The sequence below is a fragment of the Heloderma suspectum genome, chromosome 15 (genome assembly GCF_057233095.1).
Source record: "Heloderma suspectum isolate Gila_16-S chromosome 15, 16-S_ref, whole genome shotgun sequence".
Lineage (NCBI taxonomy): Eukaryota > Metazoa > Chordata > Lepidosauria > Squamata > Helodermatidae > Heloderma > Heloderma suspectum.
In genome coordinates this window covers 15,104,926-15,249,104 of record NC_139472.1, presented here as the reverse complement: position 1 = coordinate 15,249,104, position 144,179 = coordinate 15,104,926, and the positions used below count along the sequence as shown (strand labels likewise).

Genomic DNA, 144,179 nt, shown 5'->3' with positions numbered 1-144,179 from the left:
ACACACACAAACTTTTACTGAAAGAAACACAAAGGCAAGATGTACAAAGTCAAATGGTTCTGTACATGCAAAGCCCAGATTTCAACTCAATTACAATTATGTTGACTTGTGCTGATTCAATGTTTTGTGTCCTGCTGCCTGCTCTTTGTGGGTTGTGCTGAAGGGGATAACCAAATAGGTAGAGGTTATTTGTCTGTCATTATCTGCCTGCCTGCCTGCCTGCCTGCCTGCCTGCCCGCCCGCCTGCCCGCCCATCCATCTATCTATCTGTCATCCATCCATCCATCTATCATTTATCTATCATCTAGCATCATCTGTCTATCATCTATCTATCTATCTATCTATCTATCATCATCATCATCATCATCATCATCATCATCATTATCATCTATCCATCCATCCATCCATCCATCCATCCATCCATCTACCTATCATCTATCTAGCATCATCTATCTATCTATCTATCTATCTATCCATCCATCCATCTACCTATCATCTATCTAGCATCTAGCATCATCTATCTATCTGTCTGTCTGTCTGTCTGTCTGTCTGTCTGTCTGTCTGTCTGTCCGTCCATCCATCCATCCATCCATCCATCCATCTACCTATCATCTATCTAGCATCTAGCATCATCTATCTATCTATCTGTCTGTCTGTCTGTCTGTCTGTCTGTCTGTCTGTCTGTCTATCCATCCATCCACCTATCATCTATCTAGCATCTAGCATCATCTATCTATCTATCTATCTATCTATCTATCTATCTATCTATCTATCTATCCATCCATCCATCTACCTATCATCTATCTAGCATCTAGCATCATCTATCTATCTATCTATCTATCTATCTATCTATCTATCTATCTATCTATCTATCCATCCATCCATCTACCTATCATCTATCTAGCATCTAGCATCATCTATCTATCTATCTATCTATCTATCTATCTATCTATCTATCTATCTATCTATCCATCCATCCATCCATCCATCCATCTATCATCTATCTAGCATCTAGCATCATCTGTCTGTCTGCCTGCCTGCCTGCCTGCCTGCCTGCCTGCCTGCCTGCCTGCCTGCCTATCTATCTATCTATCTATCTATCTATCTATCTATCTATCTACCTACCTATCATCATCATCATCTAACATCATCTATGCATCATCTATCTGTCTATCTATCTTCTATACACATACACACATCATGATACATGCGACTTTACAGAGGATCATAAGCACGAAACACACACACACACAACCAGCTACTGCCCTAACAACAAGGTTAGAATGTACACCTGCAGCGGAGGCCCCAGCCGCAAGGGGGGGGAAGAGTCCAAGGCAGGGAGAGACTAAAGACAAAAAAACAAAAACGCTCACAGTGGTCCTGAAATACGTCTCCACCACGTGACAGGGACAGAACCTGCAGCCAGCAAAAAGTGACCTGTCTGCCCGCAGAGCGGGAAGCCAATAGCTTGGTGGCAGAGCACGTGCTGTGCATGCAGGAGGTCCCAGTTCAGTCCCTTGTAACTCCAGTTAGAAGGATCAGGTAGCAGGAAATGGGAAATACTCCTGTCTGAAACCCCCGAGAGCCACAGCTCGTCAGTGTCGATGATACTGATCAAGACGGACGGGCTGACCCAGAATGAGGCAGCCTCCTTTGTTCCTATCACAACCAGCAGCCTTATTTTTATATCAAAGACCACTGTGTCAATGTTCCTGTCCTGGTTCCCATTGCTAACGGCTCTTTCTCTTAATGAGGCAATATTGGATGCCTGGCCACCTCCCCCACGGCTCGATCCTGTGACAAGCAGCCCATCCCACAAGGGGTAGGAATACAAATGCAATCCATTAATAAAGCAGCTCAATCGTAGAGATCATTTTCTAGGGCAAGAAGAAAGCTTTAGCTGATTCCCCTGGAGAGATTATAGAGAAGGCAGAGGTAGGCACCTCCATTTACACTGGAAAACTCCATTTTCGAGTTTACACAGGATGTGGTGTGGTAGTTAAAGTGTTGGACTGGGGAGACCTGGGTTCAAGTCTCCACTAGGACATGAAGCTCACTGAGTGACTTTTGGACCATCGTCGGTGGCTCTCCTCTATCTATCATCTATCCACCCACCCACCCACCCATCCACCCATCTACCCATCTATCATCTATCTTTCTATCTATCTCTCTGTCTCTCTATCATCATCATCTCATCTATCATCTATCTACGTAATCTATCATTTTTCCATCTATCCATCTATCCATCCATCTAATCTATGTATTTATATACTGCTTAAAATTAAAATCTCCAAGTGGTTCACATACAATATTAAAAATCACATTTAAATACAATATGTGCCAGTGTGGAGTAGTGGCAAGAGTGCTGGACTAGGGGTCGGGAGATCCGGGTTCTAGTCTCCACTGAGCCATGGAAGCTCACTGGGTGACTTTGGGCCAGCCACTGACTCTCAGGCAGCCCAACTACCTCACAGGGTTGTTGTTGTGAGGATAACATGGGAGAGGAGGAGGATTATGTACGCCGCCTTGGGTTCCTTAAGGAGGAAAAAGGCAGGTTACAAATGTAACAAAGAAATCAATCAATCAATAAAAATATTAACATACTATTAAAAGCAATTTCAACTAAAACAACAGAACACGTATCTTTTAAAATAACGCAATTAAAAACAATTTTAAAATTACAACAGCTATACAGAACAAAACAAAAAGCAGCAAGATGGAACAGCATACGATCCATTGCACTTATTTATAAGCCGGAGAAGGCCTCAGTGAACACGTGCATTTTCAGGAGGTGTTGGAAGTGTACCCCATTCTCTGCCTCCTGAACTGCACAGGGGAGAGGGCTGGGCTGCCTCTGGTCACTCTGGGGACTCTGACCTTCCACCCAGAGCTGCTTACCACTACTTGGAGGATTCTTCTCGCGTTCACAGGTTTTGTGAGGGAATCGTGCCCATTTCTACAGCTCTGCTGTGGAGTGGAGGATGTGACAGGCGGCGCCTGCCTCGTGGCCAATTGGCATTCCTTGTGTGTGTCTCATTTCTGCTACCTCAGCATCCTTGCTCAGAGAGCACTGGCATTTTCTCCTCCTTTTCAAATGCAGCTTCCAAGAGTCTATGATCTGTTCCCACAAGAAAATGCTTATTTCTCCTTTTATAAAAAAATGTCACAGGAGCCCACCTCTCATGGGGGTTAAGAGTTCCTCTCCACAGGTTCAATTCACAGGTACAGGCAGAGCTCAAATAAACACCAAACTGTCACACGACGGAAGCAGCCCCATCTCTCGTTACACAAAGGTCTGCCCCACTCATGTGTAAATCAAAGAGCGGGGGCTCAATTTCAAATGCAATGAAGGATTAGTAGTGCAGCCAGATAATTCTAGACCCTGGACTTAATGTCCTTGGGGGTGGTGTTGGATTTGATCTCGGAACGATGGCGGGCAGTAAATTCAGGTATGAAGTTACAGTAGTTACAGAAATATGCAGTATTTAATGCAGGATTTAACAGGATAAGCACACTCATTTGTTAGAGCAGTTGGCATTTTTTATGATTTTAGAGTGGGTTCTCATAGCTCTATTCACATACAGTGAAGGCCACACTTTTGGCTACTAGCAGAAACCAACAGACAAGGCACAATAGTTTCTGTGCACAGCTCTGCATGGCCTGTACTTTCCGAACCGATAAGGCGCTCCTTTCTTCTCTGTTCCAAGAGGGAAAGGCCTTGGTAAAGGCAGGGAGGGGATGGCATGGTGTGTGTGTGTTTTCTGACAATTTTCTAACTCAGGGAGACTTGCTCTATAAAATCAACAGCGGCCATAAAGGGCCATTTCTACAACAATAGCAGCCTCTAATGTTGCGGGAATGGCCCTTTGCGGCCAGTGTTGTGTGCGCAACAGTAAATATATGAAAATATAGAGCCCCATCTTGCATAAAAGATGGCAGCTTGCATGGAAGAGTGGGCAGCTGTGGCCTGCTCCCAGACAGCTCTCCGAGCTCTCCAAGGGCTCACGCAGCATCCACTGAGCACAGACTCCAGGGAGTCCATCCATCCCTACACACTTTTTCCCTCCTCACTCACCATTCCATGCTTTACAGCTGCTTCTCAATTCCTGATACGCTAGAATAGCAACAGCAAGATCGTTTGCCAACCTTAATTATTTTGTTTAAAAAGCCATTCCACTGAGCATATGTCGTTTTGCATTTTAAACTCCCTTTAATCATAGTGCCATCATGACTACAGGAATAAAATGGAGTTAACTTCTGCAGCAGTGATCACCTGCCACTCTCTGGGTGGTCATTTGGGGGCTATTCTCCTGGCTCGGCTTGCTTCTGCTCTGGGGATGCAGTTGAGGGTAGGGATGTCAGAGAATTCCACCACGGATCTTGGTGAGGCCGAATGCCAGTGCATTCGGCACCCTGAACTCCATGGCGGAACGGCCTGCCGCCCTCCCGCCCCCCGCAGATCCCCCCCAGGACAAGACTTACCTGGGGCGGATGTTCCGGACAGCGGCGACTCCAGCGGCAGCTTCGGCAGAGGCAGCGGCAGCGGCTGGTCTTCTGACCAGCTGCCGCCGCCGCCATTTGCAGTCTTCCCCCCCCCATTTGTGATAGGCTACATAAAGACTTACGTAGCCTATCACGTCTGAGTTAAAAAACACACACACACATGTACTCAAATGGTGGCGGCTACGGCCGCCGCCATTTGCGTTCTCTATTTTTGGTTGTCTTAGTCTACATAAATATTTACGTAGACTAAGACGGAGAAACTAAGGGGAAATGCAAATAGCGTAGCGGACGCTATTTGCATTCCCCCTTAGTTTCACCGTCTTAATCTACATAAATATTTACATAGACTAAGACGGCCAAAAATAAGGAACGCAAATGGCGGCGGCCATAGCCGCCACTATTTGCATATGCGTTTTTGTTTTTGTTTTTAACCCAGACGTGATAGGCTATGTAAGTCTTTATGTAGCCTATCACGGCTGAATACAGGGACATAAACGGCGGTGGCTACGGCCGCCGCCATTTGCGTCCCTGCTAGCCAGCGGCCAGATGTCCGGCTGCTGGCGGAGCCGGCCAGCGGCTCCGTGGAATCCCCACGGAGCGCAGCCAGCCGGCCAGGATTCCGGGGGGAGGGACGGAGTGCCTCCCCCCCCCCAGAGGAACCCAGTGGAGCCAAGTAAGGGGGGTTTCGTACCCTCAATTCCCTAGTTGAGGGAATGGTGGCATCAGTAGGGGTGGACGAAAGTCCCTTACCTGTCGTCTAAGGACGTTCGCAGTGGGGGGGAGGCGCTTCGCTGTTCCCCCCGCAAAGTTCAGGCCGGGGGGGGGAGGCTTCCCGCCTCGCCCCGGCCAAAATTCAGGCCGGGGGGGAGGCTTCCCGCCTCGCCCCGGCCGAAATTCAGGCCGGGGAGGAGGCTTCCCGCCTCGCCCGGCCGCGAACGCGAAAGTTTAAAAAAACAAAAAAATGCCCCCTGATAGGCTACGTGACGATTCAAATAGCGTTGCCCTTATTTTCGCCATAGTCTACGTAAACATTTACGTAGACTACAGCGACCAAATAAGGAACGGGAATGGCGGCTCCCTATGGGGGCCGCCATTAGCGTACGCACTTTTTTTTTTTTAAAGTCACCCGTGATAGGCTACGTGACGATTGACGTAGCCTATCACGGCTGACTTTGCAAATCTAGCCGTGATAGGCTACGTGAATCGTCACGTAGCCTATCAGGGTTTTTTTTTTCTTTTTTCTTTGATTGCTATGGCGGTGGCGGCAGACGGTCGAAAGACAGGCTGCCGCTCCCGCCCTGCTCGAACACCCGCCGAACCGCCGGCCGGACCCGCCACCGGGAGGGACATTCGGTGAAGGTAAGTCCCATCCCGGGGGGGGGGGGTGCGGGGTGCGGGGGGGGTTCGGAGGATTTCTCCCCGAAACTTGTTCGGGGGGCTGAACACGTTGGCGCTCGGCCCCCCGAAGTTTCGGGGAGAAATTCTCCGCCAACCCTACATCAGAGGCAAACTGTGGCGGGACACATCTGTGAAGGTTTGTGTCAAGGGCTCCTTGGAGGGCTCTCTCAGTCTAATCCAGTAGCCAAGTCCAGACGCAGACAAAGGGATTCTTTTCAAAGCTTTATTCTTCTTTTACAACTTACAACTCTACAGGTAGCAACTAGATCTGAGCAGCAGTATCCCTATGCCCTAAGTTGGAACAGTTGGTCCCCGTTTGAAAGGCAATTACTGGCAGACCCCTGAATATAAGGACTAGGGAGAATCCCTTCCCTTTTCCCTTGGATCCTCTGGGCGCAACCATTCTTTGAGCGCCAACCGGGCGCTACGCCTCCTTTCTGCGCTCTCCATTTGGCGCCACTCTCTGCATCTGCGGCGCGCATCCAACCAGTCTGCTATTGGTGCTTGGTCACTCCCTGGACTGCTTTCTAATCTAGGAATGTTGGTGGGAGGAATCTCTGTCAGCTGCGGGCCCTGGGAAAAAGGGGCGCGCTCCTCTCCCAGGAGCGACTGCTCTTCCTCCGAATCAGAACTACTCTGGGATTCTATGGGCTCAGTGTCCACCCTGACAGTTTGGGGCCTAGAGAGGCAAAGGGGGAAAAAAGTTCAGGCTTAGAGGCCTGGGGTTTTTTGTTGGGAGGGGGTATTTCTGAGAGGAGTAGTTTCATTTCCCCAGTTAAGTTTCATTTTTCATTTCCCCAATTAAGTTTCATTTCTTCTGGTTTGAAACAGTACTTTCCGTTTTGAGGGAGAAAAGTATATAAAGAGAGTGAGGGAGCCAGGAGAGGCAGAGTTGGGGAGACCAGAGCTTGAAGAGGAAACAGGAAGAAGCAACCTGGAAAAGTCTAAGTAAAGCAGGCGGCTAATGGGAAGGGGACGGGTTATTCTCCTTGCTTTTCCCCTGCCCCCAAATTTTCTCAAAGAAGGCTTGGATCAAACTGGAGTTTAAACTTTTGGGGCTGAGCTGCAGGAAGCTCACCCTTTACTAGCAAAAGGCCTTCCTGTGCTCTGTGTTGGAGTGCGTTAAGGTTTAAGGATGGTCTGAAAGTTAAGTTTCCCCCAATTCACCCTTCTTGCTCAAGTTTTTTTGGGGGAGGGGGGTACTGCTGCTGTTGCATGCTGCTTCTGTTTTGTTTTGGGGGTGGGGGGATTGTGCAACATTGCTCCAAGATGCTGACAACAGCTGTTCTTTTTACCCAGAGGTCCCGCTCGACAATGTTCACCATGCAGCCTTGTGGCAAGGGGATTTATGGGGTAAAAATAATGGCAGCTCCCAGCTGACACACAGAGAGCCACTGTGACTAAATTTAGCCCAGTATTCACACACACACACCCCGAGACTGCTAATCACACACACACACACACACACAACATTGGTTGCCTGCAAAGCAGCAGAAAATGTGGGGCTGGAGACTTTTAACGTCAGCTTTAGTTAACGTACAAAAACTTTGCTTGACTGTTCCCTTTGTAAATTCGCATTTGTCTGTTTTTTGTTTTGTTTTTTTCTTTTGTTGTGCTTTTATTGTATTATTTGAAGTTGTATATAAATTTGTGGGCAGAAAGGCAATTTATGAATTCATTTAATAAAAAATAAAAGTAAAATTATCTTCTTTGCTGATTTGTAGCAGAGTCCTTGATCTTACTCCTCAGCTTTAGAGAAGGCCATCACTCATTATAAACCAGGACACTTCCTTAGTTTCTGTTCTTTCTGTCTTCTTCCCTGCTTTCCCGCCTTCCTTCCTGCCTCCCCGCCAGCCTGCCTCAGTCTCCTCGCGTTTTCTTGTGTCTGCTTTCTTTCCCCCCATCCTGCTTCCATCCAGCTCAGGTTTAACGTCTGAAGGCAGCATTCCCAAGTTGAAAGGAGTAAGAGACCATGGTGTTAATGCTCATCTCAATATTGTCTCTGTTCACCAGTTTGGCAGCTTCTTCTTTTCTGTAATGCTTCAGAAATGTGCACCACCTGTTTGACCAGGGATGACAGCTGGACAAAAGAGAAGAGTGCTTACACCGTGGGGAAACAATGCTTCTTTCATACCATATTCAGCTGTCATCTCTCCCCAGCCTGAGTGACATAAAAGCCCTCTCTCCCACCTCCTTCTCTGGCACATGAAAGGGATGCAATACATAGGTGGTGTGTGTGTGTGCGCGCGCGCGTGCGCACACATATGTGTGTAAAAGTTAGCGCACATGGGAGAGGATGAACCCTGGGCCTTTTTCCTGAAGCTGAGCTCTTACAAAGCTTAGGTCTCCCATGTGACTTAACTTGTGAAAAACCAGAGTTACTCATGATAAGGTGATCTGAATTATTTTCTCAATCTGGAAGCATCAAAGAGGTCTCAGGAAGGGACGCTCTAGGATTTTGTTCGCTTTGCGTTTGGAAGCGCGCTACCCTACAAACGGATGTGTGGATTAAAATACCATTAATCCTTCTGATTCTGCCCTTCTCTCAATGTTGCAAATCAGTTTGGGGCTTAACAAAAATGAACCCAAATGCATATCAAAGCACGGATTTTACCCTACGATGCATACATAATTGCATACTGCATACTCTAAAAAGCATATTAAATATGTGCACATTTTCATACAAAAAAAACAGATGAATGTGGAAATGGGATGGAATGGATTTATGAATGAATGAATGAACACATGCGAAATCGACATGGACCAGATACCATCTGATCCATCCATACCATGTGTGCCTCCAACTGTCAGCCCTGTTTGTTTGTTTGTTTGTTTATTGTATTCGAAGAGAGCTTCGGCTATTGGGCAGTATAGAAATAAATAAATAAATAAATAAATAAATAAATAAATAAATATTTCTATACCGTCCAGTGTCTGAAGCTCTATTCTTCCTTCATCCTCCACCCTTTTCCTCTCCATTTCCTCTTCTTCCCCCACAATAATCTTTCTAATGTTAGCACTCAGCAGTGTGTCTGCGTGTGGGGGGGTGTTTGTGTGTGCACGTGTGTGACCCAATGAAAGTAGTTCACATCTGATTCCAGACAGGCAAACAGAAGGACACCCTCACACAACCAGTAATTAATGAATGAGATCCACTGTTGCAAGATGGGCTGGTGGCTTTAAAAGGGGATTAGACCATGACTGGAGGTGTGTGACTGACTGTCAACAGCACTTAGTTCAATGGAACCTCCATGTTCAGAGCCAGGATACCTCTGAATATCAATGGTGTGTATGGGTTTCCCAATAGCATCTGGCTGTCCACTGTCGGACCCATTGAGGGGTTGGAGACCTGTGGCCCTCCAGACGATGTTGGACTCCAGTGCCCATGAGCCACAGGTCTCCCACCCCTAGGGATGTATGGACGGTGTAAAATCCACTCCATCTGTGTTTCACGGATCGTCAGGTGACTTTTGTTCCACCATCTGCCCACAGACGGATGCGAATAATTTTTTTCGTCGAGCGGAAAAATATGCAAATAATTGCGTATGTATTTACATAAGTGTTTACATAATTTACCTTAGTAGGCAACATTTAGAGTATTGTCCCCCATTCCATTCAATGTTTCTTCAGCAGAAACTTATGTATTTTCCTTCGAATGTATGTGTGTAAATTTCAGGAAAGTAAAAAAAAAAAAAACCATACGAAAGTCCACAGACTACGTGCGGCCTGAGGGGGTCGCTCCGCAGCAGATTCCACAGGTCGGATTCTTGGAAATCGGAGCTCATTTTAGTCTGTCTCAAATTTCTCCAGCATCCCTACCGACCCCTGGGTTAGGTGGACCATGGCCTGTTCTCTGGCAAGTCTTTCCTTCGGTTCTTATGATTGGCCACATCCCCTCGTATTTGCCGGGGAGGCGAGGAGCATTTCCTCAGCAACACGAGCTTTCGTTTGGTCTCAAATAGCCGTCTCTTGCAAAGGGAATGAGGGGAAACTTGAAAAGCAAATGAACGTATGCTTTATGCTTTCTAAGATGTCGAATGGAGTACAAAAGTTCATCTTTAATAGGAGGGCAACGCTGCCTGCTTAGAGCTGCAGTTTGACACAGATAGGGAGCTCAAATGCCTTTGAAGTTCCTTCTGATTTCTCATGCTGCCTGAAGTCACTTTTTTATTTATGCGGCATCTGGGAGATGGTCCCTGGTGGCCACGCTCTCCTTTCCAGCACTGGCTGTGAAGCCGGATGCCCAGCTTCAGCCCCAGACTTTAAAAGCTATTAGACAGGGCCTCGGTCTTCTGGGGTTTCTAGCCTTGCAATCCATATTTTCTCTGTTTCTCCCCCCCCCCCCGCCCTCCACCCCTTTCCTAAAATTATTCTTGGTAAGTCTGACGTGGTGTAATGATCTTGGGAGGAGAAGGGACAGGGAGTTTGCTCACTGAGCGAAAGGTGCATCATTTTAATTCATTTGAAACCCATTTTCAACCTTCTTTGTAGGAAGGACTTCAAGAGGGAAGTCCAGAAAATGCCCCTTTGTGAAAACCCACACCACCCTGCCTTCTGAAAGACACCGCTGAGGTAGCTTCATAGGGGCCCAAAACAAAAACTTGTACAGCGATGCGTGTCGTCTTGTTACTACTATTAGTTACTTGTATTAGAGCTGTGCCCAAATGGCCTCCCCAGATTCTCCAGCCTATTTGTGGGCAGAGAAATTGAGGGGACAATTTTTCACAGAATTTCTCCTAGGGGGAAGGGAAATTCTCCAACAATTTCTCCCAGGTAGGACTAACCACTGGCAAGGGCTGTAGCACAGCACAACTCTGCTGAGGCTTCCACATTTCTGAGGCAGAGTTTTGAATTTCTTTTGGTGGTATTTTTGAGCTTGCCTAATCATTGTGAGGCGGCTAAGGGTGCTGCATGTGTTTTCTCTCTCTATTACACACCTTTCCACAGCTCTGCAGCCTCCCAGGACACCTGCACTCCCTGAACTGCAAAAGCCCCTCATGAATTGCCTCATGACGTCTTCCCCATGATGGCTTTAACTGAAGAGACGGAAGCCGAGGAGGCTACAGGCTGCCACAGAGATTACTGTACAATGACAGGACACTCATGACACTTACCTCATAAGCAAGGGACTTAACTCATAAGTGAGGTACCACAGTGCTTGCACAATCCATATAGAGCAGGGAAGGGAGGGTTGAGTGGAGCTAAGGATGCCAGAGAAATCCAAAATAGACCAAATAAATTCAGATTTTCATAAACCCGACCCACGGATTCCACAGCAGACTGGCTTTTCCCCATCAGGCAAATTCTGCCGACTTGCCGACCAGCTTTTCTAACTTCCCCAAATTGTGTGCAAATTTCATTGTTGAAGAATATGTATGATAAAAAGGCCCAGCCAAAAATTTATTATTTTATTTATTTATTATTGCATTTATAACCCGCCTTTTTTCCTCTTGCAAGGAACCCAAGGCAGCTTACATTCTCCTCCTCCTCTTCATTTTATCCTCACAGCAACAACCCTGTGAGGTAGGTTGGGCTGAGAGTCTGTGACTGGCCCAAAGTCACCCAGTGAGCTTCCGTGGCCGAGTGGGGATTAGAACCCGGATTTCCCGGCTCCCAGTCCGGCAATCTCTCCACTACACCACGCTGGATCTGGAAAATGTGCATTTCTCCCATAGGCTAAAGCCTGAAAATGTGGACTTTGGGGGAATTTGCGCATTTTCGCTCATGCGTATTTGTGCAAATCTGGGCACCAACAAAAAATCCGATTCTGTCGATGGGCGGACGACGGAATGAAAGGCACCTGACAATCTGTGAAGCACAGATGGAATGGATTTTACACAATCCATACATCCCTCGGTGGGGTTGATGGGGATACACTTCAGAGAGAGTGGAAGAGCACACTGCTTCGCAGCTGGACTTCGCCCCTGCCCCAGCATCGTGGTCCACTGTGCAGATACCCTGCTGCCCCAGCATCATGGTCTACTGTGCAGATAGCACAGTTCCCCCTGGAAGTGTCGCCTGTCTGATGGCAATAGTCACCTCAAATATGGTGTCAGGAAATGAGCAACAGTGGGGCAGGCCAGTGAGAGGAGCCTTTTGTCTCCTCCTTTGCAATGATCCGTTCATCCTTCCTCCCCGTGGAATGGTAGCTGCAGGCAGTGCTGGATATTAGCTCTGAAGTTCTCCCTACTGGCCAGACACCCATCGTGCAAGAGTTCAACCCTCCACCCTCTGGGCATTCTTCTTCCCCAGATATACCACGGCATCTTCCTCAAAGACTGCATTAGGATTTGCCTGGCGGATGCAGGCGGGTGAGGGATATTATTTGTGAGAAAGAAAAGAGATAAGCAGACAATGCCAATGGGAAGATACAGGAGCGAGGTGGCAGTGACATGAATCTCAAGGGGCTTGAGCTTTCGTAAGTGGCACAGAAATGGAGGCAGCGGTCTTCCTTTTTATTCTGAAGTGAAACTTTTGGCTGCCCTCTCCTTCCAGCAGAGTTCAACCTGGCCTACAAAGCTTGCCGGTCTAAAAGGAGGCCCTGTACTTCATGCTTATTCAGGCATTCGCAACACAGAGAAGAAGGACAGGGTCACGCCTCAAGTTCCCAACCTCCCGGTGTTGAATGGAGGTCTTCAGGGGGCTTCTTGCATTTGCTTCAATTAGGGATGTACCGATTGTGTTAAATCCGTTCTGTGTTTCACGCGTTGTCAGGCGCCTTTTGTTCCGTCGTCCAGCCATCCGAAAAGTCAGGTTTTTTTCTGTTTCTGAATTTGCACAAATGCACATGTGTGCAAATGCATGTGGCAGAAATGCGGAATTCCCCCCAAATGTGTATTTTCATGTTTTAGCCTCTGGGGGAAATGCTCATTTTTGGCTGTTTTTTTTTTTTTTTTAACTGCATATTTCTCTATAACAAAATATGTGCAAAATTCAGAAAAGTTAAAAAAGAGGTCCACAAATCTGCAGAATCTACCCGGTGTGGGATGGGGGGAGCTGGTCTGCTGCAGAAACTGAGAGCTGGATTTCTTCGACATCCCTAGCATCAACGCAAGGCATGTTTAGCCTTGAGAAGAGAAGACTGAGGGGAGATAGGATAGCGTTCTTCATGTTGTGTGAGAAATTTTAGCTCAGCTCTAGTTGTCATTCTTTAAGGTTCAGCACTTTACCCAGGACTTTCCAAATGTTAAATTTCTGAGGGGGTCATTGTGGATACATGTCATCCGCCGAGCCCCTACCCCTGCTTTCCCCCTGCCTGTGCTTGACGAACAGCCTGCACTCACCCTGGTGGCCTTGTCGAGCTTCGCAGTGGCCATTTTGTGAGAAATAAAATGGCGATCGAAAAAATGTGCATATTTGAATTCGCACAAAAATGCACATTTTTGCAAAAGTGCATTTCACAGATATGCAAATATGCACATTTGCAAAATGTGCATTTTCGTGCCTATGCAAATATGAGAATTTTGCGATCGCCATATCATTTTTTAAAAAAAAATGGCAACCGTGGAGCTTGAGGAGGCTGCCAGGGTGAGTGCGGGCTGCTTGCCAAGCTCGGGAGAGACTCAAGTGTGGTCCGGGGACCAGCAAGCAGGGCCAGGGGCTGGGCGGGCACCCAGAGAGCCTGGACGGGGGTGGGTTCACACATCCCTATACACACTCCTCAGCCACCTCTTAAGTAAGGGGAAGCACAAGAACCCTGAATGCAACCCATGAGAATTTCTCCGAAATTTCTTCCAGTTTAATTTTCTTTTCAGAAGCAATTTCTTTTCTGTCAAATTGAATGAGAATGGTCGAAAATAATGTGGGAGACATTTTTGGCATGGCACGAGTGTCAGCACAGGGCCATAGGCACATGCAGAGTGTCAGCAGGACCTGGGAGCCAGGAATTATGAACCAGGAGTCAAGGAGCCAGGCACATCATATCGCTGCCCAGCAAAGCCCCCAGCCTGACCAGGAACCCTCTATGTTTCTTCCAGGTAAGGGGGAATCAGTGGGCAGCCTGGTTGGGCTGAGTTACTACACAGCCTAATATCCCCCATGGTTGCTTCAACCCTGTAGCCCCCATAGCTCACCACATGAGGCAGGAGCACATTGATCTACAGGCTTTGTGGCTGTGCAGACAATTGGTCGGCATTTCAGTACAGAGATGATGCCTCCCTTCCTCTCTGCCCCTGCCGCTATTCATGCAAGCAACAATCTCCACACCGGAGGACAACTGAACAATTTGCTTCTGCTGCAGGCCGTGAGAAACAGCAGGGATTCTCCTGGCAGGTCACAGCAGAGGCAGCTCAACTGGGGTGGGGGTGGGAGAGAAAGCGGCTCCCTCCCCCTCCGCCCCAGCTGCCAAAAGCCAACCTCTGAAGGGAAGATCAAAGTGACATCCTCCCCAGAGAGAACACCCCCCCCCCGAATGGAGGAAAGAGGAGGGAAGAAAGGAGCATAGGAATAAGCCATGTGGTGCAGAACTTGCATGCTTGAGGACAGGCCCCTGGGCTTCGGAAGAGTGAGGCTGGAGAGATGTCACCGCTGAATGCGAGGACACACGCTTTGCAAGCAGAAGGTCTGGAGTTCAACCTCCAGCACCTCCTTTAAAAGAACGACACACAGCAGTACTGGAGGAAGAGTGATTTGCAACCTTGGGGAACTGCTGAGAGCCAGAGTAGACAATACTAGGCTAAATAGACCCATGGTCCACCCGTACGAACATCAAAAGAGCCCTGCTGGATCAGTCCAAAGGTCCATCTAGCCCAGCAATCTGTTCATACAGTGGCCAACCAGCTGTCGACCGGGAACTCACAAGCAGGACACGAGTGCAACAGCACCCTCCCACCCATGTTCCCCAGCAACTGGTGTACATAGGCTCACTGCCTCTGGTCCTGGAGGTATCAGGACTAGTACCCATTGATAGCCTTCTCCAGGAATTTGTCTAACCCCTTTTTAAAACCATCCAAATTGGTAGTAATCACCATGTCTTGTAGTAGCAAATTCCATAATTTGACTATGCACTGTGTGAATACTTCCTTTTATCTGTCCCACCCATGGAATGAATGTACTTATAGGATGACGCCATGGCTCAGTGGAAGAATGCCTGCTTTGCATGCAGAAGGTTCCAGGCTCAGTCCTCAGATGAAAGGGTCTCCGGCAGCAAGAGATGGGAAAGACCTCTCTCTCCTCCTGAGACCCCGGTGAGCTAATGTCAGTCAGTAGACCGAGGAAGGCAAAAGATAGGTTAAGATCTACTGGTAAATCTCTCTGGGTGATTTGTAGTTGAATCTGTGCTCAGAGGCACCCTTGTTCTTTCACTGCCTGACAATTTTCTAACAACTAAGAGGAACAACTAGAACATTAAGAACCTAAGAACCTAAGAAGAGCCCTGCTGGATCAGACCAAGGGTCCATCTAGTCCAGCATTCTGTTCACACGGTGGCCAACCAGCTGCAGACTGGGAACCCACAAGCAGGGCATGAGTGCAACAGCACCCTCCTGTCCATGTTCCCCAGCTCACTGCCTCTGGTACTGGAGGTAGTATAGAGCCATCAGGACCAGTAGCCATTGATCGCCTTCTCCTCCAGGAATTTGTCCAGCCCCCTTTTAAAGCCATCCAAATTGGTGGCCATCACTACATCTTGTGGTAGTTTAACTTTGTGCTGTGTGAAGAAGCCCTTCCTTTGATCTGTCCTGAATCTTCCCCCAATCAACTTCATAGGGTGACCCCATTGGCTTCTAGTATTTTGAGACAGGGAGAAAAATGTCTCCCTCTCCACATTCTCCACACCATGCATAATTTTCTACACTTCTGTCATGTCTCCTGTTACCCTTCTTTTGTTCTAAGCTAAACAATCCCACCTGTTGTACCTTTCTGTCATAGGGGATCTACTGGTAAATCTCTCTGGGTGATTTGCAGTTGAGTCTATGCTCAGAGTAGGGATGGCGGAGAATTCTGCTATGGACTCCAATGAGGCCGGATTCTAAAGAATCTGCCCCCCCCCCCGGAGTCCGTGGCAGAACAGACCACTCACCTCCGCCAACCTGCGAAGTTTGTGCCGGCCAGATCCTACCTGCCACCTGCCAGGTCTGTCTGCTCACTATGCTGCCATCCGCTGCTGGTCTGAGGACACAAACGGCATCCGGAGTACCGGACGCCATTTGTGTCCCTGCTCTTTGCTGTGATAGGTATGTAAATCTTTACGTAGTCTATCACAGCAAAGAGCATCTGCTATGCCATTTGCATCCCTGCTCTTTGCCGTGTCAGGCTACGTAAATCTTTACATAGCCTATCAAGGCAAAGGGCAGGGACGCAAATGGCGTCTGCTATGCCGGATGCCATTTGCGTCTGCAGACCAGCAGTGGACGGAAGTCTGGCAGTAGACGGACCCAGCCAGCAGCTCCGCGGACTCACCGTGGAGCGGAGCTGGCCGGGGAGGATTCCAGGGGGGCAGAACGGATCACACACCCCCTGCAGAAGCCCCAAAACGGACCCAGGTAGGGAATTCGTACACCCCTAGCTCAGAAGCACCCTTGTTCTTTCCTTGTCTAACAGTATGAGAGGCAGTGTGGTGTAGCAGCTACTGCATTGGACTGGGAGCTGGGAGATCCAGGTTCTAGTCCCCACTCGGCCACGGAAGCTCACTGGGTGACTTTGGGCCAGTCACAGACTCTCAGCCCAGCCTACCTCACAGGGTTGTTGTTGTGAGGATAAAATGGAGAGGAGGAGGAGAATGTAAGCCACTTTGGGTTCCTTGCAAGAGGGAAAAGGGTGGGATATAAATGCAACAAATAAATAAATTATCTAACAACTAAGAGCAACAACTAGAAAGCTCTCTCTGTCCCCACCAACCCCACCCCCCCCCAGCAAAAAAAATTAGGTTGCTGAAAAGAATGCTGGGAGGGAAAACCAGGAATGGGTTTTTTTGTGTGAAAAGACTGGTGAGCTGGTTCTGGTTCCAGTCACAAATTTCTGGTCTGAGCACGGGGACAGAGGCACCCTGTTCCTTAATACTTAGTGGATGTCTGCTCACCTGAGCCATTATTTTGCCTCTGGCTCCAGTTGGTAGGTCTCAGGATCCTAGGAAAAAGCATAGTAGATCCCGCAAGCCTGAAGTCTGCCCATTCCTGGAATAGACAATATGGATGGGTGAACATCTCCCTGTTCATTTTCAAAACAATCGGGGGTTTGTAAGTGTTGCCTTCCATTGCTCACAAAACCTCAGTACATTTTGAGAGTCTTTTAAAAGAACACTCACAAAATCCTGATCACCCCTCACACACACGCGCGCACACACACACACACACACACACACAGCTTCCTATGGAAATCAAAGGCGAAAATTCTCCCTTGGTTTGCATATGGGGCAGCGTTGAAGAGGTGCAGGCAAGAAATGCAAAAGCTCACCCACAGGGGGCCCTTTTTACCCCAAGGGGACCCCTGTGGGAAGGTGGGCTTTTGCCACAGTAGCAGTTCCCTAGGCCAGGTGCAGATTTTCAAAGCATCCTCTAGGCCTGGCGTGGGGATTTGTTGTTGTTGTTGTTGTTGCAGATCACATTCCCTTAGGGGCTGCAAGCTAGTGATAGCGAGGGACTGAATAAGGGTTGGCAGGGCTTCTCCCTCTCTCTCCCTCTCTCTCCCTCTGTCTCTGCCACCCCTTCTCCCTCACCCTCCTTGCCCAGTGGGCTGCCAATGGAAAGGCAGATCACTCTTTCCAGAAGTGAACCGATCATTTGCAGAGGGCCGTAAGAATTAGGCCAAAGGTGGCATGTAGCTCTTTGGGCTTCTCTACGCCAGGGTTTTATCCCACACCTCTACTGGGGCTTCTGCTTCTGGATTCTTTGCAGGATTAAGCTCAGCTCCTTTACACATGCTTACGTGCTTTTCTCAGGGGTTTCCTTTCTTTGGAAGTACTATCTGTTTCATTATACAGCCACTAGATAGTGCTGTGGGAAAGCAGAATTGCAGACGTATATGCAGCTATTGCAGCGTTTCTAGAAAAAAATGCCAGACTTTCCCCAATCTTAAAAAAAAGGGATAAAGATTAGAAAGCATGGGAGAGGCCCTGGAGGTCAACAAAGTTGTGTAACGGACCCACAAATGTCCATGAGTGACCAATCACAAGGACACGATTAAAGCCTCATGTAAACCCTAGATGCCCTCCAAGGTGCGGTTGCCTACCCCTGCTCTACGCAAAGCAATGGAAACTGCCTCGGTTCTGTTCACAGTCATTAAAAAGGGGTGCTTGCATAGGTGAGCTCCCTGCTTCAGATTTCCCCCAATACGTAGTACACGATACTAGCCTCAGGGACCAGTTCTTTGGCTCACAAGGCAGCTTCCTGTGTAGAACTACAAGCTGGATTCCATATAAGTGTGAGCCCTTTGTTTGATGGTGCCTGAGCCATTCTGTCCATAATGCGCCTGGCTCCAGCTGGTAGATCTCAGGATTCTAGTAAAAAAACAAACCTCCCCCCATCCCCCGTGAGAAACAACAGCCTCCCTTGTCAAAAGTGCAAATGGGCCCGGAACCTTACAGATTAGTATGCCTCCAGCCCCAGAGGCTATATTTAGCAGGTGAAAGATGACAATGAGATGTGCTTTGGATGGGCATGTCTGAAATGGGCTGTCAGGCATTGTGATGGGCCTGCTTGATTATTCCTCCCTTTCTTAGGCCTCTGGCGTTGATAGGTCCAGCAGACCACAGACAGCGGTAGGCCTGCCAAGCCAACAGCAATTCAGTAAGAGGCGTTGCACACGGCTGCTTCATGGAACATGCAATTGATGCCCTCTTAATGGTACCTGCTGGAAAATGTAGAGGCAAGAGCAGGAGGAAGGGGAAGGGCTGGTGCGAAAGAGGTGGCCGTCAACACTCACTTGGCCAAGCGGGGGGGACGGGGAGATTTCCAGCTCAAGCAGTCCTGAGGGCTCCTTCACACCGGGCTTTCATCCTGCGATGGACGTGGCTCCTTCATGGAAGTCTTCGAGTCTCCCCTTTCTAAACACCTATTTATGCCGGAGGATATTGTGTTATCTGTATCGATGAGTGTCCTAAGATCTGGGCTTTTAAAAGAGATGAAGAAAGCAAATCAAAGATCCCTGGTTCAGGCATCATTCCTGAGATTGCGGAAAACCTCTTCTGCTTCTTATTGAACTAGCCGAGCTATTGGTCTGACTAAGGATGTTGTTGTTGTGCCTCAAAGATGATGAGTGCAAGGCTCAGTGTCTATTCTGTTTCATGGCAAGAAAAATAAAACCCTGAGTTAATGTAGCTTGGAACCCTGAACGGTCAACATAAATAAAAGCACAAGCAAATCTGGATCGGGCTGACATCTACAAGGGTCACTGGGTCAGTCTTCAAGTACTGTGTTTAGGAATTACATGCTGTTTGTTCTTGGTCGCCTTCTTGGCCCTTGTCCTAGATGGACGCGCGCAGGAAGCCCAACAAGTGTCCTGCTGGCGGATACATCTGTTGGCCTAATATCTGAAAGCCGGAGAAAGTGCCTCAACAAGGCTTAACTTGAGAAGCTGCTTTCTCATCCATGGGCTTGGTAATGAGGGTTCAAGCAGGAAGCTGAAGTACAGACCCAGAGCCTGGAGCTGTACATGGTCCCAAAAGAGATGTCATTCCAAGCATGGGTGGGAAGGGTGCAGGAAAACAGGTCATATCCTGATGAAAACTATGAGATATGAAGCTGCCTTGTCTCAGAGCACTCTTCCCTCTAGCTCAGTATCATCTACACTGGCTGGCAATGGCTCTCCAAGGTCTCAGACTGGGTCTTTCCCAGCTCTGCGGTGTGCTTCACACGGAGCTTTTATCCTGCGATTGAGATTGCTCCCTCACAGATATTTGCGAGCTCTTTACATGACACCGTGATCCTCCGGGGCGTCTCCTGCTCTAAATGCCCTTTGTTCCTTTTTTAAATAGATTGCAGATCATGAGCTATCAAATTACCCCGTTGTGTTCCTCTTGGGTTCCCTCCGTGAAAAGAGTTAAAGCGGCAGGAAGAGGAGCGAGATCCGTGCAAGATAACGGAAGATTCAGAGGGGTGGGGAAGGGGAGCGCGTGTAAAGGGAGTCAGTTGTGATCCTGCATTTAAAACGGAAGCAGAAAGCCCCATTTTAAATGCAGGGATTTAGGTTGGTGTAGAAATGCCCTGAGACAAAAACGCTGAGGAGCAGGAAGAACTGGGGTAAGGGGTGATCTGAAAGAAAAGCCATTTTTGAACAGAATGATGGTGATTCACTGGATCAGCATACCTGCTCTGGGTATCTATCAGAAGAAGAGTGGGATGGAGCATTCCTTCAATGACCAGCCATGGTTTTTATTGGCATTCTGTTTTAAATCACTTTAATGTGGTGTTTTAATCTTTGGCCTTTTTTTACTATTGTGCCTCTGAAGTGCACTGCTTCCCTTTAGATGGGAAGCGGTATAAAAATGTTGTAAAGGAAAGAAATGAAATGACAAGACATCCTGTTCGAGCTGAGCCAAAATATCCCAGAAGACATTCTGTAGACACTTTTCTTGTTCTCACTGTGTCTGTGAGACATTACTAGGCCCGGGGCATTGTGGGCAATGTAAAATGATGGCTACGCTGACAACACGCTCTAATTATTCCGAGCAGCCTCGTTCTGTGAGTCCTAATCCTTATGTAGCCAAAACTGCACCATCCATGCACAAGATGGAGAAGTATCAGCAGGTTTGGAGAAGCCCTGACACGTCTAGTTATGAAAAAAAGAAGACTTTAAAAATCTGTTTTTGGGGGGGGGAATCCATCCCCCCCCCCAATTGCCCAATGTGGACAGACCATGTGTGGTGTAGTGGCTAGTTGGGAGATCTGGGTTCTAGTCCCCACTCGGCCATGGAAGCTCATTGGGTGACTTGGGGCCAGTCACAGACCCTCAGCCCAACCCACCTCACAGGGTTGTTGTTGGGAGGATAAAATGGAGAGGAGGAGGATTATGTATGCAGCCTTGGGTTCCTTAAGGAGGAAAAAGGGCAGGATATAAATGCAATGCAATAAAATAAAATGTTTATTGGGCATAGAATGCTAACTGTGGAGGGTGCAGGGAGGAATACTGAAAACCAGGGAGGGATGGCATGCAGTGTATTGGAAATGTGTTGGCTGGGACCCTCCATAGGAGAGCTCCACGCTGCGATCTAGCCCAGTATTGTCGACGCTGATGGGCAGTGGCTATCCAGAGTTTCGGACAGGAGTTTTTCCAGCCCTACCTGGAGATGTTGGGGATCGAACCTGGGACTGTATGCATGCAAAGCATTTGCTCCACTGCTGAGCTATGGCCACTTCTCCTAAGCTGAGCCAGTTGGCCCCCCAGGGGACAAATGCGGGGGGGAGGGATATAATCCTTGAAGGAAATTAATAGAGCAGAAAATTTTAAATGGTGTGGCAATAATTCCTTAGGCTTAAAGAGGGCCTCCCTGAGGTAAATTTCAGGGTGCACCAGGTTTCCCCAATGGCAAATTATCATCTCAGCTGATGGGGCCCCCACTGAAGGATAACAGGCGCACAAACAAAGGCTATTTCTGCTCCTGTCCAAGCTGGGCTCAGCAGGGAAAGACATGAAAGGGACTGCGATGAAGGTGGGATACACAATTAGTCAATGAAGGCGATTAAGAACCTCTGTAGTATTGCCTCCTGTGAAATGACAGACAGCTGGAGGCAGCCTGCAGGGGCTTTGCAAAAGGCGGCTGGCTTGGGGCAAGGGTGGAAGGCTTGCACAAGCAGATGCCACAAGAAAACCAAGAATAGCTCAGGCAGAAATGGGGGAAAGTCTGCATCGCATGACTAGTATTGAAAATATAAACATTCTTTACAGCATTGGAGGTTGGCGATGCCGAGGTCAGTGAATCCGCGCCAGGTTTCAGTCAGAACCAGTCAGGACTCTGAAGGAGCTCTCCAAACACCTTGAATAGGGCTCAGTCCTGGGCCCAGGGCTCTTCAACATTTTTATTAATGACTTGGAGGAGGAGGTGCAGGGAAGGCTGATCAAATTTGCAGATGACACAAAATTGGGCGGGATAGCTAATACTTTGGAAGACAGAAACAAAATTCAAGGTGATCTGGATAGACTGGAGCGCTGGGCAGAAAACTACAGGATGAAATTTCATAGGGATAAATGCCAAGTTCTGCACCTAGGAAAAAGAAACCAAATGCACAGTGACAAGATGGGGGATACGTGGCTCAACCACACTACAAGCGAGAAGGATCTTGGAATTGTTGTCGATCACAAGCTGAAGATGAGACAACAATGTGATGTGGCTGCAAAAAAGGCAAATTCTATTTGGGGCTGCATTAATAGAAGCATAGCTTCCAAATCCCAGGAAGTACTAGTTCCCCTCTACTCAGCACTGGTTAGGCCTCATCTGGAGTACTGTGTCCAGTTCTGGGCACCACATTTTAAGAAGGATGAGGACAAACTGGAGATGGTTCCGAGGAGGGCAACAAAGATGATCAGGGGACTGGAAACAAAGCCCTGTGAGGAGAGACGGAAAGAACTGGGCATGTTTAGCCTTGAGAAGAGAAGACTGAGGGGAGATAGGATAGCGCTCTTCAAGGACTTGAAAGGCTGTCACAGAGGGGAAGGCCAGGATCTCTTCTCGATCATCCCAGAGTGCAGGACACGGAATCATGGGCTCAAGCGACAGGAAGCCAGATTCTGGCTGAACATCAGGAAAAACTTCCTGACTGTTAGAGCAAGACGACAATGGAACCAATTACCTGGGGAGGTGGTGGGCTCTCCCACGCTGGAGACATTCAAGACGAGGCTGGACAGCCATTTGTCAGGGATGCTCTGACTTGGATTCCTGCACTGAGCAGGGGGTTGGACTCGATGGCCTTGTAGGCCCCTTCCAGCCCTACTATTCTATGATTCTATGAGTAGCTCCTTTAGAGTTCTGACTGAAACCCGGCGCAGATTCAGCATCCCACTGACACCAGAGCCACCATCCTTCGCTGCTTCACAGTGGTTTACTTTTGGGGGCAGGAGGGGCTCAAACCAGCCGTTTAGAATGGCCTTCCCCAACTGTGTGCCCCCCCCCAGATCTGTTGGACTGCAACTCCCAGTATTCCCAGTCAGCATGGCCAGTCTGGAGGGCATCCAGTTGGGGAAGGCTTGTTTAGAGTATATCATACCTGTGTTCCAGGCCTGTCCAGAACCACCATCCCCTGATGTGGGCTGGGGAGAAAGCATGCCGTTTTTAGCAATAGATTTGTCAGAAGCCATGGTAGGCAGTGATCAATAGCAGCTCAACGCACTTCTGGCCTGGCTGGAGATGGAAGCAACCAGGCCAGAAGTGCTGTAGGACCATTGCAGCGAGAGCAGCAGCAGCAGCCTGCCTGACCCAGATCCCAGCTGCATTTAGCAGCAGCCAGTACCTCGAGAAGAGGGAAGGGAAGAGATGGGAGGCCAAAAGTGATGAAGGGAGTGCCGCTGGGCTCCCCAACATGGAGTTGGCTTCTGTGTTCTTCAGGTGCATGCAACCAACCTACTATAGGAATGAACCTAAATGCCCGCCCCCACCATTCATGGGGGGGGGGCAAATGGAGGGGGCCATTTTGGCAATTTTCAGGGTGTGAAGTGAACTTACCCAGGGAGGTGGCGGGCTCTCCCACACTGGAGGCATTCAAGACGAGGGTGGACAGCCATCTGTCAGGGGTGCTCTGACTTGGATTCCTGCACTGAGCAGGGGGTTGGACTTGATGGCCTTGTAGGCCCCTTCCAGCCCTACTATTCTACAATTCTATGATTCTACCCCTGGCCCTGTTTGACTCCCCTCAGTATCTGGCAGCTGGTGATCATTACATTCCTCCAAAAATGTCCCCATGAGAGATGATATGTGTGGATACATTGCCGCCCACAGGGCAGAAACAAAATGGTGGCTGCCAGCAACCGGCTGCAAGGTGGACAGGAGGAAAAGGCAGCAGCAGAAGGCCAAAGGTGAAAGAGGTAAGAGAATTTAGCTCCTCCCCCCACCCCCACCCCCATATGCCAAAATTTGGATTGAAACTGTAGGGCATCTGTCCCATTCAGTCAAAAAGAACGGCCACCTGAGGCAACAATCATGCAGAGAGGTGGCAGAAAGCTCAAACCCGCCACCACCACCCCCTTAAAGGTGCTGAGCACTGTATTTCCCCCCAAATGAGGTGAGGAACCCTTCAGGGATGAGGTGAGGAATGCAGGAAGCCGCTTTCAACTGACTATTGGTCCATCTATCTCAATACTGTTACACTGCTTGCCTGCGTCTTTTCACGGTTTCAAGGAGAAGTATTTTCTAGCCCTACCTGGAGAGGATGACAGGTAAAACTACGACCTTCTGCATGCAAAGCGTGTGCTCTACCACTGAGCTATCAGCCTTCCCCATGGTTGACAGGAAGAATGCTTTTTGCTGGCTGACAGTTCTTTACTGGTCACATAAGAACATAGCATAAGAAGAGCCCTCGTGGATCAGACCAAGGGTCCATCCAATCCAGCATTCTGTTAAGAACCTAAGAAGAGCCCTGCTGGATCAGGCCAAGGATCCATCTAGTCCAGCATTCAGTTAAGAACCTAAGAAGAGCCCTGCTGGATCAGACCAAGGGTCCACCCAGTCCAGCATTCTGTTAAGAACCTAAGAAGAGCCCTGCTGGATCAGACCAAGGGTCCACCCAGTCCAGCATTCTGTTAAGAACCTAAGAAGAGCCCTGCTGGATCAGACCAAGGGTCCACCCAGTCCAGCATTCTGTTAAGAACCTAAGAAGAGCCCTGCTGCATCAGACCAAGGGTCCACCCAGTCCAGCATTCTGTTAAGAACCTAAGAAGAGCCCTGCTGGATCAGACCAAGGGTCCACCCAGTCCAGCATTCTGTTAAGAACCTAAGAAGAGCCCTGCTGGATCAGACCAAGGATCCATCTAGTCCAGCATTCTGTTAACAACCTAAGAAGAGCCCTGCTGGATCAGACCAAGGGTCCATCTAGTCCAGCATTCTGTTAAGAACCTAAGAAGAGCCCTGCTGGATCAGACCAAGGGTCCACCCAGTCCAGCATTCTGTTAAGAACCTAAGAAGAGCCCTGCTGCATCAGACCAAGGATCCATCTAGTCCACCATTCTGTTAAGAACCTAAGAAGAGCCCTGCTGCATCAGACCAAGGGTCCATCTAGTCCAGCATTCTGTTAAGAACCTAAGAAGAGCCCTGCTGCATCAGACCAAGGGTCCACCCAGTCCAGCATTCTGTTAAGAACCTAAGAAGAGCCCTGCTGCATCAGACCAAGGGTCCACCCAGTCCAGCATTCTGTTAAGAACCTAAGAAGAGCCCTGCTGCATCAGACCAAGGGTCCATCTAGTCCAGCATTCTGTTAAGAACCTAAGAAGAGCCCTGCTGGATCAGACCAAGGGTCCATCTAGTCCAGCATTCCATTAAGAACCTAAGAAGAGCCCTGCTGGATCAGACCAAGGGTCCACCCAGTCCAGCATTCCGTTAAGAACCTAAGAAGAGCCCTGCTGGATCAGACCAAGGGTCCACCCAGTCCAGCATTCTGTTAAGAACCTAAGAAGAGCCCTGCTGGATCAGACCAAGGGTCCATCTAGTCCAGCATTCTGTTAAGAACCTAAGAAGAGCCCTGCTGGATCAGGCCAAGGCTCCATCTAGTCCAGCATTCAGTTAAGAACCTAAGAAGAGCCCTGCTGGATCAGGCCAAGGCTCCATCTAGTCCAGCATTCTGTTAAGAACCTAAGAAGAGCCCTGCTGGATCAGACCAAGGGTCCACCCAGTCCAGCATTCAGTTAAGAACCTAAGAAGAGCCCTGCTGGATCAGACCAAGGGTCCACCCAGTCCAGCATTCTGTTAAGAACCTAAGAAGAGCCCTGCTGGATCAGACCAAGGGTCCACCCAGTCCAGCATTCTGTTAAGAACCTAAGAAGAGCCCTGCTGGATCAGACCAAGGGTCCACCCAGTCCAGCATTCTGTTAAGAACCTAAGAAGAGCCCTGCTGCATCAGACCAAGGGTCCACCCAGTCCAGCATTCTGTTAAGAACCTAAGAAGAGCCCTGCTGGATCAGACCAAGGGTCCACCCAGTCCAGCATTCTGTTAAGAACCTAAGAAGAGCCTTGCTGGATCAGACCAAGGGTCCACCCAGTCCAGCATTCTGTTAAGAACCTAAGAAGAGCCCTGCTGGATCAGACCAAGGATCCATCTAGTCCAGCATTCTGTTAAGAACCTAAGAAGAGCCCTGCTGGATCAGACCAAGGGTCCATCTAGTCCAGCATTCTGTTAAGAACCTAAGAAGAGCCCTGCTGGATCAGACCAAGGGTCCACCCAGTCCAGCATTCTGTTAAGAACCTAAGAAGAGCCCTGCTGCATCAGACCAAGGGTCCATCTAGTCCAGCATTCTGTTAAGAACCTAAGAAGAGCCCTGCTGCATCAGACCAAGGGTCCACCCAGTCCAGCATTCTGTTAAGAACCTAAGAAGAGCCCTGCTGCATCAGACCAAGGGTCCACCCAGTCCAGCATTCTGTTAAGAACCTAAGAAGAGCCCTGCTGCATCAGACCAAGGGTCCATCTAGTCCAGCATTCTGTTAAGAACCTAAGAAGAGCCCTGCTGCATCAGACCAAGGCTCCATCTAGTCCAGCATTCTGTTAAGAACCTAAGAAGAGCCCTGCTGCATCAGACCAAGGGTCCACCCAGTCCAACATTCTGTTAAGAACCTAAGAAGAGCCCTGCTGGATCAGACCAAGGGTCCACCCAGTCCAGCATTCTGTTAAGAACCTAAGAAGAGCCCTGCTGGATCAGACCAAGGGTCCACCCAGTCCAGCATTCTGTTAAGAACCTAAGAAGAGCCCTGCTGGATCAGACCAAGGGTCCATCTAGTCCAGCATTCTGTTAAGAACCTAAGAAGAGCCCTGCTGCATCAGACCAAGGGTCCACCCAGTCCAGCATTCTGTTAAGAACCTAAGAAGAGTCCTGCTGCATCAGACCAAGGGTCCATCTAGTCCAGCATTCTGTTAAGAACCTAAGAAGAGCCCTGCTGCATCAGACCAAGGGTCCATCTAGTCCAGCATTCCGTTAAGAACCTAAGAAGAGCCCTGCTGGATCAGACCAAGGGTCCATCTAGTCCAGCATTCTGTTAAGAACCTAAGAAGAGTCCTGCTGCATCAGACCAAGGGTCCATCTAGTCCAGCATTCTGTTCACACAGAGGCCAACCAGCTGCCCACAGGAAACCCACAAGCAGGACACGAGTGCAACCGCACCCTCCCACCCATGTTCCCCAGCAACTGGTGCATATAGGTTCACTGCCTCTGGTAGCGGAGGTAGTATAGAGCCATCAGAACTAGTAGCCATTGATAGCCTTCTCCTCCAGGAATTTGTCCAATCCCCTTTGAAAGCCATCCAAACTGGTGGCCATCACCACATCTTGTGGTAGTGAATTCCATAGTTTGACTGTGTGAAGGAGGCCTTCCTTTTATCTGTCCCGAATCTCTCACCAATCAGCTTCATGGGATGACCCCACTGAGTTCTAGTATTATGACAGAGGGAGAAAAAAAAAAGTCTCCCTAACCACTTTCTCTACACCATGCTTGATGGAGACACGTTCCGTGCCTCCCTTGATACCATATGTATGTATTTATTTTACAAAATGTATATGCTCCTCTATATTTATTTATTATTTATGTATTACATTTATATCCTACCTTTTTTCCTCTTTAAGGAACTCAAGGTGGTGTACATAATCCTCCACCTCTCCATTTTAGCCTCACAACAACAACCCTGTGAGGTGGGTTGGGCTGAGAGTCTGTGCCTGGCCCAAAGTCACCCAGTGAGCTTCCATGGCTGAGTGGGGACTAGAACCCAGATCTCCCGACTCCTAGTCCAACACTCTCGCCACTACACCACACTGGCTCTCCAACAGAAAGAAAGAAAACAGAATCAAATACAGAATTAACATATTTAAAATCAGACTGTGTCAATAAAAGCATGGCTGGTAAATCAGGGATGTGTTGTTGAAATTAAAAAAAAACTCCAGTGACTTCAGCAGGCACTGGAAACAACACAATGTCTGTGCTTGCCTGACATCAACAGGCAGGGAGTTCCACAGGAAGGCTCTACTCTGAATGAACTCTAAATGGATCACAGGTCCGTGTGGAACCACTTAGAGTGCCTCATTGGATGACCGCGGGGACTGGGTAGGCTGGTAAGGGAGAAGGCGCTCTCTCAAATATCCTCCCACCAGGTCATTTAGGGGTTCATACACCAATAATGAAATCTTAAGTGTCAGGGTGGACACTGAGCCCATAGAATCCCAGAGTAGTTCTGATTCTGAGGAAGAGCAGTCGCTCCTGGGAGAGGAGTGCGCTCCTCTTTCCCAGGGCCAACAGCTGACGGAGATTCCTCCCACCGGCATTCCTAGCTTAGATAGCAGTCCTGGGAGTGACAGAGCGCGGGAAGCAGACTTGAGGGACGCGCGACGCCGACACAGAGAGCGGCGCCAAATGGATGGCGCAGAAAGGAGGCGTAGTGCCCGGTTGGCGCGCAAACAACGGCTGCGCCCAGAGGATCCAAGGGAAAAGGGGAGGGACTCTCCCTAGTCCTTAAGTTCAGGGGTCTGCCAGTAATTCCCTTTAAAACGGGGACCAACTGTTCCAACTTAGGGCATAGGTACTCTGCTGCTCAGATCGAGTTGCTAACGGTAGAGTTGTTAAGTTGTAAAAGAAGAATAAAGCTTTGAAAGGAATCCTTTTGTCTGTGTCTGGACATGGCTACTGGATTAGACTGAGAGAGGCCTCCAAGGAGCCCTTGACATTAAGCCTGGCCCAGTAGCAAATACACAGCCAGTGCAGTTCTGTCAGCGAAGGTCTTATGTGCTGAAAGGGGGTAGCTCCCGGCAACAGCCAAACTGCTGTATTTTGCACTGACTCCAGCTTCCAGGCCAGCCTCAAGGGCAGCCCCACATAGACCATGGTGCGGTAGTCCAGCCTTGAGGTTCTTGGCACCTGTACGACTGTGGCCAAGCTATCCCTGTCCAGGTGCTGTACCATCAAGGCTGGTAAAAGGCACTCTGAGCTTCTGTAGCCACCTGGGCCTCCAGCAACAGAGATCAATCTAGGACTAAGCCACAGACCTAGTGAGGGAGTTGTAGGCCAAAACATCTGGAAGGCCACATGTTGCCCACTCCTGGTTTAAAGTGCCAACGTATATGATGCCAGGGAATGGCTGATCCCAAGGATTATTTCATGTTACCAGGCAGTACGGCAAAGAGCTCTGCTATCTGAAGGATAAACAAGGCTGCAAGAACATCTGTGCCTGGCCTTTGGGGAGGATCATATCCATTCTTTGACACCAGGTGGCACCAGTAACCCAGTCTCTGCCCATGGTGCGCACCGCTCATCCACTCAGCATCCAAGACGAGATGGATTTGGTGGTGATGCTTTCAGGAAAGCCTGCTGGCAGACAGGGAGGTTCAGGTGCTCAAGAAGGCTGTGGAATCACTCCCTCGAGAGAGTTTCAAGGAATGGTTCTGCCAGCATCCGCCAAGGTGGCTTTAGGGATACGATGACCCTAAATTCTAGATATTTAGAATTAAGGGGCATAGACGGGTGGGAGGCCAGGTCAGCAGCCACAGCAATTTCACCTACCCTGTCTGGAATTTTTGTGATGTTCAGGTTTGACGTGAAAACTGCCATTTCAAAAGGTTAAAAAAAGGCCTGTGAGATCCCTGCCCACCCCCTTTTCCGTGTCTTGCAACTTTTTTCCGAGGCATTTTTCCCCCTTATCCGCTGGTGCCATTTTTTAAAAAAAAATTGAAAGGGCATTGTTGTACTCTTGTTTCAACCCTGTTGCTGTAAGCTTATATACATTATGCTACAGCATATTTAAAGATTAAATAAAACAAAGAAAACTTTGCTGTGCGCAGATGTCCACTCTCGATTTTCCAAATGTATATATAGGCTAGCAGAAAACCACATCCTTTTTCTTCTTCTCAAAACTTTTCTTTCTGTGTGAGTGAGTGCGTGTATGTGTGTGTGTGGGGGGGGTATGTGTGTGTGTCTTGTTGTTTTACTTTTTTAAAAATACTAATAACATGTAGGACTTGCAACAAAAATGTTGCAGAATGGTTTGTACGTGTCTAGGGTTCTAGTCATTCATGTCCTTTTCTAAGATACACTGTTCCATTCCAGGATACACTCCTGGTTTTCCATTCCCTCCCACCCCCCCGCTCCAACAGTCAGTCCATGCCCACTGAATATGCAGAGTCCGCATCGGACTGTTTTTGGGGGTTCCCCTGCTTTTAGCGTTCTGCTAAATATTATTCATATTTCTGCAAACCTTAGTGATCCAGTAAGCCCACTGATAGCTGTCTCTGTGCACAGACAGTGTCATTTGGGCCATATATTAATCCACACTCTGAGAATGAGTCCATTATTAGCATGTATGATCAAGTTGCAGGTGGACTTGGAGGGGGTGGTCCCTTTCCGGGCCCAATTCAAAGTGCTGGTATTAACATTCAAAGCCCTTAACGGCTTGGGGCCAGGTTATCTGAAGGATCGCCTCCTCCCATATGTGCCTGCCCGGACCCTGTGATCATCCTCAGTGGTCCTCCTCCGTGAGCCCCCACCAAAGGAGGCTACTAGGAAGAGGGCCTTTTCAGCTATGGCCCCTGGCTGTGGAATGAGCTCCCTAGAGAGGTTCTCCTGGCACCTACATTGTACTCCTTCCAGCACCAGGTGAATGCTAAAAGTCCCCTTTTGCTTTTTAAAGGGAGGCAAGTATGCACATATTAACCTATGAGTTAAAGACTGGCTGTGGTCAGGTCTAATCAGTCAAGGATGTGAGCCCATGTAACCAGTTTCTTCAAGCATCTGATGAAGTGTGGCTGCATTTTTTAAAAACAAATAAATGATTTATGGTAGAAAAATACATAAACATGTAAAACAGTCTCCATTCAGTTTGGAATATCGTAGACATAGGACCTAAGAAGCTGAATTGAAAGGAAGGCTTAACACATACTGAAATGAAGGCATGTACAGTCAGGGCCAAAAATATTGGAACAAGGATAACTGTTTTGGCAGTGGGCCTCTGTACACCACCACATTGAAGTTGAAAGGAAATACACCCAAATGGGAGCGAAGTCAAAACTTTCAGCTGTAATTCAAGGGGTTTGACAAAAGTGGGGCACTAACCATTCAGGAAGTACAGCCAGTGGCATATACACACACCTATCATTGGTGACTCATAAGTAATGGAATGAATGGCTGACAAGCAGCTGCATGGCCACGTGTAGGGATGTATGAAAATTCCGCCACAGATCTCAGGGAGGCCGAATGCCAGCACATTCGGCCCCCCGCAATCGGTGGCGGAACGGCCTGCCACCCCCCCCCCCCGGGACGAGACTTACCTTGGGCAGATCTTCCTGGCAGCGGCCGCGGCTGCGGCGGTGGTGCGGCGGCAGCCGGTCTTCCGACTGGCTGCCACCGCTGCCATTTCCAGTTTAAAAAAGAAAAAAAACGTGATAGGCTACATAAAGATTTATGTAACCTATCACGGCTAGGTTTAAAAAAAAAACCTGTGATAGGCTACGTAAATGTTTACGTAGCCTATCACGGCTGACTTTAAAACAAAAAAAGAAACAAAAACGCGCGTACGCAAATGGCGGCGGCCATGGCTGCCGCCATTTGTGTTCCTTATTTTGGCACATCTTAGTATACGTAAACATTTACGTAGACTAAGACGGCGAAAATAAGGGGAACGCAAATAGCGTAGCGTCTACGCTATTTGCGTTCCCCTTATTTTCGCCATCTTAGTCTACGGTAATGTTTACGTAGACTAAGACGTGCCAAAATAAGGAACACAAATGGCGGCGGCCGTGGCCGCCGCCATTTGCGTACACGCGTGTGTGTGTTTTTGTTTGTTTTTTAAGTCAGCTGTGATAGCCTACATAAACATTTACGTAGCCTATCACGGCTGACTGCAGGGATGCAAATGGCGGCGGCTATGGCTGCCGCCATTTGCGTCCCTGCTAGCCAGCGGCTGGATGTCCGGCTGCTGGCAGAGCCGGCCGGCGGCTCCGCAGAATCCCTGCGGAGCACAGCCAGCTGGCCAGGATTCCCGGGGGGGAGGAATGGAGCGCCTCCCCCCCCCGGCGAGGATTCCGGGGGGAGGGACAGAATGCCTCCCCCCCAACCATAAACATAATCCACGAAATGTAAGTACCTTTCGTACATCCCTAGCCAGATGTGTCCTGTTTCCTGGACACCCCATGACCAATCAAGCAGATAAAAGGCCTGGAGGTGGTTCTGAGTGTTACATTTGCATTTGGTAATTGTTCACTGGAAGTCCCAACATGAGGCCCAAAGAGGTGTCCATGCAAGTGAAGGAGGCCATCATTAGGCTGAGGAAACAAAATAAACCCATCAGAGAGATCGCAAAAACAGTGGGAGTGGCCAACACAACAGTTTGGAACGTCCTGAAAAAGAAGGAATTAACTGGCAAGCTCAGCAACAGCAAAAGGCCTGGAAGGCCACAGAAGACAATAAAGTGGATGACTGCAGAACGCTGCTTATGGTGAAGAGGAACCCTTTCACAACATCTAACCAGATCAAGAACACGCTTGAAGAGGTAGGCATGTCATTGTCAACATGACAACATCTACAGTCAAGACACGGCTTTATGAATGTAAATACAGAGGTTTCACAACAAGGTTCAAACCACTGGTAACGTTCAAGAACAGACAGGCCAGATTAGCCTTTGCCAGCAAACACCTAAAAAAGCCTGCCCAATTCTGGAATAAGATTCTTTGGACTGATGAAACCAAGATTAACTTGTACCAGAATGATGGGAAGAGAAAAGTATGGAGAAGAAAAGGAACAGCTCATGATCCAAAGCATACCACATCATCTGTCAAACATGGTGGAGGCAGTGTTATGGCATGGGCATGTATGGCTGCCAATGGAACCAGGTCACTGGTGTTTATTGATGACCTGACTGCTGATAAAAGCAGTAAGATGAATTCTGAAGTGAATAGGGCTGTACTTTCTGCTCAGATTCAGCCAAATGCTGCCAAACTGACAGGACGCCACTTCTTATTGCAGATGGATAATGACCCAAAACATACAGCAAAAGCTACCCAAGAGTTTCTCCAGGCAAAGAAGTGGGATGTTTTCCAATGGCCAAGTCAGTCACCTGATCTCAGCCCAATAGAGCATGCTTTTCACTTATTGAAGACAAGACTGAAGGCAGAAAGACCCACAAACAAATGAAGGCCTGGCAAAGCATCTCAAGGGAGGAAACTCAGCATTTGGTCATGTCCATGGGTTTCAGACTTCAGGCAGTCATTGACTGCAAAGGATTTTCATCCAGGTATTAAAGGTGATCCTTAAGTTTGAAATGATGTTGGTTTGTTCCATTACTTATGAGCCACCAACGATGGGGGGGGGGTGTATGCCACTGGCTGTACTTTCCAAATGGTTAGTGCCCCACTTTGGTCAAACCCCTTGAATTACAGCTGAAAGTCCTGACTTCGCTCCCATTGGGGTGTGTTTCCTTTCAACTTCAATGTGGTGGTGTACAGAGGCCAACTGCCAAAACAATTATCCTTGTTCCAATATTTCTGGCCCTGACTGTATATGTGTGATAAATATCCATTTATAGCAGGAAAATGTAGAGATGAACACATCTGTCAAGTTCAATTCAGCTCAATTCCTCATTTTTCAGACATCAAGTTCATTCTTTCCTGTTTCCACATCAATTTGCAGTTTTGGAAACCCACATGAAAATGTGTACATATATACATGCACATTTCTACTACACTAACAATTTTTGCAAGCATTTCCTTAATATAATGCATTTTCATGTGCATTTCTCCCTAATATATGCATTTTGAGTGCAGCTTTCTCTATGATACAGGTTTTAACATTTGCGAGTCACATCATAAAATTCAGAAAAGTGCTCATTTAGTTCACATGTAGGTCAAGCAAGTTTGTATTTGGTAAATTCATATTAGAATGTGAATCAAACATATTTCTTACCCATGCCTAGGAAAAAGCTATGTTTATCAATTTTCCAAATTATTTCTAGGCTTCATAAAAGAAATAAAGACAGAAATGGGCAACAATTATTTTTAAAGTTTGCTAACCTCTGCCTTCTCTCACTCATATAGGTACAGTGCATTTATGAATTTGGAAAATGCCATTTTCCAAATCCCAGCAAGCTATTCCTAAAACAATGCTGAAGAAACTTCTCTCCATTTCTGGACTACCAGAACTCTAGTTTCTGTTACCCTATTTCCAACCAGTTTTCTCTCTCTTTTTTTTTTTTTCCCAGGGACCATCTAGATATCCAAACAGCATTCCCAAAGGTTCAAGTTAGAGCTGGGCCAAAATCTGTCCTCAAATGACCCCTAGGTTTTCTTCCCTGCAAAAGAATCTTCCATTTTTTCTGCCTCATTCTTGGGGCACTGTAGAATTTCTTTTGAATTTCTTTTGGTGACATTTTTAGCTTATTGACAGAAAAACTTCAGTTCCCTAAAGCAACCTAAAGCATCTTAAATATTTTTACTTTATAACAACTCAGTGGTACTGTGCACAAACAGCCTCTCCAATTTTTTCCACTCTGTATGTGGGCACAGAAATTGAGGGGCCCATTTCACTGAATTCTCCAACACCTTTTTTTTGGGGGGGGGAGGGTCAAGGATCACCATTAGCAGTGCCAATACTACAGCTTCTTTCTTTTTTTGGAAGTGTGGGGATTTTTCAGTGACTGTGCTAGCAGCCTGGCTATGTTTGAGCGTCTTCCAAAATGCCCTGGACTTAGCATTGTTCTGGGGCATTTTGTTGTGTATTCGTTCAGTCGCTTCCGACTCTTTGTGACTTCATGGACCAGCCCATGCCAGAGCTTCTTGTTGGCCGTCACTACCCCAAGCTCCCCCAAGGTTGAGGGGGAATATGATGCAAGCCATAAAAAATGGTGGAGAATATTCACAGAAAATTCAGTGGAGTGGCCTTCTTGTTCTTGGGGGCAGGATGGGGAAGGGGGAGAGGGAGTAAAAGAAAAATCTGAGAAATTTTCCCAGAAAAAAAAAAGGTCTACTTACACATTTCAGCTCAGCCTGAAAGCCCATACCTTGCATGCAGAGATCCCAGGTTCCATCCCTGGCATCTTCAGTTAGAAGGATCAGGTGTGGGAAAGACATCTTTGTCACCCCGGAGGGTTGCTGCCAGACTGCTCCATACTAATTGATGATCCAGGAGTTTGACTTGCTAAGGCAGCTTCCTGGGTTGGCATGCATCAAAAATATTATCAGGATGAATGCAGTTGTTAAAGATTTAACTGCTCTGTTTGCTTCCCTTCACTCTCCTTCTGGCGAAAGCAGTGAGGATGGGAATCTGAGATCAGGAGGAAAGGAAGAGCCTAAATTATCAGTAGGTAGGTTTGCAGAGAGCAAGATGGGGAATGAGGGGGCATAACAGAGGGATGGGGGAGAAATCTAAGGACTAGGAACTTGGTAACACATCGCCGCATGGCTTACTTCTCTCTCCCCACTTGTGTGTCTTTGCCATTGATGTCGGCATGGTGTCCTCATGTGATGAGGAGATATCTGAAATGTATAATAAAGGGACTCTCGGGGGAGCCAACAGGAGGAAGGGACCAGACAAGAAAAGGATGGAAGGACAGAGGAAGGCCAAAGTCAAGGAAAGAGAAGAAAGGCAAGAGAAGGGGAAGGGGAAGCCAAGGAAAGAAGTTCCCGGCAAATCGTCTTTGCAGCTCTTTTTGAAGGCATTTATCTCTTTTCCCCCTGGAAACGGTGTCTTGCGTCTTTAAGGCAGAGCTGCCTTGCAGTGCTGTCTCACGCTGTGTGTCTGTCAGTCACAGAACTCCCTGGCTAATTCCTGTGTTGTGACAGCGGTGGTGTGGAAAGGGCTGTCCATGTGAGAGGAAGAGCGTGTCAAGTGGTCCCGAGGGGAAGGGGCGGGATCCTGGCTCAGCTGCTCCTTCTCCCCCCTCCCCTGGATGCCGGCAGAGCGGGACGAGAGTGCCAGAAAGGCACAAAAGGGGCAAGGGCAGGCCGAGAGACAGCCCGCCAGGTGCTTTGGCCTCAGGCAGGTGAAAGCTCCTGCCTGTGGAGGCGGGCAGCTCGAATGTCGGTGGGGTGATGACTCTGCTCTGGGTTTCATTCAGAACCAGTCAGAACACTAAAGGAGCTCTCCAAAGTGCAGATTTACTGCCCCATTGATAACAGAGCCACCTGCCTCCACTGCCCTGGACCCACATAATAAGAGCCCCAGAGATTCTGAATCAAGCACTTTGGAGTTCTGACTGGTTCTGACTGAAACCCAGAGCAGATTCACCATCCCACTGACAACAGGGCTGCCAGCCTCCCCTGCCCTGGACCCACATAATAAGAGCCTAACAGGCCCTGAGAAAAGCACCTTGGAAGCACCTTGGAGAGGTCCTTTAGAGTTCTGACTGGTTCTGACTGAAACCCAGAGTGGATTCACTGCCCCACTGACATCACTGCCCTAGACCCACATAATAAGAGCCCCAGAGATTCTGAAACAAGCACTTTGGAGTTTATTTATTTTATTTATTTATTAAATTTATTAATCGCCCATCTGGCTGGTCACCCAGCCACTCTGGGCGATGTACAACAATAGAAACAGTTTAAATCAATAAAATTCTACATTAAAAACATATTTCTAAAAATACCCTAACCCACCCCAAATGCCTGCCTGAACAACCACATTTTTAATGCATGGAGGAAGCTCATTAAAGAGGGGACATGGCGGAGTTCCCTAGGGAGGGAGTTCCACAAAGTGGGGGCCACCACAGAGAAGGCCCTCTCCCTCGTCCTCACCAGTCTAACTGTCCTGGCTGATGCGACAGAGAGAAGGCCATCCGAGGCTGATCTTGTTAAGTGGCCTGTCTAGGGGTGCACGAAAGTCACTTACCTGGTCTCGCAGCTTTTCGCGGTGGGGGGGAGGCGCTTCGCTGCTCCCCCCACAAAGTTCAGGCCGGGGGGGGAGGCTTCCCGCCTCGCCCGGCCGAAATTCAGGCCGGGGGGGAGGCTTCCCGCCTCGCCTGGCCGAAATTCAGGCCGGGGAGGAGGCGCCTCGCCTCGCCCGGCCGCGAAATACAAAGTTAAAAAAAAAAAACGCCCCCGTGAGAGGCTACGTGATGATTAACGTAGCCTATCACGGCTAGATCTGCAAAGTCAGCCGTGATAGGCTACGTAAATCGTCACGTAGACTATCACGGGTGACTTTAAAAAAAAAAAAAGCGCGTACGCAAATGGCGGCCCCCATAGGGAGCCGCCATTCACGTTCCTTATTTGGTCGCTGTAGTCTACGTAAATCTTTACGTAGACTACAGCGACCAAATAAGGAACGGGAATGGCGGCTCCCTATGGGGGCCGCCATTATCCGTATGCGCTTTTTTTTTTTTTAAGTCACCCGTGATAGGCTACGTGACGATTTATGTAGCCTATCACAGCTGACTTTGCAAATCTAGCTGTGATAGGCTACGTTAATCATCACGTAGCCTATCATGGGGGCGTGTTTTTTTTTTTTCTTTTATTGGAATGGCGGCGGCGGCAGCCGGTCGAAAGACAGGCTGCCGCTCCCGCCCCGGACGAAGACCCGACGAACCGCCGGCCGGACCCGCCGCCGGGAGGGACATTCGCCAAAGGTAAGTCCCGTCCCGGGGGTGGGATGCGGGGTGCAGGGGGGTGCGGAGAATTTCTCCCCGAAACTTGTTCGGGGGGCCGAACATGTTGGCGCTCGGCCCCCTGAAGTTTCGGGGAGAAATTCTCCACCATCCCTAGGCCTGTCTGGTGTTGCTGGAGGTGCTCCTTAAGATAGGCTGGGCCGGAAAGTTCTGACTGGTTCTGACTGAAACCCAGAGCAGATTCACCATCCCACTGACAACAGAGCCATCAGCCTCGCCTGCCCTGAATCAACATAATAAGAGCCTAACACGCCCTGAGAAAAGCACCTTGGAAGCACCTTGGAGAGGTCCTTCAGAGTTCTGACTGGTTCTGACTGAAACCCAGAGTGGAATCACCGCCCCACTGATATCAGGGCCACCAGCCTCCACTGCCCTGGACCCACATAATAAGAGCCCCAGAGATTCTGAAACAAGCACTTTCGAGTTCTGGCTGGTTCTGACTGAAACCCAGAGTGGATTCACCACCCCACTGACATCAGGGCCACCAGCCTCCACAGGCTCCTGCACTCTGTCCCCCACCCCAAGGAGTCCATTTCACTGCTCTGGCAAGAGGTGGGTCGATTCCTGCCCTCATGTGCTTCATCCTCAGGGTCGTAATGGCCCACGGATGGGGTGCGGGAAGGAACACCAACGTGCTCTGGCTGGATGAAAGAGCCTGGTAAAGGAGACGGAGGTAGCAGCTCTGACCCCCATGCCAAGAATACTCTCCAAATTTCCCTGATTCGTAATTGCTCGATATTCCTTGGCATATTCCAAAGTGAGCAATTTTCTGCCACCAGCAGGGAGTTGGATTATTTGAGGGTCCTCCCAGCACTAGGAATCAATCAGAACCAGGGAGGTTCCCTAATGCATTGGATCCAGTTGGGAAACGACTCCGGCTAGGTCAAAGTTCCAGAATTCAGGGAGAAATGTAGGTGAGGAGAATTTGAGGAGCGTCCCTGTTTATGAAAGGAGGAGACCTCATCAGCCGGCCACCAAGCTAAAAGACCAGCCCTGCCCCCTCCTGACTTCCCCCAAAGCAGCCAGCCTGCTTTCCTGGTGACCCCTTCTTGGGACGAGCTGAGCACTAGGCCGAGAGAAGAGAAATGTTCTGCTTGCACGGAAGCGAATGCGAGGAGGCCCCGCACAGCGGGAAGCATTGATCTGTTTGCATGTTTCCGTGCCAAGGTTTTCGTGCCTGGCTGGCGTGTGGATGGATTCCATTCCCTCCTTGTCACCTCGGTTAAAGCTCACGCAGCAGCGATAGCGTGCTGGGATCACTCTGAGTCAGGCACAGCTGATGCCAGCGAGGTGGGTGGTGAGGCAGATAGCAGGCTGGCCTGGCATGAAACGCTAGTGAGTTGGGGGGGGCAGTCCCAGAGGACCCCATGGCATCGCAGGCTAATAGTCAAGGGGCTAAATGCAGACTTAAAAGCCACACACACACATAAACCAGCCGCCCTGCAGTCCTTTATGTGCTCTTGTGGCTCATGTGAGATATCTCTTTAAAAGATATTGTGGCCAGAGCTGTGCACAAATGGCCTCTTGACATTCTCCAGCTGATTTGTGGGCAGAGAAATTGGGGAGACAAGGTCACCGAATTTCTTCAGGGGGAGGAGAAATTCTCCACAGTTTCTCCCACAGCTCCCCATTGGCAGGACTTGTAGCACAGCTGCTTCCTTTTGGGGTAAGGGCTGTGGGGGGGGGGTTTCGTGCTGCAACAGCATCAACTGTCTTGGCAGGATGGTCCCCAGGTTGCATCCACCACAGTGCAGGTGGGGACAGTTTTGCATCTAGCTCTAAGGATGAGGTGGAGTTCTGCCAAGATCTGTCCAATTTCCTGAAAGTTTTCTCCCCTCATGAAAGGGGCTTCGTTTGTTCTGCCTCATTCAGGATGTTTTATTGTGTATTTTTGTGGGGGGTTTGATCGTACCTAATCCCAGCCAGCTTCCCAGGCTGCCTGCACGTCCTGATCTGAAAAAGCCCTGAGGGAGGAATTACCTCACGGTGCCTTAAAGTTAAACTGGGCTTTCATTGAAGTGTGGGAAGCTGAGGATGCTACAGGCCGCCAGAGAGATGACCATATACTACAAGTGGGAAGGACCTTGGAATTGTTGTAGATCACAAGCTGAAGATGAGCCAACAATGTGATGTGGCTGCAAAAAAGGCAAATGCTCTTTTGGGCTGCATTAATAGAAGCATAGCTTCCAAATCCCGGGAAGTACTAGTTCCCCTCTACTCAGCACTGGTTAGGCCTCATCTGGAGTGCTGTGTCCAGTTCTGGGCACCACACTTTAAGAAGGGTGCAGACAAGCTGGAGAGGGTTCAGAGGAGGGCAACAAAGATGATCAGGGGACTGGAAACAAAGCCCTATGAGGAGAGGCTGAAAGAACTGGGCCTGTTTAGCCTTGAGAAGAGAAGACTGAGGGGAGATATGATAGCACTCTTCAAGTACTTGAAAGGTTGTCACAGAGAGGAAGGCCAGGATCTCTTCTCGATCATCCCAGAGTGCAGGACACAGAATAATGGGCTCAAGTGACAGGAAGCCGGATTCCGGCTGAATATCAGGAGAAACTTCCTGACTGTTAGAGCAAGACGACAATGGAACCAATTCCCTAGGGAGGCGGTGGGCTCTCCCACACTGGAGGCATTCAAGACGAGGCTGGACAGCCACCTGCCAGGGATGCTCTGACTTGGATTCCTGCACTGAGCAGGGGGTTGGACTTGATGGTCTTGTAGGCCCCTTCCAACCCTACTATTCTATGATTCTATGAAAAGCAGGACACTGGTGCTCACTCCTCAGCCACCTCGTAAGTAAGGTAAGCCCAAGAGACCCAGACCCAACCCATGGGATTTTCTCCAAAATTTCTTCACCACTGAATTTCTTTTTGGAAGCCATTTCTCTGCTATCAAATTGAATGGCAATGGTTGAAAAAAAATGTGGGAGAAATTTTCGGCACAGCACAAATTGTGACTGTACTCTACAGATGGGTTTTCCATGTTTGGTCCTCCTAATTCCACCTCTGACAGAGGTAGACCATCATTCTGAGAGTTTAGCTTGCTTTCTTGCTCCCTGCTTGTTTCTACCTCAAAAGGCACCACGTGTTTCTTGGCTCTCAAGAGCAGCAAGGTTAGCTTTTGCCACCCTGAGAGGGTAACTCCAACGAACAGGCAGTTCCCTGCCACTGCTGCATCTGGTGCTGCCGTGGCAAAAAAAAGCTATAATGTCCCTTCAGAATGTGGCACATAGGGAGAGCACACCGTGTGGGGAAGAGGAATTGTGCTCCCAGAAGCCTCCCAGTGGTGGGTGGAGACAAAGAAAAAAGGGGCAGAGCAAAGGCAAAAGTGGTTGGGGCCAGACAGACCCCGAATATCAGCACGTTTTAGCTTACAGCAGTTATGCCAGTGACTAAGCCTTTGAAGAGGCATTTCAACCTTTAAGAGAGGGAGGAAACCTGGAAACCACAACAAGATTGCTGGTCAGAGAAAAGAGGTAAGGGGGCGTAGCCTACTGGGGAACTCCAGGGGGCCGGATCTGGCCCTCAGCAAGGCCCCCGAGCCTGAAGTTCTACACCCTGAAGTTCTGCACCCTTGCTATAAGGGAAAGGTAGGCAACCTGGTGCCTTACCCTTGGCTGCATTGACTGGGGCTGATGGGCCTTGTAGTTTGAAACATCTGGAGGGCACCATGTTGGGGAAGGCTGGTCTAGAAGCTGACTTACACTGAGTCAGACCACAGCTTCATCTAGCCCAGTATTGTCAACACTGACTGGCAGCAGCTGCTCTCCAGGGATTCAGGCAGGGGTTTTTCCAGCCCTACTTGGAGATGTCAGGAACTGAACCCAGGACTTTCAGCATGCTTGGGCTTCCTTGAACTGATATTTGTGCTGAGCTTAAGGATGTACGGATTCCCCACCCTCCATTCCAGTGGGGAATCCATGGAGGGGGAGGCGATCCGTTCCTCCCCCCAGAATCCTCGCTGAGCGGCTCCTCTCCGCGAGGATTCTGCAGAGTCAAGGGCCGCCCCATTCTGCCGTCCGCATGCCCTGGATTCCCCTGTTTTTTTTCCAGCTCCCCGAACTTATGTAAATAATTCCGTAAGTACCACCGAAAAATCCTTTTTGCGCACCCGCCATCGGTCTCCGTAAACCTCAGGTCATAGGGAAAATGCCTATTTATTTTCGTAAAAAGGGTAAAGCCCTTCACGGGGATTCCCCACATAACTTCCGGTCTCCTGACCTCACCAGACCTGTCCTGACCTCACTTCACCTGACCTCACCTCACCTGACCTCACCTCCACTGACAATAAACAGAAAATATGGAGGATTTCTGTGGACTTCTCGACTCAGCCCCAGTGAAAGAAAGCCTCGGGTCACAGGGAAAATGCCTATATAGTAAAAAGGGTAAAGCCATTCATGTTCTTCTTCCATTTCTGATTTACGGATGTCTTTTCGTGGCGGACAAAAAAAAAAGGGTTCGCGTGAGCACTGGTCCGGGTCGACCGGGCCGCCCCATTCCGAGTAGGATTCTGTGGACCAGATTTGTCAGAATTCGATCCCATTTAAAATTCATGCGGAATTCTCTGACATCCCTAGCCAAGCTTCTCCCCAAAAGAGGCCCCCTGTAAGCCCTACTTCCCTTATAGCAGGAATGGGGAACGTTTAGCCATCCAGACGTTGTAGACAAATGGATTTCCACTTGGCGTTCGTCTGGGGTGGGGTTTGAGTCTGGAGCTGCAGGCCCACGCAACGAGCCCGGGAGAAGGGAGGCTGCAGCCCCACAGCTTTCCAGCTCTGCCTTCCCCCTACTCAGCTGCCAGTGAGGCAGCAGGGGGCTGTGTGGGGGGTGGACCACATCAAAGGGTGAGCATTTGCTTCCGCCCATTTGAAGTCGGTTGCTCACAGCTGGTATGCGGAGTGCTCCTTAGCTCCCACAACAAGCCCTCATCGCTTCTCTCTGAAATTACCAGAGACAACTGCAGCCAATCTTTTCCATCTTTTATTCATCATCTTCTGCCCAGGCTGAAATAGCCAAACATCCACTTCAAAACAGGAGGTGGCTAGAGATGGGTGAACGCTTCATTTCCGTTTGGGTTCAATGAGAAGTTACCCAAATTGGCAGCCTTTGCATATTTGGGAGTGCAAGAACTTGAGATGGTTAAAAAACAACAACAACAACTGAATATGGCAGAACTATATGGCAATGCGTTATACATGGGGCTGCCTTTGAAAACGGTCTGGAAACTTCAGCTGGTCCAAAATAGGGCAGCAAGATTGTTAACAGGGAATGGCCTGCGAGCTCATATTACGCCAGCACTTTTCCAGCCGCACTGGCTGCCAGTCCATTTCCGGGCCCGATTCAAAGTGCTGGTGTCAACATTCAAAGCCCTTAACAGCTTGGGGCCAGGTTACCTGAAGGATCGCCTCCTCCCATATGTGCCTGCCCGGACCTTAAGATCATCGTCAGCGGCCCTTCTCCGTGAGCCCCTGCCAAAGGAAGTGAGGCGGGTGGCTACTAGGAGGAGGGCTTTTTCCGCTGTGGCACCCCGGCTCTGGAATGAGCTCCCTAGTGAGGTTCGCCTGGCGCCTACATTGTATTCCTTTCATCGCCAGGTGAAGACCTTTTTATTTTCCCAGGCATTTTAGCATTTTAGCTTTCTAAATTTTTATCTTTGCTGTTTTAAATCTGTATTTTGAACTCCTGCGCTGCAGCTAGGTTTTATTGTGGTTGTATTGTTATATTGTGGTTTTAATGTTCTGTATATTTTAAATTGCTTTATGGTGTGTTGCTTGGATTTGATTTTTGTGAACCGCCCAGAGAGCTTCGGCTATTGGGCGGTATAGAAATGAAATAAATAAATAAACAAACAAACAAACAAACAAACTAAAATGGACAGATTTGTCCATCTAGCTCCAGAATTGTGTTTAGCTCTTCCAGGTCTGGGTTTGATTCCCTGTGTATTCAACCATGCCAGTGCTGAATTAGGGTTACCATCTCTTTGTTCTGATAGGCTCTTTTCATTGGGCTTAGGAAGCTGCCTGATACCGAGTCAGACCGTTTGTCCATCTAGCCCAGTATCATTGGCACTGACTGGCAGCAGCAGCTCTCCAAGGTTTCAGGCAAGATTCTTTCCTAGCCCTGCCTGGAAATACTAGGGATTGAACCAGAGACCTTTTGTGCTCTACCTTTGAGCTACAACTGCCCTCCCTTCATCTTTAACAGCATCATCAGCATTATATCTGTAAGTTTAGACAATTTTTAGGTGGTATAAAAATGTCATATAAATAAATGGCCCTCCATAAGCATTTCCCTGCCCATGGAAAACTAGCATTTCAGAGAAAATCACAGAGAAGAACCCTTCTCCCTGACATGCTTGTTTTCTATGAGCAGGGCTGATCTTATTTTTCTCACAAGAGCATTGAGTCATGTGAGCTCCAAGCTGTAGACTGAAGTGTTCGAGTATCAATCATAGGGAGCTGAAGCTGGTTTGTCGAGGCTGAGATAGGAGAAAGGCAGAGTTTGTCATGTACCTTTTATAAAGCTGGGGAGAAATTGCTGGGCATGTTATCACTGGATAGGATGGCCTCATGTTAAATAAGGCTATTAATGTCTACTAGTCATGATGGCTGTATGCTACCTCCAGGATCAGAAGCTACAGGCCTCTGAATTCCAGTTGCTGGGGATCACAAGTGGGAGAGAGTTCTTGCCTTAATGTCCTGTTTGTGGGCTTCCCAGAAGCATCTGGTTGGCCATTATGGAAAGTGGGATGCTTGACGAGAGAGGACTTTGCTCTGATCCTGCAGGGCTCTTCTTTAGGGACGTATGAGCCCATTCAGTTCATTTTTGACCAGATTTGTCTGGAACCAAATGTGGGCCTACATACAAGGTTTCAGGCAAGCTGAATCTTGCATACATACAATCTGCAGTGGAAGTAAGTACATCCCCGAGCTTTTGATGCAGTTTGTGGGACATTCAAACATTGTGTACATTTTTTCAAATGTGCATGGGAAAAAAATGTACTTTTGAAAAAATGTGCACAAACTCGCTTTAATCAGGGAAGAAAAATGCATCCATTTCTAAAAAATACCCCAAAAACTAAAACCAGAGCTTGCACTCTGACACGGACACAAGTCAGAATGTGCTTTGAGGTGGGAGAGGGAGAAACCCAATGAACTTGAGTGTTGCTATTTCGTACATCCCTAGTTTATGTTCTTAGTGTTCTTATGGGCACTCCAGGACACTCGTTGGAGAAGAAAAACATGGTGGCCCCACACAAAAAGCACTTGGAGTTATTTTGGGGTGAAGATGGTGCCATGGTACTTTCAGTGTCAGCGAAGAAAAGTTTTAAAAAGAGAACAAGCAGCCATACTTCCAACACCACTAAAGGTAGCAAATGTTGGTGTCTCTGCCCACCCTGCAAATCAAACAAATGGCCGCTTGAGCTTCCCACATGCAAATGGGGCTACTCCATGATCATACAGCATTTTGCCTACATGATACCTACACTGCAGCATGCCTCTGAACACCAGTCACTGGGGGACAGGAGTGGCCAGGTGCCACTGTGCTGAAGTCCTGCTTGTGGACTTCCCATGGGTGCCTGGTTGGTCACTGTGAGAAACCAGATGCTGGAATCAATAGGCTTTTGGTCTCATCCAGCATGGCTCTTCTTAATATCCCTACGTTCCTGTTTCCACCTTTTAAAGCACTGAATTATATCTTGTGAGTGAATTATGTGATGTGAGTTGATGGCTGATGCTGTTGATCCTTATGTGGTGACAGGCAGCCATTTTGTCTGTTAACAGCCCTCTGTTCTGATCCATCTTTTCATGTTCTTGCAGAAACCGAAATGGCCAGTTTTGCATATTTTTGCACGCAAAGCACTCTCGTTCTCCTCCTTTTGTTACTTGACTTGCTTTATTGTTGGATTAATTGGGTTAACTTTGAAGATTTCTTTTTCTAGGCCACTTGGAACGGTTCTAGAGTTGTGATGGAGAAGGCCCACATTTTAGTAAAGGAACAACATGCTCATTTTATCTGGCCCTTTTTACCAGAGGGACATTCCACACTTTCTGGCCACTGTCCATGAAAAATAATTCCCCCACATATGTGTGTGTGTGTGTGTGTGTGTCTCCATGTCCTTGTTAAAATGTTGTTAGTGTGAGCAGCTAACCTTGCCATCCTTTGGGGTTCAGCTCTCTCTCTCTCTAGAATCTCTAAGAGTTCAATCTCAGAGTAGGGATCAGATTCAGACACATCGTTTTTGATGTCTATGTGTATGTGCATCATGTGGTATGCAGCTTGCCATTTCACATCTTGCTGCTGTGACACATTTTGAAATGCCCATCCTTTTTTTTCCATTCAGTGTTCCACTGTCATCATGCAGTGCCATTCCCGGAGACATTGGTGCCACCGGCTGAAGTACCAAGTCACTAATGGTGTCTTAGATCATATTTTTAAGTGCTTGAAACACCTAAAAATAATTTTAAGTGTTTTGGCGTGCAATCCAATGGCCCCTAGACAGAATCTGGGGGTGGGGGGTTGATTGGATTGTTCAGTTTCTTGGCTATGAGGTTGGAGCCCAGGAAACCACACTCCCCTCCCTGTCGTAGTCAACGCAGAGAGAACCATGCTGGCTACCTTTCCGTGCTTGGTAAACAGAGCACGGAGATGGAGGAAAAGGGGCATTCTTGGGGGCAGGAAAGGGAAGAGATGGGAGCAGCTGCCTTATGCTTAATCCCACCCCCCCCAGCACCTCTGCTAGACAAGTGAAATCACCCATCTAGAAGAAAGGCAAAACATGGTGGCCAGAACATGGAGGCAAAAATTTCCTCCATGCTCCAGCCGCCCCGCATTGGATACTCAGCAGCCTTTGAGTTAGGAGGCTGCTGCCTATCAGCATAGGACTGTGCCCCTAAGTATCCTCCAAATGTGAACTTTCACCTCCCCATCTGAACAACCAGCCCCTAATCCTCAGGAAGGTCCCCCACCCCCACCCCGAGCTTCCGGACATTCATCCGAGCCAACTGTTCAGTCGAGCCCTAATATTTCTTTAACCAAAGAAAGATCACGGCCATTGCTTTTATGTCAGTGGAGTGGAGGAGAGACAATAAAGAGTCATCAGCAATGAACCAGACAATGAAGAGTCTTCACCAATATCTAGCATCAGAGGGGAAGGGGTTCTCAAAGTTATCCTTAGTATTAGACTAGGGTTGTTTATGAGCATCAGAACATAAAAAGAGCCGTGCTGGACCAGACCAAAGGCCTCTCTAATTTAGTATACTGTTTTCACAATGGCTAACCAGCTGTTTCAATGAGAAGCCCCCAAGCAAGACATAAACGCAATAGCAGCCTTGCCCTCATGTTCCCCAGCAACTGGTATACAGAGGCATGGTGCCTCTGATACTGGAAGTAATATAGCCATTTTGATACCCTTACCCTCCATTAATTTCTCTAATCCCCCTTTAAAACCATCCCTGTTAGTGGTCATCACAATATTGTCTGGTAGAACGTTCCATAGTTTAACTATGTGCTGTGTTTATCTGTCCAGAACATCTGTGTATCTGTCCTGTAACTCCCACCATTTAGCTTCACTGGATGACCCCAGGTTGTAGTATTCTGAGAGAGAAACTTCTCCCTATCCACTTTCTCCAACCATGCATAATTTTAAATCTTTAAGTAGCCTATCACGTCGGGGTTTTTTTTTTTTTTTACAAGACTGCAAATGGCGGCAGTGGCAGCCGGTCGGAAGACCAGCCGCCACTGCCGCCACCACTGCCACTGCTCGGAAGATCTGCCCCAGGTAAGTCTTGTCCCGGGGGGGATCCGCGGGGGGGGCGGGGGGGCAGGCCATTTCACCACAGAGTTCGGGGGGCCAAATGCACTGGCATTCGACTCACTAAGATCCGTGGCGGAATTCTCTGCCATCGCTAATGCCTCTATTACCTCTTTTATACACCTTAATTTTTTATTGTTCTCATTGTCATTTGTGAAGTGTTGGAGGGCACGGAAAAGGTACCCGTCACTATCTTTCTAGAAAGAAACCAACCTTGTAAAAACTGTCCAGAAGTTCCAACATCAGGGTAGGAGAAGGATCACGAAAGAGTGGGCATTTGTAATGGCAACAGAAACACCCTTAGGGAAAAAGAAAGACCCTGTGCTTCTGCCGATGGTGACCCCCAAACCCTGAGAAACACTGGAGAATTTCTCCTCCCCATAGAGAAATTCCATGAAACAAGTCCTCCAATTTCTCAGCTGACAAACTGGATGTAGAGCAGGGATGGGCAGATAGTGTTTGTTGTTATCATCTTGAAGCACCTGGTTTTGGGAAACCCCAAGAGAAATAAGACCAGAGGACCACAGAACCAAGTAAATGGAGATGGTGATAAAATCCTAGGGAGCTAATACAGAGACCAATCAAGGAGGCAGGTCATGAATGCAAGAGTTTTATTTGCAGAGGACAGGAAAGACGCATGAATAGAAACAGCAGTGGAAGACAACATCTGCAAAACTCCCTGTGGCAGCCTGGAAAGATCCTCAACCCATCTCTATTTCCACCCAATCTAGGGAACAAGATCTGTCCTGCAGTTTTCTTCTCCCCAAATCCAAACATTCTTCCCCCTCCCTTTTGGTGAGGCCCTTCCAGCTAGGGATGGTGCGGGCTTCCGATTCTGTCTGGGAATGTGGCGGAACTGCCCCTCCCTGCCCTGAGCCCCTGAACCCCACTTGCTGAGCCCCTGACCCTGCTCGCCTCCTGCCCACATTTGGCAAGCAGCCCACACTCACCCCAGCAGCCTCGTCGAGCTCCACTGTTGCTATTTTTTCAAAAATAAAATGGCGATCACAAAAATGTGCATATTTGGATATGCATGAAAATGCGCAATTTCACACATATGCAAATATACACATTCTTGCAATCGCCATTTTATTTTTCAAAAAATGGTGACCATGGAGCTCAACAAGGCCACTGGGGTGAGTGCAGGCTGCTCGCCGAGCATGGGAAGGGCTCAAGCGTGGTCTGGGGACCGGTGAGCAGGGGCAGGGGCTGGGCGGGCACCTGGAGAACCCAGACGGGGGTGGGTTCACACATCCCTACTTCCAGCATGTGCTTGCTTTAAAAAATACTGGATTCCAGAGCAGGAGTACATCCTTCGTCGGAGGCAAGTGGAATCTTGTGTTTCGTCTTCCTCCCCTGTTGAATGTACATTTAAAAAAGGAAGTATTGCATCTTTCCCTATATATATATATATATTTAAAGGAGCTTCCATAGGAAGAACAAATTGCTACTATACAACTGGAGAGTAGAACTGAGGTGGTATTTGCCCTGCAGAGATGGCTAAGTCAGCCATGTTTATTGCATTCTAGAATGGCTCATGCACCATTTCCATGTCCCACTTCCTGGCCCCTGCGTGTTTCAATCCAGAGAAAACATAGGACGCTGCTTTCTTAATCCAGTACTGCCTATTCCAGTGGCAGCAGCTGTCCAAGGTCTAAGGTAGAGTGGACCTTTTCCAGCCCTGCAACATCCAATTACTTTCCTGGAGATGCAGAAGACTGAATCCAGGACCTTTTGTATCAGGGGTAGGCAACCTAGTGTTCTCCAGATGTTTTGGATTACAGCTCCCAGGATCCCTGACCATTGGCTATGCCAGCTGGGCCTTATGGGAGATGTAGTACATCTGGAGGGCACCAGGTTGCCTACCCCTGTTCTACCATGTTCTAAAGCATGTGCTCTACCACTGAACTTTGGCCCTGGGAACATGTAAGGGGAAGGCAGCAACCCAAAGTTTCTGCCAGGAGCCGAGAGCAGAGCCAGCAATGGAGCAACCCCATGACCTTCCCTTTCAGATAGAAGGCCGGGGTGGGGGGGACACTGTGCTTTGACACCATTTTTGCTTATTCAAGCAAGAAAAAGTAAAACGAGAATAATTTGTACTGTGGCAGAAATCCTATTTACAGGGAACGTAGCGAGGAGGCCAGCATTTCTCTCCTGCTCTGCATGTTTTGTGTCTTTGTTTATTCACACTCACCCTTGGAAGATGATGGAAACCCCAGCACCGGGGCGCCTGAAGATACTTGACAGGCATAGAGAACAACTGGAGAATGGCTGGATTACTCAGACCCAAGCTTTGTGCTTGGTTGGAGGCAGCCAGATGTGCCTGTCAAGGAGCCAAGAGGAGTCCCCCACCCTGATAACCACACTCCATCAAAGACCAGTGGTATCTTGGTGCTTCCTGGCAGCTCGAGAATTCTCTTGCTAGCATGAGAAGCCATGGCCCATTTGGCCCTGGGGAGGACAAGACCTTTGGAGCATGTCAGAGAGATCCAATATGTGAAGGTCTTGCGTTTAGCAGCAATGGAAGAATGGACAGGTTCTCCCCAGGCCTGGAGGAGGGAGTGGGCCACACACAGGCTTATTTCTCTGGGGCAGCATTAGGTGAGCTGGAATGTGGGAAACCTGAGTTTGTGGCCTGAAGTCCTGGGCCCACTGCCAAGCTTCAGGCTGACGGCTGTGAATTGCTGGTGAATTTAAAGTGTGGCTTTGCTTCCTGCAGGCAACGTTCTCCACTTCCGAGGGAATTTGCACCATTTTAAGGAACAGAGGAGGACTCTATGGGCATCTTCTCTGGTTCCAGTGAGATGTGCCTTGAACCCCCACCCACCCACCTCCTACCCCACAAGGAGGCAATGCCTGCCAGGGTTTATTGCAAGGGGAGGGCAGGATAAGGCCTTGTGAAGCTTTAAGTCTCCTGATGGCTCATCTCCGTCTCAGCTCATGAAGAAGAGTTAAGGCCTTCATGCCTGGCAGGTGTGGGTCCTGCTTGCCCTTAGTCCTCTGCCCCCGTCTGCAAGCAAAGTGCTGTGGAAGCGGTGGTGCCTATGGAGTCCACAATAATGATGAGTCGTGCAGTGCTGAGCCTTCCACTTCCCTGGGGGTGGGCTCACCTTCATCCCTGCTGAGAGTGGAAGACCCTTCTGAGTAGCAAGCCAGAACCCAAGGGCTGCCACCATGAACAGGCTTCCTGCGACCACATTTAGGCATTCCTCCTCAGTGTGGCTTACCCAGATGAAACCGACCAAAGGAGCAAAGTGGGCAAAGCAGCTTCGGGGGCTGAGGAGGGAGGCTCATCACAGGTGTCTTCTTGAGCCCATGGTGTTGAGTAGCTGAGACCGCATGATCTGGATGCTGGTCAGAATCTTCCTCTGGTGTCCGGAGAGGCTGATGCCCAAGCTCTGCACATCACTGTGGAAGCAAAGGTAGCATCAGGCAGAATGGGAAGAGAACCACCAACTACTGTCCTGCAGGATCAGCAGGGGATCGTCAGGGGGATGGTGGTGGCCCCCTGGCATCTTTGTGAAGAATGGCCTCTGGGACAATGCACACAGCCAAGTTGGTTTGCAGTGCACATGAGTGCCATGGATGTGTGCTGCATTCAACACACAGGGAACGTAGAGCATTTGGCGAAGGAACTGCATAGCCTGCAGCACGTATCCTGCTTAGGGATGGCAGAGAATTCCACCACTGATTCCAGTGGTGCCTCTGGTTCTGGAGGTAGCACACAGCCATCAGGACTAGTAGCCACTGATATCCTTCTCCTCCAGGCATTTGTCTAACCCCCTTTTAAAGCCATCCAAATTGGTGGCCATCGCTGTGTTGTGTGGTAGCAGATTCCATAGTTCCACTAGGCGCCATGTTCTTCACCAAGCGCTCTTCATTTTCTGTGTGTTGAATGCAGCACCAACGTGATGCAGCTGTTGTGTGTGAGCTCAGACGGCGTGCAGCCAAGGGACGGGCAAATCTGCCGGGTTTTGCTTTCTCTCCTGCATTCGGGTTTTTTAAATCGCAAGGCCTTTCTGTCCCAGATAGGAAGAACTTTGCAAATTTCGGTAAGTGCTTATCAGAAACAGTCTGAAACAATACTTTCACTTATCTGACCCAGCCAAATTCAATAGGTGCAGCTAATCCCAGCATGGAGAGCTCTGTGGTACACCTGTGTTCAGCTGTTCAAGATGAGGAGCCCCTCAGAAAAAAAGAGGTGGCAACCTTAATTCGGCACTCACATGGCTGAATACGCAGGAATTCAAACCCAGACCTTTAAGAGCAAAGCACTCAATGCCTGGGCCTGGAGGGACAAAACCGTCTGTTTCAGTTTCTTCCATATTACTTTATCATCATCAAAATCATCTCGAGTTCTTTTTCTCCTGCACGGGGAGAACTTTGCAAATTTTGGTAAATTCTTATCAAATCAGACTAGGGATGGACGAAAGTCACTTACCTTTTCTCGCAGCTTGTTCGCGGTGGGGGGGAGCGCTTCGCTGCTCCCCCCGTGAAGTTCAGGCCGGGGGGGGAGGCTTCCCACCTCGCCCGGCCGAAATTCAGGCCAGGGGGGAGGCTTGCCGCCTCGCCCGGCCGCGAACGCGAAAGTAAAAAAAAAACAAAAACGCCCCCTGATAGGCTACATGACGATTCACGTAGCCTATCACGGCTAGATCTGCAAAGTCAGCCGTGATAGGCTACGTGAATCGTCACGTAGCCTATCACGGGTGACTTAAAAAAAAAAAGCGCGTACGCGAATGGCGGCCCCCATAGGGAGCCGCCATTCGCGTTCCTTATTTAGTTGCTGTAGTCTACGTAAATGTTTACGTAGACTACGGCGAAAATAAGGGCAACGCAAATAGCGTTGCCCTTATTTTCGCCGTAGTCTACGTAAACATTTACGTAGACTACAGCGACCAAATAAGGAACGGGAATGGCGGCTCCCTATGGGGGCCGCCATTATCCGTACACACTTTTTTTTTTTTAAGTCACCCGTGATAGGCTACGTGACTATTGACGTAGCCTATCATGGCTGACTTTGCAAATCTAGCCGTGATAGGCTATGTGAATCGTCACGTAGTCTATCAGGGGACTTTTTTTTTTCTTTTATTGCAATGGCGGTGCAACCCCCCCGCCCCGCTCGAACACCCGACGAACCGCCAGCCGGACCCGCCGCCGGGAGGGACATTCAGGGAAGGTAAGTCCCGTCCCGGGGGGGGTGCGGGGGGCAGGGGGGGTGCAGAGGATTTCTCCCTGAAACTTGTTCGGGGGGCCGAACACGTTGGCGCTCGGCCCCCCAAAGTTTCGGGGAGAAATTCTCCGCCATCCCTAAATCAGACCTGAAACAAAATTCTCACCCATTCCTAGTGCAGACTGGGTTGGAAACAGGTTGTTCCTATTCCTCCACAACATGCCAAAACCCCACTAACTTGTTTGGGGGAAAGGTGCATGAAAATACGCATGCATATTCATGCCAAAAGGAAAAGCAAAAAACAAAAACACATGTCAGGATGAGCTTCAAGGTGGAACTTGGAGAACCTCAGCCATCTCAGGTTTTACTGATTTGCACATCCCTGAGAAGGGAGGGCAGTCAGGGGTGGCCCAAAACATTTTGCTGCTCAAGTCTAGGGACAACCTGGTGCCCCCACAGAAGCTGACCAGGCAGTTGAACCTTACTTCAACATTGGCATTCCAACAGAGTCCTCTGCCATACCTGACGGAAGCCACCTAGGTTAGAGAGTACAGAGCAGGCCATGTGATGCCTCCAGCACCTCACCAACAGTTCCCAGCAGCCATTGCCTGAGGCCACTGCCTCCTGCCTAATGGTAGAGCTGGGCCAGGTGACAATTGTTTCAAGGTGAGGGACCCATGGAGGTGAGGCCAGAAGGCTGCAGATTTCCTGCATGTGTCTTACAAAGTCTCCTGACACCTGCAATTCCTGCCTTTTCTCCAGCAAAACAGCAACTTATGTTCAAGCCCAAACAGGTGAGGAACGTAACCCAGTCTGGAACTGACCCCCCCACACACACACACACACCCTCCCACCTATGGCTGAGGAAATGCCCAGCATAGCACATGAAATGTTCTGATGTACCTTCTGGCCTCGTTCAACCGATGGTCCACGGTATAGGTTGTGACACCCGTTTGGGCTTCCCCAATGTTGGGTCAGGAGCCTTTGGGATACAAGAGGCCCGTCAATGTATTGCAGGGATGCTGACTGGAGGTCCGTAATGGGTAGTGGAGCCATGCTGGGCTAAGGAGGAGCATAGCTAGGGCTGGAGTTGGAGCAGGTAGGCTTGCACCATTGGGCCAGGGTGAAGCTAAGCCTGGCAAGCCTTGCCCAGGTGGGTGAGGTGACCATAGTAGCAACATTCACTCAGCACCAGACAGCCTAGATAGGGATGTACGAAAGTCACTTACCTGAACCCGAAAGTTGATTCGTGGTGGGGGGGAGGCACTCCATCCCTCCCCCCGAAATTCTGGCCGGGGGGGAGGTGCCCCATCCCTCCCCCCAAAATTCTGGCTGGGGGGGAGGTGCTCCGTCCCTCCCACCGCAAATCCTGTCCTGCCGGGATGCAAATGGCAGCGGCCGTAGCCACCGCCGTTTGCGTCCCTGCAGCCAGCCATGATAGGCTACGTAAATGTTTACGTAGCCTATCACAGCTGAGTGAAAACAAACAAACAAACCGCGCATACGCAAATGGCGGCGCCCATGGGCGCCGCCATTTGCGTTCCTTATTTTGGCACGTGTAGTCTACGTAAACATTTATGTAGACTACAGCAAAAATAAGGGGAACGCTATTTGTGTTCCCCTTATTTTCACTGTAGTCTACATAAATGTTTACGTAGACTACATGTGCCAAAATAAGGAACGCAAATGGTGGTGCCCATGGGCGCCGCCATTTGCGTACGTGCGGTTGTTGTTGTTGTTTTTCACTCAGACATGATAGGCTACGTAAAGATTTACGTAGCCTATCACGGTGTTTTTTAAAAATCTAGCCGTGATAGGCTACGTAAATCTTTACGTAGCCTATCACGTTTGGTTTTTTTTTTAACTTGGAAATGGCGGTGGCGGCAGCCGGTCAGAAGACCGGCCGCTGCAGCCGCCGCCGCCCCGCCGCCCCACCGCCGCCGGAGCCGCCGCTGCCAGGGACATTCACACAAGGTAAGTCCTGTCCTGGGGGAGGGGACAGGGGGGCAGACCGTTTCTCCACCAATTTCGGGGGGCCGAATGCGCTGGCATTCGGCCTCCCCGAGATCCGTGGAGAAATTCTCTGACATCCCTAGCCTAGCAGCAACTTCTGAACCAACTCAGGCAGAGGAGGGCAGTGCTTCGTTTGCTCAGGCTTTTGATCCAGATCTACCTATGTGGTGCCCCTGGAAGGATTTCGTTGGCTCGTTGGCTCTCCCTCGTCCCGGCTGCCTTGCAATCAGGGCTGGCCCCACCATGAGGCATAGCAGAGCAGTTGCCTCAGGTGGCAAATGCTGGGAAGTGGCAGCAAAGTATTGGAGGGTTCTGCACCACTTGGCCTCCCTGTGGCCCCTAAGTTAGCATGCTACCTTCAGGAGTAGTAGAGGATGACATCCCATTGTTGGTAGGGATGTATGGATTGTGTCAGATCCATCCCATCTGAATTTTGTGGATTGTCCGGAGCTGTTCCTTCCGCACTCCACCCATCGACAGGATTGGAATGTTCTCATTCCCGAATTTGTGCAAAATTGCATTTGTGCAAATTCTCATGTGCGAAAATGCAGAAATTCCCCCCAGATACACAATTTCCCTGAATGTACATGTTCATGCTTTAGCCTATGGGGAAATGAACTCTTTTTTTTTGCTGGGTGTGTGTGTGTGTGTTAAGTGTATTTTTCAATGATGAAATGCATGCAAAATTGGGAAAGTTACAAAAACCGTCCGCAAGTTGGCAGAATCCATCCCACAGGGGAAAGGCCAGTCCACTGCAGAGTCCACCAGTTGGATTCATCCAAATCCGAACTCGATTGGTTCTGTTGCAGGTTTTTCCGACATCCCTAATTGTCGGTGTTAAAGAAAGTCCCAACAGCCAGTCCAGTCGGCTTTTCCAATAGAATAGGGAAAGGAAAGGTTCCTCCTGTGCAAGCACTGGGTCATTACTGACCCCTAGAGGGACACCGCTTGCGCTGGTGTTTTCATGGCAGACTAGAGCTGGGTGGTTTGCCATTGTGCCTTCCCCAGCCGTGACTACCTTTCCCCCAGCAAGCTGGGTACTCCTTTTACCAACCTCGGAAGGATGGAGGGCTGAGTCGCCCTGAGCCAGCTACCCGAGACCCGGCTTCCACTGGGATCGAACTCAGGTCGTGGGGAGAGTTTCGGTTGCAGTACTGCCGCCTACCACTCTGCGCCACATGAGGCTGTAATGGAACAGGAGGGGGCTCCGTCTTGTCCTTCTCCTCAGACACCAAAATGTTTTGGGCTGGCCCTGCTTACAGTCTATGGCCAAAGGAACTTTCTCGACAACTGGAATAGCCTCACTAACTGCTTTATATCCATGGCCATGCCAGGAGCCCAAAGATCCTGGCTCCAATATGTGCACATCACTGAACTCCAGCAGGAGAGGGATTTTTTGGTGGTGGGGGATCCAACTGAAATAGCCATTAGGAACCACACAGAAGAGGGCTGCAGCACTCCAATTCCGGCAGATGACACTCCCCCTCTGTCTTTTCTGGCAGCTCAGTTAGCTAGTGTTTTAGACTGCAGGGTCTGATTGGCTAAAATTGGGAGGAGTCATGGGTGGGGCCTGAGGGTTTCATAGAGATCAGGGATACGCAACGTTTTTGGCCCAGGGTCTACATCTGAGGCTGCTAGGGGGGTTGTGAGCCACACGTGTGCACACTGGTGGGGGGAGACATGCACTGGGGTACAGGATTCTTAGAGTCACCGAGGGACCTTGCTGCTTTTGCGGTGCTACAGTGGGGCTGCAATGATTCCACCTGCTTCGGGGTAGCTGCAGTTTCCTCCCCACCCCAGCAACTCTGACCTTATCTCCATTTTTAGGGGGTGGCAGTTTTCACGGTGTCAGCTGTTTGCCAAAAGGTGCAGCGGGGGTGCCTACGGGCTGTGAACCGCTGATGTGGAACCCCCCCTGCATCCCCCATCATTAAAGCAGTGCCACAGTCTGCGTAACAGAGAAAGGCATCCCAAAGCCACAGTGCCGTGGCTGAGGACAAGCCACGAGGTGGGCACTGTCAGCAACCTCTCCCTTTCCTCTGTCTTTGCGTTCTGGCCTCTGCTAGCCCAGCCGTCCCATTCTGCACTTACTCAATATTCATCCGCATCACCATGCCAAGGGACGAGTAGCCAGCCAGAGCAAAGTTCTCTCGGTATCGGCCCAGCCGAATGGAGTCCAGCCAGTCTTCCACAGTAGCGCAGCTGGTGAAGTCGATGCAGCCTCGGTCCGAGAGAGTTTGGGTGAACCTGCGGTCCAAGAGATGGAGCACAGAGTTGAGAGGCAAATGCCAGATGGGGCAAAGATGGTGGGACCCCTTCCTGCAGGGAAGGAAAGTGGGCAGGAGCAACACAGCCCCAAAGACAGCATGTGCCAGTGGATGCTTTCCCTAGAGCGTATCGCTTCCTGTGAAGAGGGAGAACCGTTAGAAGGACCTGACTTCCCTGAGATGAAACCCCATTCACAGTAAAACCATTTATTGCTGTAATCTGAGTCAAAAGGTTTGTGTTTTGACAGCCCAAATACAGATGCACAGATAACGGTCCTCAATGTAAGAGTTAAACCAGGTGCAGTTGATGAGCAGCAATACAAAACCCGAAGCAGTCCTGTAACAAGCTGGCAGAAATGAAAACCCAGTCAGTTCAGAGAGTCCAAGAGAAAGTGGGGAAGCTTTGCAGGTCATCCAAGCGTTGTTTCTAGCAAACTCTCCTGCTAAAAGCTCTGGCTTAAATACAGGAGAGTGGCCGCTACAGATCAGTATCGGACATTCGATCCTGGCGGGGAAACCTGCCTGTTAGGTAGGATGTACGGATTCCCCACCGTCCGTTCTGGTGGGGAATCCGCAGGGGGAGGGGAGGCAATCCGTTCCTCCCCCCTCCCTGAGAATCTTCGCGGAGCGGCTCCGCTCCATGAGGATTCCACAGAGCCGAGGGCTGCTTACCTGAAACAACCGGAGCCGCTCCAGTTTTGTTTTGTTTTTTAACCCACCCAGCCATGATAGGCTACGTAAAGATTTACGTAGCCTATCACGTCGTTTTGTGTTTTTTTAAAAACCTAGTCATGATAGGCTACGTAAATCTTTACGTAGCCTATCACGTCTTTCTTTTTCTTTCTTTCTTTTTTACCGGAGTGGAAATGGCAGCGGCGGCAGCCGGTCGGAAGATCGGCTGGAGCCGCTGCCGGAGCCGCCGCTGCCCAGAAGATCCGCCCCAGGTGAGTCTCATCCCGGGGGGGATCCGCGGGGGGGCGGGGGGTGGCAGGCTGCTCCACCACAGAGTTCGGGGGGCCGAATGCACTGGCATTCGGCCTCACCGTGATCTGTGGCGGAATTCTCTGCCATCCCTAGCGATCGGCACGGAGGCGAAGGGCTCCCAGAGCAAGAAGCAGCCGTACCGTCCCATGCAGAATCCTCCAGGAGAGGAAGAAAGTGGGGCTGATCTGCTGTGGACTCCTGAGGCCAGATTCCAAAGAATCTGGCCTCATTTGAATCCACGGCAGATTTCTCTAACATCCCTACCCTTGGGCAACGCTGCCTCTCACAGGACGCCTCTGCTCCACCCTCTTGAGTTGATGCTGCCGTAAAAGAGGCAGCATCAACTGAACTGCCCTCTCCTGGAGAGACCTCCTTCTTTTGCCCTGTTCCTGTGGAAGGCTCCCCTGGTCAACAAGCAGGGGACTCCATCAAGGTCAGGTCTCTCGGCTGCAGAGATAGACAGGCTGTAGCAGCATCCTGCGTCTCTCCCCCTCCCGGCTGGCCCCGAGCCTCAGGTTCCTGGCTTCCCATGGCTGGCCCTGACTCTGCAGCCTCTCCTTCTGACTTAGGATCAGAGCCTATAGCTCCCCCCAAACTGAGACAAGGCATCACATGAGCCAGCTCACGGCAGGCGGAGAGCTTGCACTCTCACAACCACACTTGTGCGGTATCGGTGCTGCTTGCTCAACTGGGCCATGCGTGCCTGCTCCCAAGCGCAACAGACTGTGCAAAGCACCACGGTTTCCACTCCTTCCCTTGCTTATGAAGGCCTGCTTGATCTGCACTGCCAGACTTCCCATGAAAAGTGAAGCTTCTCTCCTACCATCTCATGCAAAATCTAGTCTCCGGCGGCTCCAACCTTAGAGACCAAGCAATGTCTGAATCCGGTTTTGATATATTCATGTTTGCAATGGATATATGGCTGGGTGTATTTTATCTTATGCATCTGTTCTAACTTCCAAAGGCTAAAACAACCCCCTCGAGGGTGCTGTCTCTTGCAAGCCCTCTCTTCCTTCAGTGCCAGCCAAATGGTAATAAACCAGGCAACCATAATTCAGGGAGCATCTTTTTCTTGCTCCAGGTGGTTCCACCCACTCTCCCCCCCCCCGAGATCACCACTGCCCTCATTGGCAGGGCAGTGATGGCCAGTGATGGCCTTTTTTGGTTCTCAATCACTGGCACACATCTAGCTTGTCCAAGGCCGGCCCAACATATTTTGTGGCCTGAAATGAAGAACAAGATGGCACCCGCTCCCATTCCATGTACAAAAGCTGACTAGACTAACAATTAAGCTTTCTTCAGCACTGGTGATGGAACAGTATCCCCTGCCACACCTGAAGGCAGCAGACTAGTTTAGGGAGTGCAGGGCAGGCCTTGTGGCACACAGCTCTCTCCTCCAACACCTTGCTGCCGCCTCTCAGCATCTGCCACCTGAGGAGACTGCCTCACTCTGCCTAATGGTAGGGCCAACCCTGAGCTTGTCTGAGAAGATCTCCTTCCTGGGGGATCAGATCCCCACTCAATTAGAGACCACCTACCGGTTGACAGTGGCCGTACACTTCAGACTCTGTGGGTTGCGTATGAGCTTGTCCAGGATGCCGACGATCTGGGAGAAGCGTGGCCTCTCATTGTGCTCCTTCTGCCAGCAATCCAGCATGAGCTGATGCAGGGCTGTGGGGCAGCCCATGGGGGCAGGCAGCCGATAACCCTCCTCCACAGACTGAATGACCTGCAAAGAGGGTTTGCCAATACAAGCATCACCTTGCTGGGTCAGATCAAGAAGTCCATCTCACTCTGCATGCGGCCTTCTGCATGTAGCCAGCCAGATGTGCCGGGGAAGCTTATAAGCAGGGAAAGGCAGCACACGAGCTGTTTTCCCCAGTGCGTTGAGAATATTGCAACCCCACCTGCAAACTACTGGAACGGGGCAGTGTTGCAGTCAGTTAGTTCATGGGAACTTGACCACAGCTAGCCCTAGGATCTCTATAGCCTGCAGTGTGGTTTCCTGTGATTTCTTTCTTTTGCTCCTCCCCTTCCTTCCCTCCTTCTTTCTCTGACTTCCACCATTGCTGGGAGCAGTTGTGTTCGCTCTCTCGCTCCTGCCTGTGTAATGGAGCACAAAATGGACTGAACACACCCTTTTAAAATGCTGCGCTGAAGCTGCAGGTACAATACCTGCATTGTATGTTCAGGAATATTTGTGAGTAGACTTATTATTTTTGTCACTGACAAAGGCTGTGGTCTCCTTCATTGTGCTGGGATAGCCTGTGTGCATGTGGGACTCGTAAACCCTCATTCTGTTTTGCCTTTTGTTTTTCTCTGCTAATCGCCTTTTGAACAGGAGGCATCATTTCTAAATAATCCCATCATAATGCGCCTCCATCTTCTGGTAGACAAACCTGCTTAGGTCTTGGACTTCAAGGGCTTCCTTTTCCCTGAGAACTAAGCTGCCTAGAGATTCAGGGACAAGGAAGCTACAAAAGACTGGTGCTCTGTCTGCTAATCCCTGCTGATGGACCTGCCCTATCACCTTTCAATTCACTGCTCAGTGCCTTGAAAACACAGCCTCCCAAGTCTGGATGTGGTGACAAGGGCCAGCCATGTTAGGCTGTTGCAGCAGAAGCAACCAAAAGGCCTGTGGCATCACGAAGAAGCACAAATTGGACACTGTGGGCTCAATGATTCATGGGAATTTCTTCCTTGGAAGAGGAAGCAATTATCTCTCTTTAGACGTTTATTTACAGTATTGATCTTGCTGTGTGTATTCATCACCAGTGACTAGTAGGCAGGAGTTGGATCCTGACAGCCCATAATGTTCACATAGCTCATAATGTTTTCTGTTATGGGAGGGCACACTTCCACAGCCCATAACATTCTCCAGGGAAAGACCTCTTCCAGAAATCCAAGAGACCCACCACCAATCAATGTAAACAATACTGAGCGAGATGAACAAATGGCCTGACTTGGTATAAAGCAGCTTCCTATGGTCTGGAGGCAAGCACCTGGTCAAGCAAGCCTTGGGGATGGTGAGCCCAGGGGCAGTTTGCTTTGGTTGCCCTGTTCAGGTGTTCAGCGAGTTGAAGCCCCCTTCAGCATGGGGGGCTTGGAGGCTTTGACTTGGAATCCTGCAGTGAGCAGGGGGCTGGACTCGATGGTCTTATAGGCCCCTTCCAACCCTACTAGTCTATGATTCTATGACACTGGTTGGATCTTGTATCCACTTGATTAGCTCTGGTATCCACTTGATTAGATCTAGTATTCACTTGACTAGGTCAAGTGGGTCTCATGTTCACTTGATCGGATCTAGCACTTACGTGTACTTTGCACAGGAGTGTGATGCACCGGATGCTATCTCTTGTATTGCTTGACGTTTGGGCCTCACTTCATAAAATAACTTTTCTCTTCCCCTCGACCCCACCCCTTCACCTTCTGTCTGTACTCAGGGATTAATTTCATCGACCCCATCACACCTATGACAAAGTAGGCTCTGGCACAGAAAAGCTGATGGCAAAGAACGTTGGTTAGTCTTTCAGGTGCTGTAGTACTCTTGGTTGTTTTTGTCAGGATGGACTGGTTCTGCCACTTTAGGCTGGTCCTGCATCTATGCTATAGATCCTATAGACTGGCATTCTGACCGAAGAAGCAATATCAAGGTTCAGCCCCCAGACTATAGGGACCTGTTCAGCAGGACCTCCCACATCTGCAGAATAAGTTTATTTTTATTCACTTCATTTATTTCATTTCTATACCACGCAACAGCTGAAGCTCTCTGGGTGGTTCACAAACATTAAAACCACAGAGTGCAGCATAAAACAATATAAAATATGAAAGCTTGAATATGAAATATGAAAGCTTGTAAGTGTATAACTCAGGCTTTGCCAACCTGGTGCCCTCCAGATGTTTTGGACTACAACTCCCAGCGTTCCTGACCATTGGCCATGCTGGCTAGAGTTGATGGGAGTCAAAGACCAAAACATCTGGAGGGCACCAGATTGGGAAAGGTTAGCATAGCCTCTCTCACCATCGTTTCCGAGGGCAGATGCCGGACTAGGTTACGGAAGTGATTTATAAGCATCCTGTCAAGTGGATAGGGAAGGGCTGTAGCTCAGTAGCAGAGCACACACTTTTCATGCGGGTAGGGCTGGAAAAGGCCTGTCTTGAACACTGGAGAACCACTGCCAATCAATGCAGACACACACAGGCAGCTTCCTATGTTAAGTGCAGAATTGGAGAGGTGGTCTCTGGTTCCAGAACCTGTTCCAGATGCCCTAGAACAAGAGTCTGTTACTCTGGTCTCATTAGGTGGGGCCATTCTTCTCTGCTCGGTGACTGGGAAAAGAATGTACTTGAATTTGTACAATCGCCTTCCCTCCCCATTGAACTTCCCCTACTGAATCCCAGTATGACTTTCAACTCTAAGCAAGCTGCGTTTTTGTTGGCTGAACACTGGCAAGAACAGCTGCCTTTCTTACATCCCGGTTGGTCATGTTCCAGTAAGGCCGCTCCCCGTAGGCTAACACTTCCCACATGACGATGCCGTAGCTCCACACATCGCTGGCTGAGGAGAACTTTCGGTACGTGATGGCTTCGGGTGCTGTCCACCGAACGGGGATCTTCCCGCCCTGTAATACAAAGTCCAGGGCAGTGACATGCAAGTCAATCCGGCCAAAGAGAAGAGCCCCACTCACCATCAATAACTACTGGACTCTGCAAAGCTGGTGCAGAGGAAAGTCAGTACCATGAGCCCCAGAGCTCTTGGTCGGCTGCCAGGTAGGGATGTACGAAAGTGACTTACCTTTCACAGATTATGTTGATGGTGGGGGGGGAGGTGTTCTGTCCCTCCCCCCAGAATCCTGGCCAGGGGGGGAGGCGCTCTGTTCCTCCCCCCAGAATCCTCGAACGGCCGGCTGTGCTCCACGGCAGCTCCGTGGAGCAGCCTGCCAGGCCTGGCCCGGCCAGGCCAGAGCCGTCCGCAGCCGGATTTCCGGCTGTGGAGGGCTCTGGGTAAAAAAAAAACCAAAAAAAAAACACCCGCGTACGCAAATGGCGGCGGCTATGGCCACCGCCATTTGCGTTCCTTCTTTTTACCATCTTAATCTACGTAAATATTTACGTAGACTATGACGGCAAAAATAGAGGGGAAAGCAAATAGCGTAGCGGGCACTATTTGCATCCCTTTTTCATTCACCGTTTTAGCCTACGTAAATCTTTACGTAGGCTAAAACGGCGAATCAAAAGGGGACGCAAATAGCGCCCGCTACGCTATTTGCGTTCCCCTTTATTTTCACCGTCATAGTCTACGTAAATATTTATGTAGATTAAGATGGTAAAAAGAAGGAACGCAAATGGCGGCGGCCATAGCCACCACCATTTGCGTACACGGTTGTTGTTTTTTTAAAACCCACCCAACCATGATAGGCTATGTAAAGATTTATGTAGCCTATCATGCCTTTTTTTTTCTTTTTTTTTAAACCTAGCCATGATAGGCTACGTAAATCTTTACGTAGCCTATCACTTTTTTTGTTTTTGTTTTTGTTTTAACTGGAAATGGTGGCGGCGGCAGCCGGTCGGAAGACCGGCCGCCGCAGCCACTGCCAAACCGCCGCCAAAGCCTCCACCACCAGGAAGATCCGCCCAAGGTAAGTCCCAGGGGGGCAGACCGTTCCGCCACTGATTTCGGGGGGCCGAATGCACTGGCATTCAGCCTCCCTGAGATTTGTGGCGAAATTCTCTGACATCCCTACTGCCAGGTGGCCTTAGAACAGGAGTAAATGGGAAGACTTTAACCTAGATGGCCTTGCTCTTCTGCATGGTCTTAGGGCCATCAGGAAGAGATAGGATGGCATGCGTACAGCTTAGCAACAGGCAAACACCCCTTAGCTCACATTGGGCTCAGCTCAGTACTAATGAACTTTCTCAAACAACTCTCAAGCGGGAGGCAGGGTGGGGGGAGGCTCGCTGTTCCCCAAATGTTCTCTCCAGGCCATTATGTTGCCTGCACCTTCTTGCAGGGCCTTCTTGCTTTCAGCTGTCCCTCAACATGCCAACTATTCTGTAGATGCACATGCAGGTTCCTGCTTTGCATAAGAAGTCAGAGAAAAACTTCTCAGGGAAACAGAATTCGATTTGGAATTCAACCATGCATTATGAGCTGGGCAAATTCATATTCCAGACCAGATATCTGCAAAGTTCAGCCATGTCTCTACCATAGGCCCTGAAGTTGGAGGTGGAAGAAGCATCGGGACTGAGAAGACTGGGGCTGGTTGAGCAGCTGCTAGGAAGGCTATGGAGACCAGCTTATGACATCCTAAGGACTATAGCTCTGTGGCAGAGCACATGCCTTGCCTGCAGAAAGTCCCAGGGCCATCCCAGACTTTCCAGAGCCTGGAAAGTTATTTCCAGTAACTGCCAGTCAACATAGACAATATTAGGTAAGATGAGGGATTCACAACCCATGGCCTGCAGCCTTTGGCTGCTTCCAGTGCAGCCCACAGAGCTGTGGGGACTTTCCTCTGCAGCCCAGCTGTTAGCAGCTCCAGGAGAGTGATCTCCCTTGGGAAAAGCTTTCATCTCTTCCAACACCCTGTGATCCCTAGATCTGAGCAGGCAGTGAGAGGAGTTTAAACTTCCCCATCCCTGCACACTGAGATGTGTGTTTCGGGAGGGGGGGTATGTGTACTCATACGTGCATGTGAGGGGGAAGAAAGTGTGCATGTCTGTGTGTACTGTGTGTGTGTGTACACATGTGGCCCCCACCCCACCATCCAACCTCAGATGCCCCACCCAGGGTGTGAAAGGTTGTGCACTCCTGTGGTAGATGAAGCAATAGTCTGACCTTGTTTTAGATAGATTTGTATGTTCTGAAACTGCTGGGTAGGCCATATGCAGGTGAGTCTAAAAGGGAAGCAAGGAAGGGCCCAAGCAAACTTGAACTGAGGGTGACCCTTGGGGGGGGGGAGACACACACACACACACACACACACACACACCCCTTATGATGTGCAATGACAGGTTCCAGTTCAGCAAGGCTACAAAAATGCCTGAAGGAAGACTTCAAGGTCCAAGGAGTTCTCCAGATGCCTTAAACGGCTACAGAATTCTCAGGGGATTATCAGCCTTCTTCCAGTTGTGCAGCCAAGAAGACTCCATGCAAAAGAAGCTAAGCATTACCACAATCTTGCTTCCCTGGCCCAGGGGGCACCAACCGGCCACGTCAAGAAGTGGAAAGTACCGTGGTAGTATAAGCAGCATCTGGGTTGTTCTCCAAGATCCGTGACAAGCCGAAGTCGGATACTTTGCAGACCAAGTTGCCGTTGACCAGGATGTTGCGTGCCGCCAAGTCGCGGTGTACGTAGCCCAGGTCTGCAAGGTAGCTCATGCCAGCACTGATGCCCCTCAGCATGACAACCAGCTGGAGGACGGTAAATTGCCCGTCGTGTTTCTGGAGAAAGAAAGACCAGCCTGGGTTGGTTTGTAGTCAGTGGGACCTCACCAGACAGGACACCTGATGCACAAACTAGGACCAAACTGAAATTGTGTGTGTGTGTGTGTGTGTGTGTCGGGGAGGGGAGGGGGGTGGCATTTCAGCCAATTGTGTTGAGGGCAGAGAATTCAGGGGTGGGGAAAGAGAACATTGCTTGCCACTAGGGCACCTTCTCGCAGCGACCACTTTTTGTGATGATATAGTGTTTCTCTGACTGGGGCTCCGAGGGAAGTGTGGTGAATGGTGATCTTGAGAATGAGCTCCGGGGAGCGGGGGGCAGTAAGTACTGCTCACCACAGTTTCCTCACTTTGCCCCTCAAAATGTGTTCCGGGGGTTATCCCTAGGGATGCTGGAGAAATTTGAGACAGACTAAAATGAGCTCGGATTTGAGCGCCCCCCTCGGGTTGCATGGAGTCTGTGGACTTCAGATGATTTTTTTATACTTTCCTGAAATTTACGCATATAAATTCGTAGGAAAATGCATACGTTTCTTCTGAGGAAACATTGAATGGAATGGGGGACAACACGCTCCATATTACGTACTAAGGTAAATTGTGTAAATACTTACCTAAATACTTACGCCATTATTTGGTATTTTTCCGCACTAAAAAAAAAAAAATTGCATCCGTCTGTGGGTGGACAACAGAACAAAAGGCACCTGACAATCCATCAAACACAGACGGAGCAGATTTTACACAGTCCGTACATCCCTAATTATCCCCCTTTTGCACCCTACCCGCAAAGACTGAGCCAAAAATTATCATTTGAGACTTTTCTGCTCAACACTAGCCCCAACCCTTATAAAGGTTACATCTAGTTTGTGAGATTTACCAAGCCAGAGTGAGATTGGACCTAGAGCTGCATCCAAATAGCCTCACGAAATCCCTGACTAGCTGTGGGCAGAGAAACTGAGGGGACCATTTCAGCAACTTCCTCCAGGGAGAGGAGAACGGTTTTCCAACGGTTTCTCAGGGGTTGGTCTCACTATGAGCAGTGGCAGGAGCACAGCTACTTTTTCTTTTTCCTAAGGGGTTTGTTTATTTCAGCTTTTTGCTGCCCCTGCTAGAGGCAATAAAAGCAACGCTTGGGGCATCATTCCAGCGGGAAACGTTGGCACAAAACATGATGGAGAATATTCAGAGAAAATTTTGCAACATGGTCTTTGGGGGTGGGGGAGGAGAATAAGGAAAATGACAGAAATATTCTCAGAAAAAATCCTTCTGAGAAATTTCAGCTCAGCTCAAGACTGAACATAGAATGAATTATGCCGATCAAGGGTTACTTGAAGCTTCTCCAAGGCCATCATTAATTGCTCCTGCAAACCTTTTAGTTGCACTTCCACATGCTTCCCTTCCTCCATTAGGAGGAGAGAAGATTTTCCCTATTTCCTTTTCTCCCCCCGCACCCCACCACACACACACATTATCAATTCCACACCAGCATGGACAGAAATCTGTTCAAAAAAAATCTTGACGTGATGGTGTGCATGATTGCATCAAGATTCTTTTTGTGTGGTGTTTTACTGCTGTGCTAAAACACCACACAGAAAGCATCTTGACACAACTGTACACAGAACCACGTCGAGACCGAGTTTGGGGGGAGGGAGAGGCAGTGTTTTATCAAAGCACATTTCATTGGAGGTGCAGATTGGAAAGGGAGAAATACAAATGTGATGAGGGCACAGAAAGATGCAGCAAAACGGTGCACGCAGAGCACTCTGCATGTCAGATTTTTTTAACAAAATAATGGAGAACTCTTGATACAGCAGCTCCACTTCAGAAACAAAATTAATGAATGTGGACGCCCAAAATTTAGGCAGAAATTTTAGAAACAATTTCAGCTTTTTTTTTTTTTTTTTAAATGAAACCTTTTCGTTCAAAGCCCAGTCCCCCAGCTAGGAATGTACGAAAGTCACTTACCTGAACCCGACAGTTGATTCGCAGTGGAGGGGAGGCGCTCCGTCCCTCCCCCCCCAAATTCTGGCTGGGGGGGAGGCGCCCCATCCCTCCTCCCCAAAATTCTGGCCGGGGGGGAGGCACCCCATCCCTCCGGCTGCGAAACCTCATCTCCTGCCAGGATGCAAATGGCGGCGGCCGTAGCCGCTGCTGTTTCCGTCCCTGCAGTCAGCCGTGATAGGCTACGTAAATGTTTATGTAGCCTATCACGGCTGACTTAAAAAAAAAAAAAGCATGTATGCAAATGGCGCCCATGGGTGCCGCCATTTGCATTCCTTATTTTGGCACGTGTAGTCTACGTAAACATTTATGTAGACTATGGAGAAAATAAGGGGAAAACAAATAGCGTTCCCCTTATTTTCGCCGTAGTCTTAGGGATGGACGAAGGTCCCTTATCTGATCCCGCAGCTTGCTTCACGGTGGGGGGAAGGCGCTCCATCCCTCCCCCTGAAATTCTGGCCGGGGGGGAGGCACCCCGTCTCTCCGGCCGAAATTCTGGCCGGGGGGGAGGCGCCCCGTCCCTCCGGCCACAAATCCTGCTGTCCTGCCAGGACGCAAATGGCGGCAGCCATAGCCGCTGCCGCTTGCATCCCTGCAGTCAGCCGTGATAGGCTACGTAAATCTTTACGTAGCCTATCACGGTGTTTTTTGAAAATCTAGCTGTGATAGGCTACGTAAATCTTTACGTAGCCTATCACGTTTGTTGTTGTTGTTGTTGTTTTACTTGGAAATGGCGGCGGTAGCAGCTGGTCGGAAGACCGGCTGCCGTAGCCGCCCCCGCCGAACCACTGCCGAACCGCTGCCCGAGCCGCCGCCGCCAGGGACATTCGCGCAAGGTAAGTCCCGTCCCGGGGGGGCAGGGGGGCAGACCATTTCTCCACCAATTTCGGGGGGCCAAATGCGCTGGCATTCGGCCTCCCCAAGATTCGTGGAGAAATTCTCCGACATCCCTACCCCCAGCTGCTTTTCTCCAGTGGGGCTCCGAGACCGATAAAAGAAACCGCTGGGGCAAGGGGAGCAATTTTAGAGGGGCAAAAGAGGCGGGGTAAGGGTTTAGCAACTCCCACAAAGTGCTTCTCTGCTTCACATGAATTGGCACAACCGGTGGACTAGAACCTGGGCTGGGCTGGGATGCTGTCCCCTAGCCTGCAGGAAGCAGAATACATTGTAGGGGACGGAACAGGAAAAGAGAGGCATTGTAAATGTGCTCGAGGAACATGATTTCCTGGGGAGTGTGTGTGTGTGGGGGCGAAGCCTGCAGCCGGATGCCAAAGAGTTAATGTTGTCACGTGGCTGCTGCCCCTGCCACCGCCTGTCCTTGCTCCTGTCAGTCGCTCAGCCCCAAGCCACGCAGCGTGAATGAGAAGCGGCATTTTACCCGGAGAAAGGAATCCAGCGAGCCGTTCTCCATGTATTCGGTCACAATCATGACTAATTTGCCTGCAGGAGACAAGAGAGGTCAAGTTAATAGAGAAGCTATTCCAGGTCCTCCTGAACCTCCAGTTTCAGCTGGCACAGCTGTGGATTTGGGGCTGCTCAGAGAGCTCCCCCTCTGCCCCGCGGTGGAGCATTAGACCCGTTTCCAGGCTGTGTGGAACGCGGCTTCCAAGGAAACTTGCTCACAAGAGGTCAAAGCTGGAGCCTGTGGGTGCTGTTTGCATTATTAAGTCCTTCCCGGCATTCACACACAATTTGCATCTCATTACCACGATGCTTTGCATTGGAAGCGAGCCCCCAGAGCATCTGCCTCCCACTGCTTTATAATGCAATTCAGCTTGTCCAAGGAATCTGAAGGGACATCAAACTTCTGAAAGCAACCGGGGGGTGCGGCGAAGGGCCCAACATACAAGCCGGGCACCTGCCGACAGAAAGGCAAGTCGGCCAGGAAAAGCTACTGGTCTCTGGCAGCCCTTTTTTCAGCTCTTAAGAACATAACCTAAGAAGAGCCCTGCTGGATCAGACCAAGGGTTCATCTAGTCCAGCATTCTGTTCACACAGTGGCAGACCAGCTGTTGACCGGGAACCCACAAGCAGGGCATGAGGGCAACAGCACCCTCCCACCCATGTTCCCCAGCAACTGGTGTATACAGGCTCACTGCCTCTGGTATTGGAGGTAGCACATAGCCATCAGGACAAGTAGCAATGGATAGCCTTTTCCTCCAGGAATTTGTCCAACCCCTTTTGAAACCCATCCCAATTGGTGACCATCACTACATCCCATGGTAGCAAATTCCACAGTTGAACTCTGCACTGTGTGAAGAAGCCCTTCCTTTGATCTGTCCTGAAGCTCCATCCACTGCAGGACGTGCAGTCGAGAATAAGCGGCTCATTTTGCTAATGATGTCAGTAAGGAACTGAGGACAGCGGCCAGGGACAAACCATCTGAAATGACAGGCATCCATCCAAAGGAAAGATGGAGCCTGTCGACAGGCTTCAGAGCTGTTGACAGCCACCTGAGCATGTGGTCCAGTTCGCCCGGTGCTGGAGGAAGAAGCCAGGCCAGGCCTAGGGTTGCCCAGTTTGGGGCCGGCCCCTGCCGCTGGCTCTTGAACAGCTGCTTGATCTGTGGCAATTAGTGTGACAGCTGTCAGCTCCAGGCCACAAAAAAGCTTCACCTCCTCACTTCTGCTGATCGGACGTCTGATGCAGAGAGAGCAGCAGGCTGGGTTCCCTTTTCTGGCCTGTTTGCAATGCTACACACTATTTGGAGGCCCTCCTGCAAGGTGTCAGGACTAGGGATGTCAGAGGGATTTGCTTGGGGGGTGAAGCATGGTGGGCTTTTGTCAGCTTGGTCCCCCAGACTTCATTCCATTTTCCTCTAACTGGTCCTACCCAGTCTGCAGCGAGCTAGGCCAGTTAGAAGATTTTAAATGTTTTTCGATTTGTGTTTTTCGATTTTCGATTTGTGCAAATTACAGCCGCACGTAGCACAAATGCAGGTAGTTTGCACAAATTGCAGGCAGAATTTGTGTGAATTATGAAATTTTGGGCACACTTTGCGCAAATTACACAGGTGTCGATTGCAATTTGCCCAAATTGCACAAAGTGTAGCTGTGATTTGCGCAAATCTCCATTTGCCCAAATTGCTGCCTGACCAGAAAAAAGGCTGCAAAAAGTCTTCGGGGAAAACCTGCGGATTGGCTTGTGAATGCATGCCAAGTCAGGCAGGCAGCAGAAATCCATTGCACACAAGAAGGGCCAGTTTTCCAAATGACAGACATCCCTAGTCAGGATCTGCCAGTATTGGCACCCAGGCCTAATGACCTTGGTAAGAAGAAAGATGGGCAGAGCTATCAAGGGCTACTTGTCGGGATGGTCATGTATCACCTCCAGGATCAGAGGCAGAACACCTCTGAACTCCAGTTGCTGGGGAACATGGGTGGAAGGGTGCTATTGCACTCATGTCCTGCTGGTGGGCTTCCAACTGGGGCATCTGGTTGGCCACTGTGCAAACAAAATGCTTGACTGAATGAACAAAGGGCTGGATGTTCCTGATTTCATCTGATCTTGGAAGCTAAGCAGGGTCAGCCCTGGTTAGTACTTGGATGAGAGACTGCCTGGGAATCAGGCTTCCTGTACTGAGCAGGGGGTTGGACTCAATGGTCTTGTAGGCCCCTTCCCACCCTATGATTCTATGACATTGAGCAAAGGGCTGGATGCGCCCAATCTCATCTGATCTCGGAAGCTAAGCCGGGTCAGCCCTGGTTAGTCCTTGGATGGGAGACCACCTGGGAATCAGGCTTCCTGCATGGAGCCGGGGGTTGGACTCGATGGTCTTGTAGGCCCCTTCCTGCCCTACTTTTCTATGATTCTATGACTAGAGAGGCCTTTCGTCTGATCCAGCAGGGATCTTCATATGTTCCTACATGGACAGGGTGCTGTGGCTGCCCCTAGGACAAATAGGGATGCTGGAGACTCCGTGCCCCCTGTGGTACAGCCACATGCCACTCTCCTGGATGACACCCTGCCAAGGAAGTATGTGTGGGGGGCAGGGAGTGTCAGTGCTTCTTGTTGGGATCCAATCCCAGCTCTGGAAGCCATCCCACCCCCCACCCCCCACCCCTGACCTCAGTTCTGGAGACACAGCACTCAGCTAGCAACCTGAGGCCTCCCATCCCTCTGGTTGACTCAGGAAGAAGAAAGCCCCACATGGGCTCCAGATCTTGGCCTCAGGAAGTTCTAGGAAGAGGTGAGGCAGGGTTCCAAATTCCATCGAGACCTTCCATGGCTAGAGGTGGCCTCCCCGCTGCAAACAGTTGCCTCCTACATCTGGAGGCTGAAGAGAAGAGCAGTGGAGGGGAGAGGAGCTACAGTGGTCCTCCCTACCCCTCTCCTTGTGTGTAGAGCCTACACACACTTAGAACGACCAAAAAGGGCTTCACTGAACTACAAATCAGGAAGTCCCTGGTTCGAATCTCAACTCTTATGAACTCTTTAGGTGGCCTTAGGTTAGCTGCTCTCTCCCAGCCTCAGTCCCTCCATCATCAATATGGGGGATAATGGCACCGAATTATGGCACAGGGTTGCTGTAAGGACTGCAAGTAGATAATGCACATGAAGCACTTTGTGTCAGGATGCCCCTGTTGCCTACTGAATTCTCCAACAGCCAAAATCAACACTCAGGCAAAAGGGCTGCTTTCCAAGGCTTTAATTCCATTTATCCTAATGAGGCATACAGATGCTAATTGCTTGAGACTCAGAGAAACTACAAAGGAACAGCCATCTAGGGGTTTCTGAGGGTTAGGACGTTAGTTGATCTCCATTTGGGAAAAAGGCAGCAATTCTCTGAACTTAAGGGGTGGGAGGGAAGATCTCCCCCTCTCCCGCAATGCTTCTGGGTGCAGCTGTTGACGTCAAGCCAATCGGGCTGAGCGCCGGAGCTCGGCCCCTACAATTTCTTGCTTGTGCCTGCGTCTCACATCTAAAAGTTAAGGTTGTCCCTCCCTTTCCATGCCTGGTTCATTGTCACTCCCAGGGATGTGAGGAGGGGGGGCTCCCCCTCCAACTGCACCTCTGAAGTCTGAGAAAGTTCCTCCCTCACAATTTGTCTCTCCTCCTCAGAATCAGAGCTGCTTTGGGACTCTATGGACTCAGATACAACTCTGACACTTTGTACGGCTGTAAGTGCTCTACAAAGGTTCAGTATTATTCTCCCTGCCAGCTTTGTGGAGTGCTGAGATGTGTCTTAACCTTTGCTCCAGCCCACCCTGCCTGCCCTGCCCATGTCAGCCCCAGCCCAGCCCCACACCTACTTTTGGTGACCACCCCCTCCAGGTGGATGATGTTGGGGTGGTCGAACTGGGCCATGATGCTGGCTTCGCTCAAGAAGTCCCGCCTTTGCTTCTCCGTGTACCCTGACTTCAGAGCCTTGACTGCCACAGGCACCTCCCTCTTCCCGGGCAATTTCAGGCGGCCGTAGCACACCTCTCCGGACTCTCCTGCAAAGCAAGAAAGGTCAACGCATCCAGTTCAGAAGGTGGCTGCTGCCAATCAACCACCCCCCAAGGGTCCATTTTGACCCCTTATCCCAACCCAGACCATGGCTCATCCAGCCCAGCGTTCTCTACTTAGGTAGGTGCTCAGCAAGGTCCAAGACCTCTTTCACTGGAGACACAAGGGATTCTACAGGCAAAGCACGTTCTTGACCACTGAGCAGGGATGTTGGAGAAATCCGTCTGGGGAGCGGAGTTCGATGAGTTTTCCTAGCCCCCCCCCGACTTCGTTTTGGTTCCCACTGTGGCACCTGAATCAATCAGCAGCAAGTCAGGCCATGTTGCAGATTTTCCAGTAGCTCTGTGCATTTTTTCTCTTTTGGAAGAATCTGCAATTTGCGCAAATTTCCCAGCAATTTGTGCAACTTACAGCCGAATTTGCACAAATTGCAACCAAAGGTATGCATATTGCTCCAAAATTTGCACAAATTGCAGAACCTTCCCCCCTGCAAAAAAAAAAAAAAAAAAGTGCCCAGAGTTTGGGGAACTGCCGCAGAACTCCATCAAGCCCCACGCAAAAAGAACCACATTTCCCAGCGACGGGCATCCCTACCACTGAGCGATGGCCCCTCCCAACAAATGACCAGATACCAGGTCAGAGTATTTGTCCACCTTGCCCAGTATTGCCTGTTCTGACTCCAGGGTCTCTGATCTTTTTATCACCTGCTACTTGACCCCTTTTAACTGGCGATGCCAGGGATTGAAACTGGGACCTTCTGAGTACGAAGCATGTGGCCCACTCATGGAACTATGGGCCTTCCCCAACAATACATGAAACTCGCTCATACCAAGTCAGGCTGTAAATCTACCTAGCCCATTAACTGTCTACACAAACTCGCAGCTGCTGTCCAGCCTTGCTGGCAGGAGCTCTTTCCCAATACTTGCTACTCCTGAAATTAGACCTGGAACCTGCGGTTAGGGGTGGCAGGGACTTCCGACTGGGGCTTGAATGTTGGTGATTTCTCACTGGATTGACCCCCTGGACCCCAGAGCAAATGGCGGCTTGGACTTTTTCGTAAATAACCATTTACACAAATGGCGGCCATAAAGGGGTCATTTACAGGCATAAATAGACCCTTTACGCCTGTAATGTTGTGTAAATGACCCCTTTACAGACGCCATTTGCGTAAATGGCTATTTACAAAAAAGGCTGAGCCACCATTTTTACGCAAAATGGCGGCTTGGCAAGGGAGTGGGTGGCCGTGCTGGGTGGTCCGCTCGTCCGCAGACCACCCAGCAACTCACTGCATGCAAGGTACGTACCCTACCCACGGAACTCCCTGTCTTCCCCAACCGACCCCACTGAAGGCACTGTATTCCAAGCCAAACCACTGGTCTATGTAGCCCACTCCAGTCTGCTCTGATTGGCAATGGCTGTCCAAGAGCTCAGGCAAGTTGAAAAGATCCTTGCAACTTGACTCGGGGAAAACTACACCCAGGTCCTTCTGCCTGCAAACCTTGGATGTTGAGATGTACCCCTTACATGTAACCACACCGTACAATGCCTTCCCCACTCAGGTAGGCTTCTGCCCTGAGACCCTTCAAGGGGGTGGGGTGGGGTGTCAAGCATTCCAAGTTGGGGGATCCTGATCCAGGCCTAGTGTCACCACCTGGCACACCTGGGCAGCTGCACCACTGACCATAGAACCAAGGGTGTCCCGCTGCTGTTGATGCATGGCCTGAGCTCCTGGTGGCAAGGTAACCTCATGGCGGGCAGCCATTTTAATTCCCTCCAGTGGCCCCAAGCAGTGTCACTCCAAGGCATTGTGGGATTTCAAAATGGCCACCCTGTCATTGGGGACTGCTATTTTCATTTTCCGCAACGTCCCAAGGAAATGCTAAGTGGGAAATCCAAACACCAACCCGCTGCTCTCCCCACCAATGTGGCCCCACAGACATACTTGTTATTCCAGCATCTCTTCTGAATCCTCCTAGCAATGCTGCTCTTGAGACACAGATCTCCTCTCAGCTAGGAAAGATACTGAGTAACTCCGAGCAGACGCCCTGCCCACCCAGGGTTGTGGCAAGAATACAGTGAGAAATGGATGACTGGCCCTGAGCTCAAGTGCCAAGATGGGAAAGAAATATTAATCAATAATCCCAGTTTTTGCAGGTTTTCCCCATAGGTGGTGAGCTGCGTTCTTGACACATCTGGAGATATTTGCCAAGACTGGACCTGCATACCAAAATCCTTCTGCCTGCCCCTTGAATAAGTCATCTCGCTCGCACACAGAGAAACATGGTCTGAATTGGCGCTCACCGCCTTTGACTGTGCCACTGATCCCAAGTGGAAAGTTGGGTCATGCACCCATCTAAGATGCTAACTTGCTGTGAACAGTGTGCCCTCGTTGTGGGCAATCGGTGCCAATTTTCCAGAGATCTGCATTCCCAGGACATGGTCACAGAGGTCTGGGATACCAAGAAGAATGAAGGGATAAGCCTGCCTACGGGGGAAAAGGCGTACGCACCAGAACCAATGATCCTCTCGATTTTAATCCTGGAGGCGTCAATTTCTCGTGTGAACTCGTGCACAGCTTGGCAGGGGTCCTCATAAGTGTGTGGCTCCACGTAGAACTTTGACTCAGGAAACTTGACTATTTGGGTTCAGGGAAGGACAGAAGAGATAAGATCTTTGAGGCAGTGATGCAAGCAGATGCCACAGGCCTGGCTGATGCTCCCAGGCAAGGCCAAATCAGGTCTGTGTGTCCTGGGGAGCGATTTTGCCCAACAGGAGCTGTGAAGGGCTACATTTGTAGCCCTTCATGCCCCTGCACCTCTGACTGGAAGCCATACCTTTCTCTGTGGAAACTCTCTTTCCTCTGCCTCAGATGTGTGGGGGCTCCTTCGAGGGACTAAGTGGGAAGGGAAAGGCATCAGCTCTGCATGCAATGGGGTCCTCATCTTGTGACTGCTTTGCTGAATCACAGTTTTTTAGAGTTGGAAGGGATCTTGGAGGTCATCTAGTCCAACCTCTGCTCAGTGCAGGAAGCTTGCAACCACAGCAGCCCTGACAGATCCTCAGCCAGTGCAGGAAGCTTGCAACCTCCCAAGGCAGTCTGCTCCACTGTCAAACAGCTCTCACAGCTTGCACATTTCTCCGGTTTTGCTGAAACCTTCTTCCCTGCCATCCCCGCCCCCCCGTCGGTCATAGCCTTGCCCTTCGGAGCATCCCCCGCCCAGCTCCAGCAATGCCCTGTTCACCCAGGCACAGAGATGGCTCCACTTCACCTCCCTATGTCACAGGGCCAGTGTTCCATGTGTGCCGCTGTGACAGCTCTGACACAGCCACCGTCCCAGCATGCTCCCTACTGGGTCACGCTCCTGGAATGGCAGTGATACATCTGGTACTGCACAGTGGGCAGACACGAAGGCCGCCAGATATAAAGGCAGCTCTGCACTTACCCTGCCCATTCTGATAATGCATTTTCTCCTCGTGGGAGTCCTGGAAGGCCTTGCTGTAGCCGCAGTGCCTAGTGTATCAGGGACAGGAATGGGACACAAACACATGCCAGTGTTACGACTAGGGGTGCTGGAGAAATTCAAGATGGACTAAAATGAGCATAGATTTCTAAGAATCCGAACTGCCAAATCCACTGCAGAGGGACACCCCCACCCCCTCAGGCCATGCAAAGCCCGTGGACTTTTGGATGTGCATGCGTGTGTGTTTTAACTTTCCCGAAATTCGCACATAATTATTTGTAGGGAAATACGCAAGTTTCTGCTGAGGAAAAGTGCAATGGAATGGGGGATAATACGTCAAATGCTACGTACTAAGGTAAAGGATGTGCTGTCTTACGGAACCTCTTATGTAATTATTTACATATTTTTCTGCTTGACAGGAAAACAATCGTATCTGTCTGTGAGCAGACGGCAGAACAAAAGGCTCCCGACAATCCTCAAAACACAGACAGAGCAGGTATTGAACAGTCCGTACATCCCTAGTTACAGCAACTTCTTTTTCTGTCTCTGAAACAATCCTAACTACAAGTGAGTGTTGTCCTGTCTTGAAAGCCATTCCCCATGAAAACACAATCTGCTGTGTTGTAACTGAGAAGCACCCTGGGGAGGAGAGCGGAGAGAATGGCATGTCTGTGTAAATGATTTGAAAAATAATCTCCTTTGGTGGCACACCTGGATCCAACCATCCTGCCAGTGTGGACACATCTGGCTGGGGTGATGTGTTGCAATTCCAACACATCTGGAGGGCACCAGGTTGGGGAAGGCTAGGGAGGTCACAGGAATCCATTTGGGGGGTGGAGCTCGACAAACTTTCATTGGCTCGGCCCCCAGACTTCGGCTCATCTACTGGTCTGCAGCGAGTCGAGCCAGTTAGTGGGTTTTCACTGTTTTTTAATTTGCACAATTGGCAGCAATCGTGGGCTCAAATTTGCAAATTTTGCGCAAATCGTTCCCAAAATTTGTGCAAATCATGCAACTTTGAACAAATTAGTAATTTGTACAAAGCTCTATTTGTACAAATTATGGCCCACACACAAACACACAAAATATGCACAAAAAGTCCACGGAGTGTGGGGAAAACTCGCAGCTCAGCTAGCTAATGCAAGCTGGATCAGGTATGCTGCAGAACTCAGGTGAGCCCCCAAAGGGCCAGATTTCCTGGTGACAGACATCCCTAGGGAAGACTGCATGAGGCAAAGCTGCCCATCACCCCAATGGGCAACCTCTCTGCCTTTTAAGTAATCAGGATTTGACTCAACATTTCTTTCTCAGCCTCCCCTAGATGTTCTCTCACTCCCTGCGGCTGAGTGTTCCTCTAACGATGTGTTACTTTAAAAAGCAGAGTTATCTAGGCATGTGCAGAAACTAAGGTGGTTCCAGTGCAGAGATGGGAAAGGTGACAACCAGCAAAGTAAGATTCATTAGACAATTGGAACAGAGTAAAATATTTGGCAATAGAAAATGAAAGAAATTAATTAAGGGGCTGCACCTCGAAGAAATCCGAATTGATTAATCATATGCATATCAGTCAATGAATTGACTAAATCTGCATGAATTTGCACATGAGAAGCAATCGTTCTGAAGGGAGGAAAGCACACTTTTTTCTTTTTTAAATAATGCACACACATGTCACAGGAAACATCGTCTTCAAAGAGGCATTCCTTGTCCTCCCTCACACACAAGAGGATGCCTCTTCTAAGAGGGGGCTTGCTAGATGTGGTCATTTATAAGCAAAGCTCTCTGCCCCAGACATAACATACATGCACACGTGTGGATGAGGTGTCTGCCTTTGGATGAGACTGTCTGAAAGATATCTGCCCTCGCAAGGCAAGCCTACCTCTTCTTGCAGATCAGAAACAAGAGCAAGGCAACGAGGCCACTGATGAGCGTAAGGCAGATCCATACAACCGTGGTGGTGTCATAATGGGGAACTACTGGGAGAGAAAGATTGCAAAGGATTCTTTCTGGGGAGCCTGAGACTCTCTCTCTCTCTCTCTCATGCGCACACACACGCACTCACACGCACGCACACACTGGAGCAGCTGCCTGGCTAGCTTTGCGTTCCCCCATGGCCAGTCTCAAGAGTTAGCGTGGTTGAGCCCACACCAAGGGCCCACGCCCCAGCAGGGACCCACTGACAAGAGTCCGCTGGACTTGCTCCTCCTCTCCACCACTACAACCAGCTTGTCCACACTCTTGTTGCTCTGGCCCAGGCAATGTGAAGGAGGGTCAGTCAATGCCCCTGCCCATTTGCTCACTGGTTCTCTAGCTGGCAAGTGAGCAGGTGGTGGCAATGATGAGGAAGAGGCGGACCAGCAGCAACAGCTGGTGACCATGCTGGTAAGAAGGTGGCCTTACTTAGGGAAGGGAGCCCATGGAAGAACTCTTGCCTACAAGACCTCCAAATAGGGATGGCAGAGAAATCCACCATGGACTCCAATGAGCCCAGATTCTTTAGAATCCATCCCCCCAGAGTCTGTGGCGGAACGGACTGCTCCCCCCCGCCACCCTGCAAAATTCTCCCCAGACGGACCCTACCTGCCGCCGGCCAGTCCAGGTCCGTCCGCTGCCGTCCGCTGCCCCGGTCTGCAGACACAAATGGCATCCGGCGTAGCGGACACCATTTGTGTCCCTGCTCTTTGCTGTGATAGGCTCCGTAAATATTTATGTAGCCTATCACAGCCAAAGCAGGGACGCAAATGGCGTCCACTACGCCAGACGCCATTTGCGTCTGCAGCCCGGCAGCGGACAGAAGTCCAGCTGCGGACGGGCCCGGCCAGAAGCTCCGCAGACTCGCCGCAGAGTGGAGCTGGCTGGGAAGGATTCAGGGGGGGAGGGATGGATCACCTCCCCCCCCCCGCAGACTCCCCGAACCGGATGGGTGAGTGGGGTTCGTATACCCCTACCTCCAAAACCTGAAGCTGGCACTGCTTTCTCCCTGGGCTCAGTGCTTCTGAATCTCCATGGAAGAGGAGGCAGCTAGGGTGATCCAGGGACAAGGGGGGGACATTCCTAAGAATGGAGAGTCTTCCTTGGGCTGGGCTGGTCTCGCTTTGCCAGCAGGCAACCCAGAGCAGCTACCAAGGACAGGGGCTTCCTTGTTGTGACACTTCTGTGGTCAGAGTGCTTTTGCTGCTTGAGAATGCTGCTGGAGAAGGAATTGGTGGGACCTGGAGGACAAGAGCAAGCAACTGGGTGGCAAGAAATGCCAGCAGCTCAGAGCCTGGGTGAGGGGTGGGCGAGCCCCCCACTGGGCCCTGTGTCCAGAACTCACACAGATGCTCAGATGGGACAATGGGCTGAGGAGCACAAGAATCACCATTCTGCTGACCTGCAAACTGAATCTCTCCCCATCTGGGCCAAACTTCCCCTTCCTCTGAAGAAGGTGTGGGGAGGGAACAGGCTGGGAGGACACTTGATGGGTGAAAGGAAGCTGATCTTTTAAATGGGGGGGATGCCTTTCTGAGATGCTGTCCCTCCCGCACATGGCTCTGCACCACCAACCCTTCCATGCCCCACACCCACCCTTGCGCACACACCACTCCTCCCCCTGCTTTGCCTCACTTGCTTTGGCGGTCTCCACTTCCACCGCCAGGCTGAATTTGCCACAGCCGGCAGAGGTGCGAGCTCGGACCTGGAAGACGTAACGAGTGGCAGGCCTCAGGCCTGAGACGGTGGTGCTGTTGCCTTTGGACTTCAGGGTGGAATAGCTCTGCATCTCTTTGTCCTGGGGACACAGAAGGTGACATCAAAATGGGGCCTTGTGCTAGAGAGGCAGTCCTGTTTTGGAAGCAGCACAAGAATGCTATGCAAGGTAGAGATTTATTTATTATTATTTATTTCAAGCATTTTTACCCCACTCGTCAGCAGAAAAAGGCTCCCAGAGTGGCTTACAAAGGCTAATATTAAGACCTTCCCTGCCCTCAGGCTTACAATCTAAAAGACATGACACAAAATGAAAAGGGATTAGGAGGGAGGAGGGAAAAGAAAGCAGACACATCACTGACCAGTGAGATGACTTGATTCCTCACCCCTTTCCATTCTGCTTGGCTTGCCTTCCAGTTTAATTTGGAGAATTTCTAAGATCAGTTTGTTGTTGTTCAGTCGTTCAGTAATGTCCGAGTCTTCGTGACCCATGGACCAGAGCACACCAGGACTTCCTGTCCTGCACTCTCTCCCAGAGCATGCTCAAGTCCATATTCATTGCATCAGTGATGCTATCTAGCCATTTCATCCTCTGCCGTCCCCTTCTCCTTTTGCCTTCAGTCTTTCCCAGCATCAGGGTCTTTTCCAGAGAGTTTTCTCTTCGCATTAGGTCGCCAAAATATTTGAGCTTCAGCTTCAGTATCTGTCCTGGCAAATGAACAATTTGCCTCAGGGCTTCTTCACACGGAGCTTTTATCCTGCTATTGAGATTGCTCACTCACGGAAGTTTGCGAGACCTTTTCATGATGCCATGAACCTCCAGGGCATTCGCAGAGGTATTTCCTGGTTATTCCATCTCAAAAAGATCCAGAAATAATTATCTATTTAAGTCAGATCATTGTGCTGCTAAAACAGCCACTAGATGGTGCTGTTTCATTGATCTCTATGGAACTTTGAAAATTAAAAACTTCCCCTCTCAGCAATCACATGGTCGCCATCTGGGAGCCTGCTGTAAACGCAGAAAGGCTCCACAGTGGGAGGACTGCCAGGGTTTTCTTTAGTGTAAAGGCAGCCACAGTCTCCGGTTCATGGGTTGGTTGGTTTTCCTTGCAGGTTACCAATGCACTCGTGTGCATTGTTTAAGCCAGGATTAAGGAATCTTGATGTGACTGTATTAGGATTCCTTTTGGCACTGAGATCTAATTAATGGGCAAATGATGCACATGAGTGCAAAGCATCCTGATGCAGTTGCACTGGGGTTTGGTGTGTGTGCTGTGGTCTGATCCGTGGGGATGAGCGCTGCCACACATCCCTAGATTGGAAGAAAAATGCACACTAAAAAACCCTGCAAGCGGCAGATGCACAGTTGTCGGAACAAATAAAAGGAAGCCGAAAAATGCCAGGTTGCTAATGTGTTATGGTGTCCTCCAGAAACAAGATGTTGCTTTGGAAGCCCAGATCTTTTGGATGCCCAGATCTGGAGGGCAAGAAAGATGATCAGGGGACTGGAAACAAAGCCCTATGAAGAGAGACTGAAAGAACTGGGCATGTTTAGCCTTGAGAAGGGAAGACTGAGGGGAGATATGATAGCGCTCTTCAAGTACTTGAAAGATTATCACAGAGAGGAAGGCCAGGATCTCTTCTCCATCATCCCAGATTGCAGGACACGGAAGAATGGGCTGAAGCAACAGGAAGCCAGATTCCAGCTGAACATCAGGAAAAACTTCCTGACTGTTAGAGCAATATGACAATGGAACCCATGCCCTAGGGAGGTGATGGGCTCTCCCACACTGGAGGCATTCAAGACAAGGCTGGACAGCCATCTGTCCGGGATGCTCTGACTTGGATTCCTGCCTTGAGCAGGGGGTTGGACTTGATGGCCTTGTAGGCCCCTGCCCACCCTATGATTCTATGACATTGAGCAAAGGGCTGGATGTGCCCAATCTAGGGATGTCGGAGAATTTCTCCACGAATTTCCGGGAGGCTGAATGCCAATGCATTCGGCCCCCCGAAATTGGTGGGGAAATTCTCTGCCCCCCCCGCCCCGCCCCGGGATGGGACTTACCTCTGTCGAATGTCCCTCTCAGTGGCAGGTCCCGGCAGCTGCCGCCACCATCTTTACGTAGCCTATCACGGCTGACTTTGAAAAAAAAAAAGCGCGTACGCAAATGGCGGTGCCCATGAGCGCCGCCATTTGCGTTCCTTATTTTGGCACGGGTAGTCTACATAAAGATTTACATAGACTACGGCAAAAATAAGGGCAACGCAAATAGCCGTAGTCTACGCCGTAGACGTAGTCTACGTAAATCTTTACGTAGATTTTCGCCGTAGTCTATGTAGATCTTTACGTAGAGTACCCGTGCCCAAATAAGGAACGCAAATGGCGGCGCCCATGGGCTCCGCCATTTGCGTAGGTGCTTTTTTTTTTTTTCCAAAGTCAGCCGTGATAGGCTACGTAAAGATACATAGCGTATCACAGCTGACTTTGAAAATCTAGCCGTGATAGACTACGTAAATCGTTACGTAGCCTGTCACGTGTTTTGTTTTGTTTTTACAATTTACTTTTTTATTTCGCGGCCGGGGAGACGGGGCACTCCCCCCCGGCCAGAATTTCGGCAGGGAGAGATGGGGCGCCTCCCCCCCGGCCTGAATTTCGGCCGGGCGGGGCGGGGCGCCTCCTGCCCCGCCAAGAATTTCAGGGGGAGAAACGGAGCACCTCCCCCCCCACCGAAAACAGCTGTGGGACCAGGTAAGGGACTTTCGTCCATCCTTAGCCCAATCTCATCTGATCTCGGAAGCTAAGCAGGGTCAGTCAGCCCTGGTTAGTCCTTGGATGGGAGACCGCCTGGGAATCAGGCTTCCTGCACTGAGCAGGGGGTTGGACTCAATGGCCTTGTAGGCCCCTTCCAACCCTACTATTCTATGATTCTAGGATTCTATCTGGGGAGAAATTGGAATGGGAAGATTTTGGCTCCCCTGCCTCCAAGGAAGAACATCAAGGCAAGGGGGAAACCAATCTGGACCCATCCATCTGCCAGAGAAGGAGAAGCTGGCGGGAGCTCGCTTCTCCCTCCCTGCCAAAAAGAACATTTGGCTTCAGCTGGCAATTGCCCTGCTGGGACCGCAGAAGGAAGTGGGGAGAGTGCTCAGCCGGCCCACATCCATCGGTCTACCCGCCTAAGCAGCAAGAGCCACTGGTTGCTATTCTGTGCAGTGGCGGCTGGTGGCTCCAGTTCCAGAGGGGAAGTGTTTCCATTTTGGGTTTTAGTTACCAAGAAAACAGAACGAGGCAAGCAAGCATCCAAAGCAGATCACAAAGAAGAGACACGGGTTCTCAGGATGCAAAATTGAATTTATTGCAAGAAACCCCATGCATTCCAGCCTTTTCCCCCCTTATTTTTAGGCCTTCTTCAGAGGGCTGTAACATAAATGGTAATAAAATTTGCAAATAGGACAACACATAATTAAAACATTACTGGTTTTCATTACCACCAGCCCAAACTCTAAAGGTGCTATCCAAGGTGCTGAGCCTTATCCCCAAAATGGGTTCAGCACCTTGAATAGCACCTTTAAAGCTTTGGCTGGTTGTAACTAAATCACAGAATGGAATCACTGACCCTCGGAACTGGAGTGACCACCAGTCACCACTGAGTCCATGCAAGAACACCAGCAAAGCAAGAGCGCTCTGGCCTGAACTGGAGTTAAATGAACTGAAGGTAAATCAGTGCCTCCTCATAGCTAGGGATGGGTGAGAAATTTGTTCAGTTAATATTTTATGGCAAACCTAATTCATACCTCCCCCCAAAATAAGAAAAATAAAACACAGGGAGACATGTATTCACATGTCTCTTAATTTTGAAATGCAGTTCTCTGATCAATAAAATCCATATATTAGGGAAAGTGAGTACAAGAAATGTTACGTTAGTGAAAAGTCAGCAAAAAAACTGAGTTAAGGGACATGAATGTTATCATTTAAAATTGTTCAATACTAAAAAGTACAAATATTAAAAACCATGTAATAGAGACATGTGTGTCAAAATGTACAATTAAAACGAGAATACATAAAACCTAAAAATGCTAAAAAGTTGTAACAATATAAAAAGACACATATGACAATATATAAACATTAAAAACAGAGTGTATAAAACCTTAGGAATCACACATGGGCCAAACTCATTTCAACATCCATCTTCGTCAATTGGCCAACAAGAAACTACAGAGAGCAAACAGAATGAATCAAAGACTTCACTACCAGAATACCAACAAGATGCCAATTTGAAGAGGCAACCGATACTCACTGCTATGGCCCGAAACTCTAAATGAGAAATCTTTCATTGGAGGGCCGGAGGAATCCATGTTAGTGAAAAGAACATACAAAAATTGCATTATGCTACTGATTTATGTATTTATTTATTGCAAAGATGTGTATACTAAGCAAAAGTTATGTACAAGAATGCATATCTTATGACAAATGCGTAAGAAAATGTATATACATTTTCGTATGGATTTGCTCTGGAAAAATTTACCAACTGATGCAGAAATGGAAAACAATGATCTTAAAGATTGGGAACAGGTGGAACTGATAGAAACTGACATTGACAAATTCATCTATCCCTACTTATAGCTCACCAATTTGTTCTGGTCTTGAAGAACTGATCTCTCTCCTCTACTTTTTCCCTTGTGTGCCTTGTCTTGTTTAGCTTGCAAGACTGATGGCTACATCTCTCTCCTTTTTTAAAAAAAATGATGTATCGGGATGGGCAAATCTGTCGATTTCAGTTTCTCATTTTCAGCCTTCAGTTCATTTCATCCAATTTCTGCATCAGTTTGTATCTTTAAAAAAAGCATTCTTGGAAATGCATATGAATTTCTCCTAATATATGCATTTCTGTACACACTTTTGCCTAATACATGAATTTTCACAAGGAGATTTTCCTGATATACTGGGGGGAGGGGAGGTGCATATTTCTTTCTCTAATATCCACATTTTTGTGAACAATTTTTGTTCAGAGACCTGAGTTGCAAAATGTGGAGAAGGGTTAATGCCAAAAAACAACTGTGTTCCAGTTTGTATATTGATTTGTTAATTTGGTAAGTTCATATCAATATGCATACCGAGGGCTTCATCACACAGAGCTTTTATCCTGCCATTGAGATCGCTCCTTCACGGACGTTCGGGGGCTCTTTACATGACACCGTGACCTTGCCGTGACCCTCCTGCACTAAATGCCCTTGGTTCTGTTTTTAAATAGATCGCAGATCATGAGCTATCAAATTGCCCCATTGTGTTCCACTTCAGTTTCCTCCGTGAAAAGACTTAAAGCAGCAAGAAGGGGAGTGAGATCAATGAACGATAATGGACGACTCAGATACAGGGAGAAGGAGGGGGAAAGGGGAAGGTGGAAAGGAAGCACATGAAAAAGGGAGTCGTTGTGATCCTGCATTTAAAACAGAAGCAGAAAGCCCCTTTTAAATCCAGGATTTTAGGCTGGTGTAGAAATGCCCTGAATGAAATTCTCCCTTATCCAATTGATGTCAGCTGCTTTGGGAGCCAATAATTGTCTGAAAAGTGGGAGGAAAAGACAGTACCAAAGTAAAATAAATTCCGCAACCCTGCTGCAAAGCTCACAATGAAGAACAGCGTATCTCATCTGACAAATGGGTATTCCCCATAAGACAGGCCCCAGCCAGCAAAACTGCAGTTACCTTCTCATAGTACTTGATTTCATATTCCAGAATGATGCCGTTGGGCTGTTCCGGCTGCTGCCACAGGAGTGTGACGCTGTTTTGACCCACGTTCTCCTGGCGAATTACCAGCACCTGGGATGGAGCTGTGGAGATACGCAAAGGAAGAGAATGAAGGTGAAGCAGAACGGGTGGGGGGGGGAGAGAAACACACCTGGGAACATGTCTGCAAAGCCAATCTCAGCCCTGGAGCATCTGTAATAATTTGGTGAATGCCTTAAGCCTCAGGCCCAGCAACAATGGATGGCATGGTCAGGCAGCCATGGGGACACCAGTCCATCATTGATGCCTGCCCTGCCCCTCTTTTTTTACAAAAATGCTCCTTCCAGAGGTGGTGGCATCTGGCCTCCACTGTTGTCCCCATAATGCCCCCAAATGAGTCAACAGCCAGGGCATTGCCAGAAGCAAAAATGGTGGCCACAAGCCACCAAGCTAAGCCCCAAGGCCCTACAAAACCCAGCGGGGGGCACCATCATAAGAGGGACCCACAGGCCAATGCCTTGCTGAAGCCCCCCTCAACCTTGGAGCCAGATGTGTTTAGTCTTGTCAAAGACAATAATGAAAACAGTTTCTCTCACGCTCCCATGCACACAAACACAGGTAAAGACATGGGGAGGAAACTTCCCTCTTCTGGCAGTAGGGCTGAGGCTCTGTTGCTACTGCTTCTTGCCACTCTGACGGTGAAGGCCGACACAGAGCCAGCTGCAGATTCTGTGAAAGGGGAATCATTGAATCATAGGACAGTAGGGTTGGAAGGGGCCTACAAGACCATCGAGTCCAACCTCCTGCTCAATGCTGGAACCTAAGTCAAAGCCTCGTCGTGAATGCCTCCAGTGCAGGAGAGCCCACCACCTCCCTAGGTAATTGGTTCCATTGTCGTATTGCTCTACCGTACCAGAATTGCATACCAGAAAGCCAGGCATCCTCTCTTAGAAGTTCTGACCAGCTTTAAAGATAAAGAGAATCATAAAATGCGCCAAGCAGGCACACAAGTCACCTTACCTCCTCTGGAGAGGAAGTTGTCATATGGATAAACTTTGTATTGGAAAGCTCTTTAATATTTACTGATGTACATGTTCTCTTAAACTATTTACCTGTTACTTTGGAATGTAACACAAGGTTAGTGTAAATGGATTTTTCACGCCCTCTTGGCTGTTAAAAGATGGATACTACAGTACCGGAAAGATAAAAGCTGTTCGCCTCCAGTTAGGGATCTACGAAAGTCACTTACCTTTCGCAGATTATGTTGATGGAGGGGGAGGCGTTCCATCCCTCCCCCCGGAATCCTTGATGGGGGGAGGCGATCCGTTCCTCCCCCCTGGAATCCTCCATGGCTGGCTGTGCTCCGCGGCAGCTCTGCAGAGCAGCCGGCCAGGCCCAGCCAGGCCAGAGCCGTCCGCAGCCGGATTTCTGACCGCGGAGGGCTCTGGGAAAAAAACCAACAACCCGCGTACACAAATGGCAGTGGCCCAGCCAAGCCAGAGCCATCCGCAGCCAGTTTTCCAGCCACGGAGGGCTCTGGGGGAAAAAAGAACCCGCGTACGCAAATGGCAGTGGCTACGGCCGCCACCATTTGTGTTCCTTACTTTTGCCGTCTTAATCTACGTAAATATTTACGTAAACTAAGACAGCAAAAATAAGGGGAATGCAAATAGCGTAGTGGACGCTATTTGCGTTCCCCTTATTTTCGTCGTCTTAGTCTACGTAAATATTTACTTAGACTAAGACGGCCCAAAATAAGGAACGCAAATGGCGGCGGCTGTAGCCGCCGCCATTTGCGTATGCCTTTCTTTGTTTTTTTTTTACCCAGTCATTTTAAGCTACGTAAAAACGTCCGTAGCCTATCATGTCTCTGTAAAAAAAAATAAACTGCCAATGGCGGCAGCAGCCGGTCGGAAGACCAGCCGCTGCAGCCGTCGCCGCCAAAGCCACCGCCGGAGCCACCGCCGCCCGGAAGATCCGCCCCAGGTAAGTCTCGTCCCAGGGGGGCTCCGGGGGGGTGGGGGGGTGGCAGGACGTTCCGCCACAGATTTCGGGGGGCCGAATGCACTGGCATTTGGGCTCACCGAGATCCGTGGCGGAATTCTCTGCCATCCCTACCTCCAGTGCAATGGATTGAAGACTTAACGCTAGCAACATTTGAAACAATGGTATGTAGGCATCACTTGCAAATGGGCTTATATTTGGATATCTGGTCTGCTTTTACTGAGGTTTATGTGTAAGCTATTTTTTTTTCTTCCACCCCCCCCTAGAATGTTGTAATATTTGAAACTGAGGACTTTAGAGTACGTTGTTATATTTTCAATTTTTTGGTTTTGTTATATTTTTGTTTGTTTGTTTTGTTTTGCTGAAACTCACAATAGAAAATTGATTGTTCAAAACAAAGGTCTTCTGGTGACATTCTTCCCCACTAGGCTGAGATATGTTGTATTTACATTATAGTCATTATTTCTAGGTTTTCATCATCAGTGGAGGCTCTAAGGCTGGTTCTGACTGAAACCTGGAGCAGATTCACCACTCGACTGACATTGGAGCCACCAGCCTCCACTGGTTTTCATCTGCACATACAAACTATCATGTGCAAATTTTGTGCAGATCTGTGTCCTCTTTCCTCTTTTTTGGCAATGCATAAGTGCCACCCTGGCAAGTTTGCACAGAGTGGAAAATGGGGGGAAATTAAACTGCATTAAAGCTAAAATATTTATATAGTGAGGAGAAAATTGGACCAGGTTTTTAAAAAACAACAGAAAAATATGGGCACGTATTTTGGGCAAAACATATGGGCAAACATATGGGGAAAACCATTCTGTCTGAAAATTAACAGATTGGTAGCTGTTTAATTTCTCCTATTTTTGTTACTGGGTCCTATTTCCTTATATGGGGAATGCTATTTCATAAGGAATATCTGTTCTTGGCAGCTGAGAATGTGGGGACGCTCCCTAACTCTACAGGTCAGTAATTTTGACATGGCCCCTTAGGGACAAAGCAATTGCTTTAGTTTGGCTTCACTTTCCTTTCTGTTTGTTCGTTGCAGTTATTGCAAAGCAGGAACCTTGATGAAGTTCTCAAGACTGGATCTTTGTGGAATATTTACAGGGGAAAGTGAAGTGTTGTGGGGGGACGGGAAATTTTGGGACGTTCTTACCAAAACATGAACTGGACAAAATTCTCACCCATTCCTAGTTAAAGGACATGTACAGAACTTTTCCCTTTCTTGCGGTGCCTTCTATAGGTGAGCCCAATAGGATGCAACATTTTTGTACATTTCCTGTGTCCTGTTCCTTGTTAAAGGGCATAAACCTTTGTTCCAAGGAAGGAGGCTCTTCCCACAGAGAGAGATAGACAGACAGGCAGGCAGGCAGGCAGGCAGGCAGACAGACAGGCAGACAGATGAGAGAGAGAGAGAGAGAGAGAGAGAGAGAGATGAGAGAGAGGACATTCCACAAAAATACTGCCTTCCCCTGAAAGTATTGGCTCTGGTGAAAGATGGAAAAGGAACAGCTGGCAGCAGAAGGTGAGCTTTTGCTTGGCCCTTTGGGATGGACAGAACAGTGGAGAAGAGGTAGGGAGGGGAGCCACCCTAAAACAGATTCCATGTCAAGAAACACAGCCCAGCAAACACTGCTGTGCAGTTGAAATGATGGAGGGCAAGAGAGCGGATCTAATGCTTAATGCGATGAGGTCAAATTGACCCGTCACAGTGAGAGCTGAAAAGGCAACCATTCAGATACTGTTTGCAAACACATCGTCTCCCCAGTTCCATCCCACCATTCCTTTCAGTCATAGCCCATCGCGTGAAAAAACAGGGACGCAAATGGCATAGTGGATGCCATTTGTGGCCGTAAAGCTGTTAAATTAACCTAAATGCAGCCGTAAATGGCTGCATTTAGGTTAACCTAACAGCTTTATAGCCGCAAATGGCGTAGTGGATGCCATTTGAGTCTGGAGTTAGCCCAGTGATATGGCACGGCAATGGTGGATGGCCGTATCACCAGTGATGGGGACCTGGTGGCCAGCTCCGCAGGATTGCCGTGGAGAGGAGCTAGTCCGGACAGATTCCGGAGGTGAATGCCCCATTCCACCATGGACGCTGGAGGCCAGATTCCAAAGAATTGGGGTCTGTGGTGGAATTCTCTGCCATCCCTATTAGTCACAGCCACAAAACCTATGACAGTATTTTTCACCCTTGCCATTGATTACGATGTGGTGGAAGATACCTACATCACCTGAGACTTACATTATCTAAGCTGGGGTTTCATTGGGGAATGGAGAGGATTTGCATTCTGTGAATCCAAAGCGACCTCCATGGTGCCCCCAGAATGAGCCATTTTGGGGGCCTTCTGCTGACTATTGCCGACACTAGCCTTACATCTGCAGCGCTGTCCATAGGTGTAGTGGGGGCTCTGCCACAGTGCAACAGCCCCTCTCTGATGATAGTGGTCACTAGAGGAGCACCTCGTCCTGACCCTAAACCACTCCATCAAGCTGGATCTGAGAGCTAAGATTGCTCTGAAGATTATTACTGAAGGGTTGTTGTTGCTGACAACAACAACAGCTGCTTTTTAAGTTAGATGTGGATTTTTGTCCTGCTACAGCTGGATTGGGCTCAGTCCTGGGGCAAGCTAGGGCAAATTTATTTGGTAAAGTCAACAAGCAAAAGGTCAAGGCACTGCATTTCTAGTTCAGGAAAAAAGGGCAGTCCACTAGTTCGGGGGGGGGGGAGGCAGTCCACTAGTTCAGAGGGGAAAGGGCAGTCCACTGTATTACTAGTTCAGGAGGGAAAAAAGGCAGTTCAGGAAAAAAGAAGGGGGAGGAATCAACAGCATGGGATATCGGTCCAACAAGAAACAGATTCAAGGAAACATGTTTTCAAGGTGATCAGATAAAGATGGTGTTTCAGCAGCTAGTAGGGATGTACGAAAGTCACTTACTTGAACCGAAATTTGATTCACGGTGGGGGGGAGGCGCCCCATCCCTCCCCCTGAAATTCTGGCCGGAGGGGAGGCGCCCCATCCCTCCCCCTGAAATTCTGGCCGGGGGGGAGGCGCCCCATCCCTCCTGTCGCGAATCCTGCCAGCCGGGTGTGCAAATGGCGGCGGCCGTAGCCGCCGCCATTTGCGTTCCTACAGTCAGCCATGATAGGCTACGTAAATGTTTACATAGCCTATCACGGCTGAGTTAAAAAAAAAAAACTGCGCGTACGCAAATGGCGGCACCCATGGGCGCCGCCATTTGCGTTCCTTATTTTGGCACGTCTAGTCTACGTAAACATTTACATAGACTACGGCGAAAATAAGGGGAACGCTATTTGCGTTCCCCTTATTTTCGCCATAGTCTACGTAAATGTTTACGTAGACTAGACATGCCAAAATAAGGAACGCAAATGGCGGCGCCCATGGGCACCGCCATTTGCGTACGCACGGTTGTTGTTGTTGTTTTTAACTCAGCCGTGATAGGCTACGTAAACATTTACGTAGCCTATCATGGTATTTTTTTAAAATCTAGCCGCGATAGGCTATGTAAATCTTTACATAGCCTATCACATTGTTGTTGTTTTTAACTTGGAAATGGTGGTGGCAGCAGCCAGTCGGAAGACCGGCCGCCGCCGCCAAACCGCCGCCAGAGCCGCCGCCACCAGGGAGATTCGCACAAGGTAAGTCCCGTCCCGGGGGGGGGGCGGGGGGGCAGACCGTTTTGCCACCGATTTCGGAGGGCCGAATGCGCTGGCATTCGGCCTCCCGAAGTTTCGTGGCGAAATTCTCTGACATCCCTAGCAGCTAGCAGGTTTCAACTGAAGGCTGATACAGCCGAGTCTCTTAGCCCACACCCAGGTACACCTGCAGCACATCAGAGGCTTTTGTAAGAAGTCCTTCTCATGAGAACAGCTCTGCTCATGAGAAGCTCTTTGCTCACTGGACACCTTCCTCGGCAACTGGGCACTTCTTCTCACAGAGATGTTTCTCGCAGATCTCTTGAGATGCCATCACTTTCAGGGGACAGGTGGAGGTCGCTCAGCCTCCATCTCAGAAGCTGGCCTCTACTCCTCTTGTAGATGGAGCCACAGTCATCTCCTCTGAGGGTCCAGGCTCCTCCTGGTCCATTTCCTGGTCTCCTGGCATGGGCTGCTCCTTGTTGTGGTTTATTTTCAGGGGCTCTAGCTCTTTCTCTGAAGAGGATTCCTCCAGAGGAGGTGTGATACCTGGGGCCAGTACAGTTTTAAACTGTCCCCTTTGGCTGTTAACTTTTAAACTGTTACCAATTTCTGCTTATACTGTTTTGTTGGTTGCAACACCCAGTGTGTTTGTGTGTATATGTGTGGTTTATTGACTTTGGGGGGGGGTCACAATTTTGTCCTGATCTTCTTATTTTTTTAAAAAATAATTTTAATACTAATGACAAATGTATTGCAAGTGGGCTTTCTTTCTTGAATTTTGGAGATTTATTTCCCCTCATTGTATGGAATCAGATATTTGTTTGGGGCATTCGTACATCTGTGGAGTAGTAGGAAACGTGAAGTGCTTTTAATTTTGTTTCGAACTCTGGTATGTTTGTAAGCCATTATTTTTGTAGAAAGGTGAGTTTAAAAAAACGACAACCCCAAACTACTCAGAAAAGAGCTTTTACTGTCACTGTAGAAATCTGATAGATTGGCCCAGCATACTGAAGCAAGAACAATCAAAAATTCACTGTTAAGAATTATTGGGAAAGTGATTCAAAATAAAATGGCAAATATCATAAACCCATTATAAAAATCTTTTGTGTGGACACATTTAGAATACTAGTCACAGTTCTTGTTATGTTTTGATCCATGTCTTCCTCATCAGCATTAATAATAACAATGAAGGCTGATAACATATAACTGCTTACTTCTGAGTAGCTTGCACTGGAGTGCTCTATACATTTGCAATAGTGTTATCAATCAAAATATTCAGAGCATGGTAGAATAATAGAGTTGGAAGGGATCTTTGAGATCATCTAGTCTATCCCCTGCTCAATGCAGGCTCTGCAATGCAAGATGCAGTATTCCTGATAGAGGGCGCTCCAGTAGGGATGGCTGTCGCAGGGAACTCCAGCCCTTTGGGTGCTTGTTGGATTTCCCTGGAGCACCTGTGGCTCAGCTTGCATTTCCCCAGGATCCCCAATGTGGCATTTGCGGGCACGATTTGCACAAATTGCAATCATAATTTGCTTGATTTGCACACATTTGGCTGTAAATTGTGCAAATATGCATAATTAGCGCAAATTATGGTTGCGATTTGCACAAATTATGCAAATTTGCACCATTTAGAGCGCAAATTTGTGCAAATGTGCATAATTAGTGCAAATTATGGTTGCGATTTGCACAAATTATGCAAATTTGCACCATTTAGAGCCCAAATTTGTGCAAATTATGAAAATTTGTGGCCATTATTTGCAATATATATATATATATTGCCCCCAAAATTACAGAAATTCCATCAACTCACCCAACTCATTGTGCACCAAGTTGGGCCAGCTGGCAGAAGACAAAACAGAGTCCAGGGGGCCGAGTCAAAGACAGCTTGTCAGCCTCCACCCCCCCCACTGGATTCCTCCAACATCCTTACTCTCCAGCTTCTGATTAAATATCTCCAGTCAAGGATCACCCACTGGAAGTCTGTTCCCCTGCCAAATGGTTCTTGCCGCTAGGAAGTTACTCCTAATATTTCGGTGTACATTTCTGTAATTCGGGTTGGCTCTATCTAGGGATGGCGGAGAATTTCTCCCCGAAACTTCGGGGGGCCGAGCGCCAACGTGTTCGGCCCCCCGAACAAGTTTCGGGGAGAAATCCTCCGCCCCCCCGCCCCCCGCCCCCCCCCGGGACGGGACTTACCTTCCCTGAATGTCCCTCCCGGCGGCGGGTCCGGCTGGCGGTTCGTCCGGTGTTCGAGCGGGGCGGGAGCGGCAGCCGGTCTTTCGACCGGCTGCCGCCCCCACCATTGCAATGAAAGAAGAAAAAAAAACACGTCCCCTGATAGGCTACGTGACGATTCACGTAGCCTATCACGGCAAGATTTGCAAAGTCAGCCGTGATAGGCTACGTGAATCGTCACGTAGCCTATCACGGGTGACTTAAAAAAAAAAAAAAAGTGTGTACGGATAATGGCGGCCCCCATAGGGAGCCGCCATTCGCGTTCCTTATTTGGTCGCTGTAGTCTACGTCAATGTTTACATAGACTATGGCGAAAATAAGGGCAACGCTATTTGCGTTGCCCTTATTTTCGCCGTAGTCTACGTAAACATTGACGTAGACTACAGCAACTAAATAAGGAACGCGAATGGCGGCTCCCTATGGGGGCCGCCATTCGCGTACGCGCTTTTTTTTTTTTAAGTCACCCGTGATAGGCTACGTGATGATTCACGTAGCCTATCACGGCTGACTTTCCAGATCTAGCCGTGATAGGCTACGTGAATCGTCACGTAGCCTATCAGGGGACTTTTTTTTTTTTTTTTTTTTACTTTCGTGTTCGCGGCCGGGCGAGGCGGGAAGCCTCCTCCCCGGCCTGAATTTCGGCCGGGCGAGGTGGGAAGCCTCCCCCCCCGGCCTGAATTTCAGCCGGGCGAGGCGGGAAGCCTCCCCCCCCAGCCTGAACTTCGCGGGGGGAGCAGCGAAGCACTCCCCCCCACCGCGAAAAAGCTGCGAGAAAAGGTAAGTGACTTTCGTTCACCCCTAGCTCTATCTCAAATAAGCAGACAATGGAGCCAGAAACAATTCAGAAAGGGGCAACGAAAATGACTGGGTAGAGGTGGATGGAGCACCTTCCCTGGGAGGAAAGGTTTTTTTGTTTTGTTTTTCAAAAAGATATGATGAAGCTGCAACATGAAAGAAGTGTATAATATGATGCGTGGTGCAGAGAAGATAAATAGAGATAATTTATTCTCTTTCTCACAGGCACATGATGCTAGAACTCAGGGAGTCACTCCATGAATTTGGTTGGCCATAGATTTAAAGGAAACAAAAGGAAGGACTTCTTTACACAACACCAGCATCCTTGGTCAAAGCTGGAGACCCGGCGACCTTCCCATAGACCCTTCCTGCGAAGGTTGCCATCTGAAATCCCATTGCCCCCTCCCTGATGAGACCTGAAGAGACACCCCAAGAGCCATGAAGTTCAGTTCTGAACCAGCCACTGAAGAGAAGGAGAAAAAGTGGAAGCTGAATGTCAGTCTGACAGGGGGACGGGGGAAGGGCATCTCCTACCTGCCTGGTTTGTGGTGATGTTGACCGCAGCAAATCTCGGTGCCTCGAGGCTTAGTTCAGAGACCCCATTGATGGCCTCCACCCAGAAGGAGTAGTTGGTGTGGGCCAAAAGGTTGGCCACAGACAAGGAGCCCTGGGCTAAGTTCATCTGCTGGGGCATGAAGCGGATCCCGGCACCGCAGACCGTGCACTGCCCTGAGTCCCACATGCAGCGGCGACAGATCACATTATAAATGACATCGCTGCGGCCTCCGTTGTCCAGGGGCGGGGCCCATTCCAGGCTGACCGACGTGCCATTCACGATGGAGAGCAGGTTCATGGGGGCAGATGGAGGACCTGGAAACAGAGCAGAAGGAGTGCAACGTGAGGCAGGTACATGCAGGAAGAATGGTGAGCAAACCCCGAGGGCCATCTAATCAACACCAGCAGCGGTAATGTAAGGGGGCACCCAGGGCTGGCCCGAGGATGAATAGTGCCCTAGATGAGATGTGTCTTGGGTCCCCCCCCCACTCCCATGGTCAGCTTTGCCGAGCCACCCAGAGTGCTTATGGGGCCTGGTGCAGGTGTGATGTTGGGGCCCCTGCAGCTGCCCCCTACAAGGACCCATGCACATGCTTGCAAAGCTGAGGCCACATGCGAGAATTATTGCACGTACTACGGACTGCATCTGAGGATTCTCTCCTGCAGCTCCTCCTTGCCCTGGGATCAAGCGGAATGGCATAAGTGCTTCCAGCTGACCTCCTCCAGCTTATGGCTTTATTTTATTATCATTTATATAATGCTTATAGCGTTTACAGTCTCTGAAGTGCTAAGTGCTCGGTGACATTGCCTCAAAGTAAAGCTGGGTTCTACTTAGGGATGCTGGAGAAATCCGACATAGACTCAAATGAGGTTGTATTCTGAAAGATCTGACCTCTGGAGCCTCCGTGGACTGGCTGCACTCCCCTCCAGGTCCAGAAGAGTTCCTGCAGGGTGGTTCTGCAGCTTTCTAAAGAACTTGATATGATAATGGAGGCTGCCAGGAGCTTATCGTAGGGAAATTACAGCCGTAAATGACATACTATATGCCATTTGTGGCCATAAAACACTTACCTTGATCTAAATGCAGCTGTAAATTATTTATTTATTTATTTATTTATTTATTTATTTATTGCATTTTTATCCTGCCTTCTTTCCTCTTGCAAGGAACCCAAGGCAGCGTACACAATCTTCCTCTTCTCCATTTTATCCTCACAACAACCCTGCGAGGTAGGTTGGGCTGAGAGTCTGTGACTGGCCCAAAGTCACCCAGGGAACTTCCATGGCTGAGTGGGGACTAGAACCCGGATCTCCCAGCTCCCAGTCCAACACTCTCACCATTACACCACACTGGCTTTAGGTAAAGGTGAGAGCTTTATGGCTGCAAATGGCGTATGATACGCCATGTACGGCTGTAATTTTCCCACGAAAGGCCAATGGCAGCTGCCATTACAGTATCACATTTTTTAGAAAGCTGGAAAGCTGCTCTGCCAACTCCAGAGGATGCAGCAGGGCTCCGGAGGAATCTGCAGGGCCCAAGAGGCCCAAATTGCCCCGCAGCGGACCCCCTTCCCAGACCATACATCCCTAGTTCCACTGATTTTTACCTAGCACAAATGACAGAAAAGTGGAAACTGAAAAAGGCACATACTTTCAAGCTAATTGAAGGAAGATCATTTTTTGTACTTAGTACCCAGACAACCTGTAGATCCTTGGAAGAAAGGTTACAGGCACTTACTTTTTGGTAGGGATGTACGAAAGTCACTTACCTTTTCGAAGGGTAACATTCGCGGTGGGCAGGAGGCGCTCCGTCCCTCCCCCCAAAATTATCTCCACTCGGCTCCGCTCCATGGAGATTCCGCAGAGCCGCCGGCCGGGGCCGCCCGCAGCCAGACATCCAGCCGCTGGGAAGCCTGCAGGGACGCAAATGGCGGCGGCCATAGCTGCTGCCACTTCCGTCCCCATATTTTGCCATGATAGACTACATAAATATTTACATAGCCTATCACAGCAAAACAAAAAACAAAACAGCGGACGCAAATGGCGGTGGCTACGGCGGCCGCCATTTGTGTTCACTTTTTTTTGCCGTTTTAGCCTACGTAAATACGTAAATACGTAAATATTTACATAGGCTATTACAGCAAAAAAAGGGGGGGATGCAAACAGCAGCCACCGTAGCCGCCGCCATTTGCGTTCCCTTAGTTAAACCATGACAGGCTATGTAAATACTTACCTAGCCTATCACGGCTTCCGCAGGGACGCAAATGGCATCCCTGCATTAGCCGTGATAGGTTATGTAAGTATTTACATAGCCTATCATGGCTACATGGAGGAAGCGAATGTCGGCCGCAGACACGGCCGCCATTCGCAAGTCAGCACGGACAGCAGCAGGTAGGTGCTCCATTGATCCTGGTATGATCCTGGTATGGGTTGCTCTCATTCATGGCTGCTACCAGTGTCAGGGAAAGTGTGACCTGTATGAGGAGCTCTGGGAGAGGGAATGGAGGGTGTAGGTTGGATGGGAATTCAACAGTGATGGGAAGGTCAGAACACCCTTGTGGGGGCACAGTCAAGACGGCTGGTTGTGCACCCCTGCTCAGAAAGCAGAACCCCATTCCCTCCCCTGCCCCCAACTATACATTAGCCTACACCAGCCTTCCTCAACCTGGTGCTGCCCAGATGTGTTGGGCTTCAACAGCCATCATCCACAGCCAGCATGACCAATGACCTTGCTGGAGTTGAGGAAAGCTGACCGACATCTCCTAGATTGCATTATGGTCAGAACTAAGCAAGGAGTGTTACGTTTGGAAGTACTGTAGCCTTTGGCAGTAGTCTGATAGAAGGCAACTTCTCAGTCTCTTCTTCTCCTCTGCCTCCTTTTGCTGAACTTGGCAAACTAGAAGCCACTTCAATGCTTTCCATTTGACCTTTGTGTGATGTGGGGTGTTTTTCCCCCATGCCAGGGACAAAATCTGCTATCCACTAGGGTTGTATGAGAAATGTGTTTTCGTTCAGTTTTGATCAGGATTTACCCGTTCATACAGACTCAGAAGCAAACTGTGGTCGAAGTCCATACGCTTCTGAGTTTGCAGTGCGGTTTGCCAACAACTGCTGCTGCTGCCATTTGCATCCTCCCCCACCCCCCGAAACTTAGGAAACAAAGAAGGAAGCTGTCCTGCTGCCATTGTTCATGATGAGCCCCCCGCCCCTTCAAGAATCTGTTGGAGAATTTCTCTTCTGCCTGGAGAAAGTCGGTTCAGTGGTGTGTCCCCCTCACACACACACAATTTCTCTGCCAACGAATAGGATGGAGGATTCTGAGAGGCCTTTTGCCTACCTCGCTCTTCTTTTGCAGCATCTTCAAGTGTCTTTTTGAGTGGGAGGGGGGAAGGGCTAACCTTTTTTGCCTGTATAGCTCATTTGGTCAACTCCCCGCTCGTTCTCCTTCCCCAGACCAATGCTTGGAAGTTTCAAGTGTCAGAAATGTAGCTCTGAGCTCCATGCAATGGGGTTTGTTACCGCATCCTTCCGTCTTTTAGGAAATCAGTTTTGTGTCCAAACAAAACTGAAAGATAACATTAGGAGGGCTTCCTCCCTTACGTGAAAGTCCCTGGTCATGTTCTCCAAAATTCTGTGATTTTAGCATGGTTCTGTTATCATGCTTGTGATGATTTATTTTGAATTTCTTTTTAAATGTTTTCAGTTTGGAATTGGATGGATAGATTTGAAGTGGTGTTGTTGTTGTTTTCCCCCCAGCATGCTTCATCATTTGTAAGCTGCTTTGAGGTCTTGCCCAGAAGCAGGGTAACAATCAAATGTTGCTGTTGTGTTCTTGTAAGAACATGCACTCTACGTGGGGTTACCCTTGAAGATGGTTTGGAAGCTGCAGCTGGTACAGAACTCAGCGGCTCGCCTGATTAAAGGCAGCTGCCTGTGTGATCACATCACCCCAGTGCTGAAGGAGTTGCACTGGTTACCAGTTGTTTTCCAGGCCAAATTCAAGGGGTTGGTTTTGACCTTTAAAACCCTATATGGTTCCGGGCCAGCGTATCTCAAGCAATACCAGATAGGCCGCTCAACAAGATCAGTCTCGGATGGCCTTCTGTCTGTCCCATCAGCCAGGACAGCTAGGCTGGTGAGTACGAGGGAGAGGGCCTTCTCTGTGGTGGCCCCCACTCTGTGGAACTCCCTCCCTAGGGAACTCTGCCATGTCCCCTCTTTAATGAGCTTCTGCCATGCATTGAAAACGTGGTTGTTCAGGCAGGCATTTGGGGTGAGTTAGGGTATTTTTAGAGAGGCCTCTTCTGAGGTTCTTTTGGACAGTTCTGGAATCAGTGTTAGGAATTCTCCCAGTTAAATGAAGATGCATTCAGGGATGTTAAATGGAGATGAATTCAGCTGCACTTGCATCCTGCACTGCAGAACCTGCATTGAGCAGAATGTTAGACTAGACCTCCAAGGTGATTTCTAGCTCTATATTTCTCCAAAATTTACCATCACCAGCTGTTAGATATCCCACGAGCTAGAGAGGCTACGTTGGTGGCTACTTATCAAGACAGGGCCTTTTTGGTAGCAGCACCCCAATGCCGGATCTCCCTCAAGGGAAATGATATCGGCTCCTTCTCATTTGCCTTTAGATAAGCAGTAAAGACTGTGCAGTTCCATCGGGTTTTTAATGCTGCGTACTGTTTTCATGCTTTTCCATTTTGATGCCACTCAAATTTTGTGATACGTTTTGGGAGGGGTGTGTGTGTGTGTGTGTGTGTGTGTGGTGGTGGTGTTGAGATGTCCTAATGATATCTTTTATTATACATTACCCCAAATACTTAACTATAAATTATGCACCAATATTTGGACACAGGAGAGGTGTGAAAAACATGCCCGGGTTAAAAAAAAAAAAAATCTCACGGCCCAGTCCAGTTCCTTTCTCACGTTTTTGTCACGTTTGGTTTTGTTTCCCTCCCTGTTGAATTGCCCCGCCTTGGATTTCAGAACAGCCATGGAAGGAGCATTTAGCACACAGCTCACACACACACACATGCACACGAGCTCCCGCCAGGGGAACACTTGTTAAAAAAAAACAATTGACAGGCAAGAGGAAGAAGAAGCGAAAAGAGATACATAGGAAGGCTGATGCCCTTAAGACCAACAGAGTGGTTCCTGGATTGGCAGCTGAGATCTTTCATGGAACACACAAGCTTTGCATGCACAAGTTTACAAGTTCTGTCCCTGACACCTCCAGTGAAAAGGATCAAGGAGCAGGTGGTGGGAAAGAACTTTCTGGGTCTGAGACCCCAGAGAGCTGCTGCCAGTCAAAGTAGCCAATACTTGGCAAGTTGGACCACTGCTGGTCTCTGAGTCAGTATGACGGAACTTCATATTTACTGTGATGGAAATAAGATAATATTCCAGGGGCTGGCAGAGAGGCTGTGTGGAAAACACACACAACGTATCAATTGCTTTTCTTTTCTAAATCATGTTTTACGTCTCCCATTGACAATATCTCTTCCCCAGGTCTATGCACCGCGTGGTCTGATTTCAAGATGGCATCCCTAATGCGAAATGGCAGCTAAACACATTCCTCTCCCCAATTCTGAGGCCATTGCCCTGGGAAATAACAGTGAGAGCAACTTGAAACGACAGTGGACAGATCCGTCAGTCTGAGTCTCACTGAGAATGTCAGGTTTTATAGGTTAAGCTTGTTCCATTCCATTTCCACTTGAACTTGCATTTTTTTTAACCCATACAGCAATTCACTTTTTGTACAGTATGCATTCATGTATGCATTTTTGTGGCTATTTTTAAACATATGCAATTTTGGACATCTATACCGATTAAGTGTGCATGGTTTTTTTTTTCCTTCGTACATTTTTTCAAATATCTACATGATACTGAACACTTTTCTTTTTTTCTTTTTGCAAAATGCCTCGCAACTAGATCAGAAACATATGGATTTCCAACTGCAAGTTCTGTTTGAGTTTGCATTTGGGTCCAGGGGGTGCAAACTGGGTCATTATCATCATCACCTTGTCAGATTACATTTCTTACACATCCCTATTTGAAACTAAAATAGGATGAAAGCCGAAGGGGTTTGTGAGGGTAGTTGAAGTATTCCATTTTCATGCCATTGAAGGATGTTCAGAGACTTTCTCAGCTTTCATGCCCCCCCCCTTTTTTTTCAAGGTGGTATCACTGTTATTTCTTGAGTTATTTGCCTTGGAACTGGGCGGGCAATTTTTTTAGCCACCATTAGGCATTAGGCTCACCTCGTGAAATCAGGCTACATGGTAGATTCACAACATCACTGTCCCAAGTCTGTGAGATCCATAAAAACATGGATTAGAAAAGAATAGCTCTGGTGAACTTTTTTTTCATGTGATAGCTTCTGTCTATGCCAGCCCCTGGTCTAAAACATCATGCTGCCTTAATTGTTTATCCTGTTCCACTGTAGTGCTAATTCCTTTTTGGTATGTTTCATCAGATAAATCTGAGTACACAGGTGGAAAAATGTAAAGCCAAGCCATGATTTTTCTTTTCTTTTCTTTTCTTTTCTTTTCATTTCAGAAAAGGGCAACTCAAATGATCAAGGGCCTGGAACATCTCCCCTGTGAAGGAAGGTTACAGCAGCTGGCATTGTTTAGCCTGGGAAAAAAGGAGGGTAAGGGGAGGCATGATAGAGGTCTACAAAATTATGCATAGTGTGGAGAATGTGGAGAGGGAGACATTTTTCTCCCTCTCTCAAAATACTAGAAGCCAATGGGGTCATCCCATGAAGCTGATTGGTGCGAGATTCAGGACAGGTAAAAGGAAGAACCATAGAATCCTAGAATCATAGACTCATAGAATAGTAAGGTTAGAAGGGGCCTATAAGGCCACTAAATCCAACCCCCTGCTCAGTGCAGGAATCCAAGTCACACAGAACTTCACACAGCACATAAACTATGGGATTCGCTACCACAGGATGTAGTGAATCGGCTGTAGTGATGGCCACCAATTGGGATGGCTTTAAAAGTGGGTTAGATCAATTCATGAAGGTGAAGGCGATCAATGGCTACTAGTCCTGATGGCTCTATGCTACCTCCAGCATCAGAGGCAGTATGCCTCTGTGCACCAGTTGCTGGTGCACACGCTTTGCATGCAGAGGGTCTGGGGCTCAATCCCCAGCATCTCCAGGTAGGGCTAGGATAGGAAATGCTGCTGCCAGTCAGTGTAGACAATACTGGACTAGGTGGACCAAGGGTCTGACTTAGGATAAGGCAGCTTCCTAGGTTCCTGTGTATGTCCCTGAATTTCTGCCTGACTTGAGAGGCAAGGCAAGGGTGAGCGCTGTCCAAACATGCGTGCATGCACTGCATGGACACATGACACATGCAGTTAAGCGCGCGCGTGGGGGGGGGGTACGTACGTGTGCAGGCTGCCGTAGGAGGGTCTTGTGCTGCTCGGTAAAAGCTGCCCTCACAGCGACACACCTGTGCAGCCTGGGTCTCAGAATAGCTGTGGGAAGGGCATTTGGCACACAGCTGATCCCCAGGGGAAGACTTGTAAAAACCCAGTTGACAGGCTAGAAGAGAAAGAGAAAGGAGAGACATGAGAAGTCAGAAGACCCTAAGGCTAGCACAGCTCTAATCTGGCATTGAATTCCTCTGCGACCGCTACACTGTGGGAAGAACCCATCCTGTTCAGAGGGCTCTCACCTCCCTCATGGAGTTATTCCATGGGGAAAGTATGCTTCCTGTTCCTGTGCTTCCTGTTCCACTGTCCTCAGTCATCTCTGTCCTCCAGGTGTTCCTCAAACATTCAAGGTCCCTTTGAGAACCAAAACACCATGAGAGCTGCATGGTATGTTCTCACCTCTGTGTGTGTGCGTGTGCGCGCGCGCACAAAGAAATGCCCCCTCTTGAAAAGGCTTAGTGAAACAATTGTCTAAGTATGTCTAAGTCTCCTATTGATACTTATCTGGAAGTATCCCCCTCTGACCCCAATAGGGCTTAACTTACTGAGTATCTATGTATACAATTATGCTGCATGTCCCCAAATGGCCTAAAATCAAACCTAAAGAACAGACCAAAAGTGTGCTCTTTAAACTGCCTGCCACCCCCCACCCCCCGCCCCCAGGATTAGTTTGTTCATTTTGTTTTACAGTCCTTCAGCAAGGAAAAATAAAGAAAGGAAGGTTGAAATTGATAAGGAAAGAAGGAAGGAAGGAAGGAAGGAAGGAAGGAAGGAAGGAAGGAAGGAGAAAGTCGAATTCAAAGAGGGTGCAGAAAACGGATGAATTCATCTTGACAATAATGTGGCTAAAAATGAATATTTTACAGGGCCGTGTGTGTGTGTGAATAAAGCAGTGGTATATGAACAGATTAAAAAACTGGCAGGGAGAAAATTGATGAATTGATTCTCTTGCTAATGAGGCTGTTTCTGTTACTGATGACGTTGCTTCCATTTGCACATATGAACCATATGTTAGAGCAGATAGTCAGAAAAATGTCATGGGTAGACCACACCTGAAGCCTCTCCCAGGGCACTGGACCAGTACCTGAGAGATACAGCATACTTCCTTTCCCTCCTCCACAATTTTGCACATCTCCTCTTATTCAGATTGTATTCCCAGCTATATGCTGGAAGGTAATTGCCTCATATTTCCACACTTTAAGGGCTGTTTAAATCTTTTACATAGGGATGAACAAATCTGTCCATTTTGGTTTCTCTCACTTTTCATTTTTGCAGTCTTAAGTTCATTTCATCCTGTTTCTGCAACCATTAGCAATTTTGTTTCAACCTACATGAAAATTTGTACACATTTCCGTATCCATTTCTCTGAATATTCACATTTTGTATGCTATTTTGCCTAATATATGCATTTTGCAAGCAGTTTTCCTTAATATAATACATTGTATATCTTATTTTCACTAGTATACATATTTTGTGTGCTCTTCCCCCAATATATCCTTTTAAATGCATGTGTTTTAAAGAGAGAGAGAGAGAGAGAGAGAGAGAGAGAACGAACTGCATTGCAAAATTCAGAGAAGTGCAAATACCGAGGGATATTTGTATTCGGTTTGCGTATTGGTTTGGGAAATGCAAATTAGGAAGGATCATATTAAAATGTAAACTGAACACATTTCTCCCTCATTCCCATCTTTAACTATTCTGCCCTACTTTTCCACAGATATATCTTGGTTTGCTTCCTCATAGAAGTGCTTATGAAATTCTCCTCATCTGAACTTCTCCCCAGATTTTGGAATTCCAAAATGGAACCCACGCATCAGGGAATTTCAATTCTTTCAGTTTTCAGTTTCCAAATTTTGTGCAATGTGCCATGCATATGCAGCTTGATAAACATTTAGTCTCCTCGTGCCCTCCCCCCACCCATGATTATCAATGAGCATGTATGAAATGATAAAACACTACAAAAAAGCAGTCTTGATGTGATTGTACACATGCATTAGGGTTCTTTTTTTTAATCATAGAATTGTAGAGTTGGAAGGTACCTTGGAGGTCATCTAGCCCAGCCCCCTGTTTAATGCAGAATCTGCAGTGCAGGAAGCAACAACAGCCATCCCTGACAGGTGGCCATTCATTCTCTGCTTAAATGCTTCCAGTTAACTCCTGCCAGGTTTCAATTAACATCCTCTACAGTTATTGACAGTAAACTAGCTAAGATATTTTATCATTTATGCCTTTCAGGTTGAGGACCTTCTCTATTATTAATTTAACTATCTTTTTATTGAAGGTCTTAGAGAAAAATACCTGTTTAAAAATGGAGCTCACTGATCATTAGCGGGTTGGACTTGATGGTCTTATAGGCCCCTTCCAACCCTACTGATCACCCTAATGATCAGTTTGCCAAGAGCTAGGTGTCTTGCTTTTTAACAAGGATCTCAGGATGCTGAGAAGAGTTGCTTCTTTCTTAATGGCACTAGCCAGATCTCCTTCCAGATTTTTTAAGGCAAATGTAAAAGACTGTATGGGAGAAGTTTGACCCTTAATAATTTTTATTTTTATCTTCATATTTTTATCCTTGGTTTGGTAAACAGCCACTTATAAAAACTGAAATTGGAAACCAGTTGGTTGTGTACATAAGTTAAATCTGGAAGTCTTGGATTTATTAATCATGTAACTGATTTATGTTAGGTTTTGTTCACCTATTTTATGTATAACATCATCATGCTGGGTATTTTTCCTGTTTACACTACGATGGCCAAGGGTTATAAATGATAAAACTGAACTGAAATACCACCAGTGAAGGACAATCCATCACCTCCCAAGGCAGTCTGTTACATTTCCAAACAGTGCTTACCATAGGGAGGTTTCTTCTAATGTTTAGCTGAAATCTGCTTCATAGAATAGTAGGTTTGGAAGGGGCCTACAAGGCCATCTAGCCCAACCCCTGGCTTCCCTGGCTATTCCCACCCATTTGGTTCTAGTCTTGCCCTCTGGAGCAACAGGGAAGAACTCTTCTCCATTTTCTGTGTGACAGCCCTACAGATATTTGAAGAGAGCTATCATGTCTCTCCTGAATCTCCTCCAAGCTAAACACACCCAGTTCTTTCAACCATTTCTTTAGGACTTAATTTCCAGAGCTCTCACCATCCTGGTCACCCTCCTCTGGACATGCTCCAGATTGCCAATGTCCTTCTGGAAATGTGGTGCCCAGAACTGGACACAGTACTCCAGATGTGGCCTGACCAATGCAGAACAGTGGGATTTATTACTTCTTCTGATCCAAAGCTTTGGTGTGGTATTTCACCAATGCAGAGGAGGAGTTCATGTGGATATAAATATAACAGCATGCAAAATAGAAACCTGATGCAGTCATAAGCATGAACACATTCAGAGTGAAATACTGGGTGAGTAGGAGGCGGGGAGGGACCCACAATGCATACATGTTGATCAGTAATATATTGGAGGCAGAATGAACTGAAGCAAGTGAAAGAGCTACAGCGAACAGTGCATGCCCCAATTCTGGGATTAATTATCCAAGTTAAAATGGAATTCAAAAGGAGAAAGATGTAGGGCAGAGCAACCCAGAGGAACAATGAAGGAACAGAATGGAGGAAATGATTTCATCCCTACTTCCTGTCAGCTGAGGTCATGCAATGCCATTCAAGCTGAGTGAAAAGAAATGTTGCTGTCTGGGCAGGATTGGGGGGTGGGGTGGGGACAGAAGTCTGGGGCCCTTCTCAGCAGAATTATTTATTTATTTGCAGTATATGTATACCACTCCACATCCAAAGACCTTGGAGTGGTGAACAGCAGACAGGGTAAAGAATAAAGACGCCATGTGAAAACATTCTAAAGGATAGAAAAGAAACAGAGTTCTGATAAAACCAAATGCGCAATAGACCGTGGCTGGTCACTCGAGGAAGGCTTCCTGAAATAGCAATGTTTTCAGGAGGCGCTGAAAGCAACACAAGATTGGTGCCTGCCCGACCTCCAAAGGCAAGGGATTCCATAGGAAGGGGGCCACCACATGGAAGGTTCTTTTCCTGGTGGACTCCAATTGGGCCATGGGACCATGTGGAACCACCAGGGTGGGCAGGAAGGCCCTGGAATGCATCAGGGTTGGCAAGGGCTGGCCCTAGCATTAGGCAGATGCTGGAAGGTGTTGGAGGAGAGAGCTGCGTGCCCTGAGCCCCCTAAGCTAGCTTGCTGCCTTCAGGTGCAGAGGAGGACCTACAGTAGTGATGTAAGATTAATCTGCCAGTCCAGTCGAATTTTGTACATGGAATAGGAGAGGGCGCCATCTTGTTCTTTACCTCAGACAGCAAAATGTCCTGGAAGGACAGGAACATGAAGACCACCTCAGGAGTATGTGGCAGGACTGTGCAATCAAGTCAAATTTAGCAGCGTAAAGAAATCATTTCTGGTTGAGAAGTTATGATAAGAGAAGTCATGCTGAATCACCCGTCTAAGTTCAATTCATAGAGAGAAGATAAAACTCAAATATATCTTGCAGGAAGCAGACGAAGTTGGGATGTCCTGCATGGATCAATCTATCAGTGGGCAGATGCTAGAGATCCCAGAGACAGTCATGACACCAGAGAAAAAGATGCAAGTTTTGGCTAGGGAGTGCAGATAATTACAGAGGAAGCTTTCCCGCAGAGAAGGGTCTATAACCGAGGCAGCTAAACAGCAATTTATCAGTGGGGGGACCCAAAGCGAGGGATGGTTGAGAAATTTGCTCGGTCAAGGTTTTGTTATGGATTTGCCCCATTCATGCCTCCCAAAACCCAACATGGACCCAAGCACAAGTTGTGTTCAGAAATCCATACATTTCCAAGCTTGTGATATCTTCCATGAAGCAAGCAAACAAACAAGAATCCATTCACATGCACACATTTTAAAATGCACGAAGAAAACTGTTTAAACCTTCCTGTCCACTTCCCTCCACCAATTCACACCCACTACCATACACACCCACCCACTACAATTCACATCACTACCATAGGGCTAAAAAAAAAAAAAAAGTGGGAAAAAGTGGCTGGGGGGAAGGTTTAAACCTCACCTGCATAGTGGTCCCAATCCAGTGGTCCCAATCCACACTTACATTAAGGTAAATTAAAATGGTGAGGATCAGCTGCACACTATGCATGTAACATAGCACATAGCTCAGCCGTCAGATCCTGGAAGCCAGGGCTTTGCAGAAACAGCCCTGTCTGCCCTCCAAACTGCCTGCACTCGCTACTGCATGCTTACCCGTCTGGCTTCACTGGCTTCCAGCCTGTTTCCGGGCACAATTCAAAGTGCTGGCTATGACCTATAAAGCCCTATATGGCTCCAGTCCAGGTAAACTGAAAGACCGTATCCTCCCTTATGAACCTGCCTGTCTCCTGAGATCCTCTGGGGAGGCCCTTCTCTCAGTCCCACCACCGTCACTAGCACATTTGGTGGGAACCCGGGAGAGGGCCTTCTCAGTGGCTGCCCCACGGCTGTGGAACGCCCTTTCCAGGGAGACTAGAATGGCTCCCTCCTTGCTGTGTTTCTGGAGGCAGGCTAAAACATTCTTGTTCCAGCAGGCCTTTGGGACATAGTTGGAACCTGGGGGTAAGCTGCTAAAATGCTGTTTTAATATTTTTAATATAATTTTAATTGTATTGTTGTTCAATTATATTTTAACTTTTGTATATTTTCATATGTTTTAATTGCATATGTTTTAAGGTTTGTAAGCCGCCTTGTGTCCCAGTACTGGGAAAAAGGAGGGGTATAAATAAATATAACAGCAACAACAACAACTACAACAATAATAACTTCCACTTTTGAACCTTATCTCCAAATTTACTTCCCTTCGGATGTGTTGAACAACATATGGAGACTGAATCTACACACAGCAGTTTTATCATTATCCTACTGCAATGATAACTATCAGTGCACATGACACTAATGGGCACCAATAGTTACCACTGCAGTATAATAACTGTAAACCTGCTATGTGTAGATTAAGGGATGGCGGAGAAATCTGCCACAGACTCCAGTGAGGCCGGATTCTTTAGAATCCAGCCCCCTGGAGTCCGTGGCAGAACGGACTATCCCCCACCCACCCCCTGGAACCCTCCTGGATCGGACCTACCTGCCGCCGTCCGTCCGGTCCATTGGCTGCTGGGCTCCTGCAGCTGCAAATGGCGGCTGGCGTAACAGCCGCCATTTGTGTCCCTGTGGTTAGCCGTGACAGGCTACGTATATATTTACGTAGCCTATCACAGCAAAGAGCAGGGACGCAAATGGCAGCTGCTACGCCATTTGCGTCCCTGCGTTAGTCTTGATAGGCTACGTATATATTTACGTAGCCTATCACGAAAAGAGCAGGGATGCAAATGGCATAGCGGCCGCCATTTGCTCTTTGCCGTGATAGGCTATGTAAATATATACATAGCCTATCACGGCTAACCACAGGGACGCAAATGGTGGCTGCTTTGCCAGCCGCCATTTGCCGCCACAGCCCAGCAGCCAGACGGAAGTCCGGCTGTGGATGGGCCCGGACGGTGGCTCTGCAGCATTGCTGCAGAGCGGAGCCAGCCATGACGGACTCTGGGGGGAGGGATGGATCGCCTCTCCCCCCGCAGTGGAAGGCCCCACCTGGAAAGGTAAGTGGGGTTCGTACACCCCTAGTGTAGATTCAGCCAGACAAAAATGTGAATATTAGGGGAAATGTACAGAAATGCATTCAAAAGCTAATGCTCTCTCTCTCTCTCTCTCTCTCTCTCTCTCTCTTTCAGAAACTGATGGATAAACAGGATGGAGTGAACATAAGATGCAGACAATGAGAAACTGAAAGAAACTGAAATAGTCAGCTTTGGCCACCTCTAGTCCCTGCCCACTGATGCTTTCAACTCTGCCCACTGGCCATATGCAGCCCCCAAGGGAATGCAGCCATCGACAGTAGAAAGTTTCCCCACCCCTGCTCTATGTGGTCTACCTCTTCCCAGAATATGTCTTGTCTGCTAGAAGACACTGCCATTTGATGGATGAACTCCAGTCTTCCTTGAGCTGTCTATTCATTATGCAGAGGGAATAGCCTGGGAGTTGGGAGGGGCAGAAAGCTCTGAGGAGGGCAGCCTGCTTGTTGCACTGGGCAGACAGCACCCGGGCCTCTTTGACAGACCACCGTCTCTGGGGATGTTCCTTGCAGAGTCCTGCAAGGGACAAAAACACCGCAGAAGCACGAGCTCAAGTTCCCCAGCTCTGCTTTTTCCAGAGACGATAGGTTCTGAGGGACAGCCAGAGCAGGCCCCAGGTTCAGTCCCTCTGGCACTGGGGCCATAGCATGGGTAGTGTCAGCAGTGACACTGCTGTGGCCGGAAGCACTCTGAAGCGGCTCAATCAACAATCCCTGTGAGGGACAAAACTCTCCAGTGGGCCATGCTGGTAGGATCTGTGCTGTCAGTTAGAGCTGTTGTCAGGCTAGGAGGAAGTTCTCTCATATCTAGGATTCGCAATGCATGCTGGGAATCTGGCAACCAGTCCCTCCCAGAGGTATCTTCTCCATGAGGATCTTAGTCTTTGCATGTTTTACAAAATCCCACAAAGCTGTGAAAAGCCAGTTTGGAAAGAGATGGGATGTCTGGTGATGGCTTCAAGGTGATGGCACCCATTGGTCAGTGGTGAGGCACATGAAGGCACATGAAGCCTGAGATGCTTGCAGATATTCCCAGATAAGTCAGGTGTGGCCAGAAGCTTCCTTCCAGCAACAGGCCCGAGGAAGCTTTGGCCAATATCCCACACCTCACCTTCTCCCATTTTGGCAGCTGCTTTCTTAGGTCAATATTACAGCTATAAAGAACCCCTTAGCTGTTCAAACATCCACAACAAAATAAGATGCCTGGCTGGGGAAAGCAAAGGGAAATTAATTTAGAGTCACACTTTCAACACTTTGATTAAGGTAAAGGTTTCATCGCTTTCTCTGCCAAAGATTGGATTTCTCTGATAGAAATTTATTTATATATTTATAGAAAGTTATTAGGACCACAAAGGGAGATTTTTTTTTATCATCTTGTCCCAATGCCAGAGAATAAAAAAATTACTCAGGGAGGCAGCTGGGATCTTGTTCCTGTCCACCTGATGATTAAAACAGCTAATCTGATATTCCAGCACATTAGGATTATAAATCTTACTATAATGGCCCTTTTCACTATGAAAAGAGAGACTTTATAGGCAGGTGTAAAGGTTTGAGGCCTACAGAGGCAAAGGGGGAAATGGTCAGGCTTAGAGGCCTGGAGTTTTCTTTTGGGAGGGGTAACCCTGAGAAGAGTAGTTTCATTTTGCCAGTGAAGTTTCTGTTTCAATTCCCCAGTTAAGTTTCATTTCTTCAGGGTTGAAGCAGTACTTTCGGTTTTGAGGGAGGAGGGTATATAAAGGGAGTGAGAGAGCCAGTAAGAGCAGAGACAGCCAGAGCCTGAAATGAGAGCAGAGTCTGAAGAATGAGTAGGAAGAAGCAGCCTAGAAAAGTCTAAGGACAGTTTGGGTGAAGGAACTTGCATTTTGCAACTTTTATTTTCTTTAAATGCCTTTTGTATCACTCAGCTTTATTGTGTAAATACCTTTAGTTGTGATTTGTTTGCTTTAAATCTACCAGTAAACTGTTGTGGTTAAATTCTGTGTCTAGAGTGTCAGTCACCCCATGTCCCACATTACTGGGAAGGGGAAGTTTAAAAGAAGGAAGGTGGGACTCTTAAGGAGACAAGAGATCCTTAGGGAGTTGATCAGGGCGTCACAAGGGGAACCTTGACAGCAGGACTCAAAATGTCAGGCCCAGCTCTGGGCACTCAGTTTTCCTCTTGAGCTTCAATGAGAAGAGTGGACATTTGCATCAGTAGGTTTACGCAAACAGTGTAACCAGTCTAGAATTAGTTTGGTACAGGCTAGATCATTTGTCGGCAGATGTCAGGCATGTGGGATCTCCGTTTTACTAGAACCCCAAGGACTACCAATCAGGGACAGATGCAAAGTACTGTCTCTGGTGGGCAGACATATGCTTTCCTCTATGTCCCACTCTGGTCCTTACTTTGGCTATTGCCTGCCTTGACTATCACAACTTTCCCTTGTCATACTTCATCCTCTCATTGTCTTCTATCCAAAACTTCTCTGCCCAAATAATTTGTCTGTCTCAGTGATCAATGCATCTGACACCTTTCCAAAATCTCTACATGGGCCTCTTCCCACCTCCTTCTCCTACATGTAGTATGAATTCCTTATTGTTCCTTCAGAGTTCTTCCAGGTCATGCCCTGCTCTATTTTCTTGCACATCATTCCCAGCATCCCCCCTACTCATGACCTTCACCCTCAGCTACAGCAGAACCTGCTTCCCATTGTCCCACATTCCTGGAACTAGGGATGTGCATACAAACAAAACCCGGGTTCATTGAAGATCTCCCAATTCCAGCTCAAAGCTTGTTCCGTCTCATGTCCATATCAGATTACAATCCTTGTCTTTTCCTTTTCACATGAAAATTCATATGTATGCAGATTTTTCCAAATGTACACATCAATTGTGCACATTTTTGAAAGGTATGCATTCTTCCCCCATAGATTAAATCATGTTTGTGTCCATTTTTTTCCCCAGAAGTATGCATTTTTCATGTGCAGTTTTCAAATAGACGTATGCTGTTGAACGCATTTTCTGGGGTCCCTGAATCACACTGCAAGCTCAGAAATGTACAGACTTTGACAGCAGATGGCATTCGAGTCTGTGTTTGGTCCAAAAGATGAATATTAGGTAAATCCTGATAAAAAATTAATGGAAATGAATTTCACATGCGTCCCTACCTGGAACTCCTTCCCAGATTACCTATATACTGCCACCTTCTCTCTTCCTTGATATTTCCTCAGAAACTATCCTTTCCATAGAGTAACCTTCAAGTTCTATCTTCATCTCAAAGGAGGAAGCTTAATAGTTCATATAAATTAACTTGCTCATAATCAGCTCTTATTATGTGACTCCTAAGGAAGTGTCTCCTTTTAAGGAATGTAGGGATGTCAGAGTAATTGGTTGGACAGGTAGAGTTTGATGAGATTTCCTAGGCTCAGCCCCGCAGACTTAGTTTTGGTTCCTGCTGCAGTGCCTAAATTGGTCTGCAGCAATTCGGGCCAGTTTCTGGATTTTCCAGGCATTTTGCACAGATTGCGCAAATTTCTCAGCGATTTGTGCAACTATGGTTCAACGCCCCAAAAATGCAGAACAAAGTTCCCAGAGTTCAGGGGAAAGCCTGCAGCTCAGCTTGCAAATGCAAATAATCTCATACAGGTTGCAAAACATCGAGCCAAAAAAGAGCCAGATATCCCAGTGACAGGCATCCCTAAAGGAAAGCTGGCATTGATGACATGCAGGGCCATTTGCAGCTTTCTTATGACATGTTATACGGAGCATCTCAAGCCAGGCAAGCATCGAACTCAGCCGTGTCCTTTCCTGCATCACTTTGGCAGAGGTAACCTTGGGCTGAATATTGTCATGGCCGCTGCTCACATTTCCCCAGAATATAAACACAGCAACCTATTGGTATTTGCTGAGTCAAAGCTTGGTTCTTCCAAATCGCTTTTGTGAAGAAACTAAAAGCAAACAAAACCTCCTGCGAGGGCCCAGTCAGGCAGCTGCTGTACACATACAGCCCCAGGGCAGTGCACAGTAGTGCTTTTTGCACAGCTGCTGTCTCCTTATCATCGTTTATACAGTTGCATGCTGGAAAGTCTTTTCGGAGCCCTCAGACTCTCTGGGAAAACTCCGTCCTCTGAGCTTGGAGCTCAGCTGCGCTTGGAGGTGATGGATTAAGAAGATAACTTTACTTTCTGTCGACGTTGGTTTTGTTTTCTTTGCTGTCAAAATGTCCTGCCAGGATTTTTTTAGAACATGCCTGCTGATTGAGCCCAGACGTGGACAAAGCCAGGGGACAACCTTGGAATGGAGCCAGCCTCACACAGCTGGAGGGGAAACCATTGCTACAGTGCGAAACAATCAATGCATGGGAGAATCCTTAACAGGACAATCTCTACTTGGAGTGGGTAGATATCTGCATCATTAATGACTCTCGCTCTGTACGTGGACCCAGAAGAAGTCACCTTGAGATGTACTGAGATTGTAGGCAATATTATATGAAAGACAGCAAATACAAGGCACACCCCGATTCATTTAGGAGATTATGCATACAATAGAAATCTAATACAGACAGTTTTGGTAGTTTGAGAAGACCCAACTCCCAGCCACTGTTGTTAAAGACCCAAGACCCTCAGTCAAATTTGTGGTTGAGTTTCACCTCTGGAAACCCCCACTGAAGTTGTCTTTTGAAGCTGACCTGATCAACCGTAGAGCTCTTAATGTCAGAGTGCTCAGACTTGCCATCTTTCTCTAAGGAGAGGCTGGCTCAGTATCACTCAAATATCCTATAATAGTCCTAGTTAAGAGCAGCCAACAGCCGGACTTACCTAGACATGAGTCCCTCTGCTGTTCGTAGCCAGCACTGCAGACACATTTCCCAATGGGCACCAGCCATTCCCCCTCAGCACTGCAGTACATTTTGGGGGTGTCTCTTTCCTCCGAATGCCCCACACACTCGCCCCGCACCTCCACAAGGGACGAGGAGTCTGCTCCAGTGACAGCCTCAGAGAAAGACGCCAAGTTCCTCACCATGGCCGGGCATTTCTTGTAGTAGACACGGACAGAGACAATGGCGATACAGGCCCCGATGTCCTGGAAGGCCAAGTAGAAGCCTCGCTTGCTCAGCGGCCCCACACCACGCACCTCCGTGTTGAGCTTGAGCCGCCGGACCCCCAGGTCGACGTTGGTGAAGCTCTCGTCGGCTGCAATGGTGTCGATCTTCACGAACTGGCTCTCGCGGGTGGTGCTTCCCAGGTCGCGGTCGGACTGGAGGTAGTAGAGGTTAAAGGTTTCTTTACATGTGCCCAGCACCCCCGGCATGCTGTTGCAGTCGCGCAGAGTGAACCGGATCTCTGCGTAAACCCGGTGGGCCCCGTGCCTTTGTACCCAGCTAGTCCGTAGCCAGTTGTTCTGGTTAGGGGACATGACATTGCATACTTGGTAGGTGTGAATGGGGTTGAAAAATTCATCCATTTCATTGATGGAGTCCCACTGGTAGGAGAGAGGAGAGAGAGGAGACTTAGAGTCAAGTCAGAAAGAGGCCACCTCTGATTGATTGATTTGCACTTATTTATTTCAGTACTTATACAGTTTGTGAACCCTAATTATAATTATGGGTCTTCCATAGTTTTACCATGATAGCCTTTGTGAATCAAAAGCACTCCTTTTCTAAATATCCAATAGGGTTTTATCAACCAATTCTGTGACTTGTGAAATAGAACGATGTATAAATTAGGGAAACGATGAGTACTTAAGAGTCAGGGTATGTGCTAAACTAAATGAACCCCTGGTTGCATCACCTCAATTACAGGGAATAATTAGAATCAGGTAAGTAATCAGGTAGATCTTCAGGGGTGAGTTTGGGAGGTCCCACCCTATAAAAAGGTCAGATACTTTGTGAGCTTGGTCTTCACCATATAGTTGTGTGGAAACACGTCATGCCACAATCAAAAGACATCTCTGAGGACCTGGCGGCGGAAGAAGTAAGTCCATGTTTTAGAATGGCCTAGTCAAAGTCCAGACCTAAACCCTGTTGAAGTGTGGCAGGACCTGAGTGAGCTGTTCATGCAAGGAAGCTGTCAAACATCACTGAGTTGAAGCAGTTCTGTAAGGAGGAATGGGCCAAAATTCCTCAACACTGATGCGAGAGGCTGACTAACTATTACAGGTAATGCTTACTTGAAATCATTGCTGCGCAAAGAGTGTCACCAGCTACTGAATCTAAAGGTTCACATACAGTATACTTTTTCACACAGGGATATCCAATGTTGATCAGTTGTGGATAAATACATCTTGGAAAAGCATCATGCTTTTGTGTCATCTATTTTATCAGGTTATTTATTGTTCTTTATCTAGGGTTATCTAGGATTGTGGAGTTATTAAGTTATTAAGATTGTGGAGTTATTAAGATCTAATAACATTTTAGGATGGAAATATGAGACAATCCTAAGGGGTTTGCAAACTTTTTCTCACCACTGTAGGCTGCCTTTCAGAGTTACCCTTTCCAAAGTGGCTCATGACACATGAAGACACAAAATTCATAATGTATTATAAACCACAAAACTACAATCTAAAAGAGGAACATCAAAAACCTGTATTAATAGCACCAGCAGCTGTGAAAAATATTATCAGCAGAATAAAATAGTGTTAAAGGTTAAAAAGGGGGGAATATAGCAAGTTAGAAACAGCAGCTGTTGAATATGAAACACTAAAGCAGTTAGTTAAAAGCAATTTCAAACAACAACACCCCCCCCCCAAAAAAACCCCAGTCTTCAAAGCCCATTCGAAAGTCTTTAGGGGGAACAGTTACACATTGCCAAAAAAGAGGGAAAATATCACTAAAAAGAGGGCCCAAAGGGACACTGGTTTGCATAACATTTGAATATTCTCATTGATTTGTATAGATGCACATTTAGAAATGGTGACGATCATTTAAATAGGAATAGAATACATCACACTATAGAAGGGAAGGCTCTGAGAAGATGGCCTGTGTGCTTGCCTGCTCAGTTGGCTGTCCAGTAGGGATGGCGGAGAATTTCTCCACGAATCTCGGGGGCGAATGCGAATACCCCCGAAATTGGTGGTGAAATTCTCCTCTCCCCCCCCCCCAGGACGGGACTTACCTCTGTCGAATGTCCCTCTCGGCGGCGGGTCCCGGCGGTGTTTCGGCGGGGGCGGCGGCCGCTGCTGCCATTTCCCCGTAAAGTTAAAAAAAAAAACCACACATGATAGGCTACGTAACGATTTACGTAGCCTATCACGGCTAGATTTTCAAAGTCAGCTTTACGATTTACGTAGCCTATCACGGGTGACTTTGGAAAAAAAAAGCGCGTACGCAAATGGTGGCGCCCATGGGCGCCGCCATTTGCGTTCCTTATTTGGGCACAGGGAGTCTACGTAAAGATTTACGTAGACTATGGCGAAAATAAGGGCAACGCTTTTGCGTTGCCCTTATTTTCGCCGTAGTCTATATAAATCTTAACGTAGACTACCCGTGCCCAAATAAGGAACGCAAATGGCGGCGCCCATGGGTGCCGCCATTTGCGTACGCGCTTTTTTTTTCCAAAGTCACCCATGATAGGCTACATAACGATTTACGTAGCCTATCATGGCTGACTTTGAAAATCTAGCCGTGATAGGCTACGTAAATCGTTATGTAGCCTATCACGTGTTTCCCCCCCCCATAACTTTTTTATTTCGTGGCCGGGGAGACGGGGCGCTCCCCCCCGGCCAGAATTTCGGAGGTGAGGGATGGGGTGCCTCCCCCCCAACCTGAATTTCAGCAGCGAGGGATGGGGCGCCTCCCCCCCCCAAGAATTTCAGGGGGAGAACCGAAGTGCCTCCCCCCCACCGTGAAGCAAGCTGCAGTACCAGGTAAGGGACTTTCGTCCATCCCTACTGTCCAGCTGCTAATTGTTGATGGGCAACTTCAAGTAGGGATAGCACAGGTGCCTGATTCCATCAGGGAATCTGACAGAACCACCCCCTGCCCGAAACCCCTAGCGCCACTCGCCAAGCCCCTGCCCCTGCTCACCCCCTGCCCATGCTCAGCAAATGGCTTGTCCTCACCCCGGCAGCCTCATCGAGCTTTGCGGTGGCCATTTCTTGAGAAATAAAACGGCAATTGCAAAAATGCGCGTATTTGTGTCTGCGAAAATGTGCATTTTTGCAAAAATACTGGATAAAAAATAGAGGCTGGAATAATCGACCCATGAACTGTGCATCATAAATCAACAGGCTTGGGGAAGGGGTTGTTTTGTTTTGGCAGAACAGCAAGATTAAGAGCATCTCTACACCAGCCTATTCAAAATGGGGCTTTCTGCTTCCGTTTTAAATGCAGGATCACCATTGACTCCCTTTACATGCGCTTCCCCCCCCCCTTCTCCCCGTATCTGTGTCTTCCTTTATCTTCCATTGATCTCACTCCTCTTCTTGCAGCTTTTCCTTTTCCACAGAGGGAACTCAAGCAGAACACAAGTGGGATAGCTCATTATCTCCAATCTATTTAAAAATGGCATAACAGTCATTTAGTGCGAGAGACGTCCTGGAGGTTCATGACGTCATGTAAAGGGCCTGCAAACCTCCATGAAGGAGCAATCCCTTCCAATAGCAGATAAAAGCTCCATGTGAAGAAGTCCTAACAGAACAATCCTGTACCCTGTTACCTGGGAGTAAGCCCCCTTGAACTCAATGAGCCTTATTTCTGAGTAGACATGTATAGGATTGCACTGTCAAGCTGCAGTCCTGTACCTCAGGGCTATTGGGCCTGTGCAAATAGCTTGAAAGCTCCTGTTCAGGCAGCATTCAAAGCTTCCTTTTCTTTCTTATCTGTCTACCATTTGTATGACTACTGCAGTTTCTTCCCATCCTCAAAAACAGTACATAGAGGAAGGATTGGAAAGACTAGTAAATTTGTCAAAACACTGCACGGACCTATGTTGGTAATTGTGTTGTATGTGTTATATACAATGTTTTCTGTATACATGTGTCTCTTCACTTTGGGGGCATACCTCTTATATACTAGACAGTAGCCCTTATACTATTGGGGCCGCGGTGGCTTAGTGATTAAGACGCTGAACTGCAGACCGGAAGGTCGGCAGGTCAGCAGTTCGAGACCCGAGTGCTGCATGACGGAGTGAGCTCCCGTCTTCAGTCCCAGCTTCTGCCAACCTAGCAGTTCGAAAGCAAGAAATTGCAAGTAGATAAATAGGTACCGCCTCGGCGGGAAAGGTAACAGCGTTCCGTGCACCTCGGTGTTCAGTCATGCCGGCCACATGACCACGGAAGTGTCCTCGGACAGCGCTGGCTCTTCGGCTTAGAAATGGAGTTGAGCACCACACCCTAGAGTCGGACACGACTGGTTGGGGACACCTTTACCTTTTTTAGCCCTTATACTAGACCACTGAGGAAGACTGTAGGTCGAAACGTGGTTTATTTTAGAGCTGTGTGCAAACAGCCTCTCCAAATTCTCCAAGCTATTTGTGGGCAGAGAAATTGGGGGGGGGGGGACAATGTCACCAAATTTCTCCTAGGGGAGGAGAAATTCTCCAGCAGTTTCTCACAGAAAGGGCTCATTATTGGCAGGGGTTGTAGCACAGGTTCTTTTTTCCTCAGGGTTTTTATTTCATTGCACTGCTTCTGTAGGCGGCAACAGCATCCACTGTGTTGAGGCTTCCACTTTCCTGAGGCAGAATTTTGAATTTCTTTTGGTGGTCTTTTTGAGCTTACCCAATCACTGTGACATGGCTGAGGGTGCTGGGTGTGTTCTCTCTCTCTATTACACATCTTTCCACTGCTCTGCAGCCTCCCAGGTCACCTGCCATTTCTGGACTACAAAAAGCCCCATGGGAGGAATTGTCTCATGATGGCTTGAACTGAAGTGTGGGAAGCCAGGGAGGCTGCAGGCTGCCACAGAGATGACTGTGCAATGACAGACAGGACACTCATGAGACACTTCCCTCATAATTAAGGTAAGCACAAGAACTCCAAACCCAACCCAGGATAATCTTTCTGAAATTTCTCCTCCTTTGAATTTCTTTTTGAAAGCCATTTCTTTTCTATCGAATTGAATTAGAATGGTAAGAAAAAACGTGGGGGATTTTTTTTAGCACAGCTCCAGTCCATTTGTATTGGTTATTTCTGATATAGTTAGGCCTTTATAGCACAACAACATTGAATTCTCCCTTATTGGTTTGATGTATGTTTCTTTACAGCACGATAACAGTGTATTCTTTCTTATTATTTTTATGCACATGCTTTTTAACTACGTAGATAAAAAAATATTATTACATCCTGTTTTGTTTATATTTATTATCACCAGCAAGCCAAGCCCAGTTGGGTTTGTGTGTGTGTGTGTGTGCGTGTTGTGTTTGTTCATTTTTTTCCTCTATATTCCTAAGTGTTGAGCCTCTTTCAGCCTCAGAGCCAAATTCCATGGTGGAGAAGCTCTTGGGGGCCGCATTCCAGGGGTGAGAGGGGCAAAATACGAAAGAGGCATGGCCAAAATACCAGCATATTTTAGCTTAAATCTCTTACTTCCAGTAACTAAACCTCAGGAGAGGCATTTCAAACTTGTAGAATGGGAAGAAAACACGGCAAAAGCCAGGAAAACCATCAAATAATAGGCAGTCAGGGGAAAGGGGATGCCAGAGAGGTGACTGGGACCCCAGGAGGACCAGATCTGGCCCTAAGACAGATGTTATGCACTCCTGCTAAGCCCTCTTTCCTATGAGTAAGCCCCATTGAACTCAATGGGGCTTACATCTGAGTAGACATGCATAGCATTGCACTTGAGTGTGCACTCAGATGCACATTTATCTGGGAATAAGCCCCATCAAACCCAGTAGGACAAACTTCTGAACAGACATGCACAGGAGTATAGGCTAATCAGTTGAATTAGTCGAGATAAATGTTTTAAGCGATTAAAGAGGTTCTGTGAGTAACTCAGATGCAGAGTCAGCAGATGGTGGAAATTAAGGGTCTGATTATAGGCCTCCTATTTTAGCCCAACCGGCCATGACTTGTTCCTGTCTCTGGTTTTTCTTTTGTTTTTTAATGAAACAGCTCTTCTCTCTTCCCATGTCATTGAAATAAGGTTCCCCAGCAAGATGAAAATGAGGACATCATAATTAATGCGGCAAGCAAGCTGGCTTGATTATATCTGTATTCAAGAACTTGGCTAACAGTTTAAATTAAAGTCAACACAAGACCTTAAAAAAAAGATGATAAAGGGATAAAGATGCAAATAATAGATACGAGCATGGCTTAAGCTTGGCCTACGTGAATGAAGAAGGAAGCGGGCAGCACAGAAATTTACCAGGAAAAATGGCTGGGCAGAAGGATGGGGCTGCTGCCTGCCTCAGCTGTCTTGCATCTGAAAGAGCTCAGGACAAACAGGCCTGTGCCAGAGAGTGGAACATCCAAAGGGCTGCCTTAAGGGCTGTTTGTTACCTGGACGATTAGATGGCACCAGTCATCAGTGGTGCAGTTAGGTCATCTTGGACTGTCTGTTGTAGTGGGACCATGGACTTCTGCTCCAATGTCCTGCCCTGGAGGTACCATTGCCAGCCACTAGGGATGGACGAAAGTCCCTTACCTTATCCCGCAGCTTGCTTCACGGGGAGGGGGAGGCGCTCCGTCCCTCCCCCTGAAATTCTGGAGGGGTGGGAGGCGCCCCATCCCTCCCCGCCAAAATTCTGGGTGGGGGGGAGGCGCCCCGTCCCTCTGGCCGAAATTCTGGCCGGGGGGGAGGCGCCCCGTCCCTCCAGCCGCGAATCTCGTCTCCTGCTGGGACGCAAATGGCGGCGGCTGTAGTCGCCGCCGTTTGCGTCCCTGCAGTCAGCCATGATAGGCTACGTAAATCCTTACGTAGCCTATCACAGCTGACTTTGGGGGGGGGAAAGCGCGTACGCAAATGGCGGCGCCTATGGGCGCCGCCATTTGCGTTCCTTATTTGGGCACATGTAGTCTACATAAACATTTACGTAGACTACGGCAAAAATAAGGGCAACGCTATTTGCATTGCCCTTATTTTCACTATAGTCTACGTAAATCTTTACATAGACTACACATGCCCAAATAAGGAACGCAAATGGCAGCGCCCATCGGCGCCGCCATTTGCGTACGTGCTTTTTTTTCCCCCCCAAAGTCAGCCGTGATAGGCTACGTAAGGATTTACGTAGCCTATCACGGTGTTTTTTGAAAATCTAGCCATGATAGGCTATGTAAATCTTTACGTAGCCTATCACATTTGTTGTTTTTGTTTTTGTTTTACTGGGAAATGGCAGCGGTGGCAGCCAGTCAGAAGACCGGCTGCCGCCGCCGCCGAACTGCCGCCGGGAGCCGCCAGTGCCAGGGACATTCGACAAAGGTAAGTCCCATCCCGGGGGAGCGGACCGTTTCTCCACCAATTTTGGGGGGCCGAATGCGTTGGCATTCAGCCTCCTGGAGATTCATGGAGAAATTCTCCGACATCCCTAGACAACCTCACACAGAAATAGGGCCACTCTTGGATACTTATATTCCTATTTTCACACCCTCCAGCTCAGTATCTGTCAGAACTAGGGATGTTGCAGGTGTCCAATACGGGGGTGGAGTCTGATGGACTGCCTCCCCCACTCAGTCTGCTGGACTGGGTACTGCAAACTGCTGCCACCGCTCACCACATGACCTGCTGAATGGCTCAGTGAGATGCCATTTTGCATAACAATGGCAGCCCATTATTCTACGTAAAAGTTCTTTTATGCAAATGGCGGCCATAAGGCCGCCATTTATGCAAGATTAGAGGTGAGCACCTAGTGACTGCATACAGAGGTGAGTCCATCCATCCCTAGTCTGAACCGCTCGCTCCCCCATTACACGTCACCCTTCGCTAGCTGCACTATGTGAAACTGACCATAACAATTTATTTAAGACAGCAGTGGGGAACATGTAGGCCTCCAAATGTTGGACTACAACCCCCATCATCCCTGACCATTGGCCATGCTGGACAGGGCTGATGGGAATTGGAATCCAACATCCAGAGGACCACAGGGTCCCAATCATTTCCCTGAAGCAGCTGTAAGACTGGTTAATATAATGATTAAGCTCACGACGGATCTGACTGGATTTGGGGGGAGGACAAGCAACAGCACCCTCCGTGCCTCCCCCCATCCTGAAAGAGGCAGGACTTGCAAACATATATATATATTTTAGGTGACATTTGAGCTTCTTAGGTAGTCTGTGCAAAGGGGAAATGGTAGCACTGCTAGGATGATGGGCCTTTGTTTGTCTCAGGGCCTTGGCAAATGCCCAGTCTTGCCACCCTCTGGAGCCAGTCCTACATCTCCTGAAGCTTCTAAAATGGTGGCTAAAGGGGGCCATCAGCAAAGGTAGGATGTGCACTCTGGTTCCCTGTAATTCAAATACTGGGCTATTTCCTTCATGTCCTGCTTGAAGATTTCCCGAAGGCATTTGGTTGGCTGCAGTGGGAAACCAGATCCTGGACAAGGTGGACCTTTCATTTGATCCAGCGGGGTTCTTCTTAAGTTCTTAAATTACTTACCCCATGCGAAGGGTAGGTGAGCCATCCCCAGTCACCAATAATTGTGGAGGTATCCAGCAAATTCACTGCAAAACATAGGAGAAAAATGTTCATTAGACAGCTGGAGATGTTGAGATAATCACAGTCTTCCTGTATTGCTTGGGTCTTCTGCCCAACAGCAGCCTCTTGATTAAAGATCTCTTCATAAACAAAGGGCCCATTTATCCTGCCCTTTGATCAAACCACAAAGAATACAGAGTGTCTTGGCCCCTTTGGAATGAAGAGATGCTCTGATAGGCAGTTGGTCACCATGCATTTTATTATGTTATTAATTTATTAAAACATTTAGAAGCCACCATGGGACCTAAATGCTGTAGAACAGAGGTTCTCAAACTGCGAACTATGGACCACTCGTACTATACAAGTTCCATTTAGCATGGTCTGGTTTGTCTGACTGGCTAAGTGGTGTTCAACCTGTTCTGGAGGGGGTTGCACTCCCCCTCATAGTGGCACAGAGCACCTTTTATCAGCTTAGGCTGATATGCCAACTTACATCCCTATCTGGGCAGAGGTAGCCTAGCTACAGTTATCTGGTAGCCTCCCATTAGGATTGCTAACGTTAGGATGCATTACAGGTGGGGCCGCTTTTGAAAATGGTCCAGAAACTTCAGCTGATCCAAAATAGGGCAACAAGATTGTTAATGGGGACTGATTGATATGATCGTATTATACCAGTGCTCTGTGATCCACACTGGCTTCTACTCCATTTCTGGGACCAGTTCAAAATGCTCGTATTAACTTTCAAAGCCCTAAACAGCTTGGGGCCAGGTTATCTGAAGGCTGTCTCCTGCTGTATATACCTGCCCAGAACCTAAGACCATCTTTAGAGGCCCTCCCTTGGGTGCCCCCACCAAATTACGGGAGGTTGGTAGCTCCTGTGGACAGGATCTTTTCACTGGTGGCACCCCACTTGTGGAAGATCCTCCCCAGACAAGCTCTCCTGGCACCTACATTGTGGTCTTTTCAGCAGCAGGTGAAGTCCTTTTTATTTTCCCAGGCCTTTTAGTGCTTCAGGTTGTTTTTAAAAGGTGTGTTCTTGTGTTTTTAAGATCTTTCCCTGCTGGTGGTTTTTACTCTGGTTTTATTCTGTTTTAAACTTTTCAAGGTTTTATATTATGTTTTATCATGTTGTGTTTTAGAGTTTTAATTTTTGTGAACTGCCCAGAGAGCTTTGACTACTGGGCGGTATGAAAATGTAATAAATAAATAAATGGCTAGTTATGTGTTGCCCAAAAAGGGACAAAGGAAGACACAGAGTTGTATGTGCTGATCTATATGTATAGATGCTCATCTCAACATAATGATTGTAACTAGCCACTGCAGTTTATTTCTTCTGATGACTGAGACTGAGGTCATTTTGACAAGGATGAGATTATCCAACAGGCTAGTTCGGCCTGGCCCTGGACCCATGTTTTTCATAACTGTTTTGATGGTGATGACGGAGCTGTAGGGGAAAAAAAGTTATTAAAATAGTCTGTCGTTTAATTGTAGAACAACAACAAAACTTTATTAAGTGATCTGTGAGAGAGAGAGAGAGAGAGAGAGAGAGAGAGAAACATTTGAGAACTGCTGGTCTAGAAAGTGGTCCAGGAATCATTTAAATGCAATGATACAAAACAAAACAGAGATCAAAACAAGTAAAACACAACAATCAAGCAGTAATAATTGGAAAACAGTGAGTAATTGATTATGCAGCTGAAAAACTGGCAGGTAACCAACTGAATCTTTCAGCTGTTGACAAAAAATCATTGGGTCCCAAAGACTCTCCATAAAAGAACTGCCTGAGACTTAGGGATGTCAGAGAATTCTGCCACGGATCTTGGTGAGGCCGAATGCCAGTGCATTCGGCCCCCCGAACTTCGTGGCGGAACGGCCTGCCACCCCCTGCCCGCCGCAGATCCCCCCCGAGACAAGACTTACCTGGGGCGGATGTTCCGGGTGGCAGCAGCTCCGGCGGTGGCTTCGGCGGCGGCAGCGGCTGGTCTTCCGACTGGCTGCCGCCACCGTCATTTGCAGTCTTGTCGTTTTTTGTTTGTTTTTTTACAAGACATGATAGACTATGTAGAGATTTACGTAGCCTATCATGGCTGGGTAAAAAAAAAAACAAAAAACAGCGTACGCAAATGGCCATTTGCGTTCCTTATTTTTGGCCATCTTAGTCTACGTAAATATTTACATAGACTATGATGGCGAAAATCAAGGGGAACGCAAATAGAATAGCGGGCGATATTTGCGTCCCTTTTTGATTCGCCGTTTTAACCTACATAAATATTTACGTAGGCTAAAATGGTGAATCAAAAAGGGGGGGTTGTTTGTTTGTTTTACCCAGAGCCCTCCGCGGCTGGTAATCCAGCTGCGGACTGCTCTCGCCTGGGCCTGGCCGGCTGCTCCGTGGAGCTGCTGCGGAGCACAGCCGGCCATGGAGGATTCCGGGGGGGGAGGAACGGATCATCAACATAATCCGCGGAAAGGTAAGTGACTTTTGTACATCCCTACAAGACTGCAATCCTTCACCCACCTACATGGGAGTGATCCCCATTCTGCTCAATGGGACTTGCTTCTGAGTAGGCACATAGAGGATTGTGCAGTTAGCCTAGCATCTAAAAACCAAGAGAAGCTGCAGTGCACACCTCGCCAGGAAGGGAATTCCACAGCCCTGGGGCCTCTGCCAAGAAACCTGTCAGGTAATCATCCACCATCCCCCAGGAGTGGGAAGAACCTGGACTACAGCCTGTGATGGTGATTTTATCCCAGCAGAAGGAATTTCAGGAAGTATAGATGTTTGTCTTGTTGATATGGTCAGAGACAGGCAGAACAGCGACACCGTTCCAGATGCTACCCAGACAGTCCCCAGGTCGATCTATTATTATTTTGTTTGATAAGGTTATTTATCTGTTTAAGAAATGTTATGCCTTGCTGTCTCAACCTTCCACTATAGTCCCAGTGCTCAGAGTGGCCTACAGCAGTGTAAAACGATGGAATAAATCAAAACAGTTAATACCGTCACCAAATACGATACAATATGATATAGTACAGCCTTACCCGACTTGGTGGCTTCCTAATGTATTGGACAACAAATCATTTTAATGGCCAACCAGCATGGCCAATGGCCATGCTGGCTGGGGGATTATGGGGTTTGTAGTCCAACGCGTTTGGAGTCCACCAGGCTGAAATAATACAGTACAATAAAAAAAATCAGAAGAATACTGAAAGCAATAAAGTAGACATTGATGCAGCAGGTAGAAAGAATGTAAAAACAAGGGGTCAGTCCACTAAGCAGCACCTGTCAGCGAGAGAGGAAGCCACATGGACTTTCCAAGGGAGGAACTTCCATACTGTAGGTACAACTTGGGATGTGCGTTCCCCTTATTTTCGCCGTAGTCTACGTAAATCTTTACGTAGACTACAGGGACCAAATAAGGAACGCAAATGGCAGCTCCCTATGGGGGCCTCCATTTGCGTACGCGCTTTTTTTTTTTCCCCAAAGTCACCCGTGATAGGCTACGTGACGATTAACATAGCCTATCACGGCTGACTTCGGAGATCTAGTCGTGATAGGCTACATTAATCGTTACGTAGCCTATCACGGTGTTTTGTGTTTTTTTTTACTTTCCTTGTAATGGCGGCGGCGGCAGCCGGTCGAAAGACCGGCTGCCACCCCTGCCCCTGACGAAGACCCGACGAACAGCCGCCAGGACCCGCCACCGGGAGGGACATTTGTGAAAGGTAAGTCCCATCCCGGGGGGGGCGGGGGGTGGAGAATTTCACCGCCGATTTCGGGGGGCCGAATGTGTTGGCACTCGGCCCCCCGAAGTTTCGGGGAGAAATTCTCCCCCATCCCTAAAAGATTTACGTAGCCTATCACGGCTGACCACAGGGACACAAATGGCAGCGGCTATGGCCGCCGCCATTTGCGTTCCTGCTAGCCAGTGGCTGGATGTCCGGCTGCTGGCGGAGCCGGCCAGCAGCTCCGTGGAATCCCCATGGAGCAGAGCCGGCCGGCCAGGATTCTGGGGGGGGGGGACGGAGTGCCTCCCCCCCCAGCGGAACCCGGCGGAGCCAGGTAAGGCCAATTTCGTACATCCCTAATCTGTTCACCTGTAAGTCCCACCTTCCCACGTTCTGCATCAATCTGCATTTCCTTTTAAGCCCCCATGAACATACACATTTGAAAACATATTGAAATATTTATTTTAACTATACTTCCACTCAAAATACGAATACCTAAATAGATTTTCTCTCAAAATATGCAGTTCTAAACAGATTTTCTCTAAAACCACATGTCTAAATTATTTTATCTCAAACTGCGAATCTTGTAAACATGTTTTGATCAGTTGTTGCTTTGTTGAGCTGAGAATAGTGTTGGGATGCTCAAGAAGCGTGTAAGCTGGTGGAAGACTAAGGCCTGAACCATACAAATTTATCCTATCAGAATTAATAAAAATTGAATTCTTCAAGCATTTGTAGAGGATGCAGCAGTTTAAACTGGACAAAAGCACCTAGGAATGGTGGAAAAATCCACTGTGAATTCATCAGGCTGATTTTTCAAGAATCCAACCTAAAAACTTCACAGTAGACTGACCGCACTCACCTCTGGGTCCATCGGATTTCCCACAGGGTGGCTCTCTTCCATTCTAAATAGTGCAGTCAGCTAAAGGTGGCCAGCATTAGCAAATTGTGGGGAAAATACAGCTGCAAATTCTGTAGTTTATGGCATTTGCAGCCATAAAGCACTTTCTTCTATGTGCTTCACTTCTGCAAATGCCATAAACTACACAATTTATGGCTGTATTTTTTCTCACAATTGGCTAATGGTGGCTGCCATTAGCCAATTGCACCATTTAAAATGGAGGAGAGCTGCCCCATGAAATCCAAAGAATGTAGTAAGGCTCCGGGGAAATCGATGGGACCCCAAGCAGCCCGGATTTCCCCGCTGTGGACTCTCCCCCAGAGCAGAAGTCATGGGGTTCATACACTCCTAAAAGCACCCCTGACCACACCCTCTACCTGGACACCCAGAAGCAAAGCTTAGCCAAGTCAAGGATACTTCCAGTCTACAAATCTTCTTCCCCCACCCCCAAGGGGAGTACTACTCCATGCAAAACAATGTGTTCCCATCTCCTCATTGCCATCTTTACTTTCCAGAGGATCAGCCAAGGCCTTTATATTTTTGTTTCACACTTCCCATGGGACTTAATCCAGGTTTGAAGTCTGCACGCTACAGCAAAGGTATGTCCTGTGGCACACAGTTGCAACCCCCCCCTTACACACACATGCGCACACACACACGCACACACACTCCTCTGCACCTCTGCTCACACCATTGAAACAGAGGACACCATTTCCCAACTGGAGATTGCTTGGGGTGGAGTGGGGGACAGCAGGGGGGATCACCTGCTCCAAAGTTCTACGTCTCTGGGGAGTCCAGCTTAAGTTAATGAGGAAGGCCAGGCAAAGCCCTCTGCTCGTGCAGTGGAAACAAAATGCCTTTGAACACTCTCCTGAACATCCTCTTTAATCCAGCCCAGTGCATGTGTGCAGGTTTGCCTACCTGTCTGTCTGTCTCTGTCTGTGAATTTGTGGGGGGTGAGTGGCGGAGTGGTGAGGGACACAGCCAAGACAGCTGCCAGCCATTTTGGAAACTTGCTGTGTCAATTGCCTCTTAGCCCCAGCAGGCCGTTTTCCTGGCAACTCAATGATGACTTGGCAGGAGAAAAGCCAAGCGGCCACCAGCCCAGCACCGGGCAGCAGCTGGGTTCAACGATAAAGCTCATGCCATCAGCAGTGGATTTGGGATTCTTGGGAGTACTCAGCAGTCTCATGCACAGCTTAAGCTAAAATTTCTCTGTGATCACTGATGAGCAGTTAACCTCGTATCAGATTATGAAAGGATGTGACATGTCCTGTTGGATCAGATCAAAGAACCATCTCATCCTGCTTCCAACAGTAGCCAAGCCAGACATTTAAAAGAAGTCCACAGGCAAGACAATAAGGCAGCAGCCCTCCACTGCAGTTTGACAGCCCTCCTTGTTATTCAGAGGTATACTGCCTCTGGAACTGGAAGCAGACCTGGGACCGCTCGGCGGCACGGTTGGCCAAATGCCATGGCCCACACTGCTGGAGAGGGCTAAAGGGGGCTGCGCACTCCAGTCCACTGTATGGTAGCACATGCAGCCACCGTCTTTATTTCCCTGCAATGCAATACAGTGGAAGATCTAGTGCAGGTGCATTGTGGGTAAAGAAAATGGTGGATGCCACCATTTTTGAAACAGCTCCCCCGTTTGTGTTTCTCACAATATTCTGGAACCAGAACTTACATCACATTGTGGAAATAAAGATGGTGGCTGGAGGAATTTGGACTAAAATGAGTTTGGATTTCTAAGAATCCAACCTGCAGAAACAGCTGCAGAGCAGCCTCCTCAGGCCACACAGAGTCCATGGTCTTTCAGATTTTTTTCTTTCTTTCTCAAAATGTATGCATATTTATTCGTAGGAAAATATGCAAAGTTTCTGCCGAGACTGGTAAATATATGGAGGGAAAAGTTGAATGGAATGGGGACAATACACTTAATGTTAGGTACTAAGGCAAATTATGTGAATTGTTGCAAACCCTCTTATGGAATTATTTGCATATTTCTCCGCACGATGGGAAAAAATCAAATTCATCTTATCCCCTGCCCATGCTCGGCCAATGGCCTGCACTCACCCCATGGCCTTGTCAAGCTCCGCAGTCGCCATTTTTTGAAAGATAAAATAAATGGCTATCGCAAAAATGCACATATTTGCGCAAGCATGAAAATTTGTGTTTTGTAAAAATGCACATTTCACACACGCGAATATGCACATTAGCAAAAATGTGCCTTTTCATGCATATGAAAACATGCTCATTTTTGCGATCGCCATTTTATTTTTCAAAAAAATGGTGACCACTGAGCTCAACGAGGCTACTGGGGTGAGTGTGCGCTGCTCACCAAGCGTGGGAGGGGCCCAAGCGCATTCGCTTAGGGTCTGGCAAGCGGGTGCAGGGACTGGGCAGGCGCCTGGAGAACCTGGACAGGGGTGAGTTTGCACATCCCTACTGACGATTCACAAAACACGGAACAGGATTTACACAGTCTGTACATCCCTAGTGGCTGCCCATATGTCTGGGAAGGAGGGAGTGCAGTGTGGCATCCGGCCACAGAATCCTGGAGCTGGACCTAACTGAAGGTTCCTTCCATGTGCTTTCAACACTAATTGCCACCAACAGCCTATGCATTTGTCTAACCCCCTTTGAAAGCCAACTAAGCCAGAGGCCATCATTACATCTTGTGACAGCAGATTCCATGTGGGGGAGGGTTCGTAGCTCTGTGTTAGAGCACTGCATGCAGAAGGTCCTAGATGCAATCGAGGACATTCCCAGCTATGGCTGGAAAAGACCCCTATCTGAAACCCCAGAGAGCTGCTACCAGGGGCAAGCAACCTTTTTTAATTCAGGGAAGTCTCATTGGTCCCTTCAGACACATTCGCACACTCACAGTGAGGAGTAGGATAACTGGGGGATTTAAAGCTTTAACCTTCCTCCCCCACCCGTTCTGTTCTGCCTCTGCTTTGATGAGACCTTAGCATCATTTAGGCACCGGTGAGGCCTGGGTTACAGGGTTCACATAGAGATTTATTTGCCAGTAAGGTCAGATTTCAGGATCAGAAATAGAACAGCACCATGGAAAGCTCCAAGAGGAGCTGGACACAGGCAAGCTTGTCTGTATCTTGCTCCATCAAGGAGCACAGCAAGACTGAGTCCTAATATGAGTTTAGCTGCATTTAGGCTGGTTGGCCCTAGCTCCACACTGACTGAGGCTTTGTCTCTGTTTTAGCAATTTCAGGCTGTGACAATGTGGGAGTGGCTGTGGCACACTAGTATCCTGAAGCCTGGAGTCCTTGGGGTTTGAGGTCAGTAATCCAACCTTGTCTGGATGTAGGGGAGTCAACCCCTGAGCTCTTTCTGGAGAACTGGGTCCTAGGGAGATGGAAGACTTGGATGGCTTTCCATGACCGGGTTCTCCCCCATTAACTCTGGGGTCTGGATCCTCTGAGGATGAGCATTTGGAATCTTTGTCTATGACACCTCGCTACAGATCCTGATTCAGGATCAGTGGTGGAGGGAAAGAGGCTTCCACCACACACACGTGCACACACACACCAGCTATCCTGATCAGGACTGCTGTTTCCCTGCTGCTCATAGAAGTAGGGAAACCATGCCCGTCCCTTGAGGGAACACTGGAAGATAGCAAGGTTAAAGCCTCCTCCACCCCACAGTCCTGATCCAGATTGCGGTTTCTCTGCTGCTAAAACCAGCAGGGAAACAGGGATCTTGCCTGCAGGGGATGCTGAGGGGGGTGGGGGGTGAGGCTAAATCATCTCTTCTCTCCCCAGCCATCCTGACCCAGATTTCCCCACTGCTATTAACAGCAGAGAAACAGTGAGCTGGATCATTATCGCTGGAGGAAGGGAAGACGCTTTAACTTCCCCCTGCAATCCTGATCAAGATCAGTGTTTCTATGTGCCAGCAACAGAGAAATGACAATGTGTTTCCCACAGCCCAGCTGATGGCTGATCAGCCAGGCTGTGGGAAAAGGAGCCAGGTTGTCTGTGACTCTGTGGGCCACTCAGACAGTGGATGAGGCCTGCATGCAACCCACGTTGTCCACATGTGGTGTAGATTACACTGAAATAGATGGACCGAGGGTCTGACTTGATATAAGGCAGCTTCCTAGGTCAAAGGAAAGGCTGCAGTTCAGTGGTGGAGCACAGAGGTGGAAGGTCTTGCCAAGATGGTTGAGTTTTTAGGTCTGTTTCATTCTGTCCCATTTTGGCAAAAGTTTGCGATTTATTCAGAGTATGGAATACCACAGGATATAGTGAGGGCCACCAATTTGGATGGCTTTCAAAGAGGCTTAGACAAATTCCTAGAGGAGAAGGCTGTCAATGGCTACTAGTCCTGATGGCTCTATGCTACCTTCCAGGATCAGAGGCAGTATGCCTATGTATACCAATTGCTGGGGAGCATGGGCGGGAGGGTGCTGTTGCACTAGTGTCCTGCTTCTGGGTCTCCCATCGACAGCTGGTTGGCCACTGTGTGAACAGAATGCTGGACTAGATAGACCCTTGGTCTGATCCAGCAAGGCTCTTCTTACGTTCTTATTTATTTTTTAAACCCATATGAAAATCCATACACATTTTCAAATATATTCATTTTAAACATATGTGTTATGGGATGCATGCACCCACTGACTAAAATGCTTTTCTGTGTATTTTGGAAATGTACACATTATTCTTTACACATTTTTCCAGCGTCCACACATTGTCAAACACATTTTGTTGTTGTTTGTTTTGCAGAATGCATCACAAGCCCAGAAACATACAGATTTCTGACCACAAATTTCATTCAGTTCCAGGAGGTCCAGTGAGGGTTAGGGCAGAGCAGCTTTCAAGATAAGTGGTAAGTATTTCTTTTCCTAAACTCTCATTGTAATCCTGATCACCTTCCTAACATCAGTCTCAGGGGTGGGGGAATAAACTTGACGAAAGGACTGTGGAGTCTGGAGTGGAACAAATTCAGTGACAAATTATGAGCAATGAAACTGCAGCACACCAGAATTGGTTTTCTGTTCTTAAGTGTTGTGTTTGAACTTTCTCTTTCTTTCTTTCTTTCTTTCTTTCTTCTCAATCTTCTGCTTAAATAAAGGAAGATGAAAAAAACATTCTGGGGTACAGAACCTTGCAAGGAAGGTACACTCTGTGATGAAAACACACTCTGCAAAGTGTTGTGTTGACTTATTTATGAGAAAATTCCACTCTGCACATGTTCAAAGGTAATTCTTGTTCATGGTTTGCATATCACAGAGCTGCTCTCTGGCATGGAAAGTGATTGTTCCAAAGCTGCTCCAGTTGTGTAGGGCAAAACATTGTGCTACGTCCATGTACAATGCTGGTCTTCAAACCAGCACAGCATTAGTCCCTGCCCTGTCCATTCTCTCACTGAATTAGTTAAAAGGAAAGAGGCTTTAAAATGCATCATCTGTGGCAGGGGGTGGACTAGATGACCTTCATGGTCACTTCCAACTCTACCTTTGGGCTTTTAAAAGAAGGCTGGTGTTCCTCAGTTCCACTGCCGCATCACCAGATTTCAGAAGCAAATTCAGCAGGGGCAGGGGGGCAGTAAGGGGGGCACAAAAAAGAGCTAGGGGGCACATGTTATCCACCCCTGTTCTATGTTGATCATATTGTTTTCCAGTTGGGTACTTGTAGGATGGAGCAGTAGCTTCACTTGCATGAGAGCTTCAGTTGCATAGACTCGGGGCCGGCCCTACCCTTAGCCAGCGTGAGGCAGTTACTTCAGGAGGCACATACTGGGAGGCAACAGCCAGAAGCTGGAGGAGAGACCTGTGGGCCATATGGCTAGCTCTGTGCCCCCTAAGTTAGCCTGCAGCCTTCAGGGGCAATGGAGGATATGGTCCCTTTATTGTTGTTGAAGACAGATCAATCTGCCGGCCCAGTCGGCTTTTGTATATGGAATGGGAGGGGTGACTGTATGCACTGGACGTGGGCTTCCAGAATTTAGAGATGCCGAGAAAGTGATAAGTAAGGTTATCCAGGTTTGCTTACAAGGAGATTTTATTGAGTACTTACAGCTCCCAATGGTTGGATCAGACAACAGCTCTGAACAAAGAGCTGTGCTGCAAGATGACTTCTATATCATACCTGTTATTCAGGCATAGCAGTGAGGTAGCATGAGACGTGCAAGCATCAATTAGAGCTCATCATCTACCACTTTCCCAGCATAGCCTAGCAGTGCTTGGTAACGTATTTGGCAGAAGCAGATCCATCAGGATTTTCTCAGCACAGACACCTGTAGCTTTAAGATAAACAGAGCTTCACTTCTCAGGCACAGCCTAGGCTCTGATAAGATAAATGGTACCAGAGCTCCTTGGCATCTGATGTGCTGAGTAGGTGCTTCACAAGCCTTTGACTCATCTTATGAGTCCAGAGGCCCAACTGCAAGGGACCGCAACTAATAATGAACCAAAGCAGAGAGCATTATGGGATCTCTAAGCGAATCTAACTACTATTAGCTTGCTTACAGGCCTGGGGCCCTACAGGGGCCATCTGCACAATGTCTTGGTCCACCATGCATAGACTCCGTGTGTCTATTCCAGTGAAGGGACAAATCTGGGACTCCCCATTTGGGGGCTTGAATGAACCTTGACAACCCTTAACACAACATGTTAATCACATTCAACCCAAAGACTGGCGTTAACTGAATGTCCCTTTGTTCGTCCTGAGTCTACTGCCAACTGCTTTTACTGGGTGAGCCTGAGGTCACCACTGTGACTCCTCCATGTTGAATTTTGGTTGGGACAATTCCTCCATAGGCTCCACTCAAGCATTCCTTTCTTCCAATGGAGAGGCAGAACAGAATTGTTCCACCTCTGCCACACCCATTGTTAGCAGAACCCTTTGGATGCAACCTGGTCCCCTCCAGATGTTTTGGATTACAACTCCCAAATCCTTTGATGTTGGTCAAGCTGGCTGGGATTTATAGAAGCTGTGGTCCAGAATATCTGGAAGGCACCATTTCTTCCTCTGCATGTTTTTTTTTTTTCTTCATATTTGGCCTGTTCTGTCTGAATAACATTCTGACAAGGTGGGCCTCCAGCCAGTGTGGCGGACCAGTTACAGTGACAGACTAGGGCTGGGCAGCAGACCTGGGATCAAATTTCCACTCTGCCATAAACTAACTCACTGAGTGACGTTGGGCTACTCACTGTCTTTCAGATTAACCCACCTTTCATGGTTGTTTTCAGGATAAAAGCAGGAGGGGGACCGTGTAGGTTGGCTTGAGCTCCTTGGAGGAAATACAGGATATAAATGTACCATTTTAATTACAAGGTATTTGACCTGTTCTATCTGAATAATGTTCTGGCATGGCTTTGTCAGGGCCTCCTGCTAAGAAGGTCCCATCGTTCAGGGCCTGACGTGCCAATTGTACCTTGGAGGGGGGAAACCTGCCTTGGATCTCTGCCCAGTAAGCAGCTAATCCCATATTTAACTTTCTTTCTAGGGCACAAATATGGACTGTTTTCTGCTCTCTATCTTTGACATATCCAGGTCTTGCATTTCCTCTGCACCACTTTGACCCAAAGAGGCAATTATTACTCAGCTGATCAGGGAGACACAGACATCCAGAGTCCTGCTTTTGTCATGTCTGGGATCCAAACACTTGAAGTGTGTTTGTTGTGAGGAACTTGCATTTTCCACAGCAGCAAACTATAATATTTATGTTGCCGCAAAAATGCAGATGTCTCGATCAGCATACAATTCTGGCCATCGTAAGTGCTGAGTGGAATACGATTGCATGTGTCAAACCAGCTGCTGGTTATTGCTCATGACACCACTCAAAATGAGGGATCCAATGCCCTGCACATTTCATTCATTCATTCGTTCATTTGTTCATTTATTATATTTTTATACTTCCCCATAGCTGGTTCACACACACAAAAAAAACACATTTAAATACATTATATAAAGTATAAAACCATTCACGTAAGGACATAAAGCAGATAGCACACACAGCAACAGCATATATCTAAAACATTTAAAACAATCCGTCAGAGACCATCCAGGACCTGATCAAAAGACTCGTTATATTCTGCCAAATGCCTGAGAGAAGAGGGCAGTTTTAACCTGGCACCAAAAAGATTGCAATGTTGGCTCCAGGCGGGCCTCATAGGGGAGATCATTCCATAAATGGGGGGCCACCACTGAGAAGCCCTCTCCCTTTTTGCCACTCTCTGAGCTTCCCATGGAGGAGGCTCCCGGAGGAGGGCCTTGGATGCAGAGCATAGTGTATGGGTCATTTCATGCTGAGAGAGGTGTTCCATCAGGTACTCTGGTTCTGAGCCATGTAAGGCTTTATAGGTCAAAACTGGCACCTTGCTTGAATTGGGCTCAGAAACATACAGTCAAGCCCATGCAAACAGGCCAGAATCGGTGTTACATCTTACGTGTCTGGACTGTCTGGTCCCCATTATCAATCTGTCCACTGTATTTTGCACAAGCTGCAGCTTCTGAACTGTCTTCAAGGGCAGCCCATCAGAGAGTGCATTGCAGTACTCTAACTTGGAGGTTACCAGAGCATAGACAACTGAAGCCAGGTTTTGAGCATTACATTTTTGAGCATTACAGTGCAATCCCATACATGTCTACTCAGAAGTAAGTCCCATTGAGTTCAGTGGGACTTATTCCCAGGTAAGTGACTGCAGGAATGCAGTCTTAATCAGATGAGGCTCGTGAAACCGATTTCGGTGGGACAAAGATTCCATCTTGCGTTTTAGTTACAACCAGCCAGAAGTCGAAAGGATCTATCCAAGGTGCTACACCCTATCCCCAAAATGGGTTCAGCACCTTGGATAGCTCCTTTGGACTTCTGGCTGATTGTAACTAAAATCCAAGATGGAATCTTCGTCCCACCGAAATCGGTTTCATGTGCGTCATTAATGAAGGAAATGTATCGTATGCACAGTGACCTGTGCAACATTAGGAAATTAAAAGCCGTTTGTGTGCAAGTGTGTGCATGCTCATGCACACAGAGCAATAAAGAAGACCTACTGGATTGCTTCCACTCTGGAAACAAGATCACCAAGTCCTTCAGAAGTCCAGAATTGGGAGGGGTGAGGAATGTGGATGTGGATCACTCTGGAAGCATCCCCAGTTGTGATATCAAAGTGGTGCACACATTTAGGACACCATTTCATGTTCTAAGCTCGTGCGCTAGCTCTGTGCTGGCACCAGTTTTATGGGGTGGGTGATGAAAAACAAAACAAAAATGCAATTTAATCCAATAACAAAAGTGTGGCTTCTCAAGCACTGTGCTTTACCTAGTTAATTCAGTTGCTCTGAAGGCATCTCACACATCTCCCCTCATTGAGGGTGGGGAGACAGAGGTAGAGGGAGGAGGGGAAGAGAAAAGGAGAGAGAAGGGCGGGAGGGAGGGAGCACGAGCCTGGGTCTATTTTCGTTCTGCACTTTTGCTACTGCAAATGAAATCGGCAAAGCTCCATTTAGAGAATATGGCAGCATCTCAGCTTCCAAAACCAGGCAGTGCAATGTCCCTCCATTACCTCCCACTTCTGGCATGGGCAAACTGAAAGTTGCTTTCTGAGGGGCCTGTGGGGAACTTGTACAAAGGACCAGAAGGTGCAGGATACTTAGCAGAGTTGTTTGGAGAAACCCTTGAAGGATCCAGCCTGGGTTGCTAGGTGCTGCCGGCAGCCTTCCTCCTCATTGGCAAAGGAATCTTTTGAAGGAGGCAATCCCAGCCTCCGTTTCCTGCAACACGGGAAGGACCCCCCCACCACCACCACCACTGCCCCCAGGATAATGATACAAACTATTTATTTATTTATTTATTATTATTATTATTATTAAATTTATTAATCGCCCATCTGGCTGGTCACCCAGCCACTCTGGGCGATGTACAGCATAAATAAAACAATTTAAAACAATAAAATTCTCCAAAAAATTTTTTTCTAAAATACCCTAACCCACCCCAAATGCCTGCCTGAACAACCACATTTTTAATGCATGACGGAAGCTCATTAAAGAGGGGGCATGGCAGAGTTCCCTAGGGAGGGAGTTCCACAGAGTGGGGGCCACCACAGAAAAGGCGCTCTCCCTCGTCCCCACCAGTCATTTGCTTCATCAAATGTCAAATTAAGATTCCCAGAGACTGAGAATCCTGAAGCAATGAATGGGAAACATCCAAAACTCCATTTATTTTAGTGGGGGATAAAGGACCTCTCCGATTTAAGGGCATTGTTGTTCTTTCAGCTTCCCATATGGGCTTTTCAAATGCAGCAGATCTGAATTTGGGATTCAGGGCACGTTTATTTGGCTGTTCATTGTTGTTAAGTACACACAACATTTCCAAACGGGGGGAAATGGTTGGGCTTAAGGAGTTATCAGTGACATTTACATTGGTAAAAATGGAAGTACAGGGCATAGTCTGAAGGCACATGAGGCAGCCCCCTTGCTGAAGCTAAGCAGGTCTGGGTCCTGTTAATGCTTGGAGGGGAGACCGCCTGGGAACCGCATGGAGCCACCTTGAGTTCCATGATGGAAGGAAGGTGGGATAGAAATGTAATGCAATAAAAATAAAAAGTACAATCCAATTTCATTTCAATCTGGAGCAAAGTTTCTGAATTATAACCATTCTTGTCCCGCTCAAGACATTTTCAGCAGCATTGAGCTAGCCATAGGGATGTACAGGTTGTGTGAAATGAGTTCCGTTCCGTCCGTGTTTCATGGATTGTCAGGCACGTTCCCTTCCATCGTCTGCCAATTGATGGCATCTGATTTTTTGGTTTCTAAATTTACACGAACTCACATTTGTGCAAAGTCACACGCGGCTCTCGCCTCTGGGGGAAATGTGCATTTTTGGCCGGTTTTGTTTTAATTTTGCATATCTTTGTACACAAATTTTGCGCAAAATTTGGGAAAGTTAAAAAACCAGTCTGTAAGTCTGCAGAATCTGTGCAACAGGGGGAAAGACAGTCCTAGGCAGAAGCTTCAGGTTGGATTCATGAAAATCTGAACTCATTTGGTTCCGTTGTGGATTTCTCTGACATCCCTAGTATGCAAAGAATCAGACTTCCACATTCCTATCACTTACTGGACCAGGAACCACAGGCATATACTGGGCGTGCATTCAAATGCTCATTAGAATGTGTAGCTAAATGTAGAAACCTTCTTGATACACAGCATTTTTTTTTAATGGGATGTACAGTTGAAAGTGTCTCCCCACCTATATTCTAGCACAAGAAAGTCCCTTTTTAAGCCATGATTACAGCTTGAACAGGGTGCTTCTTTCCACAGGATGGAAATAAGGTCACTGGTATGTGTCTATATCTATATCTAGTTAGATAATATACTATGTAGCCCATGACCAATTTGATTTACGCATATAAATCCGTAGAAAAATATGTAAGTTTCTGCTGAGGAAATGCTGAATGGAATGGGGGACAATACACTCCATGTTACATACTGAGGTAAATTATGTAAATACTTATGTAAATACTTAAATAATTATTGATGTAATTATTTCCGTACTTTTCCACATGACGGGAAAAAAATATTCATATCCGTCTGTGAGTGGATGATGGAATGAAAGGCACCTGACAAACAAGACAATCCACAAAACAGAGATGGAGCGGATTTTACACAGTCTGTACATCCCTAATCTAAACTAAACTAAATTAAACCAAAACATTTTCCCTTGTGCCATCCATAACCAGGTAGAAGGCAAATTTCGATGTGCTTACTCATGAACTATTTCAGCTGCCCATACAAATGCCCTTTTTGGAGGAGGTAAATTATCAGACTATGGAAGAATGTCCATCATCTCTACTCCTTTAGTCTTTATCAGAATGATTACAGCATCCCCAAAATCCTCAGAGAACACCTCAAAAGCTTCCTGCTGAAAGCTATCCATATGTTTTTTTCAGGATAATAGGGATGTCTGAGGATTAGAGATGTCTGAGGAATGTGATATTTGGAGATTCTGATATGAACTGACTTGATCTGCATATCTCAGACTAATGTGCAGATCAGAACATAAGACCAGCACTTTCATACTTCTCGAATGTTCCCCCTAAGTTCCCCTCTCTGCTTCTGCCTCTGTCTCTCTCTCTCTGTGTCTCTCTCACTGTCTCTCTCGTCTCTGATGTCTCTTGGACCCCATCTACATGAGCCTTTTACTCCGGGGCAGTTACGAATCAAGGTCCCTTGGGGCAGATGATGCAGGTGCCACTTTGCAGCCGTCCATGGTTTTCTCCCAGAAATGCTGATTTCCAAGGAGGCATTTTGCTGCGATGTTTTTGGTTTGCTGCAGGTTTCCCCACGGTTGTGAGCCATCTGTCCCAATTTTGCATTTTTCAGGGGGGGTGTTGTAGGCGTGCGTAGTGCTTGGATCACTCTGGGACGCCCCTTTACTCCCCCATCCCTTGGCAGTTGTGCAGTTACAGAGGCACAGAGAGGTGTTTTCATTGATTTAATCACACTTTCGCACATCTTTGCACCTTCATATCTTCACAACGGTTCCTTTTGGACTCAGTGCCCAAGGGCTGGGGGGCGGGTCTTGGGGGAGGACCAGCTTTGCTCTGGCTACCATTTCAAAGTTATGGGTAGGCAATAGGCATGTACTGCTTATGCAAACCATTGCGAGAGTCTTGGGCTGGGTAACTGACAAACAGATGGAGTGGAAATGAAGGAGTGCAGATCACCCACTTTTTGCCTAACAAGGGATGAAAAGACACAACAGAACCCCTAAAATACAAAACAGCCACTGTAGTGTCGAACCCCATGCTCACAGGGCTGCACAGCTGCACATTAAAGTTTAATGGCCAAAAAAAGGGGGCATGGTGGAGTCTGTTAGAGAAGCCTGCAGTAAATCATGAGTGTATCCCAGCAGAAGCTAATTCAAAGCTGAAATGCTGCACAGTTGCGATGGGGTGGGGGGTGAAAGCGATGCCGTGTAGATGGGGTCTTCCTCTCTCTGTCTCTGTCTCTCCCTATAAGAATACACCTTGAAATGCATGGTTTGAGAGAAAGTACATTAAGAAATGCTTATTTTGTGATAAAATACACTTTAAAATGTTAATTAAATATGATTTTTTGTGCATGTTTTTAATTCAGAGATTAATGTGGAAATTTAATTCAGAGATTAATGTGGAAATAGGATAGAACTGACTTATGGATGAACTCGTGCAAGAGTGGCATGGATGGGTCAGAGACTGATTTTCCCATCTCTAGCTGGAATTTACCATGCAAATTCCCACGCGTGTCACACCTTGAAATAGCTTAGAAGCCAGACAATGCAGGTGCTTTGAGAGGTCTGAGGATATGAAAATACATTCCAGGTGTAGAAAAACCTGTCTGGTCCTCCAGACACAGAAACCAAGAATGAATTGTTGACAAGGCTCACTTTCCGTTGTTCCAAAGGTATCAAAAAAATAAATAAATCTGCATCTTCAGCAGATATCAGCAGATTGGTGGCTCTTCTTTTTCCCACATCAACAGGCTGAAAAATAATCTTCATGTCAGCATCTTTGCATCAGCTTCTTTAAGGGGTCTCCCAAGCAGTGACAGGTGCAACATTATTTTGCCAGGTGACAATGGCATTTCTGGAGTGCTCTTTCAAGTACTCTAAAAGCCTTTTCTGAAAAATACACAGTCAAATGCCTCCTGTGTTTTGGGATGAGTTAGCAGCTGGAAGAGCTTCCGCCTTTAAAGGTGGCCTAGAAGTAATTTTAGGTAACATAGATAGATGATAGAGATAGATATCAACTGATGTTTGCTATAATGATTCAGTCACTGGTCTTACATAAGAACATGAGAAGAGCCCTGCTGGATCAGACCAAGGGTCCATCTAGTCCAGTGTTCTGTTCACACAGTGGCCAACCAGCTGTCGACCAGGAACCCACAAACAGGGTATGAGCACAACAGCACCCTCCCTCCCATGTTCCCCAGCAACTGGTGTGCATAGGCTCACTGCCTCTGGTACTGGAGATAGCACACAGCCATCAGGACTCATAGCCACTGAATTCTTGTGTTGAATTCAGTTAATTATTTGATTTCCTTGCTTCTAGTATGATTTTTGTTCTTATTTCACTGACTGTTCAGGTGAGTATCAAACTCGAGACTTACTCTGTGATATGACCATCATGCCCTTAGTAATCTTAAACTCTCAGCCACATGTTGGCAAATAATGGCACAGAATGGCTGGCTGGCATAAGAACATAAAGAACATAAGAAGAGCCCTGCTGGCTCAGACCAAGGGTCCATCTAGTCCAGCATTCTGTTCACACAGTGGCCAAACAGCTGTCGACCAGGAAACCACAAGCAGGACACAAGTGCAACAGCATCCTTCCACCCATGTTCCCCAGCAACTGGTGTACATTGGCTCACTGCCTCTGATAGCAGAGGTAGCACACAGCCATCAGGACCAATAGCCATTGATAGACTTTTCCTCCAGGAATTTCTCTAACCCCCTTTTAAAGCCATCCAAATGGGTGGCCATCACTTAGGGATGCTGGAGAAATTCGAGATGTATCAAAATGAGCTCAGATTTCTAAGAATCCCACCTGCAGAATCTACTGCAGACTGCCTCCCTCAGGCCATGCAGAGTCCATGGACTTTCAGATCATTTTTTAATTTCCCAAGATGTACGCATATAGATCTGTAGAAAAATACGTACGTTTTTGCTGAGGAAATGTGGGCTGGAATGGGGGACGATACGCTAAATGTTACGTAGTGAGGTAATTTATGTAAATAATTACATAAATACTTACATAATTATTTACATATTTTTCTGCATGATGAAAAAAAAATATTTGCATCCATCTGTGGGCTGATGACGGAACGAAAGGCACCTGACAATCCGCGAAACACAGACGGAGTGGATTTTACACAGTCCGTACATCCCTACCATCACTATATCCTGTGGTAGCAAATTCCATAGTTTAACTATGCACCATGTGAAGACGTCCTTCCTTTTATCTATCCTGAATCTCCCACCAAGTTCTATCTCATATGATAGCTGTGAAGTATGGCTGGTTATGGAGATGTTCGGGGCTCTTTCTGAAATCCTCATTTGAAATTCTCCCTAGGTCTTAAGAATCTTTCATTGTTCCGTTCTGTATTTCTGAATCTCATATTGATCAGTTAGCTGCAGCATACAGTTCCTCCTCATTTGTGACCCCCACCCTCACCCCACCCCATCCCACTACATCACGTGCCTGTGTGCACACATTGCTGAAACTCAGCCAACATGAATACCTGCACTGAAGTGCAAACCTTCAGCCTGAAATCTATTTTATTTATTTATTTAAAATATTTCTTGGCCGCCTTTCAGGGCAGAAGCCCTCCCCAGGAGACTGGCAACGATAAAATACATAAAAACAATTAAAATATTAAAAGTGATTAAAAACATAAAAACAATAAAAGCCACAATAAAAGCTAACGATAAAACCGGCAACGATGTTAACAGCAGTACCATCAACAACGGCGGTCATATGAGGAGAAGGCCATGGGAGAATACTATGTTTTCAAGGCCTTCTTAAAGATTTGCAGTGATGGAGCATGGCGGACCTCCGATGACAGCTTGTTCCAGAGGTGTGGGGCCATTGCAGAGAAGGCCCTCTCCCATGTGGTCACCCACCTAACTGTTCGCATGGGTGGGCAAATGAGAAGGGCCTCTCTTTCTGATCTTAAAGGGAGGGCAGGCTGATACGGGTGAAGGTGGTGCTTTGAGTAACTTGGTCCCAAACCGTGTAAGGCTTTAAATGTCAAAAACAGCACTTTAAGTTGGGTTTGGAAACACACCGTTAACCAATGCAGCTGGTGCAATATAGGCATTATATGATCAGATCGCCTCAGTATAGATTTGACCCTCTCCATCCGCTCTTGGATGACTCCTTGGCTGTCTTTCAGGGCAGTAGCCCTCCCAAGGCAGGTTATGGCCATAAAATACATAAAAGCAGTTAAAATATTAAAGCAATAAAAACATAAACACAGTAAAATACCAATAAAAACAACAATAAAACCAGCAGCAACAGCAAAAAGAGCAACAATGGCAGTCATATCAAGCGATGGCCAAGGTAATATGAAAATAATATGTTTTCAAGGCCTTCTTAAAAGTTTGCAGTGACAGAGCATGGCGGACCTCTGATGGCAACTTGTTCCAAAGGTGTGGGGCCACTGCAGAGAAGGTCCTCTCACATGTGGTCACCCACCTGACTGCTCTCACGGGTGGGCAAGTGAGAAGGGCCTCTCTTTCTGATCTTAAAGTGCGGGCAGGCTGATATGGGTGTAGGCGGTCCTTCAAGTAACTTGGTCCCAAATGGTTTAAGGCTTTAAAGGTCAAAACCAGCAAATCTAGGGATGCAGAAGGGAGGAAAGAGAAACTGCCCCAACATTGCTGCCTTGGGTTCACCTGTGTTCACTGCCACCTGTTTTGTGCCCCACCAGCGGCAATGCTACAACTCTTGGTGGATGGTGGCAGCCATTATTTCCCCCAGAAGTCCACATAGAACAGGGGTGGGCAACCAGTGGTCTAGGGACGCTTTCCACCTATGCCCACCCACCCCTGTGGGCTGCTCTACTGCCACCACCTTCCTGAATTTGGTGGCCGGCGTGGCAGTGGTAGCAAAAAATATGGACCGTTTGCTGTCAAAATTCAGTGGCAAATGTTGCAGAGCCTACAAAAGGCCAACTTTAGTTTGAAAATAAGGCTCCGTAGCAATTTGCCAAAGAATTTCAGCTGGAAACGGCATATTTTTGCTGCTACCACTTAGCCAAATGTAGCGGTGCCGGTGCAGTGGCAGGGGTGATGGGGGCCATGCAGGATAGGGGCTCCATTTAGCCCATGTGTTGCCCACTCCTGCCTTAGAACAAGAGTGGAGAACCTTCTCTCTGTTGAGAGCTGCATTCCCTCGGGGCTAATCTGACAGGGGTTGCCTGCCAGTTGTGAGCGGGGTCAAAGCTGGAAGTGGGTTGTGCCAGAGGAAAGTGGGCACCATTTGCAACATTGGCTCTCTGTCTGTGCATGTGTGTGTCA

The 144,179-nt window shown here is 48.2% G+C and overlaps 1 protein-coding gene across 1 annotated transcript; it reads right to left on the bottom strand.

The window, feature by feature from the left end:
* Window positions 1–50,697: 50,697 nt before the first annotated feature.
* EPHA8 (EPH receptor A8) lies at window positions 50,698–122,545 on the bottom strand. The gene is made up of 16 exons (XM_084821720.1): window positions 122,486–122,545; window positions 113,772–114,435; window positions 102,265–102,420; window positions 94,842–95,177; window positions 85,583–85,707; window positions 79,796–79,958; window positions 78,069–78,162; window positions 76,175–76,242; window positions 75,241–75,366; window positions 72,533–72,718; window positions 68,659–68,720; window positions 65,073–65,282; window positions 62,314–62,463; window positions 59,380–59,570; window positions 56,682–56,837; window positions 50,698–50,812 (listed from the first exon to the last, which is right to left on the bottom strand). Exons 2-16 carry the CDS (start codon window positions 114,415–114,417, stop codon window positions 50,698–50,700), a joined length of 2,784 nt encoding a protein of 927 aa, XP_084677846.1. The 5' UTR covers window positions 114,418–114,435; window positions 122,486–122,545.
* Between the last annotated feature and the right edge of the window lie 21,634 nt (window positions 122,546–144,179).

Coding starts and splice junctions, on each gene's coding strand:
- EPHA8 (XM_084821720.1), bottom strand. CDS start 114,417: ATGGATGAATTTTTCAACCCCATTCACACCTACCAAGTATGCAATGTC. Junction 79,959..85,582: donor AAATCAAGTACTATGAGAAG/GTAACTGCAGTT, acceptor CTGTGTCCCCAG/GACAAAGAGATGCAGAGCTA. Junction 75,367..76,174: donor GCATTATCAGAATGGGCAGG/GTAAGTGCAGAG, acceptor GAACCCAAATAG/TCAAGTTTCCTGAGTCAAAG.